This window comes from Phocoena sinus, chromosome 2, assembly GCF_008692025.1.
Source record: "Phocoena sinus isolate mPhoSin1 chromosome 2, mPhoSin1.pri, whole genome shotgun sequence".
Classification (NCBI taxonomy): domain Eukaryota; kingdom Metazoa; phylum Chordata; class Mammalia; order Artiodactyla; family Phocoenidae; genus Phocoena; species Phocoena sinus.
In genome coordinates, this window is record NC_045764.1 from 25,725,517 (window position 1) to 25,853,349 (window position 127,833).

At 47.9% G+C, this 127,833-nt stretch overlaps 2 protein-coding genes, 1 long non-coding RNA gene and 1 other non-coding gene across 7 annotated transcripts; 1 reads left to right on the top strand and 3 right to left on the bottom strand.

The window, feature by feature from the left end:
• Nucleotides 1-5,366: 5,366 nt before the first annotated feature.
• Nucleotides 5,367-19,373, bottom strand: TASOR2 (transcription activation suppressor family member 2). Its single transcript, XM_032621671.1, has 12 exons — nt 19,369-19,373; nt 18,344-18,477; nt 14,056-14,201; nt 13,664-13,759; nt 12,507-12,579; nt 9,406-9,497; nt 8,042-8,179; nt 7,778-7,908; nt 7,677-7,696; nt 7,477-7,576; nt 5,522-5,640; nt 5,367-5,377 (listed from the first exon to the last, which is right to left on the bottom strand). Exons 1-12 carry the CDS (start codon nt 19,371-19,373, stop codon nt 5,367-5,369), a joined length of 1,065 nt encoding a protein of 354 aa, XP_032477562.1.
• A 2,765-nt stretch (nt 19,374-22,138) lies between these two features.
• ASB13 (ankyrin repeat and SOCS box containing 13) lies at nt 22,139-49,267 on the top strand. Of its 4 annotated transcripts, XM_032624063.1 has the most exons (8): nt 22,171-22,245; nt 35,809-35,996; nt 37,142-37,292; nt 39,523-39,657; nt 45,955-46,146; nt 47,345-47,376; nt 47,727-47,874; nt 48,338-49,267. In XM_032624063.1, the coding sequence occupies exons 1-8, from the start codon at nt 22,203-22,205 to the stop codon at nt 48,346-48,348; spliced, it is 900 nt and encodes a 299-aa protein (XP_032479954.1). In that variant the 5' UTR covers nt 22,171-22,202; the 3' UTR covers nt 48,349-49,267. The 4 variants fall into 4 exon arrangements, with proteins under 4 accessions (XP_032479955.1, XP_032479954.1, XP_032479952.1 ...); XM_032624061.1 differs by having other exon boundaries at nt 47,727-49,267; XM_032624062.1 differs by lacking the exon at nt 22,171-22,245 and adding an exon at nt 25,219-25,402 and having other exon boundaries at nt 47,727-49,267.
• On the bottom strand, nt 40,827-72,613 carry LOC116749577. The gene is made up of 4 exons (XR_004348641.1): nt 72,466-72,613; nt 69,006-69,072; nt 45,664-45,803; nt 40,827-40,952 (listed from the first exon to the last, which is right to left on the bottom strand). It is a non-coding gene; the product is annotated as an uncharacterized LOC116749577 (long non-coding RNA).
• A 27,631-nt stretch (nt 72,614-100,244) lies between these two features.
• Nucleotides 100,245-100,348, bottom strand: LOC116750075. The gene has a single exon (XR_004348813.1). It is a non-coding gene; the product is annotated as a U6 spliceosomal RNA (small nuclear RNA).
• Nucleotides 100,349-127,833: the final 27,485 nt, after the last annotated feature.

Genomic DNA, 127,833 nt, shown 5'->3' on the forward strand with positions numbered 1-127,833 from the left:
TAACCTTGCACCTCAAGCAATTAGAGAAAGAAGAACAAAAAAACCCCAAAGCTAGCAGAAGGAAAGAAATCATAAAAATCAGATCAGAAATAAATGAAAAAGAAATGAAGAAAACGATAGCAAAGATCAATAAAACTAAAAGCTGGTTCTTTGAGAAGATAAACAAAATAGATAAACCACTAGCCAGACTCATCAAGAAAAAAAGGGAGAAGACTCAAGTCAATAGAATTAGAAATGAAAAAGGAGAAGTAACAACTGACACTGCAGAAATAAAAAAAATCATGAGATTACTACAAGCAACTCTATGCCAATAAAATGGACAATCTGGAAGAAATGGACAAATTCTTAGAAATGCACAACCTGCCAAGACTGAATCAGGAAGAAATAGAAAATATGAACAGACCAATCACAAGCACTGAAATTGAAACTGTGATTAAAAACCTTCCAACAAACAAAAGCCCAGGACCAGATGGCTTCACAGGTGAATTCTATCAAACGTTTAGAGAAGAGCTAACACCTATCCTTCTCGAACTCTTCCAAAATATAGCAGAGGGAGGAACACTCCCAAATTCCTTCTACGAGGCCACCATCACCTTGATACCAAAACCAGACAAGGATGTCACAAAGAAAGAAAACTACAGGCCAATATCACTGATGAACATAGATGCAAAAATCCTCAACAAAATACTAGCAAACAGAATCCAACAGCACATTAAAAGGATCATACACCATGATCAAGTGGGGTTTATTCCAGGAATGCAAGGATTCTTCAATATACGCAAATCTATCAATGTGATAAACCATATTAACAAATTGAAGGAGAAAAACCATATGATCATCTCAATAGATGCAGAGAAAGCTTCTGACAAAATTCAACACCCATTTATGATAAAAACCCTCCAGAAAGTAGGCATAGAGGGAACTTTCCTCAACATAATAAAGGCCATATATGACAAGCCCACAGCAAACATCATCCTCAATGGTGAAAAACTGAAAGCATTTCCACTAAGATCAGGAACAAGACAAGGTTGCCCACTCTCACCACTCTTATTCAACATAGTTTTGGAAGTTTTAGCCACAGCAATCAGAGAAGAAAAGGAAATAAAAGGAATCCAAATCGGAAAAGAAGAAGTAAAGCTGTCACTGTTTGCAGATGACATGATACTATACATAGAGAATCCTAAAGATGCTACCAGAAAACTACTAGAGCTAATCAATGAATTTGGTAAAGTAGCAGGATACAAAATTAATGCACAGAAATCTCTGGCATTCCTATATACTAATGATGAAAAATCTGAAAGTGAAATCAAGAAAACACTCCCATTTACCATTGCAACAAAAAGAATAAAATATCTAGGAATAAACCTACCTAAGGATACGAAAGACCTGTATGCAGAAAATTATAAGACACTGATGAAAGAAATTAAAGATGATACAAATAGATGGAGAGATATACCATGTTCTTGGATGGGAAGAATCAACATTGTGAAAATGACTCTACTACCCAAAGCAATCTACAGATTCAATGCAATCCCTATCAAACTACCACTGGCATTTTTCACAGAACTAGAACAAAAAATTTCGCAATTTGTATGGAAACACAAAAGACCCCGAATAGCCAAAGCAATCTTGAGAACGAAAAAAGGAGCTGGAGGAATCAGGCTCCCTGATTTCAGACTATATTACAAAGCAACAGTAATCAAGACAGTATGGTACTGGCACAAAAACGGAAAGATAGATCAGTGGAACAGGATAGAAAGCCCAGAGATAAACCCACGCACATATGGACACCTTATCTTTGATAAAGGAGGCAGGAATGTACAGTGGAGAAAGGACAGCCTCTTCAATAAATGGTGCTGGGAAAACTGGACAGGTACATGTAAAAGTATGAGATTAGATCACTCCCTAACACCATACACAAAAATAAGCTCAAAATGGATTAAAGACCTAAATGTAAGGCCAGAAACTATCAAACTCTTAGAAGAAAACATAGGAAGAACACTCTATGACATAAATCACAGCAAGATCCTTTCTGACCCACCTCCTAGAGTAACGGAAATAAAAACAAAAATAAACAAACGGGACCTAATGAAACTTAAAAGCTTTTGCACAGCAAAGGAAACCATAACCAAGACCAAAAGACAACCCTCAGAATGGGAGAAAACATTTGCAAATGAAGCAACTGACAAAGGATTAATCTCCAAAATTTACAAGCAGCTCATGCAGCTCAATAACAAAAAAACAAACAACCCCATCCAAAAATGGGCAGAAGACCTAGATAGACATTTCTCCAAAGAAGATATACAGAATGCCAACAAACACATGAAAGAATGCTCAACATCATTAATCATTAGAGAAATGCAAATCAAAACTACAATGAGATATCATCTCACACCAGTCAGAATGGCCATCATCAAAAAATCTATAAACAATAAATGCTGGAGAGGGTGTGGAGAAAAGGGGACACTCTTGCACTGCTGGTGGGAATGTGAATTGGTTCAGCCACTATGGAGAACAGTATGGAGGTTCCTTAAAAAACTACAAATAGAATTACCATATGACCCAGCAATCCCACTACTGGGCATATACCCTGAGAAAACCAAAATTCAAAAAGAGTCATGTACCAAAATGTTCATTGCAGCTCTATTTACAATAGCCCGGAGATGGAAACAACCTAAGCGCCCATCATCGGATGAATGGATAAAGAAGATGTGGCACATATACACAATGGAATATTACTCAGCCTTAAAAAGAAATGAAATTGAGCTATTTGTAATGAGATGGATAGACCTAGAGACTGTCATACAGAGTGAAGTAAGTCAGAAAGAAAAAGACAAATACCGTATGCTAACACATATATATGGAATTTAAGGGAAAAAAAATGTCATGAAGAACCTAGGGGTAAGACAGGAATAAAGACGCAGACCTACTGGAGAACGGACTTGAGGATATGGGGAGGGGGAAGGGTGAGTTTTGACAGGGCGAGAGAGAGTCATGGACATATACACACTAACAAACGTAGTAAGGTAGATAGCTAGGGGGAAGCAGCCGCAAGGCACAGGGATATTAGCTCGGGGCTTTGTGACGGCCTGGAGGGGTGGGATAGGGAGGGTGGGAGGGAGGGAGGCGCAGTGGGGAGGACGTATGGGAACGTGTGTGTGTGTATGGCTGATTCGCTTTGTTATAGAGCAGAGGCTAGCACACCATTGTAAAGCAATTGTGCCCCAATAAAGATGTTAAAAATAAAATAAAATAAAATAAAGTGATGAAAGGGAAAAATCTACAACCAAATTACTCTACCAGCAAGGATCTCATTCAGGTTCGACGGAGAAATTAAAACCTTTACAGACAAGCAAAAGCTAAGAGAATTCAGCACCACCAAACCAGCTTTACAACAAATGCTAAAGGAACTTCTCTAGGCAGGGAACACAAGAGAAGGAAAACACCTATAAAAACAAACCCAAAACAATTAAGAAAATGGTACTAGGTACATACATGGCGATAATTACCTTAAATGTAAATGGATTAAATGCTCCAACAAAAAGACATAGACTGGCTGAAGGGATACTAAAACAAGACCTGTGTATATGCTGTCTACAAGAGACCCACTTCAGACCCAGGGACACATACAGACTGATAGTGAGGGGATGGAAAAAGATACTCCATGCAAATGGAAATTGAAAGAAAGCTGGAGCAGCAATTCTCATATCAGACAAAATAAACTTTAAAATAAAGACTATTACAAGAGACAAAGAAGGACACTACATAATGATCAAGGGATCAATCCAAGAAGATATAACAACTGTAAATATTATGCATCTGACATAGGAGCACCTCAATACACAAGACAAATGCTGACAGCCATAAAAGGGGAAATCAATAGTAACACAATAATAGTAGGGGACTTTAACACTCCACTTTCACCAACAGACAAATCATCTAAAATGAAAATAAATAAGGAAACACAAGCTTTAAATAACACCTTAAACAAGATGGACTTCACTGATATTTATAGGACATTCCATCCAACAACAACAGAATACACTTTCTTCTCAAATGCTCATGGAACACTCCCCAGGATACATCATATCTTGGGTCACAAATCAAGCCTTGGGAAATTTAAGAAAATTGAAATCGTATCCAGTATCTTTTCTGACCACAACTTTATGAGACTAGATATCAATTACAGGAAAAAAAAACTGTAAAAAATACAAACACATGGAGGCTAAACAACACGCTACTAAATAACCAAGAAATCACTGAAGAAATCAAAGAGGAAATAAAAAAATACCTAGAGACAAATGACAATGAAAACACGACCCAAAACCTATGGGATGCAGCAAAAGTTCTAAGAGGGAAGTTTACAGCAATACAATCCTACCTCAAGAAACAAGACAAATCTCAAATAAACAACCTAACCTTACACCTAAAGCAATTAGAGAAAGAAGAACAAAAAAACCCCCAAAGTTAGCAGATGGAAAGAAATCATAAAGATCAGATCAGAAATAAATGAAAAAGAAATGAAGGAAACAATAGCAAAGATCAATCAAACTAAAAGCTGGTTCTTTGAGAAGATAAACAAAATTGATAAACCATTAACCGGACTCATCAAGAAAAAAAGGGAGAAGACTCAAACCAACAGAATTAGAAATGAAAAAAGGAGAAGTAACAACTGACACTGCAGAAATACAACGGATCATAAGAGACTACTGCAAGCAACTGTATGCCAATAAAATGGACAACCTTGTAAGAAACGGACAAGTTCTCAGAAAAGCACAACCTTCCGAGACTGAACCAGGAAGAAACAGAAAATATAAACAGACCAATCACAAGCAGTGAAATTGAAACTGTGATTAAAATTCTTCCAACAAACAAAAGGCCAGGACCAGATGGCTTCACAGGCAAATTCTATCAAACATTTAGAGAAGAGCTAACACCTATCCTTCTCAAACTCTTCCAAAATATAGCAGAGGGAGGGACACTGCCAACCTCATTCTACGAGGCCACCACCATCCTGATACCAAAACCAGACAAAGATGTCACAAAGAAAGAAAACTACAGGCCAATATCACTAATGAACATAGATGCAAAAATCCTCAACAAAATACTAGCAAACAGAATCCAAGAACACATTAAAAGGATCATACACCATGATCAAGTGGGGTTTATCCCAGGAATGCAAGGATTCTTCAATATACACAAATCAATCAATGTGATACACCATATTAACAAATTGGAGGATAAAAACCATATGATAATCTCCATGGATGCAGAAAAAGCTTTTGAGAAAATTCAGCACCCATTTACGATATAAACTCTCCAGAAAGTAGGTAGAGAGGGAACCTCCCAAGAACTGAATCACAGAGCTACTCTACACCTTTCACAAAAGACCCTTTTAAGAATTACTTAAGGGAAAACAGAAGTAAGAGGGCGAGAGAGAGAGTGCACATGCACGCGTGCATGTGTGTATGAAAGAGACGGTGGAAAAGAACTGGAACAGAGCTCAGGACATGCAGTGTACCATGACATCTGAACAGACCTTTGTGCTCCACGTAATTCTGTTTTCTAAAAGCAGCTTCTGGTAGTCTGTTTTTCAAAGACGACACTTTCATTACATACTTAAAATCTAGTTCATGTGGTCTAAAAAACAAAATAACAATATCATGTAATGTAATAAACACTGAAACTACAGCTTCATCAGTTTTGGTTTTCTAATATAAAGCAAACAAAAATATTATAACCACGAAAAATTCTTAAATCTATAAACGCCAGATCAAATAATGTACATATTCATAAATATTATAGATTTTTGAGTATGTGACCTCATAAACCATGGTCTGCAAATGTGTTCCCATTTTCTGAATGCATGCATTTCTGTTATAACCAAAATATCCAGACATGTGGAAGAATTATGCATATTGGAATGAGAATCTTCTAGGAATTACACTACGTAAGAACTTTTGATAATATGGAACTGCCGACCATGCAGTGCCACAGGATGAACCGCAGCCAGACTTGCATCATTTCCCCTGACTACCTTTTCCTTCTTTAAAACTCATTTTTAAATACTTGCAGACTTACAGATGCCTCCTTTCCCCCCAAATAATTCTTAATATGTACCCTTAAGAAAAATATTTCCTTATATAGCCACAAAACAATTAGCAAAAATCAAGAAATTAACAATGATACAGGACAATTTTTTAACCTACAGACCTCATTCAAATGTTGCCAACTGTCTCACTAAGGTCCCTTGTAACAAAAGAAGGTACTTTTTTCTGGTTCGGGATCCAATCCAGGATGCCACATTGCATTTACGTTATGTCTCTTTAGTCTCCTTCAGTCTGCAACAATCTCTTAGTCTTTACCTTCAGTGACCGTGATATTTTTGAATAATATAGACCATTTATTTTGCAGAATGTCCCTCCATCTGGGCATGTCTAAGATTTCTTCCTGATTAGATTGGCAGGAGCACCACAGACTGATATCCTGTTATTCTCTGTGCATCATATCAGGAAGCACATGATGTTTATTCCTCTCCTGGTGACATTAACTTAACCACTTAGTTAAGATGGTATCTGTAGCTTCTTCCATTGTAAAGTCTTTATTTTTCTCTTTGCGAGATATGTAAATACCATCAAACTTTCACCTCCTACATCAAGCCTCCATTGATTATTATGATGTTGCCAAAATGTGATTTCCAAATTCCATCACTCTTTCTATACCTATTAGTTGCACTCTATAGTGAGAAAGAACTTTCCCTTCTCTCCCATTTATTTATTCACAGAATCCTTAATTTATTCTATGGGCTATAAATTCCCTCTCTCTTCTTAAAAAAGGCCAGTAGAAAGTAAATGATTTCTAATAGCACACCAGTTTTCATTTTATTTTTCAATTAAAGCATGTCTAACTTTCAACAGTTTTGGGTGCAAACTAAGAATAGATTAAACAAAAAGATATCACAAGATGCCCTTCACAGTTCTCTCTGCAGAAGCAAATACTGTAATTCATCATAATGTAAATACATGTAAAGGCTACTCCACTCTAGGAAAATCGAGTGAAAATTAAAAAACTAGATACTGCAAACCTTATAAAGATTCTAATAGAATTCAGCGGCTAGAATCTGTTGCATCTGTTATCTAGGCAAGTCCAAGTTGTTTCTTGGGGAAAGTCAAACTTCTAGCATCAAGTAAATTAATTTAGCCTGAGAGATCATTTTCCCATAAATGGATTAAGATACTAAAATATAAAAAGTGATTTGTCAAAGATTATAAAACTAACTTATTTCAAGGCAACGGTCAGATTTATATCTGAATTTAGGTCTCCTGTGTCATGGCCCTGTGCTCTATACATCTCCCCAAGAGTAATCTAAAACCAAGTACAGTTGCTGCATTTCACACCAGTGCCAACAAGCAAGACCTCAAAATGAGAATCAAAAAATTATACAAGCATCAGTAAAGGCACTTATTCAATACTTACAGTTGTTTTGGAACCAATATACCGTAAGAGGACCAAAGAGTTATATCACACATCAGACAGCCTTGAATAATTAATTTCCCTTTCCATGGATAGATAAGAACTGTAAGAAATGAGGGTAAGAAAGAAACTGATTATTTAATTTATGAACAAAACATTTACTTAAAGAAACAGCTAAAAGAACCAATTAAATAATTTCTTACCATCTTCTTTGAGTTCAAGTCTGGGGGAAAAAAAAGAAGCATATTTTATAAGAGCAAAGGAAAGAAATCCAGTAAAACAAAGTATGTACATAATTACTTACTTGCTTTTATGATTATGAGCTGGTGCTGCCATCTTTTTAGGTTCCCTGTACTGAAAAGCTACAATCACATAAGGACAGATCTGTCTGGGTCGCTCAATAACAGTGCTGCCTGAAAGTTCATAGAGGTAATACTGAAAGAAGCAAAATAAGTATTATCAGGGTAATACTACAGAATTCCACGTGCAGCTAGTTTATTTCAACCCCACCCAACCCCAAAATTTAACTAATTAGATTTAGAAATGATTTATTCCCAGGTGACTATACCTGATTCAGTTCAAAGGTGCGAAAATGACTTGTCTTGTGAGAAAACTTGTTAGTATTTACAGCCACGTGGCAATCATAGCCAGAAGATGGGCTGGTATAGTTAGTTGTATAATTCTCAGACACAAACTTGACTCTTCCCTAGAATGAAAATATTAAGACTAATCAAATGTTTTCAAATAGCAATAATCTTACTCTAGGATTTATTTAAAAGTAGCCTAATAAAGAACATATACACATGTTTGCTGTCAAGGTCCCGCCTCTTCATCAACAGGACCACCAAAGGCAATACTAAGAAGACAAATAATATAAATGTACTTCAGTGAGCAATCAAAACCTGTATTCTCTCCCCATCAAACAGCTTATGATGTTGCGCAGGGCTGGCTTCTAAGCAGTAAAGTAAGGAAGACTGAGAGCACATAGGCAAAAACTAAACAGCAGTATCCACCAGACAGGGTGGGATATGGGGGCACGAAACCAATGGCGAGGCACAATCTGACATAAGCAAAAAATGTCTGTTACCTGAGCTGCCAGGCACGTTGTCTGCGGCAGAACTACAGCACTTATCACAGAGCAGGAGAGGGAAGAGTAAGGGAGGGAAGCAGTGACTATGAGCCAATGCAATGCTACTTTCCCTCCAGTTCTTGGGGACAAGTTTTGGAATGTGAAGAGTTCACACTCTTAAAAAAATCAGTAGTGTTAGTTTTATAACCAAAGAACTTAAGATAGTAGGAAAGCTAAAACAAAAGCAAAACCAAAACAAGACCACAGAATATGTCCTCAAAAAGCCCCCCAATCTCTAAAATTAGAGTTTTCCTACTATTTGAGTGAAAATTCTAATTGCGTGATTCATTTATACTGGACTATTTAAGGGCATTTAAAAATTTCTGAGATCATCAGTTGCAGGTGCCCCATGAAACTGTGAACAAGGTCTCAATGTTTTAGGGGTTAAAAAAATATATAAAGGTTTCTCATTTTGACAATTTAAATCAATGAATGTTGCTTTCTAAATTCATCTCTTATAACTGAAATCACACTGCTTTATAAGCAGCTACTTGTTTTCTGTTATTTACTATTTAAAAAGTGGCATTGTGGGACAGGGTGAGAGGAAAGCTTTTCACTGAATACCTGTTGTATTATTTTGAAGCTTTTTTTAAAAAAAACATATTCATAGATCATCTATAAAATGAATTTTAAAAAAAGCTTTGTCCGTAAAGGAAAGCAAAAAGCAGTTATTTTTTCTGACTTTAGATAGCTGTCTTTGGCAAGGACTATGTGTAGCAAATGATCTGCAAAGAACATTATCACAGACTGATAATCTTTCATTTTTAAAAGAAAAATTACATAGAAGCACATTTAGTCTTTACCTTAATTAGATTAAAAATTACAACATAACCAGACTTCCCATGATACCAAGGTCTTGCATGAAGATAGTCTGAGTATTTGGAAATGTATACACCTATAAAAGTATAAAAATAGATTAATTTACACTTTAAAAAGATTATTTACACATGGGTTACCTTTAACTGAACAAGACAACACAAAAGACAAATAAATGCTAACATTAAAAAACTATTTTGAAACTGCTTACCTTTTACAAACTATCTGAGATATTCTAAAGGTATGGAAACATTAGAGCTAAGATACAATACATCTGTTCGACAACCAATTTTCTATTTGGGTATGGTAAGTGAAAAGGGATAAGAGTATCACATTTTTGGAAAAGTCTTCGTGAGTCTGTTTTTTCTCCATGCAATCATTCAGTGAAAAGGTCTATAGTAATCTGATTCTCAAGTTATTTTTTGCAAAAGATCTCAGTAAGTACTCATATTTAAGAATGTGTGCTGAGGTCTACTACACTGCAGCTGTGTGCCAGGCAGCAGTGCCACAAAGGGAAATACAACGAGGTCCTGCCTTCAAGCAGCTTATTCTGCCCGGCTGTGAATTCCAGGGAGGCGGGGGTTATATCTGTTTTGTTCACCACTGTAGCCACATCACAGCCCACTGCAGCTTAATAGAGAAGTGAGTCTCAAGAGGGGAGAGACTCCTTTAAGTTACGACAGGAGAAGAGGATCCCCACACGGCAGCAGCAGTGAGAATGAGGAGGAAAGGACACATTTCAGAGATATTCCTGAAGTATCTCTTTTGAAATATAAAAGACAATGGTGAGGACATGGATATAGCAGACAGAGCAATAAACTTGTGGCCAGAAGATTGGGTTCCAGCTCCAGGTTTTTCACTTACTGCTAATAACCATGTGACTGAGGAGTACGTCACTTAAGCGGGCAGGGTGGGCATGAGTATAGATACATAAATCACAGGGTTCTCAGGAAGATTTAAAAAGATCCATAAACTTTTAAAACTATAATACACTACAGTAATATAAAGGATTACTTTCATACACAGAACTATCCATTTCTATTTGAGCCCAAAACTACAGAACACACACAGGCAGTAGTGCTATTTTATTATTACCCCCAGTACATGTGATGAAGAAGATTGTGTATTTATAGGAGCAATCCAGCCTCTATCTACTCCACCACCCTACTGAAGCCAGCCTCTCAAACATCAACAATAAACTCATGTGATTGCAGTAAAGCACAAAAATGGCCTTAATTTTTAGAGATGTAAGCTGAGGTGTTTGCTTGTAATTCACTTTCACAATTTTCAGAAAAAAAAAAACTTTTTTAAACAAATGAAGAGAATAATGCAAAACATTATCTGTTAAACGTAGGTGATAGGTATATTATACTATGCTCTCTACTTTTTCTATCTTAGCATTTTTCATAATGAAAAGAAGGGGGGGTTAAAAAGAGTAGGGGAGAAGGAAAAAAAGGTTTTAGGTAAACTGTTATTGGGGTTATGAACTTATCCCCTTTCATGTCCTTTAGAAGAGCTGAATATAAGTTTAAAAAAGCATTTGTTTTACACAGAGTTACCATATGAGCCAGCAATTCCACTCCTAGGTGTAAACCCAACAGAAATGAAAAAACATGTCCACATAAAGACCTGTACAAGAATGTACATAGTAGCATTTTTTATAATAGCCAAAAAGTAGAAACAACCAAATGTCCATCAAGTACTGAATGGATAAAGAAAATGTGGTACAGTGGAATATTATTCAGTCAAAAAAGGAATGAAGTATATGCTACAACATGGATGAATCTCAAAAACACTAAGCTAAGTAAAAAAGTTAGTCACAAAAGGTCATACACGATTCCATCTACGTGGAATGTCTGGAATAGGCCAATCCATAGGGGCAAAAAGTAGAGTACTGGTTGCTTAGGCTGGTGGGAGTGGGGAGTGACTGATGAAAATGGTCTAAAATTGATTGTGCTGATGGCTGCATATTCATTTTAGTGAATATGCTAAAAAAATTGTATACTTTAAACAGGTGAAATGAATGGTATGTGAATGTTATCTCAATAAAGTTGTTATTTAAAAGAAATGGTCAGCAAGAATGTAGCCATGAAGCCCAGTAATCCTTCTCAGTGCTGATCTCCAACTTCTGTAGCATCTGACACTGCTAACACCCCTCCTTACAGCCTTCTGTTCTCTGTGAAACTCCACCTCCTGATTCTTCATCCCCTGGACTGCTCTCAACTCCCTCTTCCTAGCCTTGCCCCGTGGCCCCATCCCTTGCTCCCATAACCACCTGAAAGTTCTGGTCTTGCCATCTTTGCTGTCCCATGTAACAATGATTTTGGCTTCAACTAACACCCACCCACTGCCACCTTGAACCCCAACCTCCAGTTCTAATCCCTTTTCCAACTATTTTTACCACCAGCAGGACAGCTTTCAGAAACACTTATGACCACCTCATTATTTCTCAAATTTAGCTCACTGAAGTGGTAGTGTTCATTTAGGTGTAAGCTCCAAGCTAAGCACTTGACACAGTCTCATGTAATCCTCACAGCAAATCTAGATGATAGTTTTATCTATTTTACAGATGAGGAAAGTGAAGCTTAAAGAAATTAGTGCTAATCCACATTCTTGACAATAAGATTACCTTTCTCTTTTAACTCAACAGCTTCCCTACAATTTCCTCTCCTCCCTGTCTCTCTTCTACTGACAATATCAGTGCAGTGTAAGTTACCTTACATTTGATTCTTTGTTACTCCTCACATTCCACAGTTGCCAAGGTGTGTCAGTTCCATCTGTTATGTGTTCCTACTGCCATTATGATAATTCAGAAGAAATCCTCACTAGCCCCAGATGACTGCACTAAACTCTTGGCACTGAAAGATACCTTCAGTACCTTTTCTAGTCCAACCATCCTTTTAAAAAAGATAACTCCTATTAGAAAACCTTAAGTCTTAGACTCAAAGCTCATTTATATGTTGAAAGGTCTGCTTCCAGAGATTACTGTTTATCATCAATGAAACTAGCATTTAACATAGGTATCTTATGTAACTAACTAAACCCCACTTCACCTTGTAAAAGAGATTCCTTTTCCTTACAGACGTACCTTTCCCTGGGTCACCCAGAGTGGTGATAGCACTGCTGCCAACACAGAGTCCACGCTGACATACCAACTTTGCCTTAAACAAAAGATCGTACTTTGCTTATCATATCGTTCTTGGGAGGGTCAATGAAATAACTCTATAATCTATATACAAACTTTCAATACAGAATCTGTACATTGTATGCATTCATGGCACAAAGCAAGCTTATGTAAGGCAACTGTGTTTTAGTTAATATTAACAGTTCAAACTTTTTCGTGAAATTTTATTATTTCTGTTAACAAAAATGTCACCAGCAAAACCAAATTAAACAAGCTCACAGATAAGTCCTCTCTTGAACATTTCTTTTTCAATTACAGCTTGGGAATCACTAAGTTTGAAAATGTCTTATCCGCAAATGCTTTTTTTTTTTTTTTTTTAGTATGAATCCATAACATATCTTATTTGGAAGTTAAATAAACTCTCTAGTATTACTATATAATCCATAAGTTATATGGTAATGTTAATTATTCTTTAGCAAATCTATCCCTGTTCTTTAAAAATCATGACCTCAACCGAAATACTACCTTTGAATTACTTTAAGTTGGATTATAGATCTCTAGCATTGCTGAACTGTATCTAGAAGCCACACACATCTCTGGAGACATACCTGCACACAGTAGTTTCCTTCTCCACAATTTAGGTACAACCAACAATATGGATGTTCAATTTTCAAAATAAGGCATGAAACAATTCCAAGTAACTAGAATGCTGAACGTGTTCATCTTGTCCCCAAAATCATGTAATTTAAACTTGAAAAACCTCCACAAGAAATAGAAAATATCTATCTAAACAATGATCGAGAATAGAAAATATCCATTCACTCCATTGAAAGTCATTATTAATACTTAAGAAATCTGTATTAATCAAAATCTCACCACGAGCTTACAAATGTATTCAAGATAAAACTAAAGAAAACCTATGGAAAGTTGTAGAAATCCAATCTCTTTCATGACAAGCTTTCACTGTCATTTACATTGCCACCAAACTAACAAAAAAGACTGATGAACTGGTAATCTTACAAACTTTATAGACCTAAAATACCAATATTTAACTTTAATGATATAATTAATTTTGTACATTAACATCACAAAATTACTTTTCTACGATCGAATTCCCTTACCTGATTTTCAGTTTCAAACAGAAGAAACCCGTAAGTTTCTTGAAGTTCTTCGTGAGTATAGTTACTTGCTTTTTTTTCTTGGTAAAAAGTTTTGTACTGTATAAGGAGAGAATAATCAAATGTTATAAACATGTTATTTTGCCTTGAAAATTAATTTTTAAAAATGCATCATCTGAATTCCTCCTGTTAAAAGACTAATGAAATTTATTATTTTTCTATTCCCTAGAATATATTATAATTACCTTTCAAGTGACTATTTCCAAGGATCTTTTATTTCAGCTGAAATGTGATAGCTAAAAAGAACTAGGCTTATATATCAAAAATAATGGGTCTATTTCTTTAAAACTAAAATCAAACAAACACACAGACACAGTGTGTACCAAGCACCTCACCTCATTTAAGAAAATGTCATTTTTCACCAAAGTCACTTGACTGTACTGAAAACCATGCTCAGATGCAGAGTCCAAGTAAGAAGTATGGAGAATTGAAACTGCCCTCTGGAAGAGAGAGTCTGAACTCAAGGACACTGTCTCAAAAACTGTAAAACACAAACAAAAATAATGCAACTGTTTAAGATAACCAAAGGATGGGGAAAAGTGGCACACTAAATACCACTGAATACTGATACAGGAAATATATCATCTATGATAATAGGAAATAATCATCTATTTCCTTATTGCATAATTAAGACATTTACAATGTGTTTTGGCTACCATATCTGGACTATCTTAAAAGATCTCACATGTGAAAATAACCTCAATGGATTATAACTGAGGGTGAATTACTTTTAATGCAAGAATAAATCCCTTTTGGTTTAAAGCTGGGTGCTGTAACCATACTGGGTAAAAGCAGATGCAACTGTAGTGTCAAACTGGTGGTCAGCAACTGCTTAGACCAATGCTTCTCATTCTTACATTTTTTTAACCCTAAGCCACATTTTGATAAACTTACCCTTCCTGTCTTCTCACCAAATCCCCAAGGAAGTCTGTTAGGTTCCTTGGAAGGAGCCTACTACTGCACACTCAGCACACACATTAGAAATCATGTTTCTTTGGGGCTTCCTCACCAGCCTGTACATGTCTATTAAAATTTACTTCTTATGGGCTGTATTATAAAATCATCATTTTACAAAAATAAAACTTCATTACTTTTTTTGAAAGTGCTTTTTTCAAACCATACCCATGTGTTATCCCAAAGATGCTGGTATACCCCTCCCATGAGAGGCATGCTTCCTAATTGAGAACTACTGACTCAATCCAGTAATTCTCTTGATTGAGCCCTTGTGTTTTTTGATTTTACCAGTCCTCACTTAGCAAGAACTGAGCCTAATGAGTTCTCATAACATTTAACTATTTGATTTGTTTACTCCTTTCTATTTACATCCTCTCTATTCTCTTTAACAAGGTTGGGGGGAGGATACACACTGATTATTTGTAAATAATAGAGAGAATAATTTATGTAAGACTGGAAGTTTGGGCCTTACAGTATAAATAAGTACATTAATATGGCTTCCTACTTATACCAGGACTCTGCCAATTACACTAAAGTTCAAAAGTTAAAGAAAACATAAGCTTTTTAATTAAAATTAATTTATGAACAACAGATTAAAAAACCCTAGACTATTACAGAAATCAAAACAAACATTTCAGTAAAATTCATTTGGACTAAACTGTCCTAATGCTTCAATTCCCAAGGTAATCTAAAAATGATTTTGATAATAATACTTCATAGTATCAAAAATAAAAGATTATAAATAGCAAGGAAAGAAAGAAAAGAGGATGAAACACTTAAGAATATTCTGAAGTTGGCACATCTGATCTATATCGATTGTATCTTACTTTTATTTTTCCTCAGTTTCACCGTCTCTCTTTCAATATCAGTATACCAGTGCTGTGAAAAATATGGATATTCTAACGATATTCAAATAGCAAAACACCAGTGATAACAATTAAAAAATTATGGCTTTCTTTAGCTACTTCCTCAAAACAAACTGGGAAGCCTATGCACTTGCAAACTCCTTTTACAAATAATCTGTACAGCTAGCTCAAATGTAAGTCAGGATTCCTTTAAAAATTATAATTTTGGAAACCTAGTATTTAATTTTTTTTAAAGGCAATATAATATTATACTATGAGGCTCAATATTTGTGAAAGATGTTGCTTACAAGTGAAAGAAATAAAAGTTGTCATAGCTTTGGAAATGACCAATCTATGATTATCAACTTCCCTAAATTCTGCAAGATGTTAATAGATTATAAGTTTCAGAAGTACTGAATACTACATATATCCCCAATTTTGAGCGTCAACGCACAATAATAAACTGAAAACTGTGAGAAATAATGCAATTTAAAAGACCCTATCTAATACAACGTGGGGAGTACTGCTCCCAATAAAGCTAGGACTAATGGTAATGATTTAAGATAAACAAGGAGGAACAAGTAAGAAATGACTTATTTCGTACTTTTATACTGTAACTTCTAAAACTATTTATTTATGGTTAAAAATGCTTCCTCTTTATGTCAGCACTCTCCAAATAGCCATATGTTAGAAAAGTAATAATATTACTGTTGGCAGAAGGAAAAGCATATCAAAAGAGAAGTTAATGGAAAACCACAGTAAACCCTGAATCTTTCATGACTTCATAATAAATGACCTCAATTATACTCTCAAGAAAGCACAAGTTTCCTGCTCTATAAGTAAGGACATAATGAGAATTTTATTGATAAATCATTTGACATTGCCTCTTCCCACACAATGCGCTTTCATTTAACCACCTAAAACAAGTGTACAAAACGAGGAGCATCAAATAAATGGATAGTTTCATTTTTTGCTGAGCAATGCACATGCTCTAGTTAAACAATCAAGATGATGAGAATATTAAGAGAAAGAAGAGGGGGCTATTCCACAAAGAAATCTAAAGCAACATCTAAGAAGGTAACTTGAAAAGTACCTGTCTGTAAAGCATAAAGAGTATCCCTTACGGTTTAAGTGATCAACAAAGAGCACATGGAAAAAACTGAAGTTGAATCAAAATGGCTCTGAAAACTGAGTTAATATTCTTTCCTGTAGCACCTGGCTTTGAGCACGTTTCTCTGCCATTTGTGGATTGGATCTTAAAAGTTAGGTCAAGCTTGGGTTTCCCTGGTGGCACAGTGGTTGAGAGTCCGCCTGCCGATGCAGGGGACATGGGCTCCTGCCCCGGTCCGGGAAGATCCCACATGCCGCGGAGCGGCTGGGCCCGTGAGCCATGGCCGCTGAGCCTGTGTGTCCGGAGCCTGTGTTCCGCAATGGGAGAGGCCACAACAGTGAGAGGCCTGCGTACCGCCAAAAAAAAAAAAAAAAAGTTAGGTCAAGCTTGACACAACAAGTTGGATTCTGCTCAAAGCGCCCTGCATCAATCTCCCCCATCTCAAAATCCATGACAGGGATACTGAGTGTCTGATTTCGGGACACTTTTTTCTCTCTTTATAACTTCTAATAAGAGAGATAAAAACATTATAAACCAGTTTCTGATGCTATACCACAGGTATCTATTTTCCATTCTATAAGCATCTGGTCTGAAAGCAAATAATGAGATGAACAAACGTCAACAACTTAGGTGTCACAGTAATCTAACAGAATCTAGTCACTTCTACATCTCCCCCAGACTTACATGACCACAACTCCTGTTTGTGAATTAAGCAATAGCACTTATCAAAGACAGAAACACTAAGAACCCAACAATATGTGCCATTAAAGGCCCTTATTAGTAGAAGGCAACCTACACCTTTTAATACTCTCCATGCCTATATACTTTATCTCCTCTAAGTAGGTCATTTGACAGTTGTTGAAGGAACAGCCCATTCTTTAATCACCTAATCCTAAAATGTACTGCCAGTTTAAGATATATACAACTTTTTTAGAACACAATTTGGCAGAAAGTAACAAAAACTTAAATGGGCATACCAAATAACCATTCCATTTCTGGGAATCTATTCCTCAGAAATACTAGCATAAGTGCAGGGGTTATATGTCCAAGGGTGTTCCATGCACCAACACCTATAACAGCAAAAACACTGGAGACAACCTAAATTGCCATCAATAGGGAAACACCTTGCAATTACTAAATAAAAACAAAGTAAATCTGTATATACTGACGTACAAAGATATCTATTGTATACTACTGAGTGAATAATATGTATTATCTGTCATTTTGGTAAAAAAAAACATAAAAAATTATGTGTTTGGAAGTATACAGAAAAAGATGTAGAAAAGATGGGAAATCCAACCGTTAACAGTATATACACCAATGGTGATTGGGGAGTGGACAAAAAGGAGAACTTATACTTTTGCCTTATATATATCACTACAATTTAGATTTTTCTTACATAAGCATGTATTACTTCTACTATTTAAAATATCTCAATTTAAAATCAAGTAAAATAAATCATAATTTCAAAGAAATACAAATAGAGGAGTGTGACAATTTCTCTTGAACACACACACCCTTTCTGATGCAATTTGCAAACTTAATCACCTATCAATTTTGGACTAATAATTATAAGAAATCTGTAGCTACTGGAAGTTATAATTTTTAAAAAAGTCCTTTCATTTTACATGATCTAAATTAAAATCTAAAAAACTGTACTGTGCAACTTTGGATTCATTAGTAATAGCTTAGAGCATTTAGTTTAATACCCACTCTTCTCTGATATGAACCTTGTCTCGGTCTCCTCTACCAGGGAATGTAGCTGGGAGGGTGATCTTAATTCATTTTCACCAAGTATACCCCCAGAATTCTTGACATAGTCCTGTTCTCTGCTAATGTCATAAATGCTAAAATGAAAAAAGAAAAAATTAAATCATAAAGTGAATAGTTCTATTTCAGGCATATCTACTATATAAATAAATGTTTACTGAGCATCTAGTTTGCATTAGGTACAATTTTGTAATGTTTCCCTTCTTTGTCAAGTCTCCAGAGCTAAAGGCTAAATTTGCTGTATAAGAAGTAGTAACACACATAAATTGAAGTGGTTTTCCCCCAATTCTTTAATTTCTAAAGAAAATTTTCTTCACAGAGATAAACAGGGATCAATTTTGCCTCATTGAAAAAAAACTTTCAAAATGCACAGATTATAGAACCACACCCATGTTCTACTGGCTGGAAATAATAAAATCAAATAGAACACAAATAAAACCTCTCCCCACCCCTAAATAAGTAATATTTGATTCACCCTTCATTAAACAAAACTATTAGTGATGACTATTATGTATCTAGTACTATGCTATACCCTGGATTTTATCAAGACAAACGAGAAAAAGTCTCTATGATGAAAGTGTCCGGGTGGCCTGGAGATCTTAGAATGTGCTCACAAAATACTCCTAGAGTGAGCGTGTGACCTTTGGAAAGCAAGGGCTGTATCTCCTGGTGACAGTGGTCTCAAAGAGGAAAGCAGAGCTGGAAGTAAAGACCCTCCCAAACCAGATTACACTTGCAACTTAGAAAAGGAGTAGCAACAAAGGCACCATATTTTTAAAAACAATCCTCAGCTTCAGGAGCAGAGGAGGGAGCCCTTAAGCCTGAGAACTGCTCTGTTGCATCCGTACACTGGGCTCAAACACATCTTCAGAGCTAGAATATGATGAAGGCAGGGAGAGTGCATCTTTTCCTTTGTCCTTGGTGAGAAAGCTTTCCCAGAATTCTCTCTGCAGGCACCCCATTCTCACCTCATTGGCCAGAACTGAGTCACACGTTTATTCCTAAAACAATCACTAACCAAAGAGAGTGGAATTACCATAATGAGCTTAGAGTAACTAATAGTCACACAGCCCCCCACTCTCACCCGCCCAAGCTGCTCCTGAAGCATGGGATCACCCCAAGAGCTAGACAAAATTGTGGTTTGGGGGAAGGGAAGAAAAAGGGAGGTGATTACTGGGAAGGCAGTCAACAACATTATCACACTAAGGTCTCAACAAGTTAGTGGTAGGTCTGCACTAGAATCCTGGTCTCCTGAATCCCAATTTAATTCTCCCCTCTTGACATAATGAATGATATAATCAATATTGCTACTTTTTCTAAAGAATCTTAAATATATTCACACAGTTCTACCTCAAATCCTTTTTAATCTCTAAGGCTACTATTTAATCTCTAAGGCTACTGCTGAGGTCGATTCAATACAAAGGAAGGTAGTGAGTTGTAGCTGCTGGACAAACTGGGAAAAACATTTACAACAACTATTTTCAGACTTTGAACAAGAGATAGCCCAGCACTTTGATCCCTGAACTGAAAGAAAGTGAACAAACAAGCTTTCTGACTGGATGCATGTATTGCACCATGGGTGGGAAGGGAGAACCCCACATAGAATGATGGTATTGTTGAGCTAAGGAAACAGAAATTTGAGTTTCAAGAAACTAAGGTGGTTTGAATTTTTGGGACAGTACACAAGGAGGAGAAAGATATGTGAAGAACCCCAGAAATTTGCATAGGGGTTCACTAAAGTCTGACTGAATACTAAGTTTCACATGTATAGCGAGAGACTCCAAGAGGTCAGGAAAAGAACTCCCAGAAAAAGACTCCTGGGGAGCTGTAGAATTACCAAGTACCAGAGCTCACACAGCCTTGGAAGACATTTGAGTTATGACCTACCAGAGGGGAAAGAAAGACCTTGCTGAACACCTGGGGCATTCAGGAGAAACCCCTGAAAGCCTTGCCTTAGTAGGTTAGCACAAAAAATAGTAGCCTTAGAGATTAACAAAAAAATAGATAAATGAATTACTACATAATAAGTATTTTGGGAACAATTCTTTTAAAGTTCAGGAAAAATTTACCTTAGATTCTACACATAGCAACAAATTCCAGATGGGTTAAAGACTTAACAGAACAGAACAAAACAGAATAATATACATATTCTGGCTCTTGGTGGGTAAATACATTCAGAATATTGAAGATAAAAGAAATACTCTAAGAGAATATATTTCTGAATATATAAAAACTTAAAAAAGCTTTTCTACAAGAAAATGTTGAAATCAAGCAACAGAGTGGAGAAAAATTATAACATAGTAAGCTAATAATAAGGAAATGTTTGCTTTCTAATATATTTAGTAAATACTTGCATACACACATATATGTGTGTATATATGCATACAGATATAGATATAAATACATCTATACATAAGTATATAAATATATGGTATATACATATATAAATATAAATTTTAAAATATAGTCTATACTCAGATCTAGATGATCCTTTGTTAAGGAAGAAATATTGAAGAAAATACAAACATACAAACACACGGCATTGTCATAGGGAAAAACATAACATCCCCTGGGCAAATATATTCATTAAAAAATGTACTGCACTTAGTAAAAAATGGAAGAAACTTGCAAGAAAAATGCAAGAGCCTAATTTTGGTAGACAAGTGGCAAAAAGGTTATAAACACATATTGCTAATAGGCTTGAAATGTCACTTCCAGGCCTGGGGCGATGAATTTCCCCGCGCTTGGGATTCGGATAGACGGGGTTCAAACCCTTGTGGGTACAGCGCCGGACTGGTGGTAAAGACTCAGTCTTAGGGGAGACCTCTCCTGGTCTGATCTCTGCTAGTCCTTATGTGTTTCCAGATGGGATCATTCCTGATATTTTTACTTTTCAGCTCAAACTAACTTCTGCATTTAGGCTCAGTACAGGTCCCGTGATGTGGCTGCAATCGATTACTCAATTGCCCACTTGGAATCATTTGTAAACAGAGTCTTCATTTCTGTCATGATACTTCAAAAGGCGTGGTGTATGCGTGCGTTTTAACGAACCTGAACAATTTGGAATTTATGATTTCTCTGGAAAGATGAAAGAAACAGGGGTATGCCAACTCGGGTTGGAAGTCTGTAGTTAAAATGAAAGTATGGGGGGAGGGGCGGGGAGGCTCTGGAGCTTTGCGAGGTCGATTCAGTACAAAGGAAGGTAGTGAGGTGTAGCAGCTGGACACTTTTGCACACGGACACTTAGACACGTGGACACGTTTTACACACGGACACAGGACATGTTCTGCACGTGGACATATGGGCGCAATTTGCATGCACATACATATTTTGCACACGGACGCTGATTTTGCCCGTGGATACTTGGACATGTGGAAATGTTTTGCACACGGACACTTGTTCTGCACTTAGACACGTTTTGCACACTGACACGGACGCGTTGTGCACATGGACATACGGGCACGTTTTGCATGTGGACATATTTTGCACCTGGACACGTGTTTTGCAGAGGGACGTATGGACACGTTTTGCACACTGACACCCTCTGCACATGGACACACGGCACGGTTTGCCCAAGAACAAATATTTTGCACATGAACACGTTTGCCTAGCAAACACCAGCGGCGAGCGCGGAGTCAGACGCAGGTCCTGAGCTGGGGGAAACCGCGCCGGCCGGGCCTGGAACTACAACTCCCAGCGCGCGCGGCCGCCTCTCCTGGACGCTCGGCGATGCCGATTGGCCCCGCCCAGCGGGCGGTGCTAGTGGCGGGGCCGCAGAGCCGGGACGCGGGGAGCCGGTGGCATGGAGACCCGTGCCGCAGACGGCAGCTTCCTGGGCGACTTGGGTACGTGCGGGTTGCCGGGAGCGCGGGGCCGCCTTCGTGAACCGAGAGCTGCATCTGCTTACATTCGCCTCGAGCAGGGACGAACCCGCTCCGAGGGGTCGTCAGGGGCGTCTGGCTGGGCCCGGGTCGGAGGGCCGTGTCTTTAAAGGAGCAGGTCCGGGGGTCCCATGCAGCTCAGACTTGGTTTCTGCGTCCGGCTCCTGGTCCCCTGCCGGCCGGGTCATCCTCGTGACTTCAGAACCGGAGACCCACCGGAGCGCTGCGCACCGTGGGGAGGATGCGGGAGTGTGCGTGGTCATTGCCAGGTTCCGAGGGGAACCTAGGAAATGCCCACGCGGGACCACTCGTAGGGCAGCCCTGGCACGGGCCCGGGGTGGGAGCTGGACCGTCTTCCAGGCGCCCTGTGGGAAGGTCGTGCGCAGGGTCGTTCGCATGCAACGGATACACCCAGGAATCCAATCCAGAAGGAGCATGTGCCCTTGTCGCACTGTGTGAGACATGCGACCTCGGTTCTTAACTGAAGCTTCTTTACCGTTTGGGCAACCCGAGAATAAAATGGATTCGAGGGCAAAAGGCCATTCTTTGGGGAAGCAAACTTTCCCGCCTACGGAGTAATTCTAGGGCAGATGAGCAGTGAAAACACTTCCAAAGCCTGCAAAGAAAAAAATAATCTATAAAGTGTTTTTACACTGATAAAAAAAATGTAGTGCGAATGAAAGTGAGAAGTCTTATGGGTTAATTTAGCTTAAGACGAAGTGCAGTCCTAGCAAAGCTATTTTAGTTGATTTTGCAAAACAGCCCCCTGCCACAGGATCAAAGGCATTTAATAAGCATCTCTGTTTTTACTTGGCATTCCACCCCAGGCAGGCACAGGGCTTTGACCCTGCCAGTGTGTGCTGTGTTTGGTTGGTTCACCATGGAAGCCTTTTAAACACATTTTAATATTTTTGTTCATGTACAAGGTTCAATAGCATAGCATCACTTCCGAGTATGTTTTTTGTATAGTTTAAGGAATGTATCTTTAGAAGAAAAACATATTCTAAACTAATGGACGCACAGTTTCAGGGGTTCGTGGCTACTTTTGACATTGTCATTGTTTAATTTCATATATTTCTCTCAAAATACATCCTGCTGACAGTTTTATTCTCAACACTAATGAATAAGCTCAATGTGTTGAATCCAGAGCTACACTGCTATCCCAGCAGAAGTAGAGGCCCATCATAGGAACTTTAACGCATTTTATCATTCTGATCTCAAATTCTATACATGTGGTATACTCTAACCAAACCGTGTAGCTTTATTTTTTTTAATTAAAAATTTTTTTTATTGGAGTATAGGTGCTTTACAATGTTGTGTTAGTTTCTACTGTACAGCAAAAGTGAATCAGCTATACGTATACATATATCCCCTTTTTTGTATTTCCTTCCAATTTGGTCACCACAGAACACTGAGTAGAGTTCCCTGTGCTATATAGTAGGTTCTCCGTAGTTTTATTATTATTTTTTAATGAATTTATTTATTTAATTTAATTTTTTTTGGCTGCGTTGGGTCTTCGTTGCTGCGTGCGGGCTTTCTCTAGTTGCAGTAAGCGGGGGCTACTCTTCGTTGTGGTACGTGGGCTTCTCACTGCGGTGGCTTCTCTTGTCGCGGAGTACGGGCTCTAGGTGCACAGGCTTCAGTAGTTGTGGCTCGTGGGCTCTAGAGCGCAGGCTCAGTAGTTGTGGTGCATGGGCTTAGGTGCTCTGCGGCATGTGGGATCTTCCCGGACCAGGGCTTGAACCCATGTCCCCTGCATTGGCAAGCGGATTCTTAACCACTGCGCCACCAGGGAAGCCCTGTAGCTTTATTTTTAATATAACACCTCACAGAGGTAAATGTTGCAGTCTTATAATATGGCCTTATCAATAAGAACCAAGAATTTAGGGCAAGTCACACCCTAAAGTGAATCAGTGTTTGTTACTTAGCAAATGTAATTCATATCATTATTGACCCTAGGTTGTGTCTATTTGTAAAGTTGAAAACGTGACTCTCGTCGTATTCAGCATCTGTGCTCAAGGGCTTCTGACTGGGAAGCAAGAGGTTGGCAGAAGATGAAAGGGTGCCTTAGGGATCTGGGCTCTAAGCAAGGTGAGCTGCTGGTGTTCTTCAGTTATCCTCAGCCAAGAAGTCTAACCAGTTCATTGGCCTCTGGGGTGTTGGGAAGATGGGATGGAGAGAGAAAAGGAGAGGTAGCCCCTGGGACCGTGATGAGAGCCACTGAGCTGCTTTGCTGTGGGCCAGGCGCTGGCCACTGAGCCCTGTGACAGTTGCAGGACAGTCATCATTATCGATTAACTTAGAGGTGAAACTGAGTTCGCATAGCTAGGGAGTCACAAAGCTGAGGTTTTAACACAGGTGGTTCTTTTTTGTTTCGTTTCTTTTTGTTTTGCTTGTTTTATGTTAAAAATGCTTTTGTCCTTCCTATCAGATAGGTTCATCTGTAATCAATTTGTAGGGCTGCCTGGAGCGCTGAGCTGGTTTTGTGACTGGGATGGATGAACCATGTCCGCTGTGGGTTCTCAGGGGACTGGGGAGCACTGCTACCAGCCATCATCTCTGTACTATAGCACCTTTTGGGCTCTGAGAAATGTCTTTGCCTCCAGGGGTCCACAATCAGGATGGTAGACTGATCTGAGTCCCCGGGCCCGGGAACCTATATCCAAGTTCATCCTTTTGTTGAGTCTGTGGAATTTGATTTTTTTTTTTTTTTTTTTGCTGTGCTGCGTGGCTTGCGGGATCCTAGTTCCCCGACCAGGGACGGAACCTGGGGCCCTGGCAGTGAGAGCAAGGAGTCCTATCCACTGGACTGCCACGGAATTCCGGAATTTGATTTTTTAAACATAGAATTGTATGGAAAGTACTTTGAGAGATCTAGATAATCAGTGCCCTGGCTGGGAGGTCAACTTCCTTAAAATCTTCTCAAATCGTGCTTCTGTTTCTGCCTTAGCGAAAGCTGCATTCTAGAAGTGTCTAGATGTGTCCTTTAGTGGAGAAGCCTCTGGGCACTATATTACACTGCTAATAACACCGTTTGAAGGAAATTAGGCTGATTTTAACACCAGCTGCGATTCCGAGTAGTCACTGCGGCCAGGAGTGGCTGCCGACTATGGCAGTACAAGTGAGTTTTGATTTTTTTGGTATAACCCTCCTGCCCTGGTCATCAGCACCGTGGGGTGGGAGGGAGGCAAGGGGAGGGGTTGGGTGGCAGAGAATTGGATAAGCGGTTAGTAGGGGCTGCTGAGTGAGGGCGAAAGTTGGATTCGGGCGTTTCTCATTAAGCATGTTTAGGAAGATCTTTCTTTCCTTTTCCCTGGCTGTCTGCTGCTTCGGTAACCTCTTCCCACTTTTCTCTTTTGCTTTCACTTGTTCTCTTTCACTTTCCTTTTGCCTCTCCTAACTGAGCTTTGACTGTCTTGTCCTTGTAGGAAAGTAAACCTTTTCTCTTTAATTTTTATCACATTTAACAGATCTTAAAACCACGTATGCCAACCTCAAGTTTACTGACAAACAGTATTTGGGGTATTCATAATTAAAACACTGAAATAGAACTTGTTGAAAAATCTCTTCAAGAGTAACAAAATTCTCAGCCCCAGTTTCTAAATAAGTGTTTCTACATATAAAAATGATTTCCATTTTCCCTGAGAATCAAGGTGACTGGTAATATCAAGCTCACTGAACTTTAATTCGGACAGCACGTTAAAGATGGGTGGTCACCACAAAGCATTTATTAAGCACCACCTGTGCCAGGCACTTTGCATGTATTGTGTCTTTGGTCCTTGCAGCATCCTCTGGAGCAGGTCTGTCATTCTTAGGTGCTGGTTTCTTTGTCCTTGTGGGTTTTTGCCCCTATTTTGTTTTTTCACTCTTTACTGTCAGATGGATGGGTGCACTTTGCCATGATTTCTAGATCCTTTTAGCTCTTCAATTTGTTTTTGCTTTGTACACACAAATCCTTGGCCTTCTGGGACCTTGGGGGACAAGTCACTCGGGACCCCTGACTTTCCCGAAAGCTGAGTTTAGCCCGCTGAGAGCAGTCCTCAAAACACCAGCTCCACTGTGGCTTCAGCAGCTGCTCCTGGTGGCTACATCTGCACACAGGTGCCCCACGGGCATGGATGGGGTATGGGGAGGCTATCCATCATCATTTCAAGAATATTTATTTACTGGGGTATTTGGGGAGAAGGGCTTATTTCAGAGCTGCAGCTGTGGCCGAGAAGGACATGTCTGCAGCGAGGGCCCTGGGCCCCCCTTCATGACATACCTGGAGCAAGATTCCTGGCCCAAGCAGCATTGAAGGGTGCCTGGTGGATACTGAGCACGTTGGATCCACTTGTGGTGTAGGTGTTCTCCGTGGCGTCTGGAAAACACTCTTTGTTTGAGCGGGGCTGCTGTGTGGAGGGGCCCCTGGCTGGGGGAGGAGCGGTCAGGGTCAGGGTCTGCACAGGGGTCGGGTTCTAGACTCTGGACAGAGTAGGGCCGATGAGTGCTCCGCTCTGCATGTGGAATGGGAGCCCGGCAGGCCCTGCACGTCGCAAGGCCAGGCTCTCCAGGAGGGCCGGTGGGGCCTTGGCTGAGAGCTGCGGTTTGGGCTCAAAGAGCAGGATTCTGGGCTCTGGATGACTAAGCAGGATGCTGGTAAATTGGCTCTCTGGAGAAAAAAGGGGGGAAAAAAAAAAAAAAAAAAGGAAACCTGATCTGATTTTCTGCTTTCCCTGGTGTAAATACTCACCCCACGCTGATTTCAGCTCCCAGTTTCCGCCTGGCGGAATTGCTGAATATTGAACAGTCGGCCAGGGGAGCTGGTCTGGAACACCCACTGCTGGACACGCGTAGTGAAGGCGGGTGCCAGGGCCAAGGGGCTGGGACTCCATGCAGGGGACTCATGCGGGATCCAGATGCTGGAGCCGGAGTCCCAGGTGGGGCTTTGGAACATGACAGGCAGTAGAACTGGAGGCTGGGACCCAAACAGGACCAGCAGAAATAGAATGATGCTAACAATCCCATCATGGTCATAGTGTGTGCTGTCGTCGTACACTTGCCTGGCACCGTGCCAGTCATGCCCAGCAGGATTTCACTGTCATTACCGCCACCCCAGGGGACTAGGCAAGAACATCGCCATTTTATATGAGAGAAAGCTGAGGCTTAAAAAAAATTGATGTGTAATTGAAAACTGAGGCTTTGAGAGGATAAGTGATGTGCCCCAGGTCACAGGGCTAAAGGACAGACAGACGTTGGACTCATGAGCTGGGTGGTTCCTGAGGCTCCTCACCATGTATCCCGCTCCCAAGGGAAGGCTGACGCTGAACCACTTGAAGTGTTCAGCTGGGGTTTCTTGATTCCCGAAGGCTGGGCCTGGGCCAGGCAGGGCCAGCCCTCAGATGTGAGAGTGTCAGGGCCCGGCCAAGGTACACAGGGGTGTCGGGTTGGGAGTCAGCAGGTGCACATCTGGTGCTCAGGCTGGATCAGTCAGGTCAGGCAGGGGTGCAGAAAAGTGGCAGAAATGTTCTCAAGCGTCTGTCATTCCTTCTCGGGGTGACCTTGCACTTGTCCGGTAGAAGATCCTGTAGGTGGTGTCGGTGAGACTCTAGTTTTGCAGATGACGGTTTTCACTTAGTCCTTCGTGAGCTTGGCTTGCCAGCAGCCACTCAGCAGAAGGCGTGACACAGGTATCTCCGTGACCTTGAACCGAAGCATGGGCAGGAGGCAGGAGGGGCCTGGGCGCTGCTGTCTGCCCTGCAGCACCAGCGCCCTGGTGCTCTGTCTTCTGGGGACTGCAGCCTGGGCTCTGCTACAACAAACTCCTGTTTAATTGATGCCCTGGCCCCTGGCATGGCCGGAGTGGGCAAGGCCAAGGTGTGGCCCAGGTCAGTGTCAGGGCTGGGCAGGCCTGTAAGGGGCCGGTAGTGGGGTGTACTCTGGCGGGGGCAGACCCAACTGCAGTAGAAGTTTTCCAGCAAGTAGAACAGGCTTCTGGAGAGTCTATTTATTTGATACCTGTGTGTCAGGCGCTGTGCTGGAACAGGAGGTCGGCGGCTGCGGTCCTGTCCTAAAGATGCTCATGGAAGGACAGAAGAGGCGTGAAATCAGGTGCAGCTGTGTGTACAGAGGTGGCTTACAGGAGGGCATGGGTGGGCAGGCTGCAGGCTGGAAGGCTTCCTGAAGGCGCTAAGACTCAGTCTCGGTGGGGAGGATGGAGAGTGGGGGGCTGAGTGGGGCACAGCACCCCCAAAGGCACAGGCCCTGGACCACCCGACCCTATGTCAGCTACATGAAGCTCAGTGTAATTGGAGACAAGGGTGTGTGTGTGTGAGGGTGGTGATGGGAGGGTGTGGGGGGAGACTGGAAAATGGGGCTGGGACTCCATCCTGGAGGGTCAGTTTGCCTGGCTTGCAAAGGAGTGTGGATGTTTTTCTGGAATCAGGAGCAATCTAAGGGTCCTGAGCAGGCCCCCCATGACCCGCTGATGACCTAGCTGCATTAGGGAGGGGGCGAGGGGAGGGGGTTCTGGGGCAGGGGAGCACCAGAGGGGGCTGTTGACAGGATGAAGGGAGGGAGGGTGACGGGAAGGGGGTGCTAGGGGACCACTTATGTGGCAGGATTGGGATTTAGGGGAAGGCTCATCCCCGAGGGAACTTGCCAGAGGGAGGGTCTCAGGTTTCCAGGGCGGCCCCTCTCCCAGGGGGATGGTACAGGGGTGGGGGCATCTGGTCACAAGTGGGGTCCAGGCACAGGGCCAGAAACAAAGCCTGAGGTCAGTGGGTTGGCTAATGTACAGCGTTTTCCTGCCTCTGTTCCCTGCTAGCAGATGTCTTTTTGCTTTAAAGTTGATAAGTACATGTGAGCCGTCCCCCGTCTTCTCTCTGGTGGGGGGTCGTGGGAGGGCGTCGGGGGTGGATGCCTCTGAGCTTCCCACTGAGGACCAGCGCTCCTTCATGCAGCTGCAGCCCCGTGGGCCACCAGGCACCCCGTGTTCTTTATCTCTGGGGTGGCTCTCCCCTCCCCCTGTGCTTCTCGGGGTGTCCAGAGGCCATTGAGGCTACCACCTCCCCCTGACCCCCACCTCCCACTGTAAAGGTGTCTCCCCAATGACATCCTGTGGTTGGTACCGGCTGTCGGTGACAACCTCCCCCATCTCCAGGGCCTCCTCCATCTTTGTTACTTCTTTACAATAATTTTTAGGGCTTCCCTGGTGGCGCAGTGGTTAAGAATCTGCCTGCCAATGCAGGGGACACGGGTTCGAGCCCTGGTCTGGGAAGATCCCACATGCTGTGGAGCAACTAAGCCCGTGTGCCACAACTACTGAGCCTGTGCTCTAGAGCCTCTGAGCCACAGCTACTGAAGCCCGCGTGCCTAAAGCCCATGCTCCAGACTTCCCTGGTGGTGCAGTGGTTAAGAATCCACCTGCCAATGCAGGGGACATGGGTTTGAGCCCTGGTCCAGGAAGATCCTACATGCCGCAGACCAACTAAGCCCGTGCGCCACAACTACTGAGCCTGTGCTCTAGAGCCTGTGAGCCACAACTACAGAGCCCGCGTGCCACAACTACAGGAGCCCACGCGCCTAGAGCCTGTGCTCTGCAACACGAGAAGCCACTGCAATGAGAAGCCCGCGCACCGCAACGAAGAGTAGCCCCGACTCGCCACAACTAGAGAAAACCCACGTGTAGCATCGAAGACCCAACGCAGCCAAAAATAAAAATTAATTAATTAATTAATTAAAAACGTGACCTTTAAAAAACATAATTTTTAAAGTTTTAATTGTGGCCAAAATCAAAGAAATGGTCAAGATGGTAAATTTTAAGTGTGCAGTTCAGCAGTATTAACTACATGCACATTTTGGTACAACAGAGCTCCAGAATTTTTTCATCTTACAACACAGGAAACTCTGCACCTATTCACCTTCCCATTTCTCCCCTTCCCCACCCCCGGCAGCCACTATTCCATTTTCTGTCTACGACTTTGATTCTAGGAACCTCATATAAGTGGAATTGTACAGTATTTGTCTTTTGTGACTTGCTTATTTTACTGAGCATCATGTCCTCAAGGTTCATGTACGTTGTAGCCTGTGACAGAATCTCTTTCGTTTTTAAGGCTGAGTAATAAATATTCCATTGTGTGTATATATCACATCTTCTTTATCCTTTCATCCCTCCGTGGACACTTAGGTTGTTTCCATGTCATGCCTATTGTAAATAATACAGCAGTGAATAGGGGTGCACATATCTTATCGAGTTAGTGTTTGCATTTTCTTAGGATAAAAACTGCTGGATCGTATGGTAGTTCTGTTTGAATTTTTGAGGAACCAGAATACTCTTGTCCAGAGTCCTTGCACCACTTTACATTTCCATCAACAATGCACAAGCGTTCCAATTTCTCCACATCTTTGGCAACATTTATTTTTTGTTTTTTGATAGTAGCCATCCTAATTGGTGTGAGGTGGTATCTCACTGTGGTTTTAATTTGCATTTCTCTGATAACTGGTGATGTTGAATACCTTTTCTTGTGCCTGTTGACCATTTGTATATCTTTTTTAGGGAAATACCTATTTAAGTCCTTTGTTAATTTTTTAATTGGGTTATTTATGTTATTGAGTTGTAGGCATTCTTTATATATTCTGATATACATGGTTTACAAATATTCCTCCCTATCCTATAGGTGCCTTTTCACTGTTGACTGTGCTCTTTGATGCACACAGTGCTCTCCTGTGTTATCACACCTGCTGCTTCTGATCTCTGCCCTCAGTTGCTGCTAAGACAACTGCAGCTGATGTTTATTCACTAGAAAATATGGTTCCCAGTAAGTTGCACTTCCTCTATAGACTGGTCATAAGGAGATAGAATTAGATTTTCTTTAAAAAATTTTATGTCCACACTTTATCATTCACATTAGTAATTCCTTCTATTCATTCGTCCCTTATGCACTCAACAAGCTAGTGTCGTGAGCATCTGTTTTGGGCCTCACACTGTGCCAGGTGCTGGGAATAGAGCCAAGCCAGTGATGCCCAGCAGGCTCACTGCAGCCCCGCCTCTTCGGTGATGCTTTCCTGATGGGCTGTCTTGCTTCTAAGTTCCCGTAGCGTGACCTGTTCCACCACTATCGCAGTCGTCCTGTCCTGTTGTTTTGAATTGTTTCCCCACACTCCCCAGCCCATGACCGTGACCTGCTGATTGCCATGTCCATCCGTCTCTGTGCAACGCGGTGGGAGAGGCTGCATCTACCTGCACGGGCTGCTGAGGGATGCTCAGGCCTTCCCTGCACCGCCTTCCTGAGCTGCACTTTCCTCCTTCCTGCAGGACCCAGGACTCGCCCTGCTCTCCTCTTTTTACTCAGTCTGCCCTTGGGGTTCTGCTCCCTCCAGACTGACTTGAGAGTGATCCACAGCTGCTTTCCACTACCCACCCCGCAAGACAGGCATGCAGGCGGCCATTCATCACGACTGGGAGACATACTGGGGTCCCCAAGCTTGGCTTACTTACTTACTCCTGGGACAGTAAGTAAGAAGTTCCCCAAGCTTGGCTTTTATGTTTGTGGGGATCAGATCTTCCTCTGCGTTCCAGTCCTCCCTTCACTCCCCTGGCCCCCCATGACCCCTGTGGGGTCGCACAGTTAGGTACAATGAGGGGGTTAAAATACCACAAATAGACTCCATTTATGGAGCACTTACTCTGTGCTGGGCCCAATGCTAAGTGCTTTTACTTTCATTCATTTAATTTTCATAACCCACCGATGAATGAACTATATTATTATCCCAATTTACAGGTGACAAAACTGACAGTCAGGGAAGCTATTTCTCGCACAAGCTAATAAATGGCCGCGCTGAGTTTTAGCCCTGAGCGGTTTGGCTCTGCGGCTCCACTGCGGGGGTGGGGTAGGGCTGTAGGTCGGCGGCAATGAGGGGATCTCCAAGAGGGGACAGTCATCAACACATAACCCAGGAGGTTATCCATCTGCCAAGGAAATACATTCACCCCAGATACGGTGCGTGAAAGTGCTTCTGATAAGACTTGGGAACCATGTGGTTGATCAGAAGGTTTTCTAGGGAGATGTGATAATAAAATGTAGTTATAATAAAAGGAAACTGCTTATTATGCAGAGGTGTGTAATGCGGTCGTCTGCCGAAGTTGGGGCTTGACAGTAAGGATGTGTCAGCATAATCCAGCACTGTTGTCATTTATGACATTTTAAAAGAGTGTCTAGAAGACTGCCCTGTACCCCAGGTGCTCTGACTGGTGTTGAGAAAACATCCTGTAGTTTCTGCATCTGGGGAGTTTACACTCTGAGTTTGCATGCGTTTGTCTGCACCTGGCTTAAACCATAAAGAAACATCACCCTCACACCACAGGAAGCCTGGCTGTCAGGGCTGCAGGCCCCACGTGACCAGTGACTCACCTGGTGCTTCCCATCCTCAGAGCCGACCTTAGGCCGGTGGTCCGACGGCCACGGCACTTCCCAGCTCGCGTCTAGGCAACATCGGGGGCGAGGGGTGTGTCGAAACTGTGAACGCTCTCAGCAGCCTCTCCCTCATGTGTCGTTCACTGGAGTTGGGTCAGACGTCCTACGGGAAATGGGAATCCTGTGGTTAACTTAGACCGCTTGTCTGGGTGGGATGGATGCACGATACTACTAGTCTACTTCTGCTGCACGGCAGGCAACCAGGTGGGGACCGCAGCACAGTAAGCCCTGCTGGAGGCACAGACGAGGGGCTCACCCAGCACGGATGGGGCTGAGGCTGGGCAAGGCCTCCTGCAAACCTGACCACTGCACTTCAGTCAGGAAAGGAACAAGTAGGCGTTATCTAGGATGAACAGGGAGGGGTGGAAGGTGAGATAGAGAGGCTAGAGGTGGGGAGAGAAGGCGGCTTTGTTCAGAGAGAGAAGTGGTGTCGGTTCTCAAGTGTGGTCCCCAGACCAGCTGCGTCAGCATCGTCTGGGCACTTTTTAGAAACTTAGATTCCCAGGCCCCACCAAGACCCACTCAGCTCTGGGGGTGGGGCTCAGCAGCCTTCGATTTCACAAGCCCTCCAGGCGATGCTGATGGAAGCTCCAGTTTGAGAACCCTTGGCTAAAACATGGGAGGTCAGGGTGCTGCATCTCGTGCACCTGGTTCTCTAGAGCTGAGGGCAGGGGAGGGGGAGAGGTAAGGCATTGTGGAAGAAAGGGGGACTGTTAGAGAATTTTACTCCTTTTGGGGAGAGGAGTCGTGCCTTTGTTTATTTCTCAATCAACACGTTGTTGAATATGTATTTTACGAGGTTGGAATGCAAAAATAAATAATTATAGTTTGAGATGAATGAAAATGAAGAGATAACATACCCAGCTTATAAGCTGCAACTCATGCCATACTTAGAGAAGATTTATAGCTGTAAACGTTTACATTAAAAAAAGAAGAAAGAGCTCAAATCAATAACCTAATAACCTTTCATCTTAAGACACTGGAAATAAAAAAGCAAACTAAACCTAAAGAAAGCAGAAGGAAAGAAATAATAAAGATTAGTGAGAAAATTAATGAAATAGAGAAACAATGCAGAATATCAACAAAACAGAAGTTAGTTCTTTGAAAAGATCAACAAAATTGACAAGTCTTTAGTTAAACTGACCAAGGGTGTGTGGGGGGGGAAAGATTCAAATTACAAAATCAGCAATGAAAGAGGGGATGTTATTATGGACAATACAGACATAAAATGATTATAAGGGAATACAATGAGCAATTGTTTATTAGTCTGCTTGGGCTGCCATACCAGAACACCACAGACTGGAGGCTTAAACAACACGTTTATTTCTGAGGTTCTGGAGGCTGGACGTCCAAGATCAAGGTGCCAGCAGGCTTGATTTCTCCTGAGGCTTCTCTCCTATGCTTGCAGACAGCGCCTTCTTGCATGTCCTCACATGGTCTTTCCTCTGTTCATACTCATCCCTGGTGTCTGTGTGTCCTAATCTCCTCTTCTTATAAGGGCACCAGTCAGATTGGATTAGGGCCCACACTAATGGCCTCACTTTAACTTAATTACTTCTGTAATTAAGTTACATCTCCAAATACAGTCACATTCTGAGGTATTAGGGGTTAGGGCTTCAACACATGGATTTTGTGACAGGGGGCACAGTTCAGTCCATAACAAATTGTATGCCAACAAATTAGATAATGTACATTAAGTGGACAGATTCCTGAAAAAGACACTACCAACTACCAAAGTGGACTCAAAAAAAAAAAAAGTCTGAATAGATTTATAACAAATGAAGAGACTGAATTATTAAAAAAACTTAAATAAATGAAAGCTCAGGCCCAGATGTCTTCACAGATGAATTTGACCAAATATTTAAAGATTTAATACCAATTCTTCATCAACTCTTCCAAAAATTAAAAGAGAGAGTACTTCCCAACTCATTCTGAGTCCAGTATTACTTTGATGCCAAAACCAGACAAATACATCAATCACAAGAAAAATGACACTTATGAATGTAGACCCCCAAATTCTCAAAATATGCACCAACCAAACTGAGCAATGTATAAAAAGATTATACACCATGACCAAGTGGAATTTATCCCAGGGATGCATGGTTGGTTTAACATCTGAAAATCAATCAATGTAATACAGCATTTTGACAGAATTAAGGGAAAAAAGCCAGCCTGATCTTTGCAATAGATGCAGATAAAGTACTTGACAAAATGCAACACCCTTTCATGATAAAAAGACTCAACAAACTAGAAATAGAAGAGAACTTCCTTGACCTGATAAAGGGCATTTATGAAAACCCACAGCTCACATGATGGTTCGTGGTGAAGGACAAAGCTCCAGGACCAGGAACATGGCAGGAGGTGCCTCTCGGCACTTTTGGTCAACGTGGGGCTAGACATTCAAACCAAGGCAGTTAGGCAAGAAAAAGGCATTCAGATTAGAAAGGAAGAAGCAAAGCTACCTCTATCTAAATGCATATGACATGATTTTGTATGTAGGAAATCCTGAGATTTCTGCTAAAATTGAATAATTAAATCAAGTCCCTACTTTGAAGGCTCTCCCAGGCCAGGAGTGGGGACAGTATAAGTGCTGCATTATAGGCATGTAGATGTCAGGGTTGTGGGAGACGTGTCTTCCGGAGAAGGAGCTATTTCAAATGGGTCCACGTGGATGACGTAACATCTAAACAGGAGATGCAGAATGGATGATCGGGGTGGGGGCAAAGGTGGGCTTCTCAGGCAGAGAGAATATATGCAGAGATGCAGGTGTGCAAGGGCAGGGGGCCACAGTGAGCCAGCTGTGTGGCTGGAGAGAGTGGGCTTGTGTAGGGCAGTGGTGGCAGATGGGTCAAGGAGGTGAGCAAGCTCCAGATCATGAAGGACCTTGTAGGCCTCACCAAAGACTTGGACTCCACCCCTGGGCAGTGGGAATCACTCAAGGGTTTTGAGTAGGGGTGTCTGGACCAATTACACCATTGTGTATACAATGGCTTGGGTTTCGTAAAGGGTCCTGGGGTTCATCTGACCTGGACAGAAGTGGCGTGCTCTTAGCACTGCATGTTTTTCTTTCCAGGTTTCTGGGTGGAGCGCACCCCCGTGCACGAGGCAGCCCAGCGGGGGGAGACACGGCAGCTGCAGCAGCTGATCGAGAGCGGGGCCTGCGTCAACCAGGTCATGGTGGACTCCATCACGCCCCTGCACGCGGCCAGCCTGCAGGGCCAGGCGCAGTGCGTGCAGCTGCTGCTGGCCGCCGGGGCCCAGGTAAGCCACCTGCAGCGTGGTCCCCAGACTGATGGGACCAGCTCCAGAGAAAAAGAGGCTTGGGAAGAGTGTTCTGTGTTATGCAACACATGGGAAGAAAGGAAACCACTGCAGGAGGCTGAGAAGGAGAGGAAGGAGGAAACCAGAGTGGGCTGTAGTGGGGCCTGAAGGAGGAGGGAGGGCTGGTCTCCACGGCAACCACACCCTGAGAGGACCGGTGAGGGTGCTCGTGGACCTGGCTGTTGGGAGGTCACTGGTGGTGGAAGAGAAGGCCGGGTTAGCAAAGCGATGGCACGCTCTGCTCTGCACGTGGGCAGGCAGGCTGTGGACACAGAGGCGGACTGCCTAACGGGCTGGCGGGGCCTTGGCGGCAGGAGCCTTTTGGGCTCAGAGAGCAGGATGACTAAGTGGGATGCTGGCAAACTAGCTCTGGAAGAACAGGTAAAAGGAACAAGAACAAGATTCTGATTCGCTGCTTTCCCCTAGTTTATGTACTCACACCACAGCCCATGTGGAGCCCCCAGCATATGGTATCTGGTATCTGGCTGGTAGAATTGCTGGGTATTTACCAGTCGGTTGGGCGAGCTGGTAGGAGCTGCCCTGGGACAGCAGTGCGGGGTGAGGAAGAAGGGAAGGCTGTGTTCTGCTCACTCTTCCCAGAACTCGGCTATGAAGGCGGTTCCAGAGGAAGTGGAACAGGCTTCAGCGTGAACCCAAGTAAACAGCTGAATTTGGACAAATTCTAAGCAGAATCTGCCAGTTTGGGGAGTTGCCTTTTCCTGCCTCATGATTTTCCAACTAGACGAGGCATGTTAAACAGTTTCAGGCACACCTCCTAGCTGAGGCTGGAGTTAAAGCCCGTTTTCACACCCTGCCTGTGCTTATTAGGTGTTGGGGTGGTGGCCGGAGTGAGGCTGAGCTAAAAAAAAGCCCCCAGTTGCACGCCCGCTGTACTCAGGCGGCCAGTAGACATGCCCTACTTTCTATCTCTGAACCCCCTTGCCTGGCACGGCACCTCAGCACGTAATAGAAAACCTAAGAACTTCGAAAAACTACGTGGTGTTTCAAAGATGAACGTGCATCAGGATGAGAAGGCGAGTGGCCTGCACCTTGCCCTCTGATGCTCGTTTCCTCCGCCCCTCAAGGTGGACGCCCGCAACATCGATGGCAGCACCCCGCTCTGTGACGCCTGTGCCTCGGGCAGCATCGAGTGCGTGAAGCTCCTGCTCTCCCACGGGGCCAAGGTCAACCCGCCCCTGTACACGGCATCCCCGCTGCACGAGGCCTGCATGAGCGGTGAGTCGGGTAGCGGTGATAGCCAGGAGGGGAAGCCATCCGCTGGTGAAGCGGGGCTCCCAGGCTGGGTCTGGCTCTTGGTCCGTCAGCCGTGGAATCTGACGCTTTTCCTCCTGGAGATACAGTCCTCACCCAGGGCTGGGGGTTGAAGGCAGGGTTCTATTTCTAGCTGATTCGGTGCCTTTCAGATGCTAACCCTGGAAATGGGTGCCCTCGGCAGCCGCTCACTTAGTGGCTGCTGTCGTTCTGGCCTGCAGGCCCCTGATCTTGTGGGGAGATGAGGCCCAGACGCACCCCCAGGCAGGAACTCTCAGAGGAGCTGAGAGCTGGTCCTCAAGGCTCAGGGTTGCCCTCTGAGAATAGGTGGATTTCAGACGGTGGGAGGATATGGCTGCTTCAGCCTCGCTGGGTCAGACGTGCCCAGCAGAGGAGCTACAACAGGCAGAACTGGAAATTTGGGGTGAGGCCAGCTGGTGGGCAGTGTTTCAGATGACAGACCAGGGAGTTTGGGTTCGACTGTTTTGAGCAAGGTTTGCACACTTGTGTCTTGTGCTTTGGTCGGCGCGGCGTTCGTCTTCGCTGCATTTGTTAGGGTGCGGGGTGTGGGCTCTTCCACGGCTGCACACAGGGCCAGTCTTTGCTGCCCTCACCCCGAATCCCACAGTTAGGTCACCTTGGTCGCCCACAGGCACTGGGAATTGCTACAGACGGCTCTGAAGGTTTTTGAGCAGATGCTGAATGATAAGAACACATCTTTGAAAGGTTCGTTGAGTGGCCATCCCTGTGCAGCGTAGGGGAGGGAAGCTTATCTTTCTTCCTTCACCTATCTTTGGTTCATTGGCCGGGGCCCTGCCGATGAGACTGACAAGGGACCAATTAACAAGAGAAAAACAAGTGGAAGTTAGTGTGTGCATTGCACATACACACGGGAGAGCTCAGGCAAAGGGTGGTTAGAATTGGGGTTTGTGTAGCATCTTAACAAAGAGCAGTAATTCCGTCGAGCAGACACAAGACCAAGGAAAAGGACCATGAGCTTCTAGGGATGATAAGTTATATGAAGGCAAATACAGCGGGGAACTCCTGGGAGACAAAGGCCAGTTAGTAAGATTTGCGGTGTGGACTCCTCTGGTGCCGGCTCTGGGCTGATCAGGGTCTAGAGTTGTCCCTGGTGGTTCACTTCTGTCCTTCCTAGTAGAGACGGGAGGGGACACCTTTATACATTTATGTCCTGCTTTTAGGCAAATGGGGGAAGACAAGAGAGATTTTCTTGTATCTGCTGCTTCTTACTTGTCTTCAGCTCCAAACAGTCCTTATGCCAAAGTGGCACATTTTGGGGTGGCATATTCTGCTGCCCTTCAATACGAAAGGGGGGGCGATATCCTGGAAATGGAGAGGTGAGCTGGGGGCCATCGCAGTGACCCAAGTGCAAAGCTCTTGGAGCCCAGGTGGGATGGATTCATGTGCCGAACTTTGAGGGAAGAATCAATGGGATTTGACGTGAGGGAGAGGAGAGCACGGCGTCAAGACCGACTCAGGGTGAGGAGGAGGCTGGCTGGGGAGTGGGGGGAGGACCTCGTTGTGGGGGGCATGTCCCCCCGAGAAGGGCCAGCGCCCGGTGGTGGAGGTGGGGCTGGGTTTCAGGGCTGGAGTTGGAGAGTCGGTGCCAACAGCCAAGCATGATCAAGGGGTGAGAGAGGATGGAGTCTGGGACGGGATGAAGCCTGACCCCATACCAGAGTTAAAGACCCGGAGACGAGCCGGGAAAGAGGCCAGAAAGGCGTCTGCTGGGAGGGGGCAGGGAACCCGAGCAGTGGGGAAGTTTAGGGAAGTTCATCCAGGCGGCTTGGCGTTCCTGACACAGCTTGGGGGGCAGCTGGAGGTGGGGAGCCCCTTCCTTTTCCCCCGAGGGCTGGAGAGCAGTGAGGAGCCTTCTCTGCGTCCACAGCTGGTGAGCCCAACTTTGTGTTCTCCCAGCATGGGCGCCAGCCGTGCCCTCCCTCCCTTTCTCCCACTGCCTGGTGAGCTCGGGGGGCCACTGAGCTCCCAGGGGAAGGACACCCGCGCCGTGTCCAGGACCCACTGCTCCTGGTCAGGATGCAGGCCCACCTCCCTTCCCTCCTGCTGCCGCCAAGCTTGGGGCTCACCTGCTCCAGCAGCCGCGTGTCTGCCAAGCCTGTTATTTCAAATATATGTGATACGATGCCTTTCCTCCATCTCCATTTCTTTCAAGGAAGTTCTGAGTGTGTGAGGCTTCTTATTGACGTTGGGGCCAACCTGGAAGCGCACGACTGCCACTTTGGGACCCCTCTGCACGTGGCCTGCGCCCGGGAGCATCTGGACTGCGTCAAAATGCTGCTCAACGCAGGTGCGTCATGTTTATACCTGCCCGGCTCACTGCGGGTGCGTTGTGTTCACCTGTGCTGCGAGCTGGCAGAGAGCTGACTGGTGCAGTCAGGTAGCCCAGGTTTGCAGCTGGTTCTCCCACTTGTCAGCTGAGTCCTTGGGCCTCAGTTTCTGCATCTATAAAACCGGACAAATAGAACTTATTTTGCAGGACTGTTGGGAGGATTCGTGATAACATTTCCACAGTACTTGCTGCACAGTAGGTGCTCAACAAACACGAATGATTATTTTTGGCAGCCGCAGGGGATTGTCCCCAAGGCCTGCCTGGTCTGAATCAGGAGATGGGGTCCAGGGGAAGCGGGTCAGTTGCGTCAGGATCCAGGAGGCTGTCAGGTGTCCTAAGGATAGAGAGGTTCCCATGGTGAAAAACAAAAACAAAATAAAAAGAACCCACCAAGAGACTTCCCTCGTGGCGCAGTGGTTAAGAATCCACCTGCCAATGCAGGGGACACGGGTGCAATCCCTGTTCTGGGAAGATCCCACATGCCACGGAGCAACTAAGCCTGTTCACCATAACTACTGAGCCTGCGCTCTAGAGCCTGCAAGCCACAACTACTGAGCCCGTGCACCTAGAGCCCAGGCTGTGCGATAAGAAGCCCGCGCACCACAACAAAGAGTAGCCCCCGCTTGACACAACTAGAGAAAGCCCGCGCGTAGCAACCAAGACTCAACGCAGCCAAAAATAAATTAATTTATTAAAAACAAACAAACAACCTGCCCAACTGAAGCTAGAGTCAGGACCTGTCGACCACAGAAGTTTTAAAATGTAGCCAAAGCGGCTATGGGCAAGGAGTTATTATGAACCCAACTTAAATTTCTTTTTTTTCAAGATTTTCTTTATAAAGTAGGGTCACATCTAATGCATTCTTATTTTTCTTTAATTAATTTACTTACTTTTGGCTGCATTGGGTCTTCGTTGCTGCGCCTGGGCTTTCTTGTGGTGAGCGGGGTCTACTCTTCATTGTGGTTGCGCAGGCTTCTCATTGCAGTGGCTTCTCTTGTTGCGGAGCACGGGCTCTAGGCGTGTGCGCTTCAGTAGTTGTGGCTCGCGGGCTCTAGAGCACAGGCTCAGTAGTTGTGGCGCATGGGCTTAGTTGGTCTGCGGCATGTGGGATCTTCCCGGACCAGGGCTTCAACCTGTGTCTCCTACACTGTCAGGCGGATTCTTAACCACTGTGCCACCAGGGAAGCCCCCAACTTAAATGTTTTGTTGAGGGAACATTTTAGCTCAGCCATCTTGTCCATTCTGGAGGCAACCTAGGGAAAAACCAAAATGGTTCAGAAATAGAGGATGAATTCTTTCTGGATGACGGTCTTTTGAGCATCAGTTATATACAGTTTTCTACTACTGAGTCTTATTCACTTTAACATGCCACTCTTAAGTCTTTTCAGTGAACACGCTTCATTTTGTGTAAGGTTAGTCACTGGGGTAGTTTTTGTTTTTTATGCAAAGATTAAATATCTAGATTAGAAACAGTGGGTCTTCCAGCCGAGTTGCTCATGATGGGATGGTTGGATCCCGTTTTTGCCAACGGCATCTACCTATTGTTCCTGTTGAGATTTTTTTTTTTTTTTTTTTGTCGGTATGCGGGCCTCTCACTGTTGTGGCCTCTCCCATTGCGGAGCACAGGCTCCAGACGCGCAGGCTCAGCGGCCGTGGCTTACGGGCCCAGCCGCTCCGCGGCATGTGGGATCTTCCCGGACCAGGGCATGAACCCGTGTCCCCTGCATCGGCAGGCGGACTCTCAACCACTGCGCCACCAGGGAAGCCCTGTTGAGCTTATTAAAATAAAAATTTCATAGCACAGCCACCCTCTGCGGGGCGCCTGGCGTGCACGTGTGCAGCACACCTTCATCTGTTTTCTCTCTGGTTCCTTTCTCGTGGTTGGAGGGGGGAAGATCAAGTGAGTGGTGTAACCCACTGTCCTTTCCGTGTCCTGAGGACCCTGTGTAAGTGATGACTCCTTTGTAAGAAGTAGGAAAGCAGCTCCCCTCGACCCCTGGGTGATGGAGTTTCCTGGTTCAGTAACCGAAAGGATCAGAACTAGAGCAGATTTCAGGGTCTCTCTGACGCGGGGGGCTCAGCAAGGTCAGCAAGAACTCACCTCCTCTGAATCTTACATCTCTGCCTTCCTCACCGTTCCCTTTATCCCACGCCTGGCATCCCTAGTAGGGGAGAAATGGCTGCAGCAGCAGAGTTTGGCTAAAATGCAGATTCTTGACTCCTGAGGCTTCTGATGGCTTCTTCCCCTCAGAAGAGCGAAACTCCCCCCTCACACCTCCTCCATGTCCCATCGGCCTGAAATGGGTTCGTGTCCAAACCTTATCCCATCCCTTTGGCTGGATTGTGCCACATTCTGAGCGGCTGGGGTCTGGGTTGAGGAGAGGGATTCACCCAATCAGGGCCCAGCCCTGCCCCAAGACCTCTGCCCCGGGACCCCTGCCCCACACCGCAGGGTGCAGCTCCTGGGTGGGAGGCAGCCATGATGTCCACGATGGCCTTAAGCAGGGGATCTGGTGGTTACAAAGGGAGTTTCCATCCCCTGGGAGTGAGGGCTGAGGAGATTTCCCCTGGGGCAGGATCCTGAGGTGTCAGTGTCTACCACCAGCTCCAGATTTCATCCCTGATTCTGTTGTAATCTCAGATGGTCTCCTTGACACCTCTTCCTAGATCACATGCATTCTTTTTTTCTTCTTAAAGAAAACTACTTTTTAACTATGGAAAATCTCAAATATACAGAAAAGTAGAGAGAAGAGGACAGCATATGCTTTATTTTTAGAGTAGTGATTTGTCACTTTTTGCTGGAACAGCTAATGAAAGCTATGGACCACATCTCTAGAAAAATATGCGTGCAGGTTCTTTTGCACGCGATTTTGGAGAGGGTCCTGGCCCCGCAGGAGGAGCAGAGCCGTCGGGGCCACGTGGTGCCCCCCGGGGTGGACTCAGAGGCTTTCTGTTGGCAGCAAGGTCAAGATGCCAAGCTGTGGATTATTTTTGCAGAGGATTGCGGCCAAGGGGGTGAAAGTCCAGTTATTTCTGGTGAGGTAACTTTTAATCTGGTCCCCGGCAGTAAATATTTAACCGTGCTGGGAGCGTTCAGAAGGGGCGTCCACCTTCCCAGCAGTGCTGGTCCCTCACGTCTCTGCTGTTGTCTCACTGAGCAAATCCCAAGACCCTGTGCTTGCCACCCCTTCCCGGGCATTGCGCTGGGTTCTATTTTTATATATATGTATATTCAAAATGTTTTTTATTGGAGTATAGTTGATTTACAATGTTATGTTAGGTTCAGGTGTACAGCAAAGTGAATCAGTTATACATATATATATATCCATTCTTTTTTAGATTCTTTTCCCATATAGGCCATTACAGAGTATTGAGTAGGGTTCCCTGTGCTATACAGTAGGTCCTTATTAGTTATCTATTTTATATATAGTATTGTGTATGTGTCAGTCCCAATCTTCCAATTTATCCCTCCCCACTTCCTTTCCCCCTGGTAATCGTAAGTTTGTTTTCTACATCTGTGACTCTATTTCTGTTTTTGTAAATAAGTTCATTTGTATCATTTTTTTTAGATTCTACATATATGCGATATCATATATTTGTCTGTCTGACTTACTTCACTCAATATGACAATCTCTAGGTCCATTTATGTTGCTGCAAATGGCATTATTTCATTCTTTTTCATGGCTGTGTAGTATTCCATTGTATATATGTGCCACATCTTCTTTATCCATTCATCTGTCAATGGACATTTAGGTTGCTTCCATGTCTTGGCTATTGTAAATAGTGCTACAGTGAACATAGGGGTGCATGTATCTTTTTGAATTAGAGTTTTGTCTGGCTATATGCCCAGGAGTGGGATTGCTGGGTCATATGGTAGCCCTATTTTTAGTTTTTTGAGGAACCTCCATACTGTTCTCCATAGTGTCGTGCTGGGTTCTTGGTGGGTGTGTGACAGCCCATCCTTGTTACCTGAGGTTTTACTGAATCCACTCTAATCCTGTTTTGCTTTGAAATCAGGCTTTTGATCACGAGCAAACACTGATCCCTTCTCTCTGACACGTGAATTGAGAATTTTTAAGGCCTAGGTGGCGTCACGTGTTTTGCTGGCTCTGGCTTTTGTCCTCAGTTCCAGGCAATGTCATCGTTAGTCCCATAAAGCCACTTTCTCCCTGGCTTCTCTGTCCCTTCTTTCCTCTGCCCCCCTCCCCATCCAACTGTTCTAATGAGTATCTGTGTGTTACTGGTTGAGACATGAATTTTTCATCGCGGTAAATGGTGTTGTTATAGATTTGACTCTCCTTCCTGTTTGCTCACCCATTCCTGAATTTTCGAGACCCACCCGTGTTGCTCCAGGAAGCTCTGGTCCGTTGTTTCCAGCTTCTGCGGAGATGCCAGCTGCCCTTCTTAATCACCAGCCCTCTCTCTGCGCCCAATCCAGTGATACCAAGGCACATTTTAAACAGATCCCGTTTGTCCCTTGGAACGGTCACCCCGCCAAGCCTTGTGTACCGAGAACCCACAGTGGGCGGGAGGGAAGAGCTGTTCAGTGCTGGTTCTCCTTGACCTTGAGAGTGACTCTGCTTCCCCACCCACCCTTCTCCATCCCTAAAATAGAGACAGCCTCTTTCCTCCCCGATTGGCAAGAATATTGAGAGAATTAATGACCTGAGAGGAAGCCACAGGGACTTTAGATTCTGCAGACTTTGCAACTTATTTTTCATTACAAGTTTAATGTTCAAATTCATATTTGCACTATGACTGCAACACTATAACAATACTTATTCGTATCAGCAATATTGGAAGAAACCCCTGATGTGGTAGATTGGTTAGATTGTGGGGAAAATGCTTCTTTTATTTCATGGGTTGATTTTTACTATTATTTTTGTAATACATATCTGCCAAGTTAAATAATTAGGTAATTTATCCTGCTTCCTAACTGACGGATTTTTTTCCTGAACTGCCGTCTGAGTTTTGACTCTGGGAAGTATGGGAGCTTTTCTTCACGTGTGTTATGTGCTTGCATGCTTGCTATTTTCTTAGCATCACACAGGCCGCTTTAGGAACACAGTTCTTATATTCTGCTAGGGGATTAAAATGATTTTAAGTCAGAGAGCAGAAGTTTTCAAGTATTTTTGAGCTGTGGGACTAGAAAATCTAATAGCCTTATACCCCCTCATTTCCTCTTGTTCTGACCCTCAAAATTTCTTATTACACAGTGACATACTGGTGATCTGATTTTTTTTAAGCCTCACCTTGATAATATTTTATGATTGTGATTTGAATCTGTTATTGGAGGGAATATCTTCACTGATCCTGGGCTCTTTGCTGGCTTCTTGAAAATACTTTTCTCCCATCCCCTCTCTCTTGTAACCTCCTTATCCACTTGGGAGCAGACCTCAAAGAAGTTGGTATTTTCTTAAAAGAAAATTCTGAGGCTCCAGGGGATCCCACTGTATAGAATGGTGACGGCCGTGCCCTAAGAATGGTGTTTTACACAAATCATATTTTTATCAAAATCTCTTATTTTTAAAAAGCGTCTAAAAATGCTGTGTTTAGCTATTACTTGTTTGCATCTTTCTGAATGTCTGCTGTCATCCCGAGAGCGAGGTGGATGGCAGAACTGAATTCACAGTTACTATACTTCCTCTCTATCTGAACTTCAGGGAATTTGGGGGGAACATTCCCTATTTTCCCTTTGAGCTTCCCTTTTGTAAAAGATTTCTTATATTTAATGTTCATTCATTCATACAACACACATTTTTAGAGCCACTGTCCTGTGTACGTGGTGTGTGCGTGCACGTGATGTGTGTGCCTGAGTGCATGTCTGTATCTGAGGTGTGTGCAACTGTGTACCTGTGTGCACATGTGTGTGCCTGTGCGTGTGTGTCTGGTATGTGTCAGTGTGTGTCCATGGTGTGTGTGTGTGTACACATGGAGGACAGCAGGAGAGCTTGAGCAACTCACCTGAGCTTCCAGAGCCTCAGGACCTGGGGACAGACAGCATAGGGCGTTAAAGCAGCCTCTGAACCCACAGGGAAGGTTTCTGTCTTGTTTTTCTTCTTTTTGGTTGTTTCCAGTTATACTTCTTTTTTAGCTCTCTTTTCCTAAGGAAAAATAAAAGGGATCAGTGCTTCTGGATTTTGAAGAAGGTTTTGAAAAGGCTGCAGCAGAGTCTTGATTTGGTTCCTGGGGAGGGGTTGCCGCTTTTGTGTCCTGTGCTCCTTGGTGACGTTTGTTCCTGCTCCGGACCTGCAGGGGCCAACGTGAACGCGGCAAAGCTCCACGAGACGGCGCTGCACCATGCAGCCAAGGTGAAGAACGTGGACCTCATCGAGATGCTCATCCAGTTTGGAGGCAACATCTATGCCCGGGACAACCGGGGGCGGAAGCCATCCGACTACACATGGAGCAGCAGTGCCCCCGCCAAGTGCCTGGAGCACTATGAGAGTGAGTGTGTGTCATTTGTGTGATGCCTGCACTAAGGTCTGCAGGGGAACCTCGTGCAGGAGGGCTTTGTTCTGATCACCTATCAGTTCATCTCTGAGTCAGTCGTTTCTTGACTCAGACTGGGTCCCTATGAGGCCGATGATATAGATGCAGCCCTCACTCTTCAGCAAACAAAGGACAAACCATCTGGCTAAGACAAGACCTCCTCTCTGGGACACATTTTTAAATGAGTTTACATAGAATTACAGTCACAAGAGGCTTTCAAACACTTATCAATTGAAAAAGAGCCCATTTATTCCACATTTTGCCAACCGTACCCAACCAAAATCCATCGTGAGTTTAGAGGCAAATACCATCCACGTCTACTGGGGAAACATTTCCTAGAAGGTGTTTCTTTTCCTGCATTCAAATAATTTGGGGGAGGAAGTAAGTGGGAAAATGAATGTCACTAGTAATTCTGTTTATTTTTCTTTCAGGGAGCTTTGTCTTTCATAATGTTTCATAAGTTGAGAATACTTTCTTTGGTTGATTTATACTTTGATCAAACACAGATGGTCCTAAAGGCAGCCTTCGAGGCCAGGCTCTGCTCTGTACACATTCCTGTGGCCCAGCTGCCAGGGACCTCCAGGCACTTTCCTTCTTTGGCCCTGGTGTCCGTCCCTCGTGAGCTATAGCTCCAGGCTTCATCTTCAGGCCTGTGGCCCTGACCCTCTGCCACCAGGATGTGCATTTGTGGACTGTCTGCCCCTGTGGGTCAGTTCTCCGTGGGTCCCTGTGGCCTGCAGCCATCAGGAGCAGAGCAGAGCCAGCACTGCCCGCCCGAACCCTCCCCCAGCCCTCATTTGTCTGGAAGTTTGACAAACAAGCCTACTAGCTGTAGATTAGTGCTTTGCTGGCAAATCTGTGTGCTGAGTTATAACGTTATGGGGAAAAAAAAAAAATCACAAAACCCCAAAAGCCAAAAGCTCACAAAGTGAAATCCCAGTGGCCATGACCTGAATTCCATTTCCTGATCTTCCATCCTTGGTCCCTATTTGTCCTTCCTGGTCGCCTTCCAGAGAAGGTACTCAGGGTTCAGCCTCTTTTCAGGAAAAGGGAGGTGTTTTCAGTTCCATGTTGGTACTTGTTAAGTTGAAGGATGCTGTGCTTCTTCCTTAAGTTAAGCTAACCTCACGTGCGTCTTGTCCCCTTTTTGCAGAGACACCTCTGAGCCTGTCCCAGCTCTGCAGGGTGAGCCTGAGGAGGGCGGCTGGCGTCAGGGGGCTCGAGAAAATTGCCAGGTTGAACATCCCTCCCCGGCTCATTGACTACCTTTCCTACAACTGAGCTGCAGACACGGGGTCAGGGTGGGCCGGTGACACCGGGCTGCTGGCCTTGCTGAGCCCAGCGTTGGGCCACAGGGTCGCTCTGCCCTGGGTGCCTGAAGCCATGCTGTTGCTGTAGAGAACTGGAGTCTCTCCGGGCCGTCCTGTTTTGTCTTCTCTGCAGACCCTTGGCAGGTGTTTCTGAGGCCCTGGGAAGGCCCTGGGCTGGCCCTCCTGGGACTTCAGTCTAACTCTGGCATCCTCCCGGCCGTGCAGTTGTCTCTCTTCACAGACCTCCCTTGGAGGGATCGTCAGGAAAGACTCTCCCAGGAGCACAAGGGAGCCCGGCGGGGCTGGGGGTCCAGGGCCCTGACGCTGATTCCACACGACCAGGAGGCACCATCTCTGATTCCTTCATCACCAGGTGGCCCTGGGTGTTCAGGAGGAGGACCCGTGCTGAAGAGGGGTGGGGCCCTGGGAGGGGGGGTCCTGACTGCAGCCTGGATGCCACTTTGGGGACAGCCTGCCACTTGGGTGCTGTTTTCTGAAGCCACAGTTGGCACTTTCCAAGACCCACCTGCGCCCAGGTGTACCCATCGCTCAGGGGGCTTTATACAGGTCTTAGTGGGGGAAGCCTCAGGCTTTTTATTCCCCACAATAAGCTCAGTGTTTCTTAGGAAGTTTTTCTTTGAGGTCTTAATTCTTTTAAAAAGTGTATAAAGCAAAAACTTTTAGACACATACGCTGTAACACTTAGGTTTCGTTAACAAGTCTCTAAAGCAACAGGTAAAAGGAAGGCATCTCAGCACATCTTCCCAGGGGTAGTGATCCAATGTGAAGCACTGTTAGGAAGCTCTTCAGAGATTGTTTTTCATCTCTTTCTACAGCTGCCAAATGAATCCTATTGCCACCCTAAGTTTTGCTCATTCCTTGAAGCTCTGCAATTGCAATTGCAATTGGCAGAAGAGGTCGCTGGCACCTGGTGGGTACTGTCAACCGTGGATTTATGCATTTTGTGGATACTTAAGGAACATCTGTTATGCTTCAGGCACTGGCTCAGTGTTTTGAACTGGCTAAGAATGTGACTCACCATCAAGGCAGAGAAAGAAACTGTTTCACAATCTGTTTCTTTAGTAATAGAAACAAGTAATTCTACATGATAAACCAGGAGGTAACATGACGTAGTATGTTTAGACTGCATCTGTCTGCTTAAGATTCTATATCATAGTTTAAAAAACGAACCCAAAACCCGGGAGTTAAACTAGAGGACTTCTGTATAAGTAGTTGAGGTCTATTTGGTTTCAGGGGAAATGGAGAAGGTACCGCTTGTGAACCCTCTTGAGGGTCAAGCCTGAAGCCATCGTCCCCAGAAATGGGACCTCACCAGACTCCCCCAGGAGTGTGGGGAGTAGAGTGAGCGGGGATGGGCCAAGGTCACGCCAGCTGTGCTCACAACCAGAGGCACCTCTTGGCAGGTCTACTTGGGTAGAGCCCAGATCTGGTGGAAAGTTCCACGCTGGCAGCCGTGGGTATTTTCCAGCTCCTCGGTTCTGGCTGTTGTTACAATGGTGCTTCATCGTATGTGGAGATAAGAGCCCCTCCCATTCGGCTGCAGGTGTACATGCCTGTTCTGGGTAAATCAGTGTATCTGCGTGTACTAATAAAATTAAAAAGAGCGTTGGGTTCTGCCCTTTCATCTTTGTAACAGGAACTTGCCTCTAGCCATGACAGTTGCTAACATTTCCACACGCGGAGTGCTCAGGGCAGAATCCGGTCCCCATACTCACTGCTCAATAAAGGTTGTTGGAGAGAGTCCATCCTTGTGTTCACATGGCCCTTTTCTTACGTGGGTGTGTGTGTGTGTGTGTGTGAGCTTCATCCTATGGGAGTCAGAGGGGCCACTGTCATCTCCTCTGGGTTTTAGATGGTCAAGTGATGTCTGTCTCACATTCCCATCTTCCCGCCTCTCTGTCCCTGGTGCTGGTCTCAATGCCACCCACATGCGGAGAGACCCTGCCCAAGGGATCAGATGACTAAGATTCTAGGGCCTCCAGTACCTACCCCTCCCCACCTTTACTGAGATGTAATTGACATAAGATTCTTCAGTCTAGACCCATCCGTAGGGTGAGGCTGAAGACATCTCTCCAGCCCTCTGAGCCTGGGTCTTCCCAGCTGCAGGAGAGGGATCAAAGGTCAGGCTTTGATCATTGAAAGGATGTTGATGATCAACCACTGAATCTTAGCAATGAGAAAATGAGGCCCCGTTAGGCTGAGATGTTTTTGTGAGGCCAAAATTAGGTGATTAGAAGATGCCTTGAAAACTGAGACGTGCTCCTCAAATGTAAAAGTTGTATGTATGCCTGTACTGTGGCTTTGCTGATGTGTGTAGATCTTACAGCCATGTAAATGATTCTCTTCTGACTTTGGGATAGGACCACCTATTTCAGGAGTAATCGGTTCAGAAGTCCTCGCAGTTTACATTTTAAAACTCAGTGTGCACATAGGGAACTATATTTAATATCTTGTGATAAACCATAATGGAAAAGAATATGAAAAAGAATATATATATATGTGTATAAATGAGTCACCTTGCTGAACAGCAGAAATTAACACAACACTGTAAATCTACTATACTTCAACAAAATTAAAAAAAAATTCAACACGCAGCTAACAGATTTGGAGAAGACATTTGCAACACTGATATAAATGGTGATCGAAATATATAAGGATGTTTTATAAATCATTCAGAAAAAGATTAACAACCCAGTAAAAAAAACAGGCAAAGACGATGAACAAGAAATTTACAAAAGAGGAAACCTCAGATGTCCCGTGACAGGAAAGGATGGTCACTAATGATGAGAGAAATGCAAATTAGTGAATACACAGTTCAACAAAATGATACTGTTATATACCAATATCTTGACGAAAATGAAAAGGTCTGACAGTTACTTAATATTGATAGATTGTATGGGTAAATGGGAACTCACAGACTGCCAATGGTGATATAAACTGGTACTTGTGTTTTGGAGAGCTATTAAATGGTACTGTTAAAAGTGCTTATACCATATGTGCACAGCATTTCTATTTGTTGGGGAATTTTTTTTTGCCTTCCAGTTTTGTTGAGATATAGTTGACATACGGCACTGTATAAGTTTAAGGTGTACATCGTGAAATGATGACCACCTTAGATTTAGCGAATATCCATCATCTCATAGTTACATTAAAGAAATAGAACCCTCAGAATGGGAGAAAATATTTGCAAATGAAGCAACTGACAAAGGATTAATCTCCAAAATTTATAAGCAGCTCATGCAGCTCAATAACAAAAAAACAAACAACCCAATCCAAAAATGGGCAGAAGACCTAAATAGACATTTCTCCAAAGAAGATGTACAGACTGCCAACAAACACATGAAAGAATGCTCAACTTCATTAATCATTAGAGAAATGCAAATCAAAACTACAATGAGATATCATCTCACACCAGTCAGAATGGCCATCATCAAAAAATCTAGAAACAATAAATGCTGGAGAGGGTGTAGAGAAAAGGAAACACTCTTGCACTGCTGGTGGGAATGTGAATTGGTACAGCCACTATGGAGAACAGTATGGAGGTTCCTTAAAAAACTACAAATAGAACTACCATATGACCCAACAATCCTGCTACTGGGCATATACCCTGAGAAAACCATAATTCAAAAAGAGTCATGTACCAAAATGTTCACTGCAGCTCTATTTACAATAGCCCGGAGATGGAAACAACCTAAGTGTCCATCATCAGATGAATGGATAAAGATGTGGCACATATATACAATGGAATATTACTCAGCCATAAAAAGAAATGAAATTGAGCTATTTGTAATGAGGTGGATGGACCTAGAGTCTGTCATACAGAGTGAAGTAAGTCAGAAAGAGAAAGACAAATACCGTATGTTAACACATATATATGGAATTTAAGAAAAAAAAATGTCATGAAGAACCTAGGGGTAAGACAGGAATCAAGACACAGACCTACTAGAGAATGGACTTGAGGATATGGGGAGGGGGAAGGGTGAGCTGTGACAAAGCGAGAGAGTGGCATGGACATATATACACTACCAAACGTAAGGTAGATAGCTAGTGGGAAGCAGCCGCATAGCACAGGGAGATCAGCTCGGTGCTTTGTGACCGCCTGGAGGGTTGGGACAGGGAGGGTGGGAGGGAGGGAGATGCAAGCAAGCGGGAAGAGATATGGGAATATATGTATATGTATAACTGATTCACTTTGTTATAAAGCAGAAACTAACACACCATTGTAAAGCAATTATACTCCAATAAAGATGTAAAAAAAAAAAGAAATAGAGAAAAGTTTTTCCTTGTGATGAAAACTCAGGATTTACTCTCTTCACGACTTGCATACAATGTACAGCAGTTAATTATCTCTATCACATTGTACATTACATCCCTAGTACTTATTTAACTTGTAACTGGAAGTTTGTACCTTTGACCGCTTTCATCCAACTCCCCCTGGTATTTCTGCTTTAGGAATGTACCTTAAAGAAACGCTCACATGTATCAAAAGGAGATGAGTGGGGATGTTTAGTGCCGCAATGTTTGTCACAGTGAAAGACCCCATCAGTAGGGGAGAAGTTGTACAAGATATTTATGTATTCACATAATGCTTACACTCCATGACAGTTAGGATGAATTAAGAGTTACATGTCTTACCACTAATGGATCTAAAAATTATATGGCAAACAAAAAAATGTTGCCAACCTTATTTACATGTAAATGTATTTACATTTACATTTTACATTTGTATAAATTGAAATACAAAACAGTCTATCTAAGAATACCCGTGTGTAGTGAACACACATCACGGAACCCACATGCCAGTGTCACGCAGTGGTTACCTCTGTGTGAGGAAGGGACATGTGACTTGGGGATGGGAACAAAGGGAACTTCAACTCTGTGAGGTTTCATTTGTTTTAAAAAAAAAAGACATGAAGCAAATATGACAGAATGCTGCAATTTGTTCATGTTGGGTGGTGAATATGTATGTGGCATTAATATACATGTAATAACACATGGGTTAACACACATGTAATAACACACGGGTGTTATTCTCCATGTGTTTCAGCATTTTTATTCATAACAAAAATTTAATGCAGAGGAGGGACAAAGGGTAGAATTATCTTAAAAAAAAGAGATCTGTGTGACTGTTATTAAGTGGATTCTGTTTAAGAACCCCTCTCAGCTTCCTATTGGCGATGAGGTCGTGTTTTGGGTTCTAAGATCTTGTATTCATTCCACAATATGTGCTGACACTTTTTAAAAAAATTATTTTTGGCTGTGTTGGGTCTTCATTGCTGTGCACAGGCTTTCTCTAGTTGCGGCGAGCGGGGGCTACTCTTCGTTGTGGTGTGCGGGCTTCTCATTGTGGTGGCTTCTCTTGTTGGGGAGCATGGGCTTTAGGTGCGCGGGCTTCAGTAGTTGTGGCTCGCGGGGTCTAGAGCACAGGCTCAGTAGTTGTGGCGCATGGGCTTAGTTGCTCCGTGGCACGTGGGATCTTCCTGGACCAGGGCTCAAACCCGTGTCCCCTGCATTGGCAGGCAGATTCTTAACCACTGTGCCACCAGGGAAGTCCCTAACACTTCTTTTTGACCCACCTCGTTCATGGCGAGGAAACAGGCTGCAGCTACTTCCTTAGATAAACTAGGCTTTAAAGGCCCTGAGCGTGCTGTGCGCTGTGTGGCTCCCAGAGCTGGCCTGCATCTCATTGGAAGGAAAACGTCAGGTAAGATCCCTTCCATTGCTTGGTCTCTCCTGCTTTGGTGTGACTTACTCCCTGGATGACTGTGAACCTTCCAAAGTCCCCAGCTTTCAAATCCCAGCCGTTGGAGAGATCAAAGTGCGTTCCTATAACCAGAGGAACCATTTCACAGCAGGAAGACTGGCCTCAGGTTCCTGGGCACTGCCCAACCTCTGCAGGTGGAAACGAGGGGAGGGGCAGGAAAGAGTGGGTCTCCTGGCTGCCTGTGTCCCCCCCCCTCAAAGGAGGTGAAGTCTCCTCCCTCCCTCCTGCCCTCACTGATGCCTGCACAGAGATGCTACATGGGGTGACCCATCGATACTCCTAGATGAGCTTTGGCATTTGTTAAAAGCAAGACAACAGACCCCAATAAAGCCACTTATACTAAGCCCCACGTCACCAAACCGAGACATAATTACAGTTTCCAGTCTCCCAGAACTGAACCCAGAGCAGTCAATCAGGAACCACCTGACCAGCACTAGTTACACAATCTACCTGACAGACCCCTGCACTCCCTAAAGAAAAGTGACCTTGCAGTAACCAACCCGCTTTTTTTGCCTAAAATAACTTCCTTAATCTGGCTCCCCCTGGCCTATCAAAGTCTCTCATTTTGTACAGCTAGACGGACGGTGCTAGACTTGACTCAATTTCCTCAAATAAACTCTTACAATTTTTAATATTCCTCAGTTTATCTTTTAACAAGTTCTTGCAGACACGAAGGATGCCTTTGCAAGCCCATTTCCTCTCCTGGGCTGCTTTCCTTCTGGGGGTAACACCCCTCACGTTTAAGCATTTGAGTTCCTTTATTCGGGAAAATGAGCCTAAACCTGGCTTCCGGCACGAAGCTCACCAGCTCACGTTGTGAACAGCTATGCTGTCCCACAGGAGTGCTAGCAGGCTGATTGCTTTCCCACCCTCGGCAGCCCCGCAGCATTGACTGTTCTCCCTGTAATGGCCTGGAAAAGACTTCCAGATCCCGGAGACTTTGCTTCCTCTTTCCTCAGTGTGGGTACCATATGCATCAACAGCTAAACCCATGTTATGTTGGAGTCGAAGTCTGATCTCTGGCAGTTTAAATGCAAATATGTCCTAAGTTGGCCCCATCTAAACAGGGTGCCTCCCAAAAGCCTAATGTCTCAAAACCACAAATAAAGGGAGGAGAGATTCGTGACAAGTCTCTCTCTCTCACACACAGTTCCTTCCCCATATAGAATTTGACTTCCCAACAGCTGGTCTCTAGGTGTGTAGTTCTCAGGAACCACAGACCTCAGAGAGGAGAATTGGCAACTGAACTCTGAGCTGGGTGTGCAAGTAGCTTAGCTCTCTGCTTTCTGCATGATCCACAGAGAACACTCCCACTGCTTCTCGTTGTTCACCAAATCCCGAGGCTCATTCTGCTGTGGTAGAGCCAGGGCACTGGATGAGATGAGAAGCAGAACGTTCTCTCAGCCCTTGGTCCACTTACCCCTCCCTCCCTCCCTTCCATCCAACTTTCCATCCATTCATCCATCCTTCCTTCCCACATACATACATCTATCCTTTTTTTCTTTCTTGTTTTAACCAGTTATTCTATTTTCAGTTCTCTGCTGGGCACTGAGGATACCAAAAAACCCCACCAAAACCCAAAACCAACACCCCAAACAAACACAAATCCTGGCCCTGAAGGGTCTGAGATCACTTCTCAGGGAGCAGACACAGGAACTGCAACTGGAAACAGGGCAGGTGAGGGTCATGAGCCCCAAACAGGAAGGAAGCTCCAACTCTACTCTTAGGAGGGAAAGAGAGAGATGACCTTGCTTCTGTTTCTCAAGTCTGGAGTTAATAAATACAATTGCATTCATTTTTATATCCATGGTGTTGTATAGTTTACAAAACTTTATAAGGACTTGAATTATTGGCAGAACTTTTCCGGACTGAGTGTGGAGATGCAAAAGACTCATTGATGCAGTTTCTCTTTTGTTTCATACTTTTCTCCCAAACACAGAAACAAGAGACTGAAGTTTAATTTTACATGTGTGAAGCGTTTACTCTAATCCCTTCTTATGCTTACTATTTCCAAAGACCTGGAGGAGACTTTTACAAAGGGACAGATTGGGCCACGCAGGGAGCAAGAGATTTTGCCTATGAGCCTCTGGGGATCTATACCATGCAGAACACGAACAGGTGATTAAAAAAACTGAAATTAATTGAGCTGTAGGAAAAAAAATCATCACAAGCTACGTTCAAAGAATCTAATCATTACTTTTTTTGCCCCTTTTTATTCTGGAGAGTCAGAGAGGTCCCTTGCTTCTTTTAAAAAAGCAAAGAGTGTACAGCAATAATAGGATTTAGTTCTACTTAATAACCACCTGAAAAGGGATAAGGGTAGCACAGGGAGAGGGTGGAAGGTGGAGGCACGGATGAGGGGAAAAGAAGAGAGCTAGTGGAAGATGGGTGGGGCACCGGGTCCTGCTTGTCGGGATTACCAGTTCTACCAACTGCCCTTGGTGGCATCTCACAAGAGAAGACTGGCCAAAGCTCTCAGAACAGGCTGACAGTAGGGTGCTGTTTCTGACATATAGGGCACCGATTAGAGCAATATTACCTGCAAGGCTGGAGGACATCAACCTCCACACCTGTAACCCAGGGAGCCACACCTGAAAGGCAGCCCCAGGATCAACTCCACATGCCTCTAAAACAAGGGCCACACAATCGCGGAGACCTGATAAAACAGAATGACATTTCTAATCACAAGGAAACTAATCACAAGGAACCAGACGGGGGACTTCGGTTCTTAGTTGAACACATTGCTTTACAGAAACAAATATGACAAGCTCCCAGCCCAGCCTGCAACAACGTGTTCCTTTGGTTTTAGAAACACGTAATCGCTTTAACTGATTGCCTGTGATCGTTAGAGCATCCTGCTAGGGTCTGCCCTGGTCACAGAGGAATAAAACCCAAAGCAAGGCAGCCAGCTGACTGCAAACTCGAGGGCTCTGCTCAGGGCTGTGGGGACACTGCTCGGGGAGGGGCCGTCACCCGCAAATGGAAGCATGACGGAGTCCAAAGGCTGGATGGTGAAGGATGAGGACCGAATGCACTCGAGACTAAACAAAACAGAATTTCAAAGGCATTTGGTTTATATTGAACTTGAGAGAAAGCAGGAGGAGGAAACCTTTACCGAGATGCCCAAGGCACTTCTGGTTTTAGAAGTTTGTAACATGGGTTGTCCCACCGATGTGACTTTAAATGGAGGTGGTGCCTTTTGTCACAGGTATGCCTCCAGGACTCCTGTGAGTCACCTGCAAGTCCAGTTTGGTGCCCAAAATGGGAGAAGAGTGGGAGAGAGAAAACGAATAATGAGAGAGAGGAAAATAAATTTCTAAGTTATTGGGCAAAAGTCGGATGAGAAAGAAACAATTTAGGGGTGAAAGAGATGTTGAAAACTTGTCCCAGCAGAGTTTGGTTACTACCTGGAGTAACATTCAGGGGTGGGAGGCCTCGGGGTGGATTGGGAGGAAGGGATTCTATGCAGAATGTGACGGTTAATTTTATGGGTCAGCTTGACTGGGCCAAGGGATGCCAGGTAGCAGGTTCAACATTATTCTGGGGTGTCTGTGAGGTTCTCTTTGCAAGAGATGAGCATTTGAATCAGTAGACTGAGTAAAGAAGACCACTGTCGAGTAAAGAAGATGACTATCCTCAATGTGCGGGCACCATCCAATCCTTCGATGGCCGGGAGAGAACAAAGACGGGGAGGAGGGGACATCTACTCTCTGCCTGACTGCTGGGCTGGACGTGGGCTTTCTCCTGCCCTCGGACTGGGACTTACACTTTTGGTGTCTCTGGTCCCCAGGCCTCCAGGTTTGGACTGAAATACACCACCAGCTCCCTGAGTCTCCAGCTTGCAGACAGATGGTGGGACTTTCTGCCTCCATAATCGAGTGAGCTCTGTGTGATAAATCCCCTGCTCTCTGTCTGCATGGGTATGCATATCTCATTGGTTCTGTCTCCGGGGAGAACCTTGACTAACACAAGAAAGGAGTATTTTGCAAATCTGATGGTCGTGATTCAACATGGTGGTGTCTATTGAACATAAACTTAGGACACACCATTTGCCAAGCAAAAATGTGGCTTAAAAATCGGCATTTATTAAAATATGTAGCATAGTCTGCTACCTACTAAGCACTGTCTTCCGTCAGGGGGTAATGCCTGAAAGCAGCTAGGCTGGGATTTCCAGGGTTCGGGTCAAACGGACCTAAAATATCCAATCCCACACCCTGATCTGCCAGGAAGGAGATGAAGGTGGTCATGGGCTTTCCTCAGCTTCTGTTCCAGTGGTTCCCAAACTTTTGCATGGATCTGAGTCACCTGGGAGGTTTGTTCAAACAGACTGCTGGGCCCCCACCCCCAGAGAACCTGATTCAGTGGGTCTGGGGTGAGGTCCAAAAATCTGCATTTCCAGTAGGTTCCAGGGGAACGCGGCTGCTGCTGGAGGGGTGTCGGGAAGACCCACACTTTGGGGACCACTACTCTGCCTGCTGCGGTTTCCTCTTCACCAGGCTCTCGGATTTTTGCTTCTAGGCCCCGTTTAGTGAAATGTCCTTGACGTCTAGTACTTTAGGGAGATGTATGCAGCCTCGCGATGCCAGGCACAGCCGAGGCCATTTGCTGTCGTGGACCCTGCTCCGTGCTTTCTGGAGGAATCGCAGGGAGCCAGGCTTCTGAGGCTGGAGTCCTTGGAACGTTGCTTCCCAGCTCCTGGCTACAAAGAATAACACTTTCTCTCTGCTGCCGTCTGTGTCGACTTCCAGATGCAGCCAAGCGTCTGAACCTCAGGAATACACTGTAAGTGTATGGACTTGGTGCGGACAGATGGCTCTGATCACAGCCCCGGTGTGAATCATTATTTCCCTCAGGATGTTCCTTCCAATGGCTGAAGGAAGTGACAGATGACTGGAAGAGATCCAGAGACGTTGCATAAATCTCTGTCTTATCAGTGAACGAGGGCAGGCCACCATGGATTGAGTTTCCTCTGGTGTTTTTTATATTTCCAAGTGCATCCAGGCCCCTGGTAAAGCTTGGCCCTTGAGCAACTTCATAAAGTAAAGGAGAGGGCGTGCTGCCATTTTCTGCACTGAAAACAGTAGAATAAAAATGTAACTTGGGAAGTGGCTGCAGCCGAGCGCATGGCAGGATGGGGATGCTTCTCTCCCTTCTGGGAATTTGCCAGACTGAACCCTCAGCTGCACCTTATTTCCTCAGGAGGTCCTTTTACCCAAAATGGGACATTTGGTCCCCTTAGGAGATCAGAAGGCCCACCTGGGCTGGTTCCTGGGGGGGACACTGAGGAAGGCAGGTACCTGGGGTCAGGAGTATTTCTCATGGTGCTCAGGAAGCTACAGCCAGAGTGCGGACCCAGCCCTTGCCCAGTGCAGGCAGGACTTTTTTTTTTCTGTTATAGTTTTTTTTTTTTTATTCAAACAGAAAGTCACAAAAATTATAATCATCCTCATCAGTTCACTCAGTCCCATGTAATTAATTTTTTTCATCTTGATCTTTTGTTAGCACTTTTATGAGTTCATCAGTTTTCCATCAGAGTTCTGAAAATGCTTATTCATTCAGTTCAGCAGTATAGTCAGTTACCAGAAACCTGTACTTGTCAGAGTCTTTTCCATGAATTCCTTGAAGATGAAACCCTTTTATAGGAACATTTTTGCAAAAGCATCAGAGTACACCCAGAACTGTCTGTAAATGACAAAAGACTTAAAACTGACCATGGTTAAAGATTTGATGAAAGTTCATAATAATGCAATTGACAAGGAAATTTAGTTATTTCTGAGATATACATTTTAAAATAATAACTAGAACTATGACTTATAACATTGTACCAGAACATACAAGATTTTTAGGAATTTCATGTAATGTCTGAAACATTTATATTCACATATTTCCATACAAATAACCCAAAGAAAGTTTAGTACTAGTTTTGTTTTTTTAATTTTTTAATTTAATTTTATTTACATTTTTATACAGTAAGTTCTTATTAGTCATCAATTTTTTTTTTTTTTTTTTTTTTTTGCGGTACACGGGCCTCTCACTGCGGTGGCCTCTCCCGTTGCGGAACACAGGCTCCGGACGCGCAGGCTCAGCAGCCATGGCTCACGGGCCCAGCCGCTCCGCGGCATGTGGGATCTTCCCGGACTGGGGCACGAACCCGTGTCCCCTGCATCGGCAGGCGGACTCTCAACCACTGCGCCACCAGGGAAGACCTAGTCATCAATTTTATACACATCAGTGTATACATGTCAATCCCAATTGCCCGATTCATCACACCCCCACCCCCACTCCCCCGCAGCTTTCCTCCCTTGGTGTCCATACATTTGTTCTCTATATCTGTGTCTCAACTTCTGCCCTGCAAACCAGTTCATCTGTACCATTTTTCTAGGTTCCACATACATGCGTTAATATACGATATTTGTTTTTCTCTCTGACTTACTTCACTCTGTATGACAGTCTCTAGGTCCATCCACGTCTCAACAAATGACCCAATTTTGTTCCTTTTAATGTCTGAGTAATATTCCATTGTATATATGTACCACATCTTTATGCATTCGTCTGTCTGTAGGCATTTAGTTTGCTTCCATTACCTGGATATTGTAAATAGTGATGCAATGAACGTTGCGGTGAATGTCTCTTTCTGATTTATGGTTTTCTCTGGGCATATGCCCAGTAGTGGGATTGCTGGATCATGTGGTAATTCTATTTTTAGTTTTGTAAGGAACCTCCATACCGCTCTCTATAGTGGCTGTATCAATTTACATTCCCACCAACAGTGTGAGAGGGTTCCCGTTTCTCCACACCCTCTCCAGCATTTGTTGTTTGTAGACTTTCTGATGATGCACATTCTAACTGGTGTGAGGTGATACCACACTGTAGTTCTGATTTGCATTTCTCTAATAATTAGTGATATTGAGCAGCTTTTCATGTGCTTCTTGGCCATCTGTATGTCTTCTATGGAGAAATGTCTATTTAGGTCTTCTGCCCATTCTTGGATTGGGTTGTTTGTTTCTTTACTATTGAGCTGCATGAGCTGTTTATGTATTTTGGAGATTAATCCTTTGTCTGATGGTTCGTTTGCAAATATCTTCTCCCATTCTGAGGGTTGTCTTTTCGTTTTGTTTATGGTTTCCTTTGCTGTGCAAAAGCTTTGAAGTTTCATTAGGTCCCATTTGTTTATTTTTGTTTTTATTTCCATTATTCTAGGAGGTGGATCAAAAAAGATCTTGCTGTGATTTATGTCACAGAGTGTTCTTCCTATGTTTTCCTCTAAGAGTTTAATAGTGTCCGGTCTTACATTCAGGTCTCTAATCCATTTTGAGTTTATTTTTGTGTTTGGTGTGAGGGAGTGTCCTAATTTCATTCTTTTACATGTAGCTGTCCAGTTTTCCCAGCACCACTTATTGAAGAGACTGTCTTTTCTCCATTATATACCCTTGCCTCCTTTGTCATAGATTAGTTGACCATAGGTGTGTGGGTTTAACCTCTGGGCTTCCTATCCTGTTCCATTGATCTATGTTTCTGTTTTTGTGCCAGTACCATATTGTCTTGATTACTGTAGCTTTGTAGTATAGTCTGAAGTCAGGGAGTCTGATTCCTCCAGCTCCATTTTTTTCCCTCAAGACTGCTTTGGCTATTCGGGGTCTTCTGTGGCTCCATACAAATTTTAAGATTTTTTGTTCTAGCTCTGTAAAAAATTCCATTGGTAATCTGATAGGGATTGCATTGAATCTGTAGATTGTTTTGGGTAGCATAGTCATTTTCACAATATTGATTCTTCCAATCCAAGAACATGGTATATCTCTCCATCTGTTGGTATTATCTTTAATTTCTTTCATCAGTGTCTTATAGTTTTCTGCATACAGGTCTTTTATCTCCCTAGGTAGGTTTATTCCTAGGTATTTTATTCCTTTTGTTGCAATGGTAAATGGGAGTGTTTCCTTAATTTCTCTTTCAGATTTTTCATCATTAGTGTATAGGAATGCCAGAGATTTCTGTGCATTAATTTTGTATCCTGCAACTTTACCAAATTCATTGATTAGCTCTAGTAGTTTTCTGGTGGTATTTTTAGGATTCTCCAAGTACAGTATCATGCCATCTGCAAACAGTGACAGTTTTACTTCTTCTTTTCCAATTTCTATTCCTTTTATTTCTTTTTCTTCTCTGATTGCCATGGCTAGAACTTCCAAAGCTATGTTGAATAATAGTGGTGAGAGTGGACATCCTTGTCTTGTTCCTGATCTTAGAGGAAATGCTTTCAGTCTTTCACCATTGAGAATGATGTTTGCTGTGGGTTTGTTGTATACAGCCTTTATTATGTTGAGGTAGGTTCCCTCTATGCCCACTTTCTGGAGAGTTTTTATCATAAATGGGTGCTGAATTTTGTCAAAAGCTTTTTCTGCATCTATTGAGATGATCATATGGCTTTTATTCTTCAATTTGTTAATATGGTGTATCATATTGATTGATTTGTGTATATTGAAGAATCCTTGCATCCCTGGGATAAATCCCACTTGATTGTGGTGTATGATCCTTTTAATGTGTTCTTGGATTCTGTTTGCTAGTATTCTGTTGAGAATTTTTGCATCTATATTCATCAGTGATATTGGTCTGTAATTTTCTTTTTTTGTAGTATCTTAGTCTGGTTTTGGTATCAGGGTAATGGTGGCCTCATAGAATGAGTTTGGGAGTGTTCCTTCCTCTAAAATTTTTTGGAAGAGTTTGAGAAGGATGGGTGTTAACTATTCTCTAAATGTTTGATAGAATTCACCTATGAAGCCATCCGGGCCCGGACTTCCGTTTGTTGGAAGATTTTTCATCACAGTTTCAATTTCATTACTTGTGATTGGTCCGTTCATATTTTCTATTTCTTCCTGGTTCAGTCTTGGAAGTTTATACCTTTCGAAGAATTTGTCCATTTCTTCCAGGTTGTCCATTTTATTGGCATAGAGTTGCTTGTAGTAGTCTCTTAGGATGCTTTGTATTTCTGCACTGTCTGTTGTAACTTCTCCTTTTTCATTTCTAATTTTATTGATTTGAGTCCTCTCCCTCTTTTTCTTGATGAGTCTGGCTAATGGTTTATCAATTTTGTTTATCCTCTCAAAGAACCAGCTTTTAGTTTGATTGATCTTCGTTATTGTTTTCTTTGTTTCTATTTCATTTATTTCTGATCTGATCTTTATGATTTCTTTCCTTCTGCTAACTTTGTGTTTTGTTTGTTCTTCTTTCTCTAGTTCCTTTAGGTGTAAGGTTAGATTGTTTTGAGATTTTTCTTGTTTCTTGAGGTAGGCTTGTAGAGCTATAAACTTCCCTCTTAGAACTGCTTTTGCTGCATCCCATACGTTTTGGATCGTTGTGTTTTCATTGTCATTTGTCTCTAGGTATTTTTTTATTTCCTCTTTGATTTCTTCAGTGATCTCTTGGTTATTTAGTAACGTATTGTTTAGCCTCCATATGTTTGTGTTTTTTTACATTTTTTCCCTGTAATTCATTTCTAATCTCATAGCACTGTGGTCAGGAAAGATGCTTGATATGATTTCAATTTTCCTAAATTTACTGAGGCTTGATTTGTGACCCAAGATGTGATTTCTCCTGGAGAATGTTCCGTGCGCACTTGAGAAGAAAGTGTAATCTGTTTTGGGATGGAATGTCCTATAAATATCAATTAAGCCTATCTGGTCTATTGTGTCATTTAAAGCTTCTGTTTCCTTATTTATTTTCATTTGGGATAATCTGTCCATTGGTCTGAGGTGTTAAAGTCCCTCACTATTATTGTCTTACTGTCAATTTCCTCTTTTATAGCTATTAACAGTTGCCTTATGTATTGAGGTGCTCCTATGTTGGGTGCATATATATTTATAATTGTTATATCTTCTTCTTGGATTGATCCCTTTATATTATGTAGTGTCCTTCCTTGTCTCTTGTAACATTCTTTATTTTAAAGTCTATTTTATCTGATATGAGTATTGTTACTCCAGCTTTCTTTTGATTTCCATTTCATGGAATATCTTTTTCCATCCCCTCACTTTCAGTCTGTATATGTCCCTAGGTCTGAAGTGGGTCTCTTGTGGACAGCATATATATGGGTCTTGTTTTTGTATCCATTCAGCAAGCCTGTGTCTTTTGGTTGGGGCATTTAATCCATTCATGTTTAAGGTAATTATCGCTATGTATGTTCCTATGACCATTTTCTTAATTGTTTTGGGTTTGTTTTCGTAGGTCCTTTGCTTCTCTTGTGTTTCCCATTTAGAGAAGTTCCTTTAGCATTTGTTGTAGAGCTGGTTTGGTGGTGCTGAATTCTCTTAGCTTTTGCTTGTCTGTAAAGGCTTTAATTTCTCCATCGAATCTGAATGAGATCCTTGCTGGGTAGAGTAATCTTGGTTGTAGGTTCCTCCCTTTCATCACTTTAAGTATATCATGCCACTCCCTTCTGGCTTGTAGAGTTCCCGCTGAGAAATCAGCTGTTAACCTTATGGGAGTTCCCTTATATGTTATTTGTCATTTTTCCCTTGCTGCTTTCAAGAATTTTTCTTTGTCTTTAATTTTTGCCAATTTGATTACTATGTGTCTCGGCATGTTTCTCCTTGGGTTTATCCTGTCTGGGACTCGCTGCGCTTCCTGGACTTGGGTGGCTATTTCCTTTCCCACGCTAGGGAAGTTTTTGACTATAATCTCTTCAACTATTTTGTCAGGTCCTTTCTCTCTCTCTTCTCCTTCTGGGACCTCGATAATGTGAATGTTGTTGCATTTAATGTTGTCCCAGAGGTCTCTTAGGCTGTCTTCATTTCTTTTCATTCTTTTTTCTTTTTTCTGTTCCGCAACAGTGAATTCCACCATTCTGTCTTCCAGGTCACTTATCCATTCTTCTGCCTCAGTTATTCTGCTATTGATTCCTTCTAGTGTAGTTTTCATTTCAGTTATTGTATTGTTCATTTCTGTTTGTTTGTTCTTTAAATCTAGGTCTTTGTTAAACATTTCTTGAATCTTCTCGATCTTTGCCTCCGTTCTTCTTCTGAGGTCCTGGATCATCTTCACTATCATTATTCTGAATTATTTTTCTGGAAGGTTGCCTATCTCCACTTCATTTAGTTGTTTTTCTGGGGTTTTATCATGTTCCTTCATGTGGTACATAGCCCTCTGCCTTTTCATCTTGTCTATCTTTCTGTGAACGTAGTTTTTGTTCCACAGGCTGCAGGACTGTAGTTCTTCTTGCTTCTGTTGTCTGCCCTCTGGTGGATGAGACTACCTAAGAGGCTTGTGTAAGTTTCCTAATGGGAGGGACTGGTGGTGGGTATAGCTGACTGTTGCTCTGGTGGGTGGAGCTCAGTAAACCTTTAATCTGCTTGACTGCTGATGGGTGGGGCTGGGTTCCCTCCCTGTTGGTTGTTTGGCCTGAGGTGACCCAACACTGGAGCCTACCTGGACTCTTTGGTGGGGCCAATTACAGACTCAGGGAGGGCTCATGCCAAGGAGTACTTCCCAGAACCTCCACCACCAGTGTCCTCGTCCCCACGGTGAGCCACAGCCGCCCCCCGCCTCTGCAAGAGACCCTCCAATACTAGCAGATAGGTCTGGCTCAGTCTCCCCTGGGGTCACTGCTCCTTCCCCTGGGTCCCGATGCACACATGACTTTGTGTGTGCCCTCCAAGTGTGGAGTCTCTGTTTCCCCCAGTCCTGTCTAAGTCCTGCAATCAAATCCCACTAAGCTTCAAAGTCTGATTCTCTAGAAATTCCTCCTCCCGTTGCCGGAACCCCAGGTTGGGAAGCCTGATGTGGGGCTCAGAACCTTCACTCCAGTAGTTGGACTTCTGTGGTATAAGTGTTCTCCAGTCTGTGAGTCACCCACCCAGCAGTTATGGGATTTGATTTTACTGTGACTGCACCCCTCCTACTGTCTCATTGTGGCTTCTCCTTTGTCTTTGGATGTGGGGTACCCTTTCTGGTGAACTCCAGTGTCCTCCTGTCGACGACTGTCCAGCAGCTAGCCGTGACTCTGGTGTTCTCACAAGAGGGAGTGAGCGCACGTCCTTCTGCTCCATCATCTTCGTCCCTTATCCAGCCAGGACCTTTAACGTGGCTCCAACAGCATTCCACAAGGCCAGAGATAACAGCTGTCCATGTTATTGATGTTCCCTCCTTCCCCCCCATCTCCCTTCCTTCTTCCCTCCCTCCCTTCCTTCCACCTAGCCATCAATCCATCCATCCATCACGTCTGTGTGTCTATGTATCTATCTGTCGTCCATCTATCTATGTCTATCATTTATCTGTCTATGCCTTATTTAGTAGAAATGTATTACATGTCCAATACATGGTTCTGAGCTGGGTGTTGGGAGGGGGAAGCAAAGATCTTAGCTCCCCTCCAGGACCTAAGTGATATCATCTCTTTTCTGGGGTTCTCTTTTAGGATGGGGGAAACTTTCCCTAAATCTCCCTAACAGACATCCCTCATCTTTCCACAGCTCCCCCAGCCCTGCCCCACCGCCCACTCAGCAGACATTGGGCAGATGTGGACTAATGTTCATTCCTGAACCAATTGCTCGCAATGAAGTGATGGAGATTTGCTTAGACTAATCACTGGGGTGAAATGGGTGTTGGGGGTCCACAAAGGGACCGCCAGGGAACACAGTAAAGACCACCTACTGTGGCCTAGGACATGTGCGCCGTGGCATCAGGAAATACAGTGGAAAGGAAGGAGGGCAGGGAGATTTACTCTGGAGGCGGAGGGGACCTTCAGAGGGATTTTAGGGAATAACAGGAACTGGGAGACAGACAAACAGATGCAGAGGCTGGAGGCACGAGATGCGAGGCCCGTTAAAGTTTCTTTGAGGAGTGGGGGAGAGGTAAGGAGAGGTGGCAGTGAGGGACAACAGTGAGGAAGGTTGTGCCCTCCAGCTCAGACGTAAAAGCAACTGGACTGACAGAATGACTGCATTAAGTCTGGATGGTGGTCTCGTGAATTTAAGCCTGAGTTCCTGGGAAAACGGCAGTCTCTCTCTCTCTCTCTCTCTCACACACACACACACACACACACACACACACAGAGTAAAGGGATCAAGAGATGGAGCTGGCTGACCACCCCCTTCACTCAGCTTAGGACCCTGGTTCCACCTGTAGCATTCCCTCAAGACCAGGCTGAAACGTCAGCAAGACCCTGTGCAGGTTTGGGGATAAGGTGTGCAAAATGCAACCTCCTTGTAGACTTTGCCCCAGCTCTGCTGGCCAAGAAGATGCATCCTCATCTAAGGCTTGGACCAGCCTCCCTGGGCACCTGCTGTGCACGTAATACAGTAGGGAGGAGAAGGACCTTTCTGCCATGAGGGCCGAGGCGTGTCTGTGTCCCTCTTGGAGCCAGATGTCATGTCTTTGCTCTCTTGTCCTCCTTTGGGACAACCTAACCTGACTCAGTTCTGGCCCTGCAGGACACTGGACTTGTAGGAGGACCGGCCGCTGGGCAGAGCAGAGGCCACATTTTCTCTGACACGGCCTCAGGCCAACATTTAAGGAGCGGGGAGACAGGAGGGGCAGCAGAAAGAGTTCCCATCTGAGCTGAGGGAAAGAAAACACTATTTTCCAAAAAGCATATTCTCAGGAAATCAAGCATTCAAAGGAAGACGGAACCTTAAAGTCCAACACACTTCACCTGGAACAGGTCAGGTACGCGGCCTAAGTGAGCCCGGAGACCTGTCAGGGCCTGTCAGCATTTTACTCCCCCAGATAGAAGAGGGCCTTTTGATTTAGACCAGAGAGAAGAAATCCGGGCAACTGGGACTTCCCTGGTGGTCCAGTGGCTAAGAATCTGCCTTGCAATGCAGGGGATGCGGGTTCGATCCCTGGTCAGAGAACTAAGATCCCACATGCTGCAGGGGCAACTAAGCCCACGTGCCACAACTACTGAGCCCTCGAGCCACAACTAAGAGCCCATGTGCTGCAAGCTACAGAGCCCACATGCTCTAGAGCCTGCACATCACAACTAGAGAGAAGCCTGTGCACTGCAATGAAGCAAGACCTGACACAGCCAAAAATAAAAATCAATAAACATTAAAAAAGAAAGAAAGAAAGAAAGAAATCCAGGCAACTGAATTCACATCTCGCAGGTCTGTTCCTGCGTCTCAAACAGCACACCAGTCAAGGAAAATCTCAGGGTTGGGTACACCCGCCTGAACTTAGGGAAGGTGCCAGCCATGGCTCACCATCTGAATGTAGACTGGCAGGCCAGCATGTCCTTGTCCCACAGGCTCAGAGCTAAGCTACGTGCTGAATTATGTTTGCATCTCAAGGACACTTACCCCAAAGCTTGGTTAAAGACCCCATCTCCAAATGCAGTCATGTTGGGAGTTATAGATTCAACATGAACTGGGGGTAAGGAGGATATAGTTCTGTCCCTAACATATCAATATTTGGTTTACTTCCTCTGTACTGTAAGATTCTAAAGATCTGAGACCATTTTTTTAAAATTAATTTTTATTGGAGTATAGCTGTTTTGGGGACCATGTTATATTCACCTTCCCCAGTATCTGGCACAGAGATAATCCACACATACTGGCTGAATGAATGGATGAAGGCAGGGCTACAGGGCTGCCACGTACAGCTGCCCAGGCTGTGTACTTCACAACTCCACCCAGACTACGGTGTGAATAGAGCCTCCTGGAGTTATGTAGAACTATGTCCAGTTGGATGACCATGCTCCTTCTTCTAATGAGGAGAATTTGGGATGTGCTTTTTTCTTAATTTCCCCAAAGTTGCTATGCTATGCTCCCATAGCTGTGTAAACTCTATGTACCTCAAGTGTAAGTATTATTATATCAATTAGGCTGTGAATAACAGAAAGCTGACCTCCTGTCTTACACAAAGGAGGATTCATTTTTTTTACATAATAAGTCTGGGGGTAGCTAGGTACTGCCTGTGGTTTAGAGCAGCGGTTGACAAACTTTTTCTGTAAAGAACCAGATAGTAAACATTTTCAGTTTTTTGGAATGTATGTTGCAACTACTCTACTTTGTCATTACAGGGCAAAGTCAACCACAGATGAATTGCGTGGGTGTGTTCCAATAAAACTGTATTTACAAAAATAGGTGGTGGGCCAGAATTGGCTCATGGGCCACAGTTTGCCAACCCCTGGTTCCACGGAAGATTGAACAGAGAGAATGCCAGGGAGGAACGGTCGGGAAATGGTTAAGATGGTCCTGTGCTGCAGAAGGCTCCTAAGCTCGCAGACCACACCAGCTTGTCTCCACAGTTGCCACAAGTTCAGCTGCCCTTTGGGGTTTCTGACCTTTGAACCAACAGTGATCAGGGTGTCCTGGCAGAGTGACCCAGCCTCACGACCCGTCCACAGTGCCTGGAGGGTGAAAGAGGCCACAGCACCCTATCCTCAAGCCAGAGTCAGTGAAAACCAGAGATAAATCAGGGCAACTTCCACTTCAGCAATCAGCCCCGCCATGCTGGTGGTCGGCGACAGACTGTCACCCAGAGGGACACAGAGTAGACCCTCCAGGCCCTCTGTGACTCCCCCGAAGCCTGGTCCTCTCTCCCCTGCAGAGGGAGATGTCCTCCTTCCCCCCCACACACCATACCTCCCACGGCGGCGCATGGGCCTGGGCCCCTTAGTGGAGGCTCTAACCACCCACCCGCCCGGCCACGCGGGACTGGCCACTTCTAGACGGCGTCTGTCCCCTCTTTGCACAACTCAGGCTTTGCTCTGAAATGACGGTGAAGCTCTTACTCACTGGCCTTCATTCTCTCCTTGGGATCGAAGCCAATGAGTCTGCTTTTCCTCCCGCCTGGCAGTCAGTCCTGCAAAGAATAACGATGGAGGTTATTCTTCTCATCTCGGGCTGTCACAACGCAACACAACAGCACAGGCCAGGGGCTGAAACAATACACATTCGTTTCTCACTGTCCTGGGCGCTGCCAGGCCCAGGTGAGAGCCTGCTTCCCAGCTTGCAGACAACGGTCTTCTCCACGTGTCCTCACAGGGTGGAGGGAGGGAACTCTGGTCTCTCCCTTCTTGTAAGAAAATGAATCCCATGACCCTCATGACTTCATCTACCCCTAATCACCTTCCAAGGCCCCGCCTCCACGTACCATCACAGTGTGTGTTAGGGCATCAACACAGGAATCTGGGGGGACATAAGCTACCAGCCTGTGACATTATTTTTTTTTTTTTTGCGGTACGCGGGCCTCCCACCGCTGCGGCCTCTCCCGTTGCGGAGCACAGGCTCCGGACGCGCAGGCCCAGCGGCCACGGCTCACGGGCCCAGCCGCTCCGCGGCACGCGGGATCCTCCCGGACCGGGGCACGAACCCGCGTCCCCTGCCTCCGCAGGCGGACTCCCAACCACTGCGCCACCAGGGAAGCCCCGACATTATTATTAAGCTCCCATTTCTTAAGCCTCTACTGTATATCACAGGAGCTGTATTGGGGACATACTCCTTTCTTCTCTGTTTTTCAGATGAGAGAAGGTTCTGAGAGGTTAAACCATTTATTCAAGATTGTCTGCATGTCACAGAGAACAGATGAGCCAGTCCACTCTGTGTAAACAAACGAGGATGGCCTAATCTTGTTCCTTCTCTGGAAATGTATTTTTTTGCCTTCATAAGAGCTCCAGGCCGCACTGTGACTGTTGTGGGCCCGAGTCACGCATGTCGTGTGTTCATGGTCTCCTGCCCCATTAAAACACACACACACACACAAATTATATTTCATGATTGTGTTTGTAGGATTATTACATATTGCAGGCTGGATTATTATATATTCATCATTATTATATTCATTTTCTTCCTTCTTTATTTTGGAAGAACTTCAAGTTGAAATGTTTTCACGGACTCTTAGAAGCACCATGGACCAAGCACTGCAGCACCCCTGCCTGGAAAAGTCAGCCTGATAACGAGCAGGCCAGGGATTTAGCCACTGGGCTGCTGAGGGGCTGCTCTGGGGGAAGTGGCACCTGGGCTCTGTAACTACTGAAGCCTGAGCCAGGAGAGATCCCCGACTTAAGCTTTTTAACCTCAGCAGGAACCTCCCTTAAGCTTGGGGTCCTCCGTGTGTCTGCAGCTCTCATGGATGAGCTAAGGATTCACCCCAAAATTCTGGCCAACCACTTGAGGAGTCGCCATACACACAGACCCCTTAGCCTCACTGGCTGATGACCTGTGGGGTGAAAGGTGCCATGGGGGAAAGCCTGGCATTCTGGTGTTTGGCCACAAGGGGGCACCGATGGTCCGGCCTGCTGCCTGGCACCCAGGCCTGGCCCTACCTGCCTGGATCTCAGCCCTGTCAGCCTGGCTGCCCCGTTTCTGGCCCAGGTTTGCTGAGCTGTGTGGCCCTGGGGCAGGAGTGTCACCTCCCTGGCCTCAGGCTCCTTACTGAGACACTCAAGGTGGACTGTAAAGATCTCTGAGGTCACTTCTGCTCTCAAAATTTAATTCTGCAGGAAATACAGCTGGGCCAAAGCACAGCTGTGGGCCCCAAGGCCGGTTTCGCTTCTGCTCTGCAGTTACCCTGGCTGGGCGACCTGGGCTAAGTCACTTTCCCTCTCTGGTTCGCACTTGCTTGCTGTAAGAAAGAGGCCTTTCAGTGGGCCACCAGCCTGTCTGGAGTGTCCCCGGTGACCTTGACTTCTCCTGCTGAGAAAGGGCTGGGGGCTGGGCCATTGCAGAGCAAGGGGGCTGGACGCAGGCTGCTGGGGGCAACCCCACACCTGGAAATCAGAACCTTCTGTCTTCCGCCTCCAAGGCCCAGAGGAACTCCTGGTTCTGGGGCTGCAAAACCAACCCCAGATCCTCCAACAAGAGCTTTCACTGGCTCTGCCTGGATCCCACTGGGATGAGGGATATTAAATGGTTGCTTTTCGTGGTAAGTGTCTCCACGGGGCTGTGAATTCCCTGGGATTTGAATACCCGGTGTCTCCAGTGCCCGGCCCAGTGGCTGGCAGCAGGCCCCACAATGAGCAGACGTGCTGCACAAGAGTCAGCTGGGTGCCGGTTAAAAATACAGAGTTCCAGGCCTGTTCCTATGATGGATTTTGTAGGTCTGAGTGGGCCCCCGAAAATCAGCATTCTTTCAACGGGCTGCTGGGTAAAAGGACCCCACAGAAATGTTGAAAGAACGAATAACTTTCATTAGTGGGTGGGGTTTTTTCCCCCCTATCCTTTTTTTTTTTTGGTTTTTTTGTTTTAAATCGTATCTCAGCACCTTGGAATTTGGGGAAGAGGGATGTAAAAATAGCCATTTTTCAGAGTCAGGCTTTCCCATCTCATGTTTAGTCTGGGACCGCGTCCTCAGCCTCTCCGGGGCTGCGGTCACTGTGGAACGCTGGTGGCAGTGCACGCCGGGCGCCCCTGAAACCCCTGGCGCTCAGCCCCCCGCGCCTGCCCAGGGCAGCTGGGCCACCACCAGCCGCCTCCTGGGGCTGGCCGAGGGCACGCCTGAAGCGTCTCTCGTCCTGGTGGGCCTCGATTGGCCCCGCACAGGAGAAACAGTTGAGCGGATAAATGATGTCTGCACCAGAGAACAATCTAACTCACAGATGCAAAGTACCCGCACCTGAGGGTACTACCTCCCCACCTCCTAAACCCCAACCCCGGCCAGGTGGGACGACGCCACCGCCCCTCCTCCTGCCCTTGGGGAGGCAGCCCCCGCCCCCTGCAGGGGTGCCGGTCCTCCGCAGGGCCCCTCCGGGCTGCCTCCCCCTGTCAGGGCCCCGACACCCACACAGCCTGCACACTCTCCCCGCTCCGTAAGCCAGGCTCCAAAACCAGTCATAACAAGCTCACCAAAGAGGAAAGGGGGGGAGTTAAAAAAAAAAGGTATCTTGGCCTCAAAACCCAGAACCCGATTCACTTCCAAACCACATAAAACAGCCAAGTGACAAGGCTCCCGCGTCTGGCCTGAGGGCTTTGCCTCGGGGGGGGGGGGGGGGGGGGTTCCCCCCCCCGCCCCGCCTCGGAAATGGGCGTCTGGAAGAAGCGGGTTGTGGTCAGACCTGCTCTCTCATCGCGCCCCCTCCTCGGCCCCCCAGCGACCCCCATCCTCTTGGGGAGCAGAGAGGAGAGTCTGGCTGGTGGGTTTCCTGTTAACTCTTCCAAGCGTTCCTGCCCCAGGCCTGTGCAGTTCAGCCCCTTCGTCCCTCCCTGGGAGGGGGCACAGCCCCAAGCCCCCGGCCCCTCACCTCCCTTCTCTACTCACCTCTTCCCGGAGGCAGCAGCCAGCCCTGCGTGGGGCCTCGGGGCCTCTGAGTCCGGGCGTGGGGCGCGCAGGGGAAGCGCGAGCGGTCACTCGGAAGACCGCTCCGGGGGTTCAGCCTGCTGTTGCTGTTGCTGCTGTGCTCCGTGAGGCTCCAGGGGCCAGGTCCTTCCGCCCCGCAGGCCCCTCTTCTCAGCACCGCGCTGCTAACGGCGGGAGCCCGGCCACCGGGCGGGCATTACCGACAACGCCAGGCGCTCACTCACGCACGCACGCACGCACGCACGCATGCGCCCACGCGCCGCGCATGCGTCGTCTCAGCATACAGTGAGCCCTGAGCACCTACTCTGCTCTCTGTAGACCCGCAGGCGGGCGGTTCCAGACGTTGGGCTGAAGAGACCCAGGCTCTGAGTTACAGCTCGGCCAGGCTGCAGAACCACAGGGAGCCGGGGCCTGAGCCTGGGCTGGCGGGCCAGCGGCTGCAGCTGGGACCCAATACCTGGCATGGAGAGCTCGGCCGCCTCGGGTCAGGTGTCTTTCCTGCTTGGAAGAGGAGATGAGGGTGCCTCCCTCGACCCGTGGAGCGGTGCAGGCCTGTGTGGTTGATGTGGCCGGCTGGGGTCCTGCCTCCACCACCGCCTCCTCTGATCCTGCACTTCCCCCCCAACCCCAAGCCCTGTCTGGGAGATGCCCTCCAGGACACGACAGCCCACATTTTTTTTTTGTCTGCGTTGGGTCTTCGTTGCTGTGCTCGAGATTTGTCTAGTTGCGGCGAGCAGAGGCTACTCTTCGTTGCGATGCACGGGCTTCTCATTGTGGTGGCTTCCCTTGTTGCAGGGCACGGGCTCTAGGCGCGTGGGCTTCAGTAGTTGTGGCTCGCGGGCTCTAGAGCGCAGACTCAGTAGTTGTGGCACACGGGCTTAGTTGCTCCGCGGCATGTGGGATCTTCCCGGACCACGGATTGAACCCGTGTTCCCTGCATTGGTAGGCGGATTCTTAACCACTGCGCCACCAGGGAAGCCAGACAGCCCCCAATTTTTTATGCCTCTGAACTAGACGCTCTGTGAAGCTCAGGCTGGCGTGTTCCTCCTCCCGGCCAGGCTGGGTGATGAGAGGTGGGGACAGCCTCCCAACTGCGCTTTGCCCCTTTTTCAGCAGTGCGATGCTGCACGGTATTTAACCTTCTGAGGTTCAGTTTCCTCACTAGGAACATGGGGAGCCTCGTAGTTCCTACATCCAAGAATCCCAAAAGACTCCTTATTATTCAATCTTCCCAGGATGGTTTCAAAGCAAAATGCTGGAGAAACAGTCCTCATAAAGGCTCATTTTATGGAAGTCTTCTAATGTGTCAGGTGCAGTCCAAGTGTTCACACGAATTATCCCATGACATCCTTAGACTACGTCTGTGGGGTAGATATCACCATGATCCCTAGTTTGCTAAAGAAGAGCGGATGCCCAGAGGACTTAGGGAACGTGCACAAGGTCACACACCTACTGGTGGTGGAGGTGAGACTCCAGCCTGGGCGTTGTAGCCCAGAACCCCTGCTCTTTGTTTTCCAACTTTATTATGGTATAGTGGACATGACATAGTGGAAGTTTGAAATGTACAACCTGGGAACCCACACTTGTAATCACCACCCTGTCCCACCTTCCAGTGTGGAAGCATCAGCCAGAGCCTCCCCTGCTTTTAGAGCTCCTAGCATCTCCTTTCAGAGCTGGAGGAGCCCTACCCTCCAGCTTTTGGATGAAGAGGTGATGTGTGCAAAGTGACTAACCAGTGGTGGGGCAGGGAGCTTGCTCTGAAGCACACAACGCTTGCCGCTTTCAGAAAATTTCCTCTGGCTTGAGTCTGTCCAGAGATCTCAAGGCTCCTTTAGGACTTGGAGTCACTGCGTTCCACTGGGCCTTCTACTCACTATGTGTGTCCGAGAGGTGCCCTGCTGCCCCAGCCCGAGGGATGAGTTGGCAGAATCTTCTGGCTCTGGTCTTGCTAAGCTCCGCCCACACCTGCTAAGAACACTTGGTCCTCAGGGCAAGGCCCACTCTCCTTGGAGTGCTATTCAAGGCCCTGCCCACCTGCCACCTGCTCCATCCCGTGTGGAGAAGTCAGCTCTAGGGTCTCCCTGGATGCCCCTCCCCAGTGGCACCTGTACCCTTCCTTACACTCATGGCTCACACATCCGTCTGACCCGTAAACTCCTTCACGTCTCTGTCTCCACTTAAGCATCCCATGCTCTCACGGAAAATTGTGGATGCTGGATGGCGACAGCCATCCCTAAGATAAGAGGGTCAGAACTCAGGATGGAGAGGGGTTTTCCATCCACCCCCAAGAAAATCAACACAAGAAGCGGAACCAGAACCCAGATCCGAGGTGTCCTGTGTGGAGTTGTTTACGGAGGGACATGGCCTCCCCGCCCAACTCTACCCCAGGCACTGAGAAGGAGCCCATTGGGGGTGGGGTCATCACACACAAGCTGCGGACTGGCAGAGCACCCCCCCCAAACGTATATGACTGTGCTTCCAACAGGTGAGCATCTCCTACCACGAAAACCTACTCCCCGGATTCCTCCTTCCCCAGACTCCTGTACCCAGAGTGAGAGAATGCATAAAAATGAAACAACAAAATGAAACGTGTTGCCCCAACCCCCAAACACCCTTTGTTAGAGTGGTCCAGAAGATTAAATGGCTGGTGGAGACCACAGGATTTTAAACTCAGGCTCCTGTGGACAGATGGGCACCTGGCCTTGAGGGGAGAGCCCAGAGGAGAGGCCGGGAGGGCAAGCAGATGGAAATCTGGCAAGAGCAGGAGGCTGCTGTGAGCGGCGGTTAGGTGAGGAAAACTGAGCTGGTGTGAGCAGAAACCATGGGAAGGAGAAGGCTTTTCCAAGAAATTACAGCGGTATCGCCTTCCAAGTGGCTGGGGACCTCTGCAGACATGATCTCATTGCCCCTCCCCCCAGGGCCTCTGGGGGAACCCGGGGTCAGGGGTCTCTGCCCTGGCCTGAGTTCAAAGAAGACTCCACCTGCCGACTCTCCCAAAGAGGCCTGAACCCGTCGTTCCCTCACTGACAGTGGAGGGACCAGAAAACTCCCCTCACAGCTGATTCGACAGAAGTCTCCTCAAGCTTCAAGGGCCCTTAAAAGCACTTGAAATCTCTCAGGACAAAAATGACTGTAACAAAAACAGTTATTCAAGGAGAACTGTTTCATTCTGTACCAAGGGAGTTGATTGTCTATTTGCTTTGGTAAGAGTGGCCAGCCACTCTGCTCAGGGTTCTCTAGAGGAACAGAATCAATCGGATATATAGACATACAGAGGAGATTTGTGATAGAAATTGGCTCATGTGATAATGGAGGCTGAGAAGCCCCACCGTCTGCCATCTACCAGCTGGAGGCCCAAGCGAGCTGGGGGTGGGGGGTGATTCAGTCCAAGTTCGAAGGCCCAAGAACCAGGAATAATGGTCGATGTCCAAGGGATGGATGTCTCAGCTCAGAGCGAGCAAACTGCCCCCTTCCTCCATCTTTTTGTTCTATTTGGGCCCTTGATGGACTGGATGGTGCCCACCTGTGTGGGCGAAGGTGGTTTTTCCTCAATCCACCAATTCAAATGCTAATCTCTTCCAGAAATACCCTCATAGCCACACCTGGAAATCATGTTTACCGGGCATCGCTTAGCTCAGCAATCACACCAGTGGTGTGGATGGAGATGCTTGTGTGCCTGGGTAGAGAGCATTTGGGGCATCAGCTAAATGATGTTTCTGAGCCTCTTCTATGCCATTAGCACTTTGCTAGACACTGGAGGATACATGAGCCAGAGCGAGACCTTATCAGCAGGTGGCCGTGTGGCAGTGGGAGCAGAGTCAGCTCAGAAGAAGAGAAGTTTGGTGGCCCTGGGCACTCTGGGAAGGCTTTGTGATGTGCCATCATTATGAGCCAGTCCTTATCTGTCAGGTACCAGCTGTGTGCCAGCTCTGTGCTAAGTGATCTCTAGACACCATTCCATAATATAATCTCCATAACAACCCTGGGGGCTGTATAGCTGCAATTCCCATTCACAGCCCTTAGAGCAGTGCCAGGAGCTGTCCATTGATGTTCTTTAGTGAATGGTTGACAATAATGCCAATAATACCATTGCAAAGTAAGGAGACTGAAGCCACCGAAGAAAAGTAATTTGTCACTAGTTGCCAAGAATGAGAACAAGGGAATGGGCTTCCCTGGTGGCGCAGTGTTTAAGAATCCGCCTGCCAATGCAGGTGACATGGGTTCGAGCCCTGGTCCGGGAAGATCCCACATGCTGCAGAGCAACTAAGCCCGCGAGCCACAGCTACTGAGCCTGCAAGCCACAACTACTGAGCCTGCATGCCACAACTACTGAAGCCTGTGTGCCTAGAGCCCATGCTCCGCAACAAGGGAAGCCACCACAATGAGAAGCTTGCGCACCGCAACGAAGAGTAGCCCCCGCTTGCCACAACTAGAGAAAGCCCGCAAGCAGCAAGGAAGACCCAACGCAGCCAAAAATAAATAAAAATAAAGAAATTAAAAAAAAAAAAAAGAACAAGGGAAGAAGACCCAGACCCCCAGGGTCCCGGCAGTTAGAGCCCAAGCCTCAGAGCCGGACAGCCCCGCCTGGACCAGGCTCTGCCTGTGAGTGGCTGACCCTGGGGAGAACATGGACTCTGAAGGCATTGACTGGAATATGGAAATAACAATATTTCTTTCAGAGGGCGGTTGGGAGGATTAAATAATATAACGAATAAACGTGCTCAGCACAGGACTGGCCTAGAGTAATTGTTCAATAAACTACTGTTATTTCATGAGCTTCACTCGAGCCCTGGGTGTATGACAGCCTCTTAGAGTCAGGCTTCACCTCCTGAGATTGTGTTTTATCAGCCCTCCTTTGATGCGACCAGTCTTCCTGAAACTTCGGGCTAATCATCCGAATCTTCCCACGTCAACACAGAATGACTCATACAGGAACCTAACTAAGGCTTTTTAGTGTAGACATTCTCGTTTTTGAGAGAAAACAGCCCTGTTTATTTTTGCTGCCAACATGATTGAAGTTAGAACTTGCTGACCGTGGTCATTGAAAGACACTAGAATAAATGACCAAAGGCTTTTTGGAACTCTCTTTACCTAAATACTTTGAAGAATAAGGATATTAGAGCTAACAGATAAAAGAAAGGAAGGAAGGAAGCAAGGAAGCAAGGAAAGGAGGAAGGAAGGAAGGGGAAAAGGAAAAAAGAAAGATAGAAGGAAATAGCTAAAATACCACAACCAAGAAGAATGAAAACCAATTGCTAATCAGGCTCCTATCTGAGTGTCAGTTGTGAAAAATATTTGTTGACTTAACGAAGATCCCATATCTTGCGTGGGGTTGTTATAAGAAGGTATTGATTGCATCTGAGCCGTGGCTATGAAATCTGCAAGCTGTGACACCTCAGCCATTTATCCTCTACGGATGAAGGGAAAGCAGAACTCATATCCAAGGCAACCAGGGTGTCTGCGGGGCAGAGGTAGTCACATTGGGGACGGTTGGGGGAAAGGGAAGAAATCAATTTCTCCATCTCTGTGGTCACAGGGCTGTGGTCTGAGGCAGATGTAAGAACACGACGTCCTCCAGGGCAGCAGCATCCGGTTCCCTTTGCTGCCAACCTAAAGAAACTCGAGGAGCCCCAGCAGCTGGGGCCAGGGCGGTGCCGGAGCCAGCCGTGGTGTGCAGATGAAACGCAGGTTGGGTGGGGTGTAGACCCTACAGAGAGACTCGTGGGAGCCGCTGACTTTCAACCCTCCTCTTTTCCAGCTCCCACTATTTATTCTGGCTCCTGGCAGCAGACCCCTGTGGGGACAGAGGGACCTCATGGAACAGGGGCAGGGAGGAGGCATTCGAAAACCACAGGGTTAGTGATGAGACAGGGCAAAACAAACCCAACCAAAACAGGGAGCTTAGGGCGGGTCGGGCATGTGGATTTCAGGACTATTCCATGACTGTCAAGGGCAGGGCGCGGGGCTAAACACACCCAGATTCCTGGCTCCCGGCAGACCTTGATTTCCTGAAAAACTTCCACAAAGTCATCCCAGAACCATGATGCACTGCCCTCTGCCCCATAATCACAAGGAGCAGCTTCGAGGTTGATGAATTCGCCTGTGATCCCCCTAGAGACCACCAAGGTTTCCGTACACCTTCCCTGCCCCATGCAGCTCATTGGGCTGGGTGAGCCCGGCCCCTCGTGACCCCAGCACAGACTGGACCAGCATCCCTCTCCAGCATCCCCAGGGATGCCACCCCAGGTCCCGACTGGCTGGAGCTGTGGGTTCATCCCCTCCAGCTACAAAGCCTCTCAGAGCTGGGGGTCCACCTGGAGCTCTAGCATGGAGCAAACCCTGTGGTCCTAAGCACCTGGACTAGAGCTTTCAACCTTGTGTTCATGCCTCTTTTGTTCGTCCTGCTTGCAGGGGTGAGGGAGGTGGAGTACAGAACTGGACGGATCTCAGGTTCAGTCTCGGGGGTAGGGGGGACGGACACTGAAGAGGCACCTTCCTGGTTGGGGGCCTGTGAATGATTAAGGCCTCTCCCAGCCTCCCCCCATCTCTCTGCTGGGACTGGAGACATGTTTTTCAAGGATGTCACAGATTGCCTGTTTGTCTGCATTTGTTCCCTGATCGGTGGGGCCGTGGGGAGGTGGTCTGCACGTGTCTGGCTTACTGGGCCCTCCAGCGCCTGTTCACACGTTGGGTGTTGGGACCGTAGGACCTTAACTGGTGAAAGGTCAACTGTCACCTTGATTGTTTCCAGGCTGCCCCACCTCCCCCTCCCATCGAACAAACAAAACACACAAGCAAACAGATCCTTCTGACAGCCCAGACCTGACCTGCTTGGGAGGAAATTCTATCCTGGCCAGTGGGTTCAAGGGGATTGTGAACACAGGCCTTCTCCCTGCTTCCTAACTGTACAGGTCATCCCGTGAGATGGTTTGGGTCATGAAATTTAAAAAGGAGTCAGGACGAAGGTAGACTGGATTCAGGATGCCTCCAGACCTCCCCTTGTTCTTTCTGCTTCTGCGCAGAGGCGTCAGATCTTTCCAGTACCATCCTGGTCCGGTTTCACCATCTCTAGGGGGTCTGGTTGTGCGGGACCAACCACACACAGGCCATGTCTTCGATTCTATGCTGAACAGAGTACTTCCGGGGGACCAGGGGTGCGTGGTTAGGAAAAAGAGCCACCACGTACTGTTAACATAGCAGAACTGTGTGGGAATGTGGATACCCATACCAGTCCTGCCTTCCGGTTTCCAAGGATGACCCAAAGCAGTGAAGACTTTCCTCTCTGAACTGCTCACCTGCAAGGAGAAGTGGTCCAGGACTCAGCTTCTCCTTTTCCTCTTCACAACACCTGCCAACACTCGACTCAGAGCAAGCTTTTTGTCCTGGCTGATCTCAGTTTTTACTTTCAGGGCAGGAATGCTGCCTGATCCATCCTTGTATCCTCAGGGCCAAGCATAAAATCTAACACGGTAGTAGGTTCCTAAAGTGTTGAGTGAATGATGAGTAACAGTCAGGAAATGCCAGGAGGAGAAGGACAGAGAGGTTATCTGCAGAGCCAGAGGTGGGGGAAATGCAGAGGAGATGGTGGATTGGTGATCTGGATGGGAAGATACGGGACCCGTTTTCTCTCAGACTTCTGCTGTTGTCTGAGACCTGACTGATTCCCCTTCTGGAATATTTACTTAGAAGCTAAAGAGAGAGGGTATTACCTGGAGAGTTAGCAGGTTTCTCAGTGGCCAAAAGCCAAACAGATGGTTGAGGGCGGGGTCCGGGGTGCCGGCTCGCAGTGAGCTGAGCATCCTTCACCATGAGACCTGGGCAGCTCCAGACAGGCCCGTGAGATGGCGAGGACTTCCGTGGGGCAGTGAGTCACTCATTCTTCATGGCATAGCTGTGGCCTTCCAGGAAATGGTATTGGACACGTACTCATAGATACACACATGCAGTGTGTGCACACAAGGGCATGGACTGGCTGCACCAAGCGGACACTACAAGCCTTGCCTACCCACAGTTCCTCCAGCTCGTTGGTCCAGCAGAGCCTGGGGCCTCCGGAAGGGTAGGACCAGGTGGAGAGGAGATTTTCCATGATGCTTCTTCTCTTTGGTGTTGTTAAGGTGACCAGGATAAAGACCCTGGTCACCTGGGGGCTCCTGCGTAGTGAGCAGACCCGAAGAATATGTAAGTCCACAAACATTTCAATTAATGGGATGTTGGCGAGACTGCAAACAAAGCCTGAGGACGTAGAGACTCCAGTGGATCTGCTTGGCAGTCACATAGGTTATACCTGTTAAAAATCACCAGTCACTCACGGAGGAAACGATCAGTGAGCTCTCACCACTCTGCACCAGGCCCTGGGCCAGAGTACAGAGTACCAGAGTACGCGTGTACAGCAGGGAGCAGGCAGGCACGGTGCCCGCCCTCAGGATGTGAGCTTCCTTCCATGCCCACATCAGTACCCCAGCATTTCCCCAAAGATTGTCCATTTTGAGTTTTCCCACAAATAATGTTTCTATGTACCCAAACCAAAAGGCCCCAGGAAGGAGAGCAAGGGTGCTGCAGAGTAAATGTTTGTCCTCCACCAAATTCATACACTGAAGCACTAACCCAAGGGGATGGTGTCAGGAGGTGGGAATTTGGGAGGTGACGAGGTCATGAGGGTGGAGGCCCCCATGATGGGATTAGTGTCATGATGGGATTAGGGAGCCCAGAGAGCTCCTTCGCCCCTTCCTCCAGCTGAGGACACAGCTGTCTGTGAAACAGGAAACGGGTCCTCAGCAGACACAAACCCTGGCCACACCTTGATCTCGGACTTCCAGCCTCCAAAACTGTGAGAAATAAACGTTTGCTATTTATAAGCCGCCCAGTTTGTGGTGGTGTGTTACAGCAGCCGAGCTCACTAAGACAAAGGGGTGACATTAAAATTCCCCCAGCCCTGCTACCTACATTAGAGCCATTGGAGGCGGATGGCTTCTTGGAGGTCACAGGGAGATGCCTCTTTAGGTCTAAGAGGGTGTAGTGTCTGTACAGTGAATGGTGGAGCATCACTGCTGTTCCAAGTACCTGCGTTCAAATCTTACCTCTGCCTCTGCCTAACTGTGTGACCTGGGCCAAAAGAGCTAACATCTCTGGGCCTCCATTTCCTCAGCTGTACATTGGGAGTAAAATCAGAATTGATCAGTGGCTGGAACGGGGCCTGACACCCAGCTTTCATGGTGGCTTCTGATAACTCCCACGCATGTTAGCGGGAAGCACCGTCAGATTGTTGATTGTCCATTTTCTGTTAGACCCCTCAGTCTGCACTGGCTGGGGTCACAGGCACAGGGGTACGTGTGGAGAACTCAGGTTCCGAATGCAGACCCGGGCCCCATTCTGCTGTCGGGAGGCTGCCTGGGACGGCACATGGCATGGACGCCGAGATTAGTGTCATTCAGATGGTGAGCAGAGGGACAGACCATGGCAAGGTCTTGCTGCCTCTTCAGAGACAGGCAGTGGAGGAGGTCCTGGCACAGAACGTCGAGCTTGACCTTCAGCTCTGGGCCTTGATGGACCATTTGGGGAGGAATCACTGGTTTTCTGCTCTTTGGAAAGGATGCACCTGCCTTGCTACATGCCCTTCTCTCACCAGTCCGCGGGGAAGTGAGGACAGGTGAGCAGACCGCACAGCGGCCCGGAAGAACAGCGAGGCCTCGACGGGACTCTGTCCCCTGTCTGTGGCCGCATCCCTGTGACTGTCAACCACACCAACCTTCTAGCGCCTCTTCCCTCCTCCTCGGCCATGCGTCCCGAGGCGCAGACAGCAGTGACCACGAGCAGACACCCCGGCCCAGGCCAGTTCCCCGAAACTCTTGAGGACTCGGGAGATTGCGGCCGCTGAACTTGTGCTGTGAGAGCTCAGAACACAAACGAGCGGCGTGTGGACCGTGCGGAGGGACGCAGACACCCTCGGCGGGCCGTGGTCCCCGCAGCGACGGCGCCTCGGTGGCCAGATCGCTCAGAAGTGAACCAGGAGGTTGGCCGGAGGAGAGAGCTGGATGGGCAGGCATTCAGGCGACTCACCGACTACAGATTCAAAGAGAGAAGTTCGTACTGCACACCCCGAAGAGGAGGGACCCCTTTTCCAGCCCCCATGCAGAGCCCACCAGGCAGCAGGCAGAAAACTCAGGTTCTCAAACCCAGAGTCACCTCTGCTCAATCCTAGTCTCCCGCCAGGCTCTCACGGCGACCAAGAAAAGGACTTGGTGACTCTGCATCCAGACTCTTCCACCCCATAGGTAGTGGACCAGATAATGGATGGTCCAAATCAGGCCCTTTTCAGAGTGAAAGGGGGAACGCAGTGATGACGCAGGACTTGGATGGACCCCAGACTCTAGTGCAGGGACCAGGAGGCCTGATTGCAGTCCAGCACCACCGCTCATCTGTCTGGGCTGTTTCCTCATTGTAAAATGTTGTTGTTTTCATGGGATACTTTCTGACTCTAGATACCCAGCAAACGTCGGCCGATTTACAGGAGTTTATCTCATTGTGTGTGTGTGAGGGAATCTACTCCACTTATTCTAAAATATCTCCTAGAAGGAAGGACCTTCTCAGCCGAACTTACCTTTTAAGGAACCAAGCAGAATTTCCTGCATGTCAGCCTTGGTGATGTCCGCCCCGCAGCCAATGAGGCTTTAACAGTGAAATACAAGCATTGTTTCCCTTCATCCCTGTCTTTACTTCTCTCAGCAGAGCAAGGATTTCTCATGCTCTCTTTCCCATAAACCTCTCACTCACCACTCGAACTCCCACATACCCCGCCAAGCAAAACAGAAACAAAATTGTAAATGAGCTAAGACCAGAATAGGTGCTTCCTGCTACCACTCCTGCAGACGTCGCAGTTCATGTCGCCAAATCGCTAAGCTCACCTTCCCAGACCCCACCCCCACCACGTCCTCCTCTGCCGGGCACTGCACAGCTGCAGGTCCCTGCTGGCCCCTGGTCCCTCTGGTGCATCAGCCCTTCCTCCTTGGACGTGTCTCTCAAACTTCTCCCTTCCCCGCCCCCATCACTGCTGCTGCCTCCCGCTGGCTCTTCTGCTTCTCCACGTCACCAGACAATCCTCCTAGAATCTCTCGCTCATCACGTTGCCCGTTCTGCTCAAGGATCTATAACCTCAGCATGTTGTAGGGACAAGTCGGGATGTCACAGTGGGATGTCTGACAGGTTCCTGCTCCGTGGCTCCTGAATGCCTGGACAGCGGGACTTGGTGGGGCAACTGGCTGGAAGGGAGGGATTAGGATTTGCCTTGGAGTGACCTCTATAGTAAGTATGACGTGTTTACTTCCTGTGTAATAACAGATGCATGCAAATAGCAAAGGTTTCTAAAGATGGTTTTACCAGAGTGCTTCATGGGTCAAGAAAATCCACATCATGGGAATTCCCTGGAGGTCCAGTGGTTAGGACTCAGCGCTTTCACAGTGGTGGCCCGGGTTCAATCCCTGGCCAGGGAACTAAGATCCCACAAGCCATGCGGCGTGGCCAAAATAAATAAAGAAAATAAGTAGAGAAAATACATATCCACCTGATGTTAACAGCAGAGCACCTGTCAGCTTACATGACGAAAACGTCCAGAGGTAGGGCCAGATCCTGGGGGATTCGCTCTGGGAATTCTGTCTCATCAGGACTAGAAGTCAATTTGTCTGTGCTTCTCTGAGTCCCGCCTCCTCCGTGGGGCAGGTTTGTCCTCAGGCTGGCTTCCCTCACGGTGATGGCCTGGCTGCCACACCTCCCGGGGCATGTGCTCTCCTGTTCGCCTCCAGGAGGTGGGAGGGAGCGCCTCTTCCCCCAAAGAGAGAACAAACCCTGCATTTCACCCTGAATGCGCGGACTGAGTTTTTGCATCCTTCCCTGAACCACACCTGTGATGAGAAAAATCACCTGGAGCTTGGGCTGTCAGTTCTCTGCAAACAGTGGATGTGGGGTGGGGGGGAGGGCGGCTCCCGGTGTCCACAGCAGCATAAGGCTGAGAAAACGCATCAAGAATAACGTCCAGTGAACACTGTGGTCCATGACTCTTTGTGAATTATGCTTTTCTCAGGGTATATGCCCAGTAGTGGGATTGCTGGGCCATATGGTAGTTCTCTTTGTAGTTTTATAAGGAACTTCCATACTGTTCCCCATTGTGGCTGTATCAATTTACATTCTCACCAACAGTGCGAGATGGTTCCCTTTTCTCCACACCCTCTCCAGAATTTATTGTTTCTAGATTTTTTGATGATGGCCATTCTGCCCGGTGTGAGATGATATCTCACTGTAGTTTTGATTTGCATTTCTCTAATGATTAATGATGTTGAGCATTCTTTCATGTGTTTGCTGGCAATCTGTATATCTTCTTTGGAGAATGTTCATTGCAGCTCTATTTACAATAGCCAGGACATGGAAGCAACCTAAGTGTCCATCAACAGATGAATGGATAAAGAAGATGTGGCACATATATACCATGGAATATTACTCAGCCATAAAAAGAAACAAAATTGAGTTATCTGTAGTGAGGTGGATGGACCTAGAGTCTGTCATACAGAGTGAAGTAAGTCAGAAAGAGAAAAACAAATACCTTATGCTAACACATATATATGGAATCTAAGAAAAAAAAAAAAAAGGTCATGAAGAACCTAGGGGTAAGACGGGAATAAAGACACAGACCTACTAGAGAATGGACTTGAGGATATGGGGAAGGGGAAGGGGAAGCTGTGACAAAGTGAGAGAGTGGCATGGACATATATACACTACCAAACGTAAAATAGATAGCTAGTGGGAAGCAGCTGCATAGCACAGGGAGATCAGCTCGGTGGTTTGGGACCACCTAGAGGGGTGGGATAGGGAGGGTGGGAGGGAGGGAGACGCAAACAAGCGGGAAGAGATATGGGAACATATGTATATGTATAACTGATTCGCTTTGTTATAAAGCAGAAACTAACACACCATTGTAAAGCAATTATACTCCAATAAAGATGTTAAAAAAAAAAAAAAGAAAGAAAAGAATAATGTCCAGGACTTCCCTGGTGGTGCAGTGGTTAAGAATCCGCCTGCCAGTGCAGGGGACATGGGCTTGAAACCTGGTCCGGGAAGATCCCACATTGCCGTGGAGCACCTAAGCCTGTGTGCCACAACTACCGAGCCTTTGCACTAGAGTCTGCAAGTCACAGCTACTGAGCCCGCATGCCACAACTACTGAAGCCCACGCGCCTAGAGCCCATGCTCCACACCAAGAGAAGCCACTGCAATAAGAAGCCCGCGCACCGCAATGAGCCCACATGCAGCGATGAAGACTCAACACAGCCAAAAATAAATAAGTAAATAAATAAATTTATAAAAAAAAAAAGAATAACGTCCAGGGGCAGCTTGGGTGAGGGCAGCTGATGGGATCTTGTGTGCGTGTGGGGCGTTAAAGTCCCGTCTCCTGGGCATGAGACTGCTGCTCCTGGCAGGAGGGATGTGCCTGAGAACTAATTGGGGACGGGGAGGGGGGCTTCTCTGAAAGAACCGTTTCTTCTTTGAAAAAGGAGAAACAGTGCTTCTAGAAGGCTCTCCTCTTGGACTCAGGCTTGCATCCACGCATGGTTGCTGAGAACACATCTAGTCTACGGAAGGGAAGGAGCGGGGTCCAGGGTGAGGGGCACCTCTGCACGCCGGTCCTGGGCCTGCTGGGCTGGAGCCATCAGCGAGTCTGCCCTTCGGGATGGAATCACTCACCCGGGCACACCTCTCTCTCTTGCTTGCTCACTTTGAAACCAGCATTTTGTGTGACACTGTAGCCCCACTTGGTGTGGTCACGGAAGAGGTGAAAACCACCTACAGGCCTCAGTCTCCCCAGGGAAGATGCGGAAATGAGTCAGCGGAAACCGTGAGCTGGGCTTCCAGGTACCAGCCTGAACCTCAATGGCCAAACCGGAATTGGGTATTGGTGTTTAAGTCCGGGAAGGGCCCTGCCTGCCTGTTTGTGGTGACCTGTGACCTCTCCACTGTGCTCCCTTTAGGCAGGAAATGGCCAGCGCACCTCACTTCACTCGTGTCCAGGCAACAGCATTTCTAGGCTGGAGAGTGTGTGATGCTCTTGGTGAGGGAGCTGCCTTGGCTCCGGGGCACCTGTGTTCTATGTCCAGGCCACCCCGGCACCTGCCCATACTCTGTGCCTGTCCGTTTAGGTAGATGGCGGTGCATGCGCAGCTGCTGAGTTGGGGGTCACACAACAACCATTCGGGGGCATTCGGTTTGGTGGACCCCGGGTTTTAGAACAGTGAGACCCACTGGTTGGACCTGCTAGACCCCGTGGGCCTGACTGTTGGACACCAGGAGACGCCATGGCTGCGGGAGGCCCAACGCTGATGTGGGAAACCCAGGAGGAATTGAATCAGACCCTGGAGACCCAGAAGGGACCTAGTGACCATCTGATGCCCTCCTTTGAGCTTATATAGGGGATGGAGGCCCAGGGAGGGGGCAAGATCTACCCCCAAATTAAACCCTGGAAAGTGATGGAATAAGAACTCTTGGGCCTGTTGCCTCCTGATCTCCACTTCTGGGCTTGTTACTACAAATACATCATGTAACTGGATCCACTTAACCTTTTAAAGAATTTATGGCTTGAACAATGTGCGCTCTTAGCTCTTTTAAGAGGTAAAAGCAAAAGTAAAAGCTGCCTGGGCAGTCTTATCACTTCCAGTTCCTGGCCTTCCAATCACGTTGAGATGCATTCTCACTGGTCCATGGCCGAGGGGCAGGCAGGCAGGGGGAGGGTCTGTCCAGATTTCAGGATTCTGAGACCTGACTCATTGGACTCTCTGGTAAAGAGCTCAGAGCTCGAGTGCTGGTGGACAGGAGGTAACTGTCACAGGAGGAAACATCATGGTCCCTTTCCACTGTGGCCCTAGGGGAATCTGGCCTTAAGATGTTTTAAGGTGACAGAGTGTGAGGGAAGCAGCTAAGTGAAGGTTTTATCTTGAGTCAGTGAGGCGTGTTCTGATGAAGCCGCCAGGGCTGACGCTGGGGAAATCAGGGCACACGAGAAGACCTCTGCCCATAAGGTCTGCACGTGCTCGTGGGCACGGTTTTTTTTTTTTTTTTTTTTTTTTTTTTTTTTTTGCGGTACGCGGGCCTCTCACCGTTGTGGCCTCTCCCGCCGCAGAGCACAGGCTCCGGACGCGCAGGCTTAGCGGCCATGGCTCACGGGCCCAGCCGCTCCGCGGCATGTGGGATCTTCCTGGACCGGGGCACGAACCCGAGTCCCCTGCATCGGCAGGTGGACTCTCAACCACTGCGCCACCAGGGAAGCCCCGTGAGCATGATTTTTGTTTTCGTTTTTAAGAGTGAGAGCTCAGCCTCGCTGTTTCCCTGCTCCCCGCGCCTTATATAACCCTGTGGGCTGGATTTAAAGCCAGATTATATTTTTAGGTGGAGAGAGAGATTACTTATTAGGTCTTAGGAGGAGTGGAACTCAGTTTGGCCGATGCCTGTTCTATGAATTAATGTGCTGTTTTCACCTGGGCTCTGGGAATGAAGCTGCCTCAGGAACAGAGCGTGGATCCCACAGCAGCCCTGCCCCCCACCCCCAAGGCCTCAGTTTCCACCTCACCTTCAGGTCTTCCCCAGAGGAATCCTGGCTGAAGCAGGTGGAGACCACTGAAGACAGAGCCAGTGGGAGGGAGCCTAATTCTGAGACAGGTGGGGAGGGCGTCCCTGTGTCCATGCAGCCCCTGGGGCGGCTGCCTGCCCCCAGGTCCCGCATCAGTAATTACATCACATCTGCCTGATGTCCTGGAGCCCAAGCATCGTGTTCCTCACGGGGCCATTTCCTGTAGGGAGCAGGAAAGTGGACCAACTTCTCCCTTCTGAGGCTGGATAACAAGCTCTTTCTGATTTGGAACATTAGACAGTATCACTTTTAGGAGAGGGCGAGAAGGAGCTCATCCCATGTAGAAGAAGACAAGAGAGCCTGAAATCTGCAGAAACCCCAACATTTGGAGGGTACTTTGGCTGTGCTGGTGCCCTCTCTCCTCTCTGTCTCTCTTTGTGTCTCTCTGTCTCTGTCTCTCTGTCTGTCACTGTCTCTCTGTCTCTGTCTCTATGTCTCTCGGTCTCTTTGTCTCTCTCTGTCTCACTTTTCACTGAAGGTACTGACAGAAAAATGCACAAGCTGTATGCGTTCAGCTAGCTGACATTTTATAAACTGAGCCCACCTGTGAAGTCAGCCCCAGCTGGAGACACAAAGCAGAGTCGGCCCCCAGGGGCCCTGTCGCTGTCCCTTCCACTGATCCCCAAGCCCAGGGCAGGGGCACACGGATGCCAGCAGCTTGGCAGTTCTGCCTCTTCTGGGGCCCCACGTGGAGGGGCCTGCAACCTGCACTCTCTGTGTCTGGCTCCCTCTGATCCATGTTTTTGTTCCACGTCCCTCGAGGGGCCCCTGACGAAGTTGTGTCATCTGGACATTGGAGCCAGCTGGTAGCTTCCCAATAGGACCACGTGGGGAAGGCAGGGTGGGTCCAATGAGACCTCCGTGCAAAGTGCTGCCTCCCAACGGCCACCATGTCACGCTGGGAGTGCTGACCAGCTGCCCCAGTGCCCAGGAGCCCCGACACCCAGGGAAGGATGCCCTGTCCTCGCCACCCAGAAAACCACTGAAGAGCAAAGCTTTTCAGGGCCGAAACCATGCATCACACACATGCACGCTGTCCTAGGAAGCCCGCTGCTGCTGCTTTTTAATTTTAAAGTTTAACCAAAGTCTTGACCCAGTGATTTAGAGAAGAGACAAATGTCTCCTGAGGGGAACGACGTGGTCTCACTGTTTACCATTTCTAAAGCAACTTCTATATCACGAAAGCCTTGGACTAATTTCCCTTTGTCACTCCTCACGCCCCCAGTGCAGGAGGGAGTTTTCCATTGCACGAGGGAGAAACAGAACAGGAAACGAGGTCACGCTGGGCAGAAGACTCAGTCTCCCTTGGAGGTGAGAGCACGGGCCATACTGATGGGTGGCATCAGCCCCAGGGTGACCGAGCCAGATGTGGGTCACGTCTCTCCCACCGGCCCCAGGGTGGGCCCCTCCAGACACCTCACCACACAGAGACACCCTGAGGAACCCCTTCAGCCTCCAGCCACCCCACGAAGAGCTGCGACCTGTGTGTTGACGCAGGAAGTGTTTCTCCTCGACCAACCCGACGACAGCCTCACCCCCCTGCAACCCCCAATCCTCTCCCTGAACAGGAGCTGGACCAGATTCCACTGCTCTCTGCACACTCTTGATATTAAAATTTAGTCTGTCTAGTTTGAAACCATGACATATGAGCCAATTCAAAGCTCTGCACCTCCTTTTCATACCCTCTCCTAGGCTGTGGGAGGATTGTATTCGTTTTCTAGGGCCGTTGTTACGAAGCACCACACACTGGGCAGCAGAAACTACAGAAATGGGGCATCTCCCAGTCCCGGGGGCCGGAAGTCTAAGATCAAGGTGTCAGCAGGGCTGGTTCCTTCTGGGGCTCTGAGGGAGGATCCGTTCAGGCCTCTCTCCCCGCTTCTTGGTGGTTTGTTGGAAAACTTTGGTGTCCCCTGGCTTGTAGAAGCATCACCCTGATCTCTGCCTTCATGTTCAATGGTGTTTTCCCTTATTTGTAAGGACACCGTCATGTTGGATTAGGGCCCACCCAGCTCTAGGATGACCCCATTACATCTGCAATGACCCTATTTCCAAATAAGGTTACATTCTGAGGGACTGGGGGTGAGGACTTCAACATATGGATTTTGGGGAGACATATTTCAACCCATGACGCAACTCTAGGTGAAGGTGGGGAAGAGAAGGGAAAATTAAGAAATAGTTTCAGTTAAAGCCAGGCCAAGCTACAGGGCAGAGTTGGAAGTCAGGTAGCAGGGAGGGTTGGGAGAGGGGAAGGTGGAGATTGGGATGGACCTGCAGGAGGATTCTGGGGGGTGGCCATGTTCTGCTTTCTGCCTGCTTGTGTTATAGACTAGATGCTTGTGTCCTCCCAAAACTCACATGTTGAAACCCTACCCCTCCACCCCATGTGATGGTGTTAGGAGGTGGGGCCTTGGGATGAGATGAGGCCATGAGGGTGGAGCCTCAGGGATGGGTTTGTGCCCCCGTAAGAGTCATGAGAGAGTCGGCGTCCTCTCTGCTCCCAGACATGTGGGGACACAATGGAAGCCAGTCTGCAGCGGGCTCTCCCCAGGACCCCGACCACACTGAACCCCTGCTCTTGGACTCCCAGCCTCCGGCACTGTGAGGAATAAGTTTCTGTTGTTTAAGCCCCAGCCTGCTGTTCTGTTCCAGCAGCTGAACAGACATGTGCTTATACAGTTGCTTCATGATAATTCACAAACATTTCTGTTTCACACACTTTTCTCTATGTGTGTTATATGCCACAATTTTTTCAAGGTTAAGAAAAGGGGGGCATAGAAGTCAAAACTAGAATGAGGTATCACCTCACACTGGTCAGAATGGCCGTCATTAAAAAGTCTACAAACAATAAATGCTGGAGAGGGTGTGGAGAAAAGGGAACCCTCCTACACTGTTGGTGGGAATGTAAACTGGTGCAGTCACTCTGGAGAACAGTATGGAGGTTCCTTAAAAACCTAAAAATAGAGCTACCATATGATCCAGCAATCCAACTCCTGGGTATATATCTGGAGAAAACCATAATTCAAAAAGATACATGCACCCCAATGTTCATTGCAGCACTATTTACAATAGCCAAGACATGGAAGCAACCTAAACATCCAACAGCAGAGGAATGGATAAAGAAGATGTGGTACATATATACAATGGAATATTACTCAGCCATAAAAAAGAATGAAATAATGCCATTTGCAGGAACATGGGTGGACCTAGAGATTATCATACTAAGTGAAGTAAGTCAGAAAGAGAAAGACAAATATTACACGATATCACTTATATGTGGAATCTAAAATATGATACAAATGAACTTATTTACAAAACAGAAACACTCACAGACATAGAAAGCAAATTTAGGGTTACAAAGGGGAAGGGGAGAGGGATACATTAGGAGTTTGGGATTAGCAGATACTCGCTACTATATATAAAATAATGGAAAAGAATATGAAAAAGAGTATATATATATAAAACTGAATCACTTTGCTGTACACCAGAAGCTAACACAACGTTGTAAATCAACTACACTTCAATTAAAACGGGGCGGGGGGGAGGTGTGGCATAGGAAGAAGTTTGCTTACCTGAGTGAGGCTGTGCTTGGTGGTGGAGGGTCCCGACGTCAGTCTGGTTCCGTGGGCACTGGGGCCTCTCATGACATGGCAGGTCCTGTGTAGATGGTGGGTCTGCTGTGTGCATGCGTGTGTGTGCACGTGTGTGCCTGTATGTGGGTGTGTGTGCACTGTGTGCGCCCATGTGTGTGTGTGTGTGTGTGTGGTGGTCCCAGGCTCATTTTGCGACTGGAGGCTCCCCGAGGAAGGAGTTGCTGTGTCACCCAGCCCCACCTCAGGCAGACACTCCCCATCTGCTTCCTGAGCGGGGGGCCCCTGCTCCGGGTTCCCCTCTTTCCCCTCTGCTCAGGGGGAGCCGTGGGAGGTTCTGAGTGCCTTTCTGACCTTCCAGAGCCTTACTGAACTGGGAGGATGTCCTCTCCTTCCTTCCAGGGCCTGGTCTCTTAAAGCCCCTGCTGATTTGGCTACCCCAGAGACCTTGGCCTTCACGCATACCCCACACCTGGGGGACCGTGTCATGTACTCCTAGGTACCTCCACATGCTCCGCCCCTGCTCAGCAGGTACCGGATGGGAGGGGAAGCCGGCGCCCTGCCTGGAGGAAGGACACCTGAATGAGCCTCACTTGAGCCTCACCTGGCCACAGAGAGGAGCACACTCTCCCGTGGGCTGGGGAAGAAAAGCCCCTGGCCATAGCCCCCCAACACAGGGCCGTACCCCGACCTCCTTCTCCCCCGGGGTCGGGGTGGTCGTAGGCAAGTTGTGCCACCTCTGCCCTTTGGGGCGGCCCCCCTGCTGGGCCCTTCAGCCCCCTGACAACGTGAGGACACGGGCTCCTCTTGTTCCCAGCACCGCATCATAGTTGCCAAGTGCAGCGCTTGGCTGGGATCTGCTGTCGTGCTGGTGCCTCAGTGTCAGCGCCGTGCGGGGGCTGGAGCTGCAAGGCTGACCGCCACCTGGTCCCCTCCTCACGGGGTTCTCTGCCGCCCAGCGGGGACAGACGGGAAAGGCAGACGACTGAGGTGTGGCAGTGAGCGGACAAGCCGAGGGCTCCGTACACCAGCCAGACCACTGAGAACTCAGAGATGAGTCCACCTCTTTGAGCCGTTACCTCATCTGTACATGAGAAAAGGCTTTTTGGTGATTAAATGAGACAACGCACGTCACATGACAGGTAGATCACAGGTGCTTAATAAATACTAGTTATTTTATATTACTTACATTCAAACTCCTTTTCTAATGCCTCAAGTCACCCCAGTCTTTATCGTGGCCTTTCTCCTTTTCCCAGATTTCTCTCTTTTCTTCTGATTCTTTTGGGATCTGGAAGCTGATAACATCCTTCTATGGCTCACCCGCCATCTTGGGTCTTTATCATTCATGTCTACCAGGGTGAAGGAAGCGTGAAAACCTAGACTATGTTGTTTTTCTGAATGTTATCAAAAGAGTTAAAGAGAAGAGTAGAATCTTCCTTCCCACTTCTGTTTCTTATTTCCTTCTCATTGTCTCCCTTTCTCTCCTTCTTCTCTCTTGCTGCAAGCTACAAAAAAGCATGGAAACAGAAACTTAAAATTAGCATATATGCACAATGCTGCTGCTTTGGGCAATGGAAAAATAAACCATGCCTACATTTCTATTTTTCCCAGAATCTGAAGAACAACATTGGTTATTTGGGCAGTTGGCTATTCCTGGGTACATTTCAGAAATGACTTGTGTTTATTTATTAGTGGGTATTTTTAACAGTGTTTCAGAGCATTTCTCCAATAACCCCGCAAAGGAGTGTGGGCTCCAGCCCTGGCGAGGGACGGGGTAGAAAGGAAAAGATGTCATGGCTGCTGGAATCACCACCCGCTCTCTCCTTAGCACTTCTGCTCACTGGGGCCCCAACATGGGGGCAGTCATGGCCGTCTGAAAAGCAAGGCTCTGAGCTTTGTTCCTCCACCGGGGCTTCCGTGAAAGGACGTTGTTAGAGCCTGAATCGGATTACTTCACACACACACACACACACACACACACACACACACACACACACACACAGGGCTCAGGCGGAGATTCTGGAGACACAAAAGGATGGTGGATTCCTGAGCAGTCGCCCACAGACCTGAGTGGCCAGGAATGCTGCCGGCTCCTGGGCACTGACATCATCCCCCCTTCTGGCTCTGGGAGGAGCCCTTTGACCCCCAGGTCTTGGGGCAATTATTTTTAGCCTCAAACCCACCCTGTGGCATTTCCATGGTGCACTTGAGGGAGACAGAATTTTGGGGAGGGCCCCGTTGGCTTTTTTGAGCTTCCATCTCTGCCTCTGCCTGTGAAATTAGAGACCGTTAAGGATGGAGCCTATGGGTCCAGCATCTTCATTTGGTGGATGAGCCTGGAGAGGTCGACAGTCAGCTGCAAATCTGCCTTCCTGTTCCCCAGCTCTGCCCCGACCTCATCCCTCCTGCTCTGTTCTGTTAAAGCAGTTCCCAAAGAACCTGCTCTTGGGACAACCCTCACTCTCAAAAATTAATGAGGGGCTTCTCTGGTGGCGCAGTGGTTAAGAATCTGCCTGCCAATGCAGGGGACACGGGTTCGAGCCCTGCTCTGGGAAGATCCCACATGCCGCGGAGCAACTAAGCCCACGAGCCACAACTACTGAGCCTGCGCGTCTAGAGTCCATGCTCCACAACAAGAGAAGCCACGACAATGAGAAGCCTGTGCACCGCGATGAAGAGTAGCCCCCGCTCGCCGCAACTAGAGAAAGCCTGCGCACAGAAACGAAGACCCAACACAGCCAAAAATAAATTAATTAATTAATTTAAAAAAAATTAATGAGGACCCCAAGAGCTTTTGCTTATTTGGGTTATAGCTATCGATGGGTGTCTATGTTAAAAGTTAAAGCTGAGAAATTAAAAATATATATTATGCATTAATTCATTAAAATACATTAATAAACTCATTGCACATTAATACAACATATGAGTAATAGCTGTTTTCCAAAACAAAAAAAATCAGTGAAAAGAGTGGTATCATTCTCCAGTTTGCAAATGGTCTTCATGCCTGGCTTCATAGAAGACCATGGAATTGTTATATCTGCTTCTACACTCAATTGTTTGCAATATCACACGTCATGTAGCCTGTGGAAACTCCACAGTGAGAGACTGAGATGGAAACTAGCAACTAATGTCTTTGGATTGTTACAAAAAGAGCCTGGACACCCTCAGGGTTCCCTGTATCACACTTTGAGAACCACTGGTCTGTGATCTATCCATCTTTGACCCTCTTTTTAACTCTGGCTCATACAGTCATTTAATAAACATTCATTGAAGAATTGCTGAGTACTGAGCTGGGAATTTAAAGACAAGGTAGCATATGTGACTCTGAGTGCAAAAAGAAACAGCCGACTTTATCTTTCTACTGACGATGTAATTATCTGATCTCACGCCCATCTTTCTCCAGGATGCTGGGAAAATTAACCTCTATCCTTCCCGGGCTTCCCCATCCAAAGATTGTGGCATATTCCAGGGTCTTGAGTAGAGCAAAAGCTCTGGAGGACGGTCCTGTGGCCTGACGCCCAGTCTACACGGGAGCCGTTGAAATATTCACTGCTTAGCAGTCGGCCCCGCACCTCCACGTCAGGCTTGAGGCTGGAGGAGGGTCTTGCTCGTGTTCCCACCTGCCCCTCTCCAAGAGTGTGGGTACAGGGCCCCACTGGCTCCCCCCTGGGAACCGCAGTCCTCTCTCTCATTCCTTCTTCCTCCCCCCTGGTTCCTTCCTTGCAGGCCAGATTCTTCTCCCTGTAAGTTTCTTCGAGACACTGACTCTCTCCCAACCACCACAAAAAGCCAGGGAAATGTGCAGGCTGTTTCTGCTTCTTGCCCGCCTCCTGCCTCCCTTGGGATTAAGAGAGTTAATAATAAATGTGCCTGGTGCACACGGAGTAGCCAATAGATGTTCCTATTCTCATTCTTGCTGCCTTTACTCAGGGGACATTGAGGCACAAAGTTTGAATTCGAAAGGGGAAAATTCACGAAGAGAAACCCTCCAGGGTTCACATTTCCACGTGTCCCGTGAGGATGACACCGTGTCCTCCCCTTCACCAGCTGCCCTTGATGCCCAAGCAGAGGATGAGGACCATCCCCCAGCCCCCTTCTCCTCCATAGCCACTCTCCTGTCTCGGATCACACCATGTATTTTGTTCATGGAGAAACCTGCTCCTGGATCATCCACAGATTGTGAGAATCAGCGGGGTCTGTGGAAGCTTCTGCAGAGCCCCTGGGTCACCCATCCTGCCTGTGCTCAGGCCCCCCCAGGAACGGGCAAATCTGCAGAGACATCTGCTCCTCTCCAGCATGTCTGTCCTCCTTCAGGTGACCACCTGCCACCCCACCTGTTTTCAGTGGCGTCAGCTGTGAGCTCAGTGCCTCCTGGGAAGCCCCCCACCATGGTCTGACGGAGACGGTGGTCAGCCCCGGGCCGTTGCCATGGTGCAGGTCAACCATGTGGGTCCATCTTGTAGAGTCAGTGATTATTGGTGGAATGGCAGGTGTGAATGGGCAGAGGAAGGTCACCTCCGTGCAGGCTGAGAGCGTCCTCTACGGGATGCAGGTGGAGTTGCCACTTCCTCTCTCACCAGCTGGAGCCCATGGGGCAGCTCTATCTTGGCCAAAACCATTCTGGTCATTGATGCCTTTGCCCATCCTGATGGGGCTGCTAAGGCATGGTCCCTACTAGTTGTACATGTACATGTGTGTGTGTCCCCGGGCACACAACACTCAGAAAAATGGCACAGTATGGAGTCTTCTTGTTTTCTCCTAGGCTGTCAGCTGCAGGTCCCTCCACCAAGCCTTGGGAGTAAGTCTGGAAGAAATGTGGTTGGTGGACAATTAAGACTTTTTAAGTGGAAAATACCCTCTGCTTTTTTCTTAGGATGTGAACTCCGTGGATGTCAAGCCTGGTGAGAGCTGCTGTCGGACTCCTTTGTAAGACCAGGCTGGTGACTGCCAAGTGCCCCTGGTCTCCTGTGTGCTCAGGACAAGTGGGACCTGGTCCCGACTGTGGCTGGGCCCCAAGCCCCTGTGAATCTGGCAGCTTTATCCTCCTGTTCCCCTGGCCCAGAAGCTGGAGATGAGCAGGACGCCTTCTGAACCATACCAAGTTCAGAGCAGAGAAACAGGGTTAGGACTCAGCCCCACAGGCCCCAGCCCCCAGCTTCCTGCACAAGCAACATGACGTGGGGTGATGGGGGCCTCGAGTCAAGAACTACAACAGATCAGGGCTCAGGAAAATTGCCCGCGTTGTCTGGTTCTGAGCAGACTCACTCGAGGTGAATCAGAGGTGAGTCAAGCGCCTTTGAGAAGGAAATGACTTCCCCGGCGGCCCTTCCTGGCCAGGGCACCATCAGTCACTCTCAGGAAACAGAAGGAGCAAGAGAGGAGACAAACGTTGCAAACGTCCCTTTTCTCCCAGGATTTGGTGGAATTGTCATGGCTGATGATCCTCCTGTGGGGCTGGGTTGTTTTTTGACCAAGTCAGGCCTGTTCAGTGAGGTGTGGGAGTTCCCTGAAGACTGTTCTCCATATACTTTCCAGGGTACCTGTCCCAGGGCATAACCTTGGTTCTTCTCCTGGGGGAGGGGTGTTCCCTGGAAGGCAGGACATGGTTGCCAAGAGGCTGGAGAGCCTGCAGTCTCATAGCTCTTTAGTGGCCTCCAGGGTGGAGGGCTTTGTGGTGTGGACCCAAATTCCCGTGGCTGCGATCATGGCTGTTTTAGACTGTGGACTCTGGGAAGGCACTGGCCTTTCTGTCTAAGAGGCTCTGGTGTCTTTCAGCCCAGCAGCGCCCGCGGCTAAGGTACGATGATTTCTCAGGTCAGGCATGACTTTTTCTGCTGACAATTTATTTCCACACCTCCTAAAGGTGCTTAGAATCCAAGTCCTAGTTAGGGATGGAGGGAAATTTGGATCATCTAAACGCTTCATCTGACAGAAGAGGAAACTGAGGCTCCATGCCTGTGACATACTCAAGGTCACCGAGAAATTCATGGAAGACCCAGGACAAACCCCAGGTTTCTTCTCTGGCTGGTCCACTGTGTGCTTTATAGTTTCCATAAGGCTAGTTAATAACAACTCAATTTTCATATGCTGTAATTAATACTAATACAACTAATAATAATGGCAGGTTGTTTCTGTAACTCTGGAAGTTACTCCTTAAATTTGGGTCCTAAGTGTCTGTTGCCCGACCCTCATAAAGTTAGGTTTGAATGCAGCCTAAACTCCGCAATGCATCCGCAATGCATGATCGTGAGTAGGCATCATATTTTGGGGGTTGATTTGCCTAGAATCTCGATTTTTTTCCCTCCTCCGTTCTCACCATGAACGCAGGATTCATCTCCGCACGATCTGTGAACTGTTCCCAACAAGACTGTCCTCATTTCATCTCACACCACCCCCACTGGCAACACCAAGGGCTGTAACTGATGTGGTTCGGAGACCCGAGTCCAAGACGTAAAAATGAATCCCCTGTGACGGTCTGGACGACGCAAACAGATCCAGCGTCTGGCTTTAATGGGAGCGAGAAATTGCTAACAGATGACGGTGGGGCTCACGGGCTCCGGTCTCTGGCCTCCAACGAGAACCCTTCCTGATGGCAGCTCCTCCCCCACATGTGCCCCAGACGTGGGTTATTTACAGGACGCCACCCAGACCCCGCGATGCTAAATGTATAGCAGCAGAGGCTGCATGTGTGATGGCTGAGGTCATGGCTATTCATTTTAGCTGTAAAGACATTTGGTTTATAAAACCCCAGTGACTCCACTGGGAGGGGCTTTCGGAGAAGAGCAGCCCCCGAGTTCTCTTCCTGTCCCAGCACCGGTGGGATCAGCACTTACGTCACTGGCCCCCATTCAATGCTCTGGGGCCAAGGAAGGCCCTGGACTTGCTCTGGGCTATTTTGCCTTTTGGAGGAAGATGGTGTGAGTCACAGTGATTTACTACAAACTCAGCAGAAATGTGTCTGACGTGTTTGTGTCCCAAACAGAAGGCACAGAAACTGCTAAGAAATTGCATGAGGGCTCAGAAACAGACATTTTGGGGCTCTGCAAGAGGCATTTGGACAAGTCCATTTCTGGAACCAGTTTTCTCATCTGTAATGTCAAAGTTGGGGTGGGGGGACCAGGCTATTTCTCAGTCCCTCTCCAGCCCTTACAGTGTGCAAGCCTGTGAGCGTGTTCAATTGTGTATTACCAGGGTGTTTTTAATCCGCATGCCGCCTCTCCCAAGGTGGCTGCTTCCTGGAGGTCAGGGGCCATGTCTGGGTGTACATGGCTATTTCTCTACCTCTTCTTGCCCCTGTGGGTTCAATACTCTTGAACTAAAGAGGTTAAGTGAGAGGCAGAGACGTTATTTAGAAGAATTTGAAATAAACCGCACGCCCCACACCGTGTCACAGGCACGCACCATGGAAAACGAAGGTGAAATGGGCAGTAACAGGCCATCCTACCTGGCAGGTAGAGGGCTTGCCTTTATGTATCCAAAGACGTCCAGGTCGATGGGTGACAAATAACGGCCATTATTCCCAAAAGGGAGCTCTTTTCAACCCTCTGCACACGAAAGAAGAATCACTGTCAGTGGGTGCCTTTTGAACACAACCACCAATAGCTCAGACTAAGATAAACGTGCCCCAAATCTACGCTCTTTTTGGCAAGTTGCGATTTAGCAAAACTGTGCTCATGTAGAGAAAGATGCGTGGGACAAAGTGGTACCGTGGGTGAGGATACACGTGATTTATATTTTCTTCTGCTTGTTCATTTGTATTTTCTATATTTTTAACCACAAACACAGATAAAGTATTTCAAGAAAAAAATCTCAATCCCATTTAATCAGTAATTTAAGAATGATGGGGAGGTCCTGCCCCCCCACCCCCAGAGCAATGGGCTTCCTGCCGCCCCCAGGGACAGAACCACTTCACTCTTCCTCTTTCTTGGTTGGGGTTTGGGCAAGTCTACACACTCCCCTTATATCAGCAACTCACATAGGGTCACAGGACTCCATCCTCTGTAACAGCCAGTCTTGTGGGACACCCACGGCCTGGGTGGATTCTCTCTCCTTTCATAGCATTTCACTTCTGAATCAGTCTGTGGGCCCTGAACTCTTCTTTCTCATGCCGTCCTTGCAGCATTTCAGGTCCATTTGTGAGCTCACCTCTCCAAATCTTCGAGCAGGTCCCTTGAGAGTGGTAATTGTGTCACCTCCCTCTTAAGTTTTCTTTCATCTTCCCTCCCTCCCTCTGTCCCTCCCTCCCTCCCTTCCTTCCTCTTTTTTCTCTTTCCTTCCTTCCTTTCTCTTTATTTCCTCCCTCTCTCCCTTCCTTCCTTCCTTCCTTCCTTCCTTTTCTTTCTTTCTTGTTTACTTGCTTGCTTTCTTTTGTTTTCTGGCTTTGTTGAGCTAAAATGGACGTATAACATTTTGTAAGTTTATGGTGTACAAAGTAGTGATTTTTATGCATATATAACAAAATCACTACCACAATAAGGTCAGTTACATCCAAAAACATGGAATGCCTCACAAATCTGTGTGTCATCTTTGCTCAGGGGCCATGTTAATTGCCTCTGGATTGTTCCAATTTTAACACTTACGTTATTTCTAGTGACCTAGCTTGGTGCTTCATATCTATTAAGCATCGAGAAATAAATGCAAAATGCAATTGTGTTTGAACCACACTGACAGCATCCTGTCTGAATTCTGAGAATCTGTAAGTCAAGGACTTCAAGGCATCCCGATGAAGTTTGCCGAATGCAACAGAGAAAGAGGATGAGTTCTGAACATCAGGGCTTGACACCGTGAGCAGGCGAAACATGCAAGGAAAGGCCGTGAAACCTCCGTGGTCACGGGTCATTGCATTTGCCTTCTGGGTGGCTGAGGAGCAGTTGTGGCAGGTGTGGCCTGGAGGGGCTCCCAGAGCAGACCCTGATGGAAAGCACAGCCATGGTCCTGCTGCCTCTGCCGTGTGTCTTTCCCGAGGTTCACCCAGCGGAAACTTGGCCCAAAATCCTGTGACAAGCTCAGCTTCGGGCCGTGGTGACATCGGGCCTTGGAGGCTGTGAGTCCTGCACTGAGAGGATGCAGTCTGAGTCTCGGGCTCATTCCAGAGGCTACGTTTGCAGTGCTCTGTGCGTGCACAGGGCGCACAGGGGCCGAACGGCCTCCCCATCGCCACTGGCCCATCTCCGGCTCATTCATCTCCTGCAGCTGCCGGCTGAGAACAACAGGTGAAAGCAGGCCCGGCCTATTGTCCTGGGAAGACTTTAGCTACGCCTGTCACCCCCTCGCCTGGTGCAGACCTCCAGCTTAGAGTGGCTCAAGCTGGGAGGCCAGCTCTCTGCACGATTGTGACCCGGAAAGACCTCGTTCCAGACCCAGCCTCGAAAGTTCCCCACGTCTGGGCCTGGGAAGTTGTCCCGGGGCCTCTTGAGGGGTGGGGTGAAAGGCAGGGACAGGTGCAGGCCCTGATGGCTGCAGGTCCGAGAGTGCATTCCGCCTCCAGGCTGGGCCCCTGTCACCAGTGGGGTGGCCCAGGGCGCCTGGTGTTTCAGGTCCCCTCTGTCTGCCCATCTCCCCAAATCTTCAAGCGGGCCACTTGCGGGTGGTCATCGTGTGTCTTCCTTTTAAGTTCTTCCTAATGGTTTAGTTGGGTACTTTATTGTATATATTAAACCTCAAGACAGAAAAGCAAAATGCAATTGTATTTGAACCACACCGCTAGCATCCTGTCTGAATTCTGAGAGACTATAAGAGGAAGACTTCAGGGCATCAGGATAACTTTGCCAAATATGACAGAGGACCAACAAGGAAGACTGAAGGTCAGGACCCTAATGAGGGAGATGGAGGGGCGGTGACAGATGGGAGGGGCCCTCAAGCCTGGGGGCGGGGTGGGCTGGGAGGAGTTGGATCTAATCCCAGCCCCAGTTACAGTTCTGTCCTCCTGCAGCCATGGCTCCCACCCGCCTCCTTGAGAGGGAAGGCCTCCTTGCCCTGCTCTGATGGCTCAGACACGCGTCACCTCTTTGTTACCTCATTACTGTTTTTCCTTCTCTTTTTTTGTGGCGGGGAGCTGTGAGTATGAGGAGAAACAGAGTCACAGTAGGTGGGAGACTTGGGAACAACTTCTGGGGAAGGGGGGGCCCCCAGATCATGAGCACAATGATGGAAAGCACAGAAGGGTGGTAAGTCTCCATAGAGCGCCAGTCAAACTTGAAGTGAAACGTGTGCTTCCCAGCAAACCGGGGTTGTCTGCCTCAGAGGGTCAGCAGGCCCCTTCCATGGACGCACACGGCAGGGGGGCCCAAAAGCTGGGCATGGGAGGGTGGATTCGGGGCTGGGTTCTGCCCGCTGGGTGGGGGGCTTTCTCCTTCCATCCGGAGGGCTCCTTCTGGCTTCATCCTTGGTCTCTGCAGCCCAGCAGGCAGCGCCCCAGTCAGTCACAAATGAGGGTGGCGAGCTGGACAATTTCCCCGCAAACACTACTCCTCCTGTGTTTGGAATTCTGGGCACCAGCCTCACTCCTCATGGAACCGCTTACACAGATGCCACTTAATTAGGCTGCTAAGTCATCGAGAGGGCAGTTAGCAAGCGTCCCTTTATTGGATTTTCTAGTCTGGAGACTGTGGAGTCATCATTTTCCCCCCTGCCTCTCTCTCCCACCTCCCCTGGTCCCTGCCTCTCTGCCTCATGGCCTACACCCTGCTCAGGACCCTCGAGGCTGTTTCTTCCCTGCAGTCCAGCCAGACCACACCCAGACTGATCACCTGAGAACCTCACTTGGGCCCCCACCATTTAGACCTTTGACGGTCGCCCACCGGCCATGGGACTAGGACTAAGCCCCTTACCCTCAGCTTTCAGACAGGTTCCTTCATCTGCCCGATCCTCCAAAGACCCCTGGGAGGAGACCTCGACCCCCCACAAGGTGTGTTCCTCCTTTCCCGCCTGGCCTGCTGCCCACACCCCCGTGCCGAGACGGGGGTCTGAGTTCAGTTCAACCTCAAATCCCCCTCAAGCCTGGCCAACCTTGGGCACTGTGGTGTCCCTGTCTGGAACTCTTATTGTAGAGAGGCTTTTTTGGTTCCTACCACTGGTTGTGTTGTAATGTCATTCACCTTTTTACTCACATATTCTATCCAACTAGATGATAACCCCATTTGGTCAAGGACTGTGTCTCATACGATTGAACTTCGGGACATCTGTGTAATCGTTTCTCAATCGAGTCAGTAGACTCTGGATTATTAGCACAAAGCATTTCAGGGTGGGGGGCTGGGTGCTGGGGCAGCAGGAGTTGTCGCGGGTAGGGGGCTGCAGCACAAGACCCTCTATACCTGGACTGTTCTCTGTGGCTACTGTGTCTAGGGACCTCCATGAACCCAGAGCAGGGCTGGCGTGTGTGGTCGGCCACAGGCTTCAGCCAGTGGATGGGAACCACCCGCAGCTCTGGTGACGACCCTCCAGGACAGACTTGCGGTGGCCACTCACTTGGGACATCTGGGACTTGCCTGCAGTCTGGAGTCCCGTGGATGCCCCCTTCCCTCCCAGTGCCCCTCCCCCTTCCTTCTGCTCCCATGCCAGCTGACCCAGCTTCCCTGAGCCATCATCCCCATCATTTCCCAGCACCAGTGCCGCCGGGTCAGCACGCCATCTTGGGGGAGTCCTCCCAGCAGCCCAATAAACCGGCTTCAAAATAGCTTCACTAAGCCCCCTGGGGACACCCAGTCTCCCTGGCTCCCAGTCCCCCAGTCCTCCATCACCTGGTCCCAGTTGTGCTCGTGGAGGGGCTGTCACTCAACATCCTGGAGTGCAGGTCTATTATTAGGCAGCTCCCAGTGCATGCCAGCACCCACACTCCCAGGTCCCTCAGGTCCACCATCTGGCTGCCAGGGGCTGCATGTCCCTGGGTTTTGTTTGTTTGTTTGTTTGCGGTACGCGGGCCTCTCGCCGTTGTGGCCTCTCCCGTTGCGGAGCACAGGCTCCGGATGCGCAGGCTCAGCGGCCATGGCTCACGGGCCCAGCCACTCCACGGCATGTGGGATCTTCCCGGACCGGGGCACAAACCCGTGTCGCCTGCATCGGCAGGCGGACTCCCAACCACTGCACCACCAGGGAAGCCCATCCCTGGGTTTTCTTAAGGAAAGGCGGCTCTGGCCAGGGGCGTCCTGGGGGTGACCAGGTGACGGTGTCCGGAAAGAGGAAATGCTTGCTAAGTCTGGGTGGGCTCTCCTTGGAGAGGGTAAGGGGAAAATGGGGGCTGGTGATCACTGGGTCCTGGCCGCAATGCCTGCCTTTACTTCCAGGACACAGGGTTATTTCTGCAGGGCTGGGACTCGGGGGAGGCAGGCAGGGCATCCTGCCCCTAATTCAAGGAGGAGCTCAGTCTCAAGTCTGTGCAATCCCTCACCTCATTTCCCTCCCCCCTGCCTGGTACCATGCTCCACAGCAGAGGGGTAAAGGGAAGAGTACGAGCTGGGGGTGCCATTCCACTGATCACTTCTCTGGCCCTGAGTTTTCTCATGTGTAGAATGGACGTAATAAAGCCCCAGCCCATCTGCTTTGCGGGGTTGCTGGGATCACATATCCTCACGTGTGATGGGGTGATACTCGGAACGCCCTGCAGCCTGCTAGCCGATCAACTGGCTTGCAAATGTCCCTTCCTGCCTTGCCCTTGGGTCACACATCTGTCCTCACCTGCCACCTTGCTGGCACATGGGAAGAGACCTCGCACCCACAGTAGGAGTGGGCTCCGATCTGTGTGCTCTTCAGTGCAGACCTCGTGCTGTAAACCCCAGGCTTCCCAGAGCAAAACTCCCCATGTGCTCAGAGACTCCCAGCAGTGGGGAGGGGAGTAAACCTCACCAGGGCTGGGGAGAGGCATGCCCCCTGCCCCATGTGACACGGGTGAGAGCCATCATTCTCCTACAGACCTGCGGGCAGGTACGGGTGTGGCCTCTGCTCACACCAGGCGGGTGCCACTCGTGAGAGTTCTCCCCCAGCATGGCAGCGGCAGCCGCCCAGCCCCAGGGCTCAGGCCATGCGAGCTGCTGGGGTTGTGACTGGGAGCCAGCCTTGTCCCTCCCAGCTCAGCCTCCATCTCCAAAGAGAGAGACCGGGCCCTCCCTGAGCTGCAGCTCCGGCGGGGACTCCAGGGGCATCTGGGGGCTCTTGCCCGGTGAGGCTCCAACAAGCCTGCCCGGGGGCCTGGAAGGAAGGCTGTCTGTGCCCGCTGCAAGACTTCCTCCAAGAACAATGGAAGAGAAGATGCCGTCTTCCGCTGGGGAAGCTGGACGGAGTGTGGTGGCTACAGGTCTCCGAGGGGTCAAGTGAGTGCTGCTGGGAAGCCGCCTCCCTTGGAGGAGCGGGCATCACGAGACTGCCCTCCCCGAGCCGGACCCTCGCCCCTTAGGGCATTTGGGCAGCGGCTCCCGCAGGGAGGAGCTGCTTCTCCTGCTTCCTGGGGCCGTGGTTGCTCAACGGTGGATGGGTGGCAGGGCGGGCAAATGGCACTTCTGGGTCAACAGCTTTCAGCATTATCACAAGTCATCTCTGACCACCTTCACTATAAGATCTTTTTATGAAGACACTGTCTCCGCCTTCTAGAAGATCCCAGGCTACTTACGGACAACACAGAAAGCATGGCAGGATGGGAGGCAGCACAAGACCAGGGACCCTGGAGCTCGCTGCCCCAGTTTGAATCCTAACTCAGCTACTCACTGTCTGTACACCTGAGGCACATATGGAACTGCTCCAGGCCAAGGTTCTCCCCAGCCCTGCCCCCAGCACATGGGGATGAAGACAAAGCATCTACTTTACGGAGCTGTTATGAGGGTTAAAGGAGTCACTGTTTGCAAAGCCCTTAAAAGAGCACCCGCATCACACACTCACAGTGTTGGCAAAATAAATAACCTACAACTATGTAAAGGGCCATAGGTGGCCACAACGAACGGGTTTGTAGAACGGGTTTGTAGTGGGGGAGACGGTATTCCAGTTTTAAGACGCAGCTTAGTTTCAGTTGCTTCGCATCTGGTTTGGGTTTGGGGAAAGGCACATAGGCAGGAAGGCGGTTCCCAAACAGAGAATTTGACAAGCAGTTAAAGACACGGCCTCCTTGCCGGGGAGCCAGTCTCTGGGCCAGAGGCCTGCACTGTTGAAAGGCACTGTGTAAATAAATCACTTACTTCTCTCACCAGTGCGGGTGACAGCTCCCGAAATCAACATCGATGAGACAGGAGGGAAGGGGGCAGGGCACAACCTTCAAAAGAATGACACAGCCGGTGAGGTTATGACATAAACTGGTCAGAACCCATTAGGCCCAAGACGGCAGAAGATTTGACTTCCAGTGGACCTTGAACCTCGATATATGATTATTGTAATGGTATCAGGGCGACCAGGAGTTTGGAAGTTGAGTTGTCCAAACACGTTGAGGCTGGCCAGCCATTCAGAGTCTAGGGCCCTCCAGGCAAAAGCAACTCATCAACCTTTTAAAAGCACACAGCTGAGTCACTAACACCAGTAGCAACCACTTAGAAACATTTACTAGGTGCTTTATCTGGAGTGATGGGCTCAAACCACCATGAAATCCTAGGAACGTCATCTCCATCCTATAGATGAGGCAACTGACACACAGAGAGATTGAATAACTTTTTCAAGGACACACAGCTTATAAATACTAGAGTTAAGGTCCAAACCCAGTGAGTTTAACCACACCATTAAACAGCTCCTGGGTTACACAATTACTTACATTCTAAATGCAATACTGGAACCTGCATTCAAACGGCATCGGTCACCTTAACTTGCAAGATCCACACACCTTCCCTGAGGGATTCCCAGCTTCTAGGCAGTGGAGGGGAGCAGGCGATGGGCCAGCACACAGGTGTGTTCCGGTCACATCTGCTTTCCAAGATGTCTTGTTCCTACCTGCTCACACGGGGTTTGTGAGTGACTAGAACCCTCCAGGCAATTTCTGGGCAGTCAAACTTCCCCCGTAAGGTATTGCTTAAAATGATTGGTTTGGGCCCATGATTCTAATGTAATGAAGTCTCCTTTACCAGTTCAGTCCTCTGAAGCCCATTAGCTCTGCCTTGGAGCTTGGTGTCCTCTGTGGATCTGAACAGCATTATTTCATTCTGGTCTCTGATTAAACAGCAAAGGAACGGGCTAAGGACAAGACACTTTCTTCAGCTGCTATTACTTCATCAACTACAGACCGGCCCCTGTGGACCCTCCTGCTCACTGACCCAAAGGGTGCTCTCAGAAAGGTCCTCACCCCGCCACCCCACCCCGCGGTCTTCTCCCCCAGCTGCACTGCTTTGTGGCCCTCTCTTTACCTTTCCTCCCAGATCCTCTTCCTGCACTTGGGGGGGTGTCCTCGGGGACAGGTTCTGAAACCAGAGCTGCTGCATTCCCTCCCGTATTGTCTTCAAAGCCAGGGGAGCAAACAAGCCCGCCTGAGATTCACATTACAGCTGGGGCTTTGGAAGGCCAGGGGCCAGCGGCAGCCGTTGCCAAAGCAACCAGGGGTGCAGAAAAGAGCAGAGGCTCTGGCCTGGCCTCCAGGGGTCAAGGAGGGGAGGGGAGGGCCAAGGGTCGGGCCCAGGTTCACTGTTTAGGAGCAAGTGTCCCAAATGTCAACCGAGGGTCCCTCTGCCTGCTAAGGACGGCCAGCGCCCCCCACAGCGAGCGCCCTGCTGCATCCCACCGACAGGTGTTCCTGAGTGTCTGCCACATCAGGGGTCCACCTGGCCCTGCGGAGCCCTTCCTTTTGTACACATCCTCCCTCCCACCCGCCTGTCTTCAGTCCCATCCTCTCCTTCTCTCTTCCTCTGTTGGGACTCCTTTTTCCCTCCTTTCCCAGGTATGAGAACATGAGCATCGGAAGACTGAAACAGTAAGACATAAATTTAAATTCAGATGAAAACAAGGCCTGGGGAGGAATGGATGGTGGCCACCTGGGCAGGTTCACTCTGTAGCCTTAGCACCTCGACCTCCGAAGGGCCAGTCCCACCAACGTTGGAACCAGCGATCGGTGGGATCACCCCCATGAGGACCCCTCGATAGTGTCCTCCCTGGGGAATCAGAGGGGCTTTGCCCTTTGAAGACCTTGAGAGACGTGGCCGTTCCTTTGCTCCCTGGGCCCCTCCGGCCCATCCCGAGCAGCCGTATCTCGGGAGGCAGCCTTCATGCGTGTCCAGCTCCAGCTCTTTTACCTTCTGGAAGAGGAAAACCCTGTAGGTCCAGGTCTTATGGAGCCCCTTCGCCTGAGCCCTGGTTTAAACCAGGGCTCACTTCTTTAGGTGCTCTCTGCTTCATTCCCACCACCCTGCAGGCTCGTTTCTAATCCCTTGATTTTGTAATAGTTCTTTGGGTTAACTTTGTCTTTCTCAAAATATCCTGATCAGAGGAATCACGCAGAGGTGGAAATGGAGGGTCAGAGAAGGCTTTTCAAGAGGCAGAGTCATCCCAGTGAGGCCGCCGTGGCAGGTGTCGTGCAGAAGGCAGGCGTGGGAAGGGGATGCCCGTGGTGTCTGTCTTGATGGTGGGCCGGCCTCCTGCCGCCAGGGGAGTGTGGAGGGACGCCTGGCATCAGGAGGAAGTGTCTGAGCGTCCACCTGGTTGGCTGTGTGTCTGGACGTGCCTTGAGAGTCTACAAACCATTGTTTTCATGGTCACAGGACGTTTACGACCATCCACAGAACAGCAGGTGCTGGTGAGCTAGTGGCTGGGCACACTGCCCGCACACTTTGGACCTGAGACCATGTCGGTCATTAACCAGGCGGCCCTCCTAGTGGGAGGCACAGGGGATGTGACAGCAAGAGCCTAACCAGGCTGGTGTGACCTGGGGCCAGCCTCCCGTCCCTTGCCTCCGTTTCCTCGTGTGTGACGCGGACGGCAGCAGGCCTGGCCTTGCAGGGCCACTGAGGGGAGTGGGTGAGTGAACAGCTGGGCCCGCCGGCCCCTGGTTGTTCTTAGTTCCCTGGAACATTCTAAGTGCTGGGCACTCTAATCATTACAAAGGTCAGAATCCTGGACTCCAGCTTGTTTCTGACTCTCGCCCGGCTGGATGGCACCCCCGACAACCTCTGAGCACCCCAGTCTTCTCCAAAGTCCCCGTGGTCCTTTATGCTGAGCTGGGACCGCTCCAGAGCAGCCTTCCCTGGCGGCCTCAACCGGGCATCCGCTCAAGTGGGCGGGCCCAGCCTCCTGCCCGCTGCCCCCTCCTCTGCAGCAGGCGTAGGCAGCCAGGAGTTTTGCGCGTTAGTGTCAGATCATGAAGTCCCAGTACACTTGTCAGGCCCAGGAATGCTGTGTGCGGCCTGCTCCAGAAGGAGCAGCTGCGTTTTGTCCCCAGCCTCCTGCGGGCTGGCCTCGGCCCTGGGAGGAGGAGCCGCCTGGGCTGAGTGGGGCAGGTTGGGCGTTGCAGTAAGTCTGCAGGCAGGATGTTGTTCTGGAAGAGATGGGCACGGTGTTGGGGGCCTCTGAGGCCTGGCGGAGGCTGGATGTGCTGCTGGGAGCGATGGAATGGCCCAGATGTACCACCCAAAGCCGGTCACCAGGAGCCCGTAGTCCTCAACCACCCCCGTCTCCCAGGGCTCTTGTGAGCATTTTCTGCACAGAAAACCCTTAGCACAGGTCCTGACAGGTCGAATGAACACTCATTAATTTCCCATCTTTCCAACGGAAGACCCAACCACGCTGACTTAAACATATACCAACGTAGTCCACCGGCCTCCAAGCCCTTTCCCTCCCCGGCTGGCCTCTGTAAAGTACCCATCACGTGTTGAACCGTCTCAGATGGAGTGCGTTCCTCATCAGGGAGGGGCCCAGGGCAGTGCTGTGCATCTCAGCTTATTCTTTGGCTTTTAACCTAGCCACTTGCCCGGCGCAGGGTTTCTCTCTCCCTGCGTCTCATTTCTGTTGGGGGGCGCCTGGCCTCAGGCTCTGTGCTTGTTGAAACCATGTTTGTAAGGCCTCAGACGCCAGTCATCCGCTTGCCCTCGGCGATGTGTTTAATCTCCCTGAATTTTGGGTTTCTCATGCTGTAATGCAGGCAGTGTGGTCAAGGTGACGAGGTCCGGGGTTTGTGGGTGTGAAAGCCACGTGAATAAGGGCTCCAAGAGCATGTACCCAGGGGGAGGCCCGGGGAACCTGTGAGTGCCCTGAGGAGAAGGAACCAACCCCGCAGGGAGGCCCAGAGCCACCCTCTTCAGTGTCAGGGCTGCAAAGAGCTTGTGGCTTTGGGATCCTGGTCCTTCTGAGGCCCAGCTCACCCAGGGAGGTGTGATTATTGGTTCAGAGGCCTGCAAAGTGCAAAGGTGGCCGTGACAGGGCGGGGAGAGGGCTAACAAGGCCCCTCAAGCCTGGGAGCCCCGGAGGCAACGCACACACTCGGAGCTCCCGCCAGCTCAAGGCCAAGGCCACCGGGCAGCAATTCAGCAGGTGTGAGTCCTGCATCCAGGGAGGCCACCTCGAAGCTCTGTCCTTACTAAGTCCACGGCCCGAGGCAGGAGAAAGAGGACACACAGATGGGACTGCTTTCAGCTCTGTGGTCACTCCCCTGTCCCTGTCCGCCACCCAGAATCTACTGTCCAGGCTACGTTTCTCCAACTGCAGAGTTTCCAAACCCCACTCCTGGGCCCCAGGTGTGGAAGAGGTATGAGCAGGTGTGCCCACCTCCACGGGTGTGCAGGCAGGAGCAGCCCTTCTCCTTTGCTCCTGGATCCCACAGGGCTGGTGGAAACTTGACCCCAATCATGGTCACGGCTAGATTTCCTCTTCCTCTGCTTTCAAAATCCCAGACACAGTAAGCATTCCATATGTTGTGTGAATAGATATCAAATTTATAAAAAAATAATCTTGTGTCAATAACTTTGGCTCCCTGACCTTGTCCCCATCCACCTAAAGAGGATTCTAACCCCCGCGCATGGTACACATTAGGTGCTTACTAGATACTTGCTGAACAACTCCTGCTGCAAGAATTCTCCCCTCCAGCCCTGCCACTTGAGGAGTGGCAGCTACACGACCCACGTCCCCCGAGGACCTGAGAACAGAGGCTGTGACTCAGGAGCACAGAGCCCTCACGACAAGGCCCTGGGCCACTGTACTGGAGGGACCTGGGCCTGTCAGTGTCCACGTGGGAGGGTGCACGTTCCCACCTGGCACGCACCCCACCCACAAGCACAAACACGCGTTTGCCTAAACGCGTGAGGTGTGAGCCACTTCCTTATTGGTCAACAGAACTTTATCCACAGAGTGACGGGCTCCGTGCAAGCCCTTCACTTGCTGAGCCTCTGCCCTACTGTCCAGACCACTGGTAGAACTGCGATGCCCCATGGCCCCTCCCCAGGTCAGACAGAGGCAAGAATGTCCAGGCTCTGCTCCCCTGTTCACATGGAGAGGAGGGGCTGCAGAACAGGGTTGTCCCCTAGTGATAACGGCAAATAATTCCACAGACACACGGAACCGATCTAACCCCGGACTAAAGGGGAGGGGGCTTGCAGATGCTCATTTCCACCCCAGAAGTCCAGCTCACACTGAGGACTTCCCGTCTTTTGGGAAGATTTGTGATCGTGGTAACACATTAAAGATTGGATGTCCCTTTACAGCAGATAACCATCCTTTAAAGATGAATAAGCAAGCTCATTTGAGGGGCAGATGGCCTCACAACAGTTTTTCTAGAGCTAATTCGGAGGCTCTGCTCCAGACCTTTTCTGACTTCTTCCCTCTTTTCCATCAAAGCACACCCACCATGTGGCTGTGCTTGGTATGGGTGCCATGGATGAAAGGGAAGATGGACTGGAGAAATGAGTGCTAGGTAACCATTAGCTTAACAGGTTCTATCTTCCCTGGCAAAATTATTTGTGATCCCATTAAAATACTTATTTTGCCATCAAGCTTCTGAACTGGTGATCTTCACGTTGGAAACGTCAGGTCTTAAGGCTGCTGGAGAAGGGACTTTGGGAAGGAGGGCTTCTGAGATTACAATATTCGTTATTTCATTCAACCAACCAACTGATCAACAGCAACCCAACATTGATTGAGTACCCACTGTGTGCACAGACATCTGCAAGGCAAAGCTCAACATCACACCTGGGCAGGTGAGACCCCAGGTGGGACTGGATAGGAATCAGGGCTATTGTTAGGGTGTGGAGCTCAGGATGGGGTGTCTGTGCTCAAGCACTACTTGAAGTCGGTTCAGATTGGTTGAGATTCTTTGAAGATTCCATTTTAAGGCACCTTAAGTGGGCCCTTTCTAAAGGGGCCCCTGACAATGTAATTGTCACAGACTTGGAGTCCCACTGTCACGCCTGACTCTGGGGTCCACGTTTAGGTGCACAAGATGGCTGTTCACTTTCTGTGCCTCAGTTTCCTCACCTGTCAGTAGGATTGTTCTGTGGATTGAATGAGATAGTGAATACAAAATGCTTAGAAAAAGACCTGGTATATGATAACTTTTAGCTCTTATTACCACCAGATTGTTGCCAACTGAATGTAGAACTTACAAGGAGGTGGGCACCGTCCGTGCCAGTGGTCAGGCTACAAAGCACATCTCTGGACGAGCTCCGCAGAGAAAAGCACAGCTGCTCTTGGGGTCACATGCTGGGACTTGAGGACAGTTGCCAGCTGTGTGACCTTGAGCAAATCACCTCCCCCCTTGGGGTTTTCATTTCTCGGCAGAAGGCAGAGTCAAAGGCCTTCCTTGCTTACCTCACGCTCAGTAGCAAAATGAAACGAGGGGCTACACAGCTGTGAATCGTCCTCAACACCCTGCTTTTTTTAAAAAAAATTAATTATTTATTTATTTTTGGCTGCGTTGGGTCTTCTTTGCTGCTCACGGGCTTTCTCTAGTTGCGGTGAGCGGGGGCTACTCTTCATTGTGGTGCACAGGCGTCTCATTGCGGTGGCTTCTCTTGTCGCGGAGCATGGGCTCGAGGTGTGCGGGCTTCAGTAGTTGCGGCTCACGGGCTCTAGAGCACAGGCTCCGTAGCTGTGGTGCACGGGCTTAGTTGCTCTGCGGTATGTGAGATCTTCCCGGACCAGGGCTTGAATCCGTGTCCCCTGCACTGGTAGGCGGATTCTTAACCACTGCGCCACCAGGGAAGTCCCGCTCATCACCTTGCTTCTAGGAGCCTGGAGCGACTCACCCAGGCAGGTGGGGGCCACGTTCTCTCCTGCTCAGGCCCCGAAACTTCCGCAGTGGGTGTCCTTCCTGGGCAAGCCGAGCTCTAAGCTGCTAGCTGGCAGGTGTTGATCTGACTCAGCCAGAGAAAAGGGAAAGAGAGGAGAGAAAGGCGGGAACGGTGCAGGCAGGTGTCTCTCTCTCCCTCCTTCTCCCTCCTTTCTTCCTGGCGTTCTCTCTTCATCTCTCTTTCTTTCTTCTTTCTTTCTCACTTTTCCTCTTTCCTTTTTAATCACTTCCTTTCTGATTAAAGGAATTGTATCAGACACCACCTGGGCACATCTTCTCACTCTGGGTAACAAACACCTGACCTTCTGTTTTGGAGCTGAAAGGCATTCTGAGCTGTTCAGAAAGGGACACAGGCAGGACTTTCGATGGGTCCCTGGGAAAGTGAGGCAGCGGCTGTGTCCCTTCTGGGGGAAACCCACCGGGCGGTGCAGCGTGCGGCACAGGGACAATGCGTGTCCCTCTCGGTGGGGATCAAGGAGGCTCGCCAGCATGAACAGACTGGGACACGTGGGCATCAGCCTGGTGCCCTGATGAGGCTTCCTGGTCTCTGACCGTCGCCTGGCGGAAACCGATGTGATTCTCCAGATATGATGCCTTATCTCAGGTCCCTCGGATGTGCCCACCCCGCTCCCCATCCTTCAGACCATGACTGTCATCCAGTCCTCCCGGGAGGTGAGTGGCCCCGGCTTTCCTCTAGAGTCTCCCCAGCCTGTCGTGAGGGGTGAGCTCTACCCACTTCCTCGTGTGCCACCCCCTCCGATCATCAAAGAGCCTCTTCTGGAGGCAAGCCTCCTCTTGGAATCCAAAGTTCCGGCTCTCCTAGCTGAAGATTCCGGGATGGGCACTGGTGGCTTATCAGGAAGTGAGAAATAGATCCGGGGCCCTTCTTCCTTTTTGCTTTCTTGTATGAAACTTGAACACACTTTGAGGCAAAGTGGGCAACTCTGACTCGGTGGAGAATCTTGTGCAAAGGGACTCAGGGGAAACAGAAGAAAGACAGACATTTCAGGACAGTATCTCATGATGGGGAGCAAAGTCGCCATCCTGGTGATGTCATCACACACCCCCATAATCTTACTACAGCAGGAGAGAGGCGTGTATGTGTTCCCCCGTCATCTACATAGGAAACGTGCTCACTTGGGCACCTGAGGGCTTTCAGGATTTGGTGGCCATGCCCCACTCTTTTGTGACTTCGTCTCGGCATTTCCCTGTGGACCCTTGGAAATTCTCAGCAGTGGAGGGGTGGGGTGGGTGGCATTTCTCACAGGCTGAGGGCCTGCCTGAGCAGACAGAGGCAGAGTAAATACATTTGGTTCTTACTTAGGATCCTACCTGAACCCAAAGACCCATGAGGAAGGTTAAAGTTAACATCAAAAGCCAAGCTCCTGGGCACCCCCTGCAGTCCTGACCCTCCCTCACACCGGTGTTTCCCATCCCAGTAACCGACAGCTCCAACTTTCAGTTGTTCTGGTCAGAAAACTTAGAGACCCTGATGCCTTGCTCTTCCTCTCCCTACGTTCAGTCCTCCAGCACATTCGGCCAGCTCTCCCTTCCAAATATGTCATGAGTATGACCACCTATTGCAATCTCCACTGTCAATCATTAGTAGCCTCCCAGAGGGCCTCTCTGCTTCCAGAACAGAAGGTCAAGTCCTTGTTACCCAGAGTGAGATGTGCCCAGGTGTTTGACACAATTACTTTAATCAGGAAAGACGTAATTAGAAAGGAAAGAGGAAGGGACTTCCCTGGTGGTCCAGTGGCTAAGACTCCTTGCTCCCAGTGCAGGGAATGCAATCCCGGGTTCGATCCCTGGTCAGGGAACTAGATCCCACATGCCGCAACAAGAGCTCACATGCCGTAACTAAAGATCCTGCACGTTGCAACTGAGACCCGGCGCAGCCAAACAAATAAATAAACGGAAAGAGGAAGAGTGAGAAAGAAAAACAAAAGGGAGAGAGGAAGAGAGAATGCCAGGAAGAAAGGAGGGAGGAGGAAGGAGGGAGAAAGATACCTGCCCGCACTGTTGCCGCCTTTCTGCCCTAACGATACCCACTAAGTAAGGTGTCTTTACCCAGAAACGCACAAAACAAGGTTGCGTGTTAACCAGCAGCTGTAGGAGCCTAATTCTGTCTCTCCCCAACGCCCAGGAGCGATGGTTTAGTGTCTGCTAATTCAGTGTTCGTGGCTATTTTAACGAACATCACTACTGTGAATAACAATAAGCAACCGTACTTTGTCTAATACTAAGTGAGAAATAAAGGGAATAAATGGAGAGAATCCAAAACACATAAAACAAATTAGCTAACAAAGTCCGAGAGAAGAGAAACTAGCATATCATACTGCTTCCTTAGATATGCCTCTCCCAGCCCTCACAGGTTGCAACACTTTACAGGTGTGTTGCCTGGGCCCCATTCTCCTCCCTTCCAGCCTCTCTCTTCAGTTTGGGGGGTATTTTGACACCTCTATAGTCAAAGCCAAGAGAACTGAGATGCTCTCTGAAGTTCGCCTTCGGCACGCCCTCTGATCACTTATTCTCACACCTCACGGGATGTGAGGTGACACAGTTCCGTGTACACAGCTGCACAGGTTGAAGAATTTTTACACGTGGATACACTTGTGAAATCAGCACTGGATCAAGGTTTAATGATCTCTGATCCTTCTATCATTTTCGATCTGAGCCACCTACCTCCTCTTACCTGGTGAGTGATATTATGAATGACCTCACCTGTCAGGAAGACCGCACCTACTACACCCACATCCAGGTGTGGCTTTTCTATTTAGGTTCAGTAACATGGCCGTAAATTAATAAAATACATTTGATATCATTCCTATCACAAAACAAAACAAAATGCACACAGGTATCGGAAAAGGAGAGTTATTCCCTTCAACCGCAATGAAAAATACTGGTATTATTTAATTAGCTGATTCTCTTAAAATGATTCCTTGAGGAATACAAGTTTTGAGCAAGGGAGTATTCCCCCTTCGCACTGGGCAAATATTTATAGATGGTTACGTTAACAAAATTTATTTAAATCTACACCTGAGTATTTTTGCCCCACAAATATCTTCATAATATCTTGAGAAGTCAAATGTGTGCAGTATGTTTGCTTCCCACAAGATACAGCAAGGTTTGTGAGATGACTTCCATTCATGCCCATCTTTTGTGCATTTACGGCTAGCTTAATTTTTGAGCCAAATCACCTGTCAGAGTAGTTTCTGATCATGTGTGTGAGAAAAATCTTCAAGTTATTGTTATATATATAGTGTGTATGTATATGTGTATATATATATATTTATATTTAAATATATTTAAAATATATATCTATTTATGTTTAGACATATATTTAAAATATGTATTTGTTTTAAATATATATATTTTAAGATGCTTTATGATCTTGCATTGTGGGATTTGTGCTGCGCAGGGACCCAGAGCAGCCCCATTTTATCACTGGATGAGCCAACGCCAAAGGAAAATAACCTATTTCCTGCTCCCAGGGAAGGATTTTCTTGCCCTACCCAAAGCTCGTCAGTGCTGGAGTCATCCTAGCTACGAGGAAACAAATGGGAGGTGCACTCAGCGCGGATCCTGGTGGAAGCTGAGCTGTGACTCACTTTGACTAACACAGGACAAGGACAAGCCCCTGCCTGTGGGCCCATTCCTAAGAGGAGGCTGGAGGGGTGAGAGGGTTGTCATGGTGATGGCCAGTCATCATGATTATGGAGAAAAGAGAAATCTGGCTTAAGATGAAATACGAGTCTTAAAAGGAGGGAGCGAGCGGATCTGGGAGACAGTGGGAAAGGAAGGCTGGGGGAGCATCTGAAGGCCTAGAGGAGGACCTATCACACGGTTATGGAAGGGACACGTAACAGCTGCTGTTGGATGCTGCTGCAACCAATAGCAACGGGATGTCCCAAACCAAGATGAGAAAGTACTGGGGCTCCTCCCGGAAGCCGGTAACCTGTGAATCTCACAGAAAGCTCCCTCAGCCTGGCAGGAAGACTCTCAGAGACAACGAACCATGGGCCACGGTGGGGATGGGCTCCCCCACAAGCTGTGTTGAGTTGCTTCTCTTCCTTTTCTGTGCAGCCGATTGTCTGCCGATACTGAGCTCCGTTTGCTCCCTGGAGGTGCTCTGAAGCCCTGTAGGCCACCCATCCTCACCAGCACCTTGTCTCTGCCCCCAAGACACCGGGTCCTTGGCCAACAGCCCCCTCCATCCCCTCCCCTACTACATCAACAAGCCTCAGGTGAGGGCAGGAAGGGATAAAGGGGAGGTGAGGGAAGAGTCTGAGCCTCTGCCTCTCACCTCCCCTGTGTCTCGTCCCACCAGCCTCCCAGCGTCGGCAGGGAACAGCTGACTCTACCCTGAGTCACACCTTCTCAGCCAGAGACAGCTCATTCCCTGGCCCCATCCGCACAGACAGACTCCTCGAGCCTCTTTAATCTGCACTGAGGAAATTCGGAATCCAGTCACCTGAGCCTCCGTCTCCTTCCGGAGCAGGACAGATGTGTGTTTGTGGCTGACGGGGTGGATGGAGGTGTGGGAGCACATGTCATCGTGGTCCGCAGCGCACAGCTTTCCAAATGTTCCGGAAAATCAGGGTGACCCCCCGCCCCGGACACCCCTGGGCCTCTGATGAGTGGCTAGTGCAGCAAAAAGCCTCATTAGCAGGTCCTTAGAAAAAGAAAAAAGACCTAGGGCTCATCTACGCACAGGCATCATTCTAGAAACCGTCCAGCCCCAATCAACCACCAAAGGCAAAGAAAGAAGGAAATGTATTATTTTGGCATCTACCACGGGCCAGGACCCTGTTCATCGCCTCTTTGTGTTGTTCTGATAAACACAGTTCTGTCAGGTAGACGAGACAGAAGCAGTCAGTGCAGGCGTTCTCCAAGTCATTTCGTTTTCCACGTTTCCTGCCCCTCCTCCCCCTACTTCCAGATGGGGGACGTGGCTGAAGCGACGTACGCCTCTTCCAGGCTGGCCCCAGGCCCCCTCCTCTCTAGCTTGCCCTCTCCCCCAGTCAGCTGGTTAAGGCAGCAGGTCTGGTGGAGGAGCAGGTGCCGCAGGGCAGAGCAGAGCCACCTGGAGAACCCCACGATCGCTCTGCTTTGCCTGAGACAGAAGTTAGTCGCCATGGCTTGCGGATGCTTGTTACAGCAGCTGGTACTTCCTTGGACGAATACAGCAGGAATTATACACGCTTTATGTATGACACAAATGGCACCAAAAAATACGTAGTAAAAACACAGATCTCCCCAGCTTCAAAGCTCCTTCCCTTTGGGGAACTCTGGGCTATCGCCTTTGGTGTTCATTTCACTGAGATTTCAGTTGTGTTATTTGAAATGTCCATGTCCTCTCTCCCCAGGGGTCAGCCTTGGTCTGTGGGGTCATGAAGCCTCAGTGGCTGGGGTCACGAAGGTGGCGATGACAGGCCTTTCTGCTGCTGGGGGGCTGTCCCTTCAGGGCCTCCTCATTCCTTTATGGAGACATACCAGGTGGGGAGGAAGTGTGAGGACACGACTCTGGGGACAGAGGTACAGGAAGAGCAGAGGAATCTGGCTGCTGTCACTCGAGGGTTTCAAAGAAGAAAATGTCCACATCCCTGAGAAAGGGAAACCATTTTGGGGCTGGCACACTGCACTGGCACGGGCTCTATACTAGGACTCATCAGGGCCTGTGCTGAGCCCCGCTATGTCCAGGCTACACAATATGAAGTAAACACAGCCCAGGGCCTCCGAGTTTACTCTGGGGGACCAAGGAGGTGGCAGGCGCTGCCGCTGATGGGAGCAGATGAATAGTTAAAGAGCATACAAGATGCCTCTAAGGGTTGTTCCACCTTTTGTGACAGGGGTGGGGCTGTCAGACTGCTTTCCAGCCCTGAGAGCGGCTATGGGGAAGACGGGCTGGGTGTAGAGATAAACCTGGGTGGAGGGTTAGGACCAGAGCACGGGGCAGTGGTCGCGATCGGGAGCAAGGAGGGGGCCGAGGAGGTGATGTGAACTAGGGAGGGGACTGTTAGGAGAGGCAGAGTCGGGAGCCTCGCTCTGCCACTCGGAGCTTTTGCCTCTGGGAAGCGTCATTAACCTTCCTGCACCTCGGTTTCCTCATCTGTAAAATGGAAGACTCTCCCCATAGAGTGTACTGAAGACTGAAGGATTAATTCATGCAAAATCTTCAAACAACTCCTCACGCTAAGCTTGCAGGCAGTGCTAGGTATTGCTGTTGTTATTTGCATTACTATTATCACTGATGGGATGCTGACGGTGGTAAGAAGCCAGAAGGGACATTGTCCACCGAGTAAAGTCCAGCATCCTGGGCACCTGTTCGAGCCCCCATGTGCTCTGACTCACCTTTCCCATCATCTCCTAACAGAACTGGATGACCTGTCAGCAGATGCTCAACCAGCAGGTTGCACAAAGAAGGGAATGAACCCAACGCAGACTCTCCCAGACCCTCCCCAAATGGCTGTGCACCACGACCCTCAGCCAGCCCTTCATCCAGGATTCATACGACATGCAGGGTCCACTTGGGTCCTTTCCCAGGCTGGTCAAAGGGTGGGGATGCATGGGTCAAATGGATTCTAACTGCAGGTGTGGAAGGATCTCCCCACTCTGCCCGCCCATCCTTCTGGGTCCTCCTCACGGGCGGGAAAGGAAGCTGGTGGTCATCTCACAGTAAGGCCACTGAAGACATTCTGCAGCGCCGCTCTGGGGGCAGCCTGAGGACCGCCCCCCTTCCATCTCGAGTCGCTCGCTGGAATGTGGTGTCCAGGGTGGGAGGGGAGGCCAGCAGAACAGAAGCAGACGGCCCCAAATCCCACCCTTTACAAGACAGCCATCCCGTCTGGCCAAGAGTAGAATAAACCAAGCCTAAGGAGGAGCGAGGGTCATGGTTGGGATGTTTAGTGACCAGATCTCTGAAATTGTAGTCACGGCTCAACGTTTTCTCTGTGGACACCTTCCTTCCTCTCTGTGCCACCCCGATCTCTCCACCACTGAGCTTCCATGAATTTAATGATGGTGCCACTTACTTGCTATGTCACCTGGTACCTCGGAGCATTATTTATAGGTGATAGTAATAACCCACCTTTATAGGGAACTGGTACGTGCCAGGTCCCTGGGTACCTCTGCACTTAACCTTCCCAACAAAGCTCATCCCCATTTTACAGATGAGGAACCTGACCTTCAATAACTTGTCCAGCAAGGCACAAACTCTAGTACATGGCAGGGCTGGACCTTGACCTCTCCCCAGCCTCGGACCAGTAAACTCAGCTCTTCACCTCCGGAAACTGTATCACCGGCTCTTTGAGAGGCACTGTTGGGTGGTCATGTTCCTGCTAATCTCAACAACCAGCCACGGATGGATTGCTTGACTCGCAAGACTGTTTTAAATAAAATAGAACGTGTTTCTCTTAAGGTGTCCAAATCCTTAAGAAGATCATTTCCAACTTGTTTCCAAAGAATCTTTGGATGGGATCAGTCCATTACCCCCAGCCTTATGGTCAAGACCCGTCCCCCTGCACCCACGCCGCCCTTTTGCCATCAGTGCAAGCTGTCTGGAGACAAAGCCAAGAGCGAGAGGCAAAGACTCAAATCTATTTCGGGGAAGAATCTGAAGGGACTTGAATAAAGATTCTGCAAACAACACTACATTTAATTTTAGATGAGAACCCGACTGGCCCTTGCCCGTTAGTTTTGGTGATGTGACATTGTTTAAAGTTTAAATATTCTTTGCATTTTCCTCCCAACGCTGCAGTTACATTAGAGGCTGGCTCGAAGGACCCGATATTTATGGATGTGCATGTCTACTGATTAGCCCTGGCTGCCTGTGAGTTTTCCGAGCCACCGGGGAAGGTGTGCTTTGTACAGAGCGAGAGAGTTATGTGTGAAATATTCTTTGAATAATGAACGCGAGGTGCTCTGAGAAGACTTGACTTTATTTAGACATTCCGTTTCTTCGCAGTTTCCTCCCCGGAGGTCCCTTGGCTCTCTCTCCAGACAGTGTGTGTGTGGTAAGAAAAAGGCAGTGTGTGAGGGGTGGGGGCGGGTCTGCAGGGGTGGTGGGTTGTGACTGCAAATCAGGGGAACATAGATTTTTCTTACGAGGGAGATTGCATCATTCATACTTGAAAATCCCACGTGGAACAACTTGGTTAAATATTTATATGGTCCAGGTTACCCAGAGGTATTGTGGATCTTGGGGAAGAGTTTAAAAAAAAAAAAGCCCACTTGATCAAAGATCAAAGGTTCACCCATGGCTATGGTCAGTGCAAAACTGCACCAAGGGTCTACACTCTAAAATATGTGCTGACACGGTTCTCTCAATTTATTAAGCACTTCGCTGAGGCATCCTCTGTGGAGGGGAAGACCCATAAAAAAGTTCGTGCACTTACCAAAAAAAGTGCATCTATGTAAAACTGAGTTACGGCTGTAGAATGAATCTCTCCTATAAGGACACTTGGGAGAGAATTTCAGATTGTATCAACTGTGATTTATCTGGGCCCCAATACACTGACGTATGTAACGATCTTGACTTGGAACTACACTTCCTTCCTCCAAAGTCTCTCCCGCCTCCAAGACAGTGATTTCAGGCAGGATGCCCTTGTCACTTGTAAAGGGTGATAGAACCAGACAGCTGGCTGATCTGTGATGCTGAAAACACCAGAGCTGTCCCCAGACACTGGGCTCCTTGTTAAACTCAATCCAGTAAATATCTTGGAAGCACTTTCTTTGTGCCAGACATTCCAGGGCATTTGGGAATCAAAGGTGAGATCAATACCACACACAGTGAGTTTCAAGTCCCCTGGGAGGAGCCCAGGGGAAACCTTCCCTAACAGGTGGTGTCCTTGATGGATGGTTAGGATGGTGCCTCCTTCCTGCGTCCAAATGGAGACCATCACCTTGCCCCTTGTTTCTGCCCAGGACCCCGCTTCTGAAGCAGGCAGCTGGAGGGCACAGTGTCCTTCCCCACGCCAGGAGGGGGCCCGGGGCTCCTGTCAGCGTCGGGGCATGTGTGCCCAGAAGTGTAGGAGCGAGGTCCAGCCCTGTCCAGCGTTGGCCACTGCCCTCCCAGGTTCGGGCTGGAGCCTCCTGCCTCGGTTCCGGGCTCCTCGGGGTCGGGATGAAGAGGAGAGATGCAGGGGGCAGTGGTGCTGTGGTCCAGAGTGGTCTCGTCATGCCAGGCACCATTGCTGGCCTTCTCCAGGGGTGAGTCCCTAGCACAACAGCTTTCCCCGATGTGGGGGACACCCTCGCTAGCTGGGCTCCTGTCTCCTTCCCTTAGCTCTGCTCCGGCTGTGCACCCCTGCACCCCAGGAACTGCCTGCCTTCCGGGTTAGCCTGTCCCTTCTGCCGCGTCCGCTCAGCTAATGGGAAGGCTCGTGCCACCCTCCCACGCCACGATGCAGAAGTGCCATCCGAACGTGCTAGCTGGCTCCCCTTGTCCTGCAGGGAGACCCCCCCACCCCAGGCAGGCGCTGAGTTCAGTCTTCTTCCGGGCCACACCCCCCAGTGCTGTGGTGCAGCAGTGGCACCACGAGGGTCTCTGGGGTGTGATTCCTCAGCCAGAAAACTCAGTGAGTTCTCTGCGGCCCCACACTTTGCTTGTGATCAGAATGTGGGGCTGGGGAAGGAGAAATGCTCTGTCTACTCAGACTCTCTCCAGGACAAAAGACGCCTGGAAAGAGCACGTGATGAACTGTCTGATGGACGGTGCGGGCAGTAAGTTAAGCTCCGGAGGATCTTGAGGAGGGAGAGGTCAGCTGGGATTTCCTCCTGGAATGCCAGGTGGAATTTGTCGCTGGATTGTAACAGGGCAGTCGCTACTTTCAAAAGGAGCTGCCTTTGATGTATTGTTTGCTCCCAGCTCTAAGATCAGATGTACCCACGACTTCCCCTGGTGCTCAAACAGGACACGCATGGAGATGAAACATTTGGCCTGGCTGAGCTCAAGGAAGGTCTGGTTATTAGGGGAGAAAATGTCCAGCCTGAAAGATGCCGGGTGACTCATAATGCAGAGAAGTTTCTTTGATGTGAGATGGGCATTTTTTATCTTGTGAGGTGTCAGCGCACTGCGCGGGGAGCTCCTATTCGTGCGGGGCCCAGCAGATGCCCCAGGGGGTGTGCACAACCTGGGAAGAGGGTCTGGGCTCCCTGTGAGGGAGGGCTTCCTGATTATCAGGACCTTCTCCCAACGCAAGGTGGAGAGCTCCCCGTCACCAGAAGTGTTCAAGTAGAGTCTGCACAAGACAACGTGTCGTGCTGGACTCGATGCTTCTTGCCAGTCCTGATAAATTCAAAGCTCCTGGAAGCGTAGGTCTGTAGAGACCTCAGACCCCTGGTGGTTTGGAAGCGCTGATGATTATTCAGCCCCGATTGTCTGGTCTTCATGAGACTGATGCTTTTATGGTTTGGTTTTCTCCCTGCGGGGTCAGATAAAGGTTAACCCTTTATCTCAGGAAGGCAGCAGGAGCAAGTGACAGGCTCAGAGTTGCACTTGTTTAGGGAGTGAGGGCTGAAATTCATACAACCCTATGTTTTATGAGCCTCCAGGAAAGGCTGTCACGGCAGCACCTGTAAGACAGGCTGGGGTCTGGGACCCTTTCCTGCAGTGCTGCAGTGCTTGCCTCTGGACACACCTCTCCTCGTCTCCTCAAGCAACAAAATACAAAGACACTATAAGGGACTAAAAATAACTGCGTGCCTGCCTGCTCGCGAATTTGGGCAAATTCTGGACAAGATACAAAGAGACCAAAAAAACCCAACTGCCACCCCTGAAGAGCCAGGGAGCAAAACAGGGTGTCGGGAGCAAAAGCAGGGTCCTGTGCGTGCCCCCTGCACCCAACACCACCAAAGGGGTGGGCAGAACACCTAAGTCCCCCCTCCAGCCGGACCCATGGACACACCCCTACCCTCACCTATATAAGGAACAGGTTCGCGCCCCACCTTGGGAAGCAAGCAAGGGAACTTGTTTGTTCTCACTCCTCTCTGCTGCAGCAGGGGCCCCAATAAAGCCTTGCCTGAATGTCTTGTGTGGCCTCTGATCAATTTCTATTGATTAAGGGGACCAAGAACCCTGGTCAGCAGCACGTGCACAGGCCAGAGCCCCAGGAGGGTGGAGGTACCCAGCTCTCCTGGCATGAATCGCCAGGCCTGCCAAGTGCTCATCACTTAAGTACTACTTGGATTTGGAGGGAGAGGAGAGGGGGAGTTTTCACCTCTCTTGCAATGTATTTCTATGGTATAGCAGTTGCTTATAACATTAAAAAAAAATGCAAAAAATATATTTTAACATTTCTCACTTAGAGCAAAGTGATTCCCATTACTATGCAGCTCCCTTAGGGGCTGGACTGGGTCATTAACCTAATAACACCCTCTGAACCCTGAAGCATGGCTAGTTCATCAGTTCACTACAATGGAATGATCTGGAAAGAAGGAATGCATAACTAGTCAAGCGAGTGTTGGTTTTATGGGTGACTGGTCGTGGGATGGTAGGGAGGGGGGTGTTTTAGATCCAGGGTCTCTGATCATAACATTCCTGGGCTGCAGGGCACTTAGGAATCTGCTAGTCCAGCATTTTCTAACTGTGCTTCCCAGAGACCTAGGAGTCAGTGGGGGGTCTTCTCCCACCCCCCTCTTCAACTGGAGCACCTCTGCTTTACAGACCTGGTTCAAGAGGGGAAAAAGTTCACGGGCATCACTCCTTCCGTGCAGCCAGGCCTGGCAGGTCTTCATGGGGATGGGGCAGTGAGAAGCTCTGCTTTTTCTGAGAAAAGCCAGGGGTCCCAAGTGTAAAGGGTGGCTCAGGTTTGTGGGGACATGGCAATGGGAGGCTCCGGAGAGCTGAGCGCTTCCAGTCAGGGTCCTGGGGGGGCAGAAAGAGGACAAACCATTTCCCATTCAGGGACCAACCGCTCCGGCACTGGGATTCTGGACCTGCTATCAGTGGTTTGCTCTTGGCCGGCCTCAGGGTCCTGCACTTCCTGACCTTGTGCGGAAACGTGATGTGTGTGGACATTTCTCTGGGATGCAGGGTCTGTCAGGTGAGGGGAAGTGGGAGGTGACTGTGATAATTACACTCCCAGAGGGGTTCAAAACCCCTACTGATGTTGGTTACATGGAGACCTTGAACCTCATCTCCTAGTTCCTTTCTCCAAGTAACTTCTTGAGCTGCCCTCGTGCTTCCTTCAGGGGGGAAACAAAATGCCCTCAAGCCTCGGAATTTGGAATCATTATTGTGCCCTAGATTGCTTATTCGTGTGTGTGTGTGTGTGTGTGTGTGTGTGTGTGTGTGTGTGTGTGTGAATGAGCTGGGATTTGTAAGCTGGTTGTGGCTCAGGGCTGGAGCATCCGTGCTTCCTCCCTCGCCCTTCTTTCTGCTTGGACTCAGACTCCTCTGCTCTGAAGACACGTCTTTTCTGTTGCCCCCAGAGCTCTGGCTGTCCCCTGATCTGTGCTGTTCCTCAGGGCACAGGTCCAATGGCGTGCCAGCAACTGGGGCCAACGGCGGTAGCGGAAACCGAGACTGGTCTGGAAAAATATTTGTTTCACTAGCAGAAATGATCTGTGTGAGCCTCTGAGGGACCAGCATCCACTTTTAACTGGCTGGCCTGGAGCCGAGCCTGATGAGTTTTCCTGCAGGACTGTTTTTGGTTTTGAGCTGAGCGATGGGTGTTGGGCTCCAGCCTGAATGCCGGCCCGGAGAAGGCGGAAACGTGGCCCTGTGCTTGCCCTCGACTGGTAGTGCCGAGTGCACTTGAGGAGCCTCGAGGGACATGCAAAGGGGTGCTGGGTAATGTCGGCCCCGGGGGGCAGTGCCACACAGACTCGTCCCTCCTGGGTGAGGGGTGCTGCTCTCTGGGTGTGGACTGCTAGCTGGAGAGGAAGGTGACTCCAGGAGAATGACCTGCGGGGAGCTGACCCCCATCAATTACGGGACCCGTGTTCCCTACGGCAGCTCTTGATGTGGGGGAGGGCAGGAGCCTCAGGTCCTCAGAGGGAAATCCATGGGGGTCACCGAGCCACACAGAGCGAGGTAGGTGGATGGTCCCACCGGGTCATCTCAGATTTGGCTTTAAATCAAAGCAGCCTATGGAAATCCCAACGTTCCACAGAGAATGTGCTGGAAAGAGAGGGGATAACGCCAGGGAAACCCACTCGTTCTCAAGCTCAAGGTCTGGATCGCTAGGGACCCACAGAATGGTCCACATCATTCTCAGACCCTAAAACCACCCTTGTCTCCCTAGGACTCCACTTGGGACTCTGGGCTGTCCTGTGTCCATCAGGACTTTTTGGGTGAGAGCCCTTGGGGTCACCTTGGAGCAGCAATGCCATTTTCCAAGAGGTATAGTTTACAGAAAGGTAGATTTTCTCCAGGGACCTACCCTCTAACCCTTCATAACCAGTCCCTTTATCATGCCCTCCTCAAATTATCCTAATAGGAAAACCATCCTTTCTGGACTTTCCTATAAGTGAGGTTTGACAGTGTCTTGCTCTAAGAACAAAGCTCCTCAAACACATGTGCTAGAGAGCAAACAAGTGACGAAAAGTTAAAAAAAATCCTGGGGCTCAGGGCCACAGTATTATATGGAATTATGGCCCACACTCTGGACTGGTGCTGGGTAGGACATGTGGGCACATGACTGGGTTCACAGGGGCGTGGATGAGAACAGGATTGCCAGCCTATCTCCTGGGATCCCTCACCGAGTGCAGGCGACTAACTGGAAATCATTTGTCCCAGGGACCCAGCCTGGATAATTACACTGAAAACCTCCCATGGTCCTATGTGTACCCAGCCCCCCAGCCACAGGTAGGGGGATGCCAGACCAGAGAGACCCTGCTGCATGACACAATACTATATATAGAAAACCCTAAAGTCTCCAAAAAAACCCTATTAGAACTAGTAAATGAATTCAGTAAAGTTGTAGGACACAAGATTAATATACAGAAATCTGTTGCTTTTCTATACACTAATAATGAACTATAAGAAAGAAAAGCAAGAAAATAATCCCATTTACAATCGCATTAAAAGAATACCTAGGAATAAACTTAACCAAGGAGGTGAAAGACCCACACTCTGAAAACTGTAAAACAATAATGAAGGAAATTGAAGATGATGCAAAGAAATAGAAAGATATCCTGTGTTTATGGGTTGGAAGAATTTAATATTGTTAAAATGCCCGTATTACCCAAAGAAATCTACAGACTTAATGCAATCCCTATCAAAATACCCATGACATTTTTCACAGAACTAGAACCAATCATCCTAAAATTTATATGGAACCAGAAAGACCCTAAATTGCCAAAACAACCTTGATAAGAAAAACAGAGGTGGAGGCGTCACAGGCCCTGAATTCAGATTATACTACAAAGCTACAGTAAGCAAAACAGCATGGTACTGGCACAAAAACAGACACATAGATCAATGGAACAGAATAGAGAGCCCAGAAATAAACCCACACTTATATGGTCAATTAATCTATGACAAAGGAGGCAAGAGTAATCAATGGAGGAAACACAGTCTCTTCAATAAGTGGTGCTGGCAAAACTGGACAGCTACATGTAAAAGAATGAAATTAGAACATTTCCTCACATCATATACAAAAATAAACTCAAAATGGATTAAAGACCTAACTGTAAGACCTGAAACCATAAACTCCTAGAAGAAAACATAGGCAGAACACTCTTTGACATAAATCAAAGCAACATTTAAAAAAAAAATCTGTCATCTAAGGCAAAAGAAATGAAAGCAAAAATAAACAAAATGGGACCTAATTAAAATTAAAAGCTTTTGTACAGCAAAGGAAACCAAGCAAAACAAAAAAGACAATCTACTGAATGGGAGAAAATATTTGCAAATGATATGACCGATAAGAGGTTAATACTCAAAGTACATAGACAGTTCATACAAC

Excerpts from the sequence above, each read along its gene's own strand:
- TASOR2 (XM_032621671.1), bottom strand. Across the intron at positions 7,909-8,041 it reads GCACCTTTGAACTGAATCAG|TATTACCTCTATGAACTTTC; the intron begins GTATAGTCACCT and ends TGCTTCTTTCAG. Across the intron at positions 5,641-7,476 it reads ATATTGGTTCCAAAACAACT|ACCACATGAACTAGATTTTA; the intron begins GTAAGTATTGAA and ends TTTGTTTTTTAG.
- ASB13 (XM_032624061.1), top strand. The coding sequence starts at position 22,203 with ATGGAGACCCGTGCCGCAGACGGCAGCTTCCTGGGCGACTTGG. Across the intron at positions 22,246-35,808 it reads CAGCTTCCTGGGCGACTTGG|GTTTCTGGGTGGAGCGCACC; the intron begins GTACGTGCGGGT and ends TTTTCTTTCCAG. Across the intron at positions 39,658-45,954 it reads CAAAATGCTGCTCAACGCAG|GGGCCAACGTGAACGCGGCA; the intron begins GTGCGTCATGTT and ends CCGGACCTGCAG.